The sequence below is a fragment of the Pezoporus wallicus genome, unplaced genomic scaffold (genome assembly GCF_028554395.1).
Source record: "Pezoporus wallicus isolate ANWC-B61680 ecotype Strahan unplaced genomic scaffold, APGP_CSIRO_Pwel_v1 contig_6427, whole genome shotgun sequence".
Taxonomy (NCBI): Eukaryota; Metazoa; Chordata; class Aves; order Psittaciformes; family Psittacidae; genus Pezoporus; species Pezoporus wallicus.
In genome coordinates, this window is record NW_026639823.1 from 1 (window position 1) to 144,179 (window position 144,179).

The 144,179-nt window shown below is 40.8% G+C and overlaps 1 protein-coding gene and 1 long non-coding RNA gene across 3 annotated transcripts; one reads left to right on the forward strand and one right to left on the reverse strand.

Annotated features, from left to right (window-relative positions):
- Window positions 1-1,097: 1,097 nt before the first annotated feature.
- Window positions 1,098-109,188, reverse strand: LOC130602949 (bifunctional heparan sulfate N-deacetylase/N-sulfotransferase 4). Its single transcript, XM_057416290.1, has 14 exons — window positions 108,471-109,188; window positions 90,750-91,994; window positions 61,094-61,181; window positions 55,464-55,618; window positions 46,350-46,535; window positions 44,558-44,686; window positions 15,531-15,713; window positions 13,779-13,875; window positions 12,516-12,639; window positions 10,805-10,976; window positions 8,473-8,643; window positions 6,293-6,402; window positions 1,512-1,614; window positions 1,098-1,347 (listed from the first exon to the last, which is right to left on the reverse strand). Exons 2-14 carry the CDS (start codon window positions 91,728-91,730, stop codon window positions 1,228-1,230), a joined length of 2,619 nt encoding a protein of 872 aa, XP_057272273.1. The 5' UTR covers window positions 91,731-91,994; window positions 108,471-109,188; the 3' UTR covers window positions 1,098-1,227.
- On the forward strand, window positions 10,605-15,615 carry LOC130602950 (uncharacterized). 2 transcript variants are annotated; one of them, XR_008973020.1, is made up of 3 exons: window positions 10,605-10,711; window positions 13,052-13,140; window positions 15,470-15,615. It is a non-coding gene; the product is annotated as an uncharacterized LOC130602950 (long non-coding RNA). The 2 variants fall into 2 exon arrangements; XR_008973019.1 differs by lacking the exon at window positions 10,605-10,711 and having other exon boundaries at window positions 12,542-13,140.
- Window positions 109,189-144,179: the final 34,991 nt, after the last annotated feature.

Consider the following 144,179-nt stretch of genomic DNA (forward strand, 5'->3'; position numbering starts at 1 on the left):
GTCCTTTCAATGCCATTAAAGTCTGTAGAAGGCATTTGTTCTTCAACAGACTGTAGGTTTTTTCAAAACCTTAACATGTACTTTGGTCATTAAAGTTTGTTTTCTATAATAGCTTGCAGACCGAGACACTAGCTGGCTAACCTAATTGCTTACTTTGAAAGCTTTGGAGAAAACCCACAGCTTTCCAGATACAAAAAAATCGTTGGTATCAGATTATTGTCAGTACACTGGTTGCATGCCCTGCTTAGACTTTAAAAGGTTTTGGAGTGTTTTGAGTAGTCCCTTGGCATTGCAACAAAACATTTGATATGATCTCACGTCTTGGAGCTTTGTCACGTCTGCTGTAGGAAGCCAACAGGTGTGATGAAAAAACTCTGGGTGGCAAAGCAGCCCTGTCCAAGAGGCAGGCAATGGAGTTCACTGAGATCTGGGAGGACATCCCCTCGCTGCTTTGCACCTCAACCACCGATACAACTCCAGTAAATAGGGATATATCTTCTTGTGAAAGGGGGAAAAAATCCCAGATCAACGGAAGAAAGAACACAGACTGTCATCAGTTATTAATGGAATCCCAGGGAAGCAGGTTAGGTGAGAATTTAGCCCACCTTTTGCTGTAGAGAAAGCAATGATGGTGTATTGACTCTACATATGGCAGGACCATTAGGAATCCCAACTGCGAACTGCTGAATATCCCCCTATAAAATGATAGGAAAATTTGCAGGGTTGGGATTAAACCCAGCAGAAGCAAACACGGAAAAATCCCAGAGGATGACCAACCTCACGGTCCAGTGGGAGATGTTCCCATCCTTTGCTCAGGTCCTGACAGACTGCAGTTTGTCATGTACGCTGAAGTCAATCCATCCTACACACAGTTTCTGGTACTTCCTGGTGTATAGAGGGACTAAGCTATGCACAAATCCTGGTCTGGATAAAGAATAATGCCATGTAGCTCTCTATTATTTCCTGGAAGCTGACAAAAGGGGTCGATGCTTGTATCTGTCAGCACTTGCATATCTGTCAAAAGCTGACAAAAGGGGTCCGATGCTTGTATCTGTCAGTACTGTCAGTGGGTGGGGTGGGTATTAATCTTCTGTGGATTTTGTTTTTTTTTTAGTGGAAAGAGTGTTATTCATGAGGTCCTCTACTGATGATCACAAGTGAGTTGGAGAAGCAAGGGGTTTGACGGAGAAGAAAATCGTCCTTATTTAGGTCCCTTGCCCTTGTGTGCTACCTGACCTTCTGCAGCTCCTGTCTCAGCCAGGAGGGCAGGGGTTGCCCCAGCCTGTGCAACAGCTTGGACAACTCCACGTTGTGGTCTCTGTAGTAGCTCGACAGAAATTCTCGAGACTGAGAAGGATGGGGAAAAAAGAAAAAGAAACAACAGTCAAGGAAGGAAACCCACCCAGGAGATATGCACTGCTCCCAGCAAGGGGCTCAGTGTGGCTAGTTTTGGAGTCAAACAGAAGGTCAATATTCAAACATGTTAACTTGAATCTCTGGAAAGCCCTTACCTCTTGGTCCATTGGTGGGTATTTCCGACCTTTGCTTTTTCCCAGGCACTTTGTTTTCCCTCCTTCCAGTAACTGGCACCAAAAGCCTTTCTGAGGGTCAAACCTGTAGAGGATTATATTTTTTAAAGACCTCACTACAGAATAATCGTCCAACTACTGAGACATCAGTGTTAGCCAACAAGTGTTGCTGCCCACATCTCTCTAGATGACAGAAATACTGAGGACAGAGTGGGAAACAGCTTTCCTGTCTTGTGAAAGCTCCAGGAATTTATTTTTTTTTTTCCACAAATTTTCTTTAGAAGTGGCTCAAGGTCAGAGGTTTTTCACATTGTGCTTTACCTACACTAGCTAGTTTAGCTAGTTATTATTCCTCTTGTCCAGCATGTAGGGTACAAGTTTTTGATCTGTAGGATGCCAGTCAAAGTCCTGAGCCTCAGTCTCAAGGATCTTACACAGCCCCAGTCCAGACTGTGACTCATATTTTGTTGTCTGGTTTTGGTCAGAGATTTTATTAGTGTCAAACTGCTCCATGTATCCCTGTGGGATGGTAATGTTTTGATCAACTGACACTTGAAAAGAACTTTTTGCTGAAAAAAATTAATCAGCTCTTTCGCTGGAATTAGATGTGCTGTATTCTCAGGACATCACCAGCTGTGCTAAAGGACAGCTGTCCATCCTTCAGCTGGAGCTGATGCTGTCACTGGTTGGCACTGTCAAGGTGAGAGGGGTTAAAAAGGGCAAGCATCTATTTGCTGGCTTCCACAGGCATGGGCTCAGTCCCTCAGTCTACTTGTAGAGAAAAGTAATTACTGTGTGACTACCACATGATGAGAAATATAATATTGGTAGGTTTTATGTTGATTTTTGAGTGAAGTAAGCAGTGTTCAGGTCTACTGAAAGAACTGTGGTTTGATTGGTAATAATTTAACTGCACCTGAGAAGCTGGTGGTTCCGTATCTTTAGATCCAAATGTAATTTTCATTCCAAAGATGGCATTAGAGCATAAACACTGTCTTAGCAGTCTTATCTGAAATACACAATTTTATTTCTATGTCTAAAATTCAAAGATACAGGAATTTTAGATTAAGGCTTTAAAGCACATACTCACTAAGGAATGAACAACACGCAGTGTTAAGTATTGAATTTATTGCTGCGGGACTTGCAGCATGCATAAAACATTGGCAAGGTTTGGATTTCTGCTATTCAGCAGATGTTTGAAAAGGATGAAGTAGAATTGGCTGGAACAGGTTGTTAATGAGTTACAGACTATCTTGTTGCCCTAGGTCTAGCCGTACAACATGGGTGCACCTGCAATTTGCCACTGTATGTAAGTGAACTGATTTCTGGAGAAGGGTGAACCTTCTGCACATTTTCTTGCCCAGCTCTTTATGGCAGGCCTTATTTCCTAAATTCCTTCAGTAGCTGTATCAATTAAAAATAAATAAATCATTGGTTAAATAGTTATATCAGTGATAAATTCATTTCTGCTTTGGCCTTTTCCATCTGCTCGTTGTATGGTGAAGTACTTGTGCTGGCTTGCACTAATTTCCCAAAAGAAGCAGCAATATAGTGTGCTGGGAAAGGAAAACTGCAAAACTGTGCCCCAAACAATATTTCTGCCTCAGAAGAAACATATTGAATGGATTTGGGTAGGGGAAAAGAGGGTAAGACAGCTAGGGCTGAATTCAATCAAGGCGTTCAGGCATTGTGAAACTCTCAAAACCGTGAAAAGATAATTGGGCACAATGGAAGTATTTATTTGAAAATAGTGATAGTTTTAAGGGTAATGTTACAAGTGAGCTCTTTAAAGCAGCCAGCAGAAGCCTCTCCTCCAGGCCTGGTTACTTTTTCCTCCCCTACAGAGCGAGGCTGTGAGAGGTGCAGGGTGCAGGGCTGAACCGGGACACCTTTACGCTCACCCCGCCTCTTGGGAAGTCAATACCTGATGCTAAAGGCAGGGTGGGTGCCTACTGGGGGCAGAGATAAACAATGCCACCATGAGGATCCTTCTGGTATCCTCTGACAAAATGTTGCAGTGCTCCAAGAGAAAACATTTTTTTAAACACATTCCTCTAATCCTGCCTTTTCCTTTCCTTCCTGTTCTTCACAGGAGAGAAAACGAGGGAAATCTCCTCTGTGAGGCTTATGGATGTTGAGCTGCCTCTGTGGCCAGAGCATGGTGTGAGGAGCCAGGCTAGAGGAAAAGGCATTTTGTCCTAGGTTTCTGTTCATAAAGTTCAGGCACTTAAAATTTTAAGCTATCAATCACTCCCTGTGAAAACGAGTTGGGTGGGGGAGAGGTGGGAAACATCTCTTCAGTGCCATAGTGGGAACTTCATGCAGACAACTGACTAGTTTCCCTCTCCTAGCGCTTTGTGAGTTACCCTAGCGTCGACTGATGGCATTGCATGTGAAAGCCTTGAAACATTAGTTGATTTTCCTCATTTTTTTTCACTACTCTGATCTCTCAGGTCATGGAATCACAGAATCACAGATGGATTAGAAGGGACATTTAAATGGCATCTCGTTCCAGCCTCGCTGCAATGAGCCAGGGACACCTTCCACTAGACCAGGTTGCTTAAAGCTCCACCCAACCTGACCTTGAACACTTCCAGGGATGGGGCACCTACCACCTCTCTGGGAAACCTGTGCCCGTGTCTTACCACCCTCATTGTAAAGAATGTCTTCCTTGTATCTAGTCTGAATCTAGGTCCTCTTTAGCAGTGTGTGTAAGAAGCAATGACCTAGTTGCCCATCTCAGCTGTGGCTCTTGCTAACCTGACATGATGTGCAATTCTCTCCAGATGCCTGAGCCCTTTGTCTGTCTCCCCTCTGATGTCTTCTTCCGCTGGCTCTGATTAGTACTTTCCTTCTGCCTGGGTTGGTTTTACTCTCCTATAAGACGTTCACATAATTACTCAGGGTGATGAACTTGTTGCTCCCTAGTGTTTGCAGGTCTGGGTCCTCAGGCTTCTTTGTGACAACTTTAAAAATCTGTGGTGTACAGTTATTAGTCAGTAATGACAAGGAGCGATCCTATGCAATCTTTTTTACTTTGGCAGTCCTATCATAAAGTGACTACATTGTTCAGTGCATTTTTCAATTAAATCCTAAATCTGTACAGAAGTGTGTACTCCCACAGCACATTTGCATTCCTGTTGCCTCTAAAAAGTGATTGCATAATTTTATAGTTGTGTTTACAATCCATTTTTCCTGTCCAAACAAATAGGAGGCCGAAGTTTGTTCCTGGTGTCTGACTCTGCTGACTTTAATTTAGTTACAGAAAAGAGGATATATGTATGTGGGTGTGTATTTAAAAACCCAAGCAGAAGGCACTGCAGATGTGTGGCAGCAGTTATTCAAAGATCAGTAGTTCAGCTGTGTACTCAAACTCCTCCTCTATTTCAGCTACATTGGAAAACAATGACTTAAAAAATTACATTGTCAAATCTAAAATTTTTCCTTTAGAAAAAGATTTTGGCACAGCAACATTCTTAAGGCCCAAAGACCAGCAAGCACTCAACTCTCTCTTTAAACCTGTTGTATGAAAAAACAGAACCCTCCTGGTGAAAGAAACATTAAACAATCATGAGCAGAGAGGGGGCTGTGTGGGGTTGCTGGAAAGCCTGTGATCTCCTTTTCCCCTCACTTTTCCTGGTACCAGCCTTCAGGGAAGGTAAGGTACAGGCTTTGCTATTTCCCACCCCACATGCAGGCTCATGCTTTCTGCTTGCACACTGACTTGGCAAAATCCCCTACTGCAGTGCCAGGCTTCTCAGCACATAGATGTTCCAGGGCTCTCTGAGCCCAGCACTTTGGGCTGTAATGGGATGATGCTCCTCCTGTGTAGAGGCTCAGTACAAAAGCTACTTACAATTTTCTGCCAGCTTAAGAGGGGAGAAAGTAATTCAGCCCACCTCTCACCCCTGCAGAGACTCTGCCTTCCTGTGGGGAACTGAGAAGAGTCAGAGCACCACACAGGCCATTGATCCCCTTGCATGGGGAAAGCTTCACCCTCCAGGTAATGAGGGTGAGAAATGTGATCGGGCTCATCATAGCTGCCTTTGCTAGATCTGAACCAAAGGCTGTGGGAAGTCAATCAAAGGGCTTTCCATATATGAAAATGGGATTAGGAAATTATATATTTGGTCCATGTTAAAAGGAAATTATCAAGAAACTATATGACCAAACAAATCTTCTCTTACTGGGCAATTCTAACCCAGTGTCTGTCATTAGACTCCAACAAGAATATGGTAATAACCTTTTAGCCAAATTATTCACACCTGACCCTAGGTGGTCCTTCAGGTTCTGGACACTAGCATAACGTTCAACAGTCTGATGTGCAAATGTGTGCTGAGTTCTTACGTGCACAGCTCACTGCAGCAGAATGTACATTTTAAATGGTCCAGTGATGAAAGCAAATCAGATGCCCATAGCAAACAAGCACTGAGTGCCTCAGGTCGGACACTCAAACTTAGCAGATGTGTTTTTACATAAATCTGTATGTTCATTCTGCATCTGATACAACAGATCGTGTAGGTATTTGTTCTGGATGTTGTGCAAAGTAGAGTTTGCATGTGGGAATGGGAATGTATGCAGTCATCAATTCTGTAATGTGTTATATACCTGCAAGTTAAGGGAAAACTGGAGGGGTGTTAGACAACCCCAAGCTTTACAAAATTAGTGTTGTTATGGATTTTTTTTTTATTAATTGTAATTAATGATCAAGTGGGGATGTACAGCATGATCCCGTAAGCCAGAGAGTAAAGGAACAGACTCACGTTAGAGCTTCAGAGTAATTATAATGAGGAGAGACTCCAAGAAACTTCTGCACTTCATCCATCACAGTAGCTGGGTCACTTCTTAGCTGCTGTCCATCAATAATAAGCAACTGTAGAGGTAAAAATGCTAGTTATTTAGAACCAACACTAAGGCTAACAGCATGGGGTTAAATTAGCATTTGACTCTGTACAGTTTAATTACAGATGAACTTCCTTTTAGATATACTTTATTCTGTTGAATTTGTATAGGTGGGCACTTTATATCTCTGTGCACACATTGTTCAAATGCAACAGTTAAAGCTCACAAGCCAATGCTGACTCTCAGAAAATTCTGAGAAAAAGAGACAAAGAAGGAATGTAAAATTATGATTGAGATTTATATTGTGTCTTTAGGAAATCTGGCATGGAAGGTAAGTAGAGAAAGCTCATGTATATCTTAGAGTAAAATGTTCAGAAGCTACTGAATTTTATGTTCAAAAGTGATATTGTGGCAATTTATTTAAAATTTGCCACCAGCCTCTCAGCCATGCAGGTTTGCAAAATTGTTAGCAAAGGGTTTTTTTTTGTTTTGTTTCTAATTAAAGAAGAGTGTGGCATAAAGGTACATTGACCTCCACAAGCAAATGTTCAGACAGGGTATCAAAAGTGTCATGGAGTACCAAGCAGTATTACTAATAACTATTTCAGGCAGATGTAGTTTATATTTGCTTTGAAGGCTTATTATGAATTATTAAGTTTTTGAGTGCACAGGCCAAGAGAATGCACATTACTGAGGCCCATTAGTAAGCACTGTGAGTGCTCTCTCTCTTTGTGCATTTTATTGAGAATGAGTGCATTTTGTTGTGCATCTTGTAAAATTAATCACTGTAACCATGAAACATGAGTGGTTACCAGTTTTACAAGGAAGATGTCAGTGTGCCCCTGAATGTTTAATAAGAGGGCTGCAGTCACTCTTCATTGGAAGAGAAGGAGAAAAATCTTCATGAGAGGGACAGCAGCAGGATGAGGGCAAAGAAGGAGCACAGGTAACAGGGCATGGGATGTTTGGCATCTTTTGCATGCTCCAAGTTCATCAGAACAGCCCCTTCTCCTTCAGAGGAAGAAGTTGGTCTGTGCTGGAGATGAGGAGACATACCCTGTTTGTTCCTAGGGTCATACTGCCTGGGGACAGCCTTTGCTGCTCTAGGCAGTACTGCTTCCCTGTTATGAAGGAGTAGAAAGGCCAGAGATGAAAGAAGAAAGTACTTTCTCCTTTCTCCTGGAAGTGGGATTGTCCTGCTTCTCCTATTTGTAGTACAGCTGAGACTGTATAATAGAAAAAGGGAGGATTGCAAAAAGACAAAGCTTCTATTTTCTTTCTGGATTTTCAGGTCCCTGACTAAACAGGCAACACTCAGTTCCACCTCCTTTCAGCAAAATTCTGTCCCACATAAGGTTATCTCTGGAGATATTTGTTCATTATACTTGCTCATTAAACACCCTTTTACAATTTCTTCTTACAGTAGGTAGACTTATGAACTGAGCTGTGGACAACATCCATGGGTCAAGAGTGCCCATGTATATATTTTGTAGTACTAAAATTTTGCTTTAGGTTTATATATCTGTAAACAATATTTTTAGTAATGGGAATATTCTTTAGGTCTATGTGTTTACATATATTTTTTTCATGGGAAAGATTATAAAAGTTCAGTAAGACGCCTGAAGGAAGATGGGGGAAAAGAATGTATTGCTGCTCTAACACTGAGAAAGGCTAATTCCAGATCAGGATCAAACAAATGTGGATTTTTTTATGAAAGGGAGTGAGTGGGAAGTGGAATGAAATTTCTAAAGTCCTGCCATTTTCTAAATGAATTTGTCAAAACTTCCCACAATGTCTCATGCTGCAGCTGCTTGTTTCTTGGGACCCAGAAGCCTTGTTAACCTTGGCTGATGCTGGAATGAATCCCCAAAGTCCCCCAACAGGCCCATGTGGCTGCAGTTAGTAGCATTTTCCCATTGCATCTTTTCCATCAGAAAACAGAAAAATCAACACACTTCTGCGAAATAGCCTGGTCGTGTTAGAGCTGCATTTCCTATCAGCTCAGAGTTGCAGTGGGAAATATCCCAGCACCTCTAGTGATGAGGCCATGCTCATTTTTGGGACTTTGATGAGCTTGGTTAAACAACAGGTTGAAAATTACCTGTGAAGCAGGGTAATGAGTTAACCATCGTTCAATATGGACAGCATACCAGCCGGGTGTCAGGCATCTCTTCTGGAGGGTCCTTATCTCTGAGGACGCCCACTGGCTGGATGTAATGACTTCATAAAAATTGAATTTCAAGGCAGTAGGGTCCTCATGGGATCGCTGGTGCTAATGGGAGATATTAGGCAGGTATTACAAGGATGCTGAGGATGAAGCCATGAGCCTCCCAAGATCTGTTGGGAGGGCTGTACTGGCACAGTGGGAGGGGAGTTGAGAAGCCAAATTTTGCCAAAATATACACAATTTTTTACTGCTTTGCATCTTGCACATTGACAGTTGTAAAGGTGCAAGTGAGCTATTAAAAATGGTGCAGACTGCAGCCCTAGACCATGTTTTATTCCTTGCAGAAATCATAACACCAGTATCAGAAATGGCGTATTTTATGCTGATTGCAACATTAGTAATTCGTGTCTGTTTTAACTCTGCTTTCAATATGCCCTTTATCTGTATGATTACACCATATTTTACAAATATGGTTTTTAAGTAGAGTAGACTTTCTTATGCAAAGACATAGGCTTGGTATTGTGGTTTAAGCCCAGCCGGTAACTTAGAACCACACAGCTGCTCACTCACTCCCCCCACTTCTTTCCCCTCCCTCCTCCTGGAGGGATGGGGAGGAAAATCAAAAGAATGTAACTCCCATGGGTTGAGATAAGAACAGCCCAGTAACTAAGGTATAACACAAAATCACTACTGCTACCACCAATAATGATAATGATAAGTGAAATAACAAGGGAAGAGAATACAACTGCTCACCACCTGCTGACCGATACCCAGCCCAACCCGAGCAGCGATTTAGCCCTTCCAGGTAACTCCCCCAGTTTATATACTGGGCATGACGTGCTGTAGTATGGAATATCCCTTGGGCTAGTTTGGATCAGATGTCCTGTCTCTGCTTCCTCCCGACTTCCCCTCCTCCCTGGCAGAGCATGAGACTGAGAAAGTCCTTTGTCAGAGTAAACATTACTGAGCAGCAACAGTTAAGAACATGGCTGTTTTTTGTTCCCAGGCTGAAAGTCAAAAACACAGCTGAACCTTGAGACAAAGGGGGGGGGGGGGCACAAAATGGAATATAGAAATCTTTAGAATTAGTTTTAGGTAATGTTAAGTTTGAAGGCTTTGTAACAGTAGCAATGGAAAATTACTGAGGTGCATGATACATAGAAAAAAAATAGAGTGCAGCTAGAGAACATACTGAGAATTCTCACAAGATAAATCGTTACAGTTGACATAGTTTTAAGAAAAAAACAGTTTAGAAGAACAGGACACAGGATAAGGAGTATCTGGGAGCCGCTGGTGTCCAGGATGGGTTACAGTTAAACTAACTGATAAGTAGGAGGATAGGAGGATTATTATGTTTCTGGTGCTAACGAACCAATTAAACTGGTATGAGCATCTACTGCGCATGCTTCAAAGGCTGCCAGAAGTGATGAAGATTGTTGGAGGAAGTAAACGACCCTCAGAGACCACCACCACAATTCTGTACGTATGCGGGGAACTTTCTGGAAAATTATGTAATCTGTATATAGCCTCATGAATATGTATGTATGCCCAGTGGCTATAAAAGGATGGTTTGTGTGGCAATGGGGAGACACACGTTAGGAGGAGCTATCCCCTGTGTCTCCCAGCGCCGCAATAAAGAATACCTGCTTGTCAGCTTGAAAACTTTGTTGGCAAGTTTGTTCCTGGAGTTTTCTCCAAATCAGTTTGGCAAATCAAGGACACTTGGTAAAAGATAAAGTGCTTCCTAGAGTTTCCTCAGAAAAACAACAGGCTTTCTTTTTTTTTCCAAGGAAAGGAAAAAAAACCCTGTTCTCCAGGCACAGCCCTTTTTAACTCCATGGAAACTTTAGGAGGCACTGCATACATATGTACACCACCCCATGTAGCTTGGCTTACATGCTGGAGGATGGGATGATGTACCAGATTCTCAGCATCAAGAGAAAAGCTCTGATTTTCTAGCTAGTCTATGCTCATTTCTCCCATGTATTCCCCTGGGCGAGGCACACCACTTTTCCTCGATGCGGTGTCAGTTGTAATTGAGATTAAACTGTTTGTTTACAGCTGGTGGCAGCTCTGTGCTGAGAAGTTTCATCATTTATGACACCAGTGTCACAGATGCCAACTGCAAAAGCTGGCACTCAGCATCCTTCCACTTCTACAGAGTTCAAATTAGGTAACCCTAGTTCTTGCTCAAGGGGTTGCTCAAATTCCCACAAATGTTGGCCATCATCCCCTGCTGCTGATTTCTCAAAGGCAAGGTGCGTACCTGGTACCAAGAATATGCCCGATCAGATGGGTCGATGAGGATGGTGATGATCTTGGCCTTGGGGATGAGGGAAGCAGCTCGCTTAGGGGCATCCTCAGAATGGAAATAGTTGGCACTTTTCTCGAAGACGAGGTCAGTGGTGTTGGAAGGAATGGGGAAGAAATCCATGTACCTGGGAGGTGAAGGAACTCATTAGAATTAGCAAAAATGACAAAAGGGTCATATCTCTCTGCTTCCCATTTCCTTGTAGGTGAAAAGGTGGGTTTTCAGGCATAATGCTCAAGAAGAAAAGTTGAATTTCTCAGCTCATTCCAGAACTGGAATAGGGGGAACACATCTTGGCTCTTACATGGTATTGGTAATAGCCAAAGCTTCCATGAAGTCAGGTTTTTCCTTTGATGGATGGGATTTTTGCTAAGAAGTTCATCAGTTTGGAATGGGTTTGGTTTAGCTGCAGAAGAAAATGGGAAAAGCTTCAAAATGTCAACCATTTAATTTTTAACCTTGTCAAAATACTTCATTTTGGAGCCAGCAAATCTTTCCTTAGACATTTTCAGAATGTAAAATTTGAATTTTGGCTTTGAATAGTCTTTTCCACTTAAAACTGATTAGAATTAAAAGTAGAAGAGAAGGTTCAACTGAAAGGGTGAAAAATTCAAATGAAACAAAAGGTGAAATTTCTCTGGAGGTATTTTCGGGTCCCTTTGACTTCACTGAGCACCCTGGGGCTTCCAGTTTTGGTGGGACTCACTGTTTTTTGTTCTTCTATAGAAACAAAGTAGGCAGGGCTCACCCTCTGCCCAGGACCCCACTGACTTTGGAACCTGCAGGCCAGTTTTGGTGACGCCTGGCAGAAGGAGTCTCCAAGAGGGTGGCCAAGGCTGGCCTCTTCGTCTACGTGTTACACGGGGCTGCAGAGGAGAGAAACCCCCCTGCCCCACCACCACTCCTTCTTCGCCACATGTATTACACATGTAATGTAGGATGGCCATGGTGAACTTGCTCTTTATGTAGTATGGAACAACAAACACCAAGCATTTCTTTCTCTTTCCCCTTATTGTTTGTGCCACCTTGACCTGAGCAGCTGGTGCTGTGGCTGCCGCACAGCCTGCTTATATCAGTCAGGCCTGTTCACTCCACACACTGTCCATGCTGTATGCCAGCAAGGAAACCACTCCAGATTAACCTGTGGAGTGTGATATTTATCTTACATTTAGGCTTTCACACAAGGATGAGAACTGCTGAGAAAGCCTTACACAAATGCTTTTCTTAGAAATAAATAGTAAAAGCAATATTTAAAAGTATGATAGAAATACCATATGAAATGCTCTACACTTGTTTTTTTCTCAAGAAGAGACAAATCAAATGTTACTTCATGAAAAGCCACTTTTGAAGAAAGAGAGTATAATTCAGTATAGAAACAGTTATGAAAAGAGAGTTTCTATTCAGCATGAGGACAGCCATCATAACTGAGATGTCTATTGTGTTCATTGATGAAAAAATAAGAAAATTGTGACTGTGATATCTAAACAAAATTAAGGACTTGATTAAATGTCCTATCGTTACAAATTAGTTTCTTTTTGTTTGATAATGTCAAGCATAACAAATTCATCCAGTAATTATGTTGATGTCATACATGCTTCTGTAATTGTTCCATTATGGTTTACCATGTATTAACAATGGATGCTTCTTTTTTTGTTATTCTTCTTACCAGTCAATTCCCTTGTGATAGTTGTTTCCATTGAAGAACTGAACTTCTTCAAAAGTTTTTGGACTAGGAAGATTGCTGATAATGGAAGGATGCATCAGAAGAAATAAATAAAGGGCTGTTGTTCCTACAACAACAAAAAGAGATGCCATTAGGAAATAGTAAAAAAATCTCTACCTTTGACCTTATTCATTCAAGAAAGTACTTTAAATCAATGCATGCTGAGATATACAGGAAAAGTAGATTACCTGTTATAAGGAAGTTGCCTGTTGATGAAAAGCCTGTATAAGCACAAGGGGCTTTCAGAGGGATGTGGGATACATGCAGACTCTTCTGCTTTTTGAGCTTTTGTCATTTCCAAACCCTGAATTCTGCTGTGTGATACAAGCCTGATATTGCTGCTGAAGGCATTGCTTGCTTGACTCTGTATTTAAACCTCTGAGGCAATTCAGCCTGCACATCTTTGTTTTCAAACTATTCATGTTGCACAAAACTTCTCAAAAGCATTAACTGTGGGACTATGTTTTTGTTGCTCCCAGAACTGTCTTTTTGCCCTCTGTGCATTTGTTCTGGGGGTCTGCTACTGAGGAATAAAAATTCTGTTTCAATGCTATTAAGCCTGTATGTGGTAAGTATGCTTTCAAATCCCAGTAACAGTACTTATTCATTATTTGTTTGAGAAAAACAACTGGAAATGTTATATGGTGGTAAACAAAATTTTGGAGAATGTCTCTTTAAAATTGCACTTCCATATTTTCATGCTATGCAAGCTGTCATTGGACTATGGATTAAAACCTGCTGTCTCTGTCACTGTCACAGTATTTCTGTATGATCTTGGATTAGTCAATTATTTCCCTGCCTCAGCATCCTCTTTGTGTAGTATGTCCACAACAGTAATCACTATCTTGGGAGAGGAATTGGTGGCTTAATTTAAATAATGCCCTGAGACCCTCAGAGGTCTGCAGGGTGTTAAGTACATTTATTGTCAGGTTCTTAAACAATGTTGAAATAATTTGTCAAAGAACTTAATAGCAATCCTAACACAAGGCAGCCTGACAGCAGCATTTTGTTATGTCAAGTGAGTGCAATTTTACTATACAAACAGTTGTCCCTGTCTGTTGGCAGCGAAGGAGTTACTGTCCGAATTCCACAGGGATTGGAAGTGAACCCTTCCTAAGGCAGGGAGTTGGTTTCAATTTACAGAACACAAATACACAGGTGCAAAACTGGGTGGCCAGCTTCGGTTACAAATTCATTACTTCTTACCTGTTTTCTGGGGTCCTATCACCAGAAATTTGGGTAGGTGGTCACAAGTTTTGTCTCTTGACCAAATATCCTTATGTCGTTTATCATCACATGGGTTCTGAAGAAGAAAAGGCAGTTGTGTACATCATGCTGGGGTATCCTAAATATTTGCAAGTCTTTGCAGGTGGGAAGTGTTAGGCAGTAATGCCAGAGCCTTACACTAAGTAGTAAAATCCCGTATTTCCTCATAAGAGTTTACTTGTGGCAGATATTGATCTGGTACTGAGCATTCAGGTACACAGGGATCAAACTCTCAGGTATTTTCCAGGACCAATCCTTCCAGGGGTCCCAGAGAACTCAGTAAGGCTACACAGTTGTGCAAATCCTGGAAGGATTGGTGTCAAAATCCACACTCTGTGAGACTACTGCATTTCCTTCTCTCCATTAGCTGGGCTCATTTCATAAACTCAGAGTTTTTAGGCACCTAGGTGGTCTCTTTGAGTAAAAAATCAATGTGTATGTAATGGTTTTGCATGACTGAGGATTAAGTTCACTCATTAGAAAAAAAGAAAATAAGAAAAAAACATTAAAAAATTGATTTAATCAAGTATTCATTTGAGGTTAAAATGGAAACCTCTGAATAGCTTCAAGGCATTACTTTCTTAGGTGACAAAATGGTTTCAGATATATGGAACTTAGTGCCAATTATAATTTACATAAACACCCAAAAGTAAGGACAAAATAGAAATGTGGGATATTATTCATCTCCTTATCTTTCTACTACCTATGAATGCAAAATAAAAATGTGTGAACAAAGCATGCCACAGAAAAAGTTAGGATTGACTACTTCTTAAAGCAGTTATCACATGCATACTGTTTTTGCATAGTATTGGCTGGTAATAGAAGATACTTTCTGCTAGTGAATAAAGTTAACAAAATAAAATGGAGAAAATTATTAACTGATTTGAATTGCTGTTCCACTGATGCCAGTGGAAATATTATAGATTTAGACTTCTTTTGCATCTGGACCAAAAATAACAGGAAAAATTTCTGTTCCTTTTTGCTAGGATAAGCCCAGAATAACTGCCCAGATCTCCTTGGTGTCACTCTGGATTTATACCTACATAGTTGAAAGCACAGCTTGGCATATCATATTCTGAATAAGAGCCAGACTTCTGTAACAATGATTAGGTAATTACAGTGCTGAAGGAGGTTACAAGCATCACATTTGAAACATATAGTCTATACAGAAACCCTCTTCATTCTTAAACAGAACTGCCCATTCTGTGTTTGCTGCTGACCCCTCTGGCTCTCCCTTTTCCTTGCTGTTCCACTGAAGGGGTTTCAGGTGGTAGGAAACCCTCCTGGTAGCTACAGTGATCCAATGTTAGTGATTTCCCATTGAGGGGTCCAATGACTCTGCATCTCTTACACCTGGCTGGTTGAGAGCATCTTATGGGTAGTGCAACACAATTAGTGAACACAAGGCAATGCATCAGCAGAACCTACAAACAGGGAGGATGGGAAGGGAAGCTTTCTCACACATAAGTGGCAATTAGGGGCTTTTACCATGCCTGAGTTAGGGGGAGTGGAAGCTAATCCATTTCTGGTCAAAAGCAGTGATGTCTCAAGCATGCGTAAATAATCTAAGGTAGCATGCAGGAAGAAATAACGTACCTGAACATGAAGGGGGATTATTATATTTTTTATAGGAAAAGATTCTTATTTCAACAAATGGCTTGTAATTGGAGGAGAAAGAAGATGTGATATTACCTGCCAAAGAGGGTCTGTCTGCTCTGGAAAGAGCTCAAAGTACTTCTGAGCCAGCTGAACGGGGGGCAGTGTCTGCAGGTTCAGGTTAGTTGAGCTTTTAACAAAGTTGGCCAGGTTGACAAAGGTGTATAAGCCCAGGCGATCGTTCCCATAATTAGATAAATGGGTCATGAAGATGCTGATCTAGGAGGCAAGAGAAACTTTTCAGTTACAGGGTATCAGGAGATAGCGGCATCTGGATGGAAAGGTGGGCACAGGGGCTCCAAGAGGTTTGCTAAACCCTGTACACACCCCAAACCAAAAGGCAATAAAAATGTTAAACTAGTTGCACTTCCTGTCTTCTCTGTGAGGGTCACATCTCCAGCCTTCTCATGTGTGCACTATTTCTTTAAAATCCCTTATCTGAAGGGATGTATTGCTCAAGAGCTCCCCATGGAGTGGCATTCAGGAGTTGCTCTTGGAGATATTTTTGTCAATATTATGTTTTGAGTTCTTTTTACAAGCAACATAGAAACTGTTTATTGCATGCTTTAAAGTTTACTTTGCTGTTCCTCATCCCTGGGCAGGTGTCTGGAAGGTGCTGGCAAATGTGAGCCCTCGGTTAGGAATCCCCAGCACTTCGGAACATCTGAGGGAGACAGCTTGCTGCTCTTCAGACATGTAGGCAAAGCTTAATTTCAGGGCTGCTATTTATGGAATTAACCTGAAAATCTGACTAATATGGTGTCTCCCATGAATGAAGGTTGGCTAATTTGTTTAAATTGGCAGAGCTGGAAGTAGGTAAGTTCTGAAATGTAAAGATTTCAAGCCTTTGTGAATGATGGTATCTCAGCTAAATATCACTGTCATTGTTTTCTCCTTAAAGCCAATAAGGCTGCCTTTTTGTCAGCCTTACTCTGGTTCTCCTGTATGTGTCCACTGGTCTGTAGATCTTATAATTTCTTTCAGAGGGATTAAGATAATTTGTAAGAATAACATGAAGAATATATTTTCCAGTATTTTCTTTACATGGGGTGATTAAACTCAGTTTTGCAGCTGCAAAGGCCTCATTTCTCTGTAGATGGTAATTTTTCAGTTTTATGAAGATACTATCAGACTGAGTGTTGTTACTTGACTCTTCTACTCAGTAAATTGGCCTAAGATAGGATGCGCAATGACAGTGCAATTTAATTATGCTGTTATCAAGAAATGACATCAAAGTGGTAATGTTGCACACACAATGCAGGTCATTTTTTTTGCTGGTGTGCAGTCCCAGGGTTTTGTTCTAGCAGAAGAAAGGGCTGCTGATAAAAATACTGTGTCCTGACTTTCAAAATAACCATGGAATGCAAAACCACATGCTTTCCACTTAAACCATCTTGCTCTGCCAGCATGGTGCTTTGAGCATTAGCCCACAATGTTTAAAATCATGGCCATTAGTTTGTTAAATTATTGACAAGGCTTTTCATTCTTCTATAAGGTGAAGATGGATGGAGCTTAGGACAAAGTGTCCCTTATGGCCCATCTGCAGTGTGTTTACCCTGTGCTCACTTTATTCCACAAAAGGTAATTTGTTCCTCACTTTCATTCTGTACTGAGCCTCTCTTGAGCAAAGATTGTCAGCTGTGCAAGATCTGTGTTCTGTGGGCTTGACTTAACTGGAGTGAACACTGAAATTGCCCTAGACTTTGGGCAGGTCCATATGTAGTACCCCAGAAACAGAAGGAAGGCCATGAATCTTCTTTGGGCTTGCAGTCTACTGACCTTCTCCATCACTCCCCCAAAAATACCAATACAAACATATCCTTTTAAATTTAGAGTTCAGCTTCTTTGCGATATGACAAATGCTTCCTGCAACCCAGTTTTAAAATGGTGGAAAACACAGGAAATGTTGATAGAGAATATTATCTTGTCTCAGGAGTGTTTTTTATAAGTACTAGAGGGTCTGTCAATGACATTTAATATTGTTGCAGCAATGTAATATTACTGCAGCAAATAAAGTATGCAAGTAGATCTACTTGCTCTTTTTGCTTTCTTTACACTTGAATTAGAACGAGGTTTTCTTAATGTTAAAAGGTACTTATAGGAGATGTATATTAGCTTATTTTCAGAGTTTCATTAAGCTGCAGCCCAATACAAAGGTTCCAATTGATCACTCTTTATGGAGTCAAAAGATCTGGGACATCTCTCTTGACTTCTTTTATTCCATTGATTTTTTTTTTTTTTTTTTTTTTTTAAAGTGAAAATCCCCCAAGTGTGGTGCATAATAGATGGGATAAAACCACAGCTAATTCTTTGCTATCTGTCTCTGAATCAGTTGAGACAAAAGGAGATGGGTATTAACTGTTCATGTTTACAGCATGGAGGGACACAAAAGTCAGTTTTCATGCTGATGCCTCAATCCATAGAAAATGCAATAGTCTAGAAATGTGCTGAGCTAGCACAGTGCTGCTGTGGTGGGCCTTGAGGGTGGTGCTGGGCTGCACAGTGCCAGTGCACTGCTTTACTGGGCTCTTTTGGTGTGCCCAAAAGGGCTTCAGAACCAGGCTTAGGGGCAAGAGTGAGGAGACCAGTGAAAATCAGTGACTGTCCCCTCTTGCAGTGCTCTATGCAAAATAGGCAAATAAAAGAGAAGGAGCTTTGCTTTTATACTTTCTGTGACAAAAACAACACAGGCAGGCAGCACTTCACCAGGTGGGATAATACTTTCAGGAGGGAGTTAGGATCCTGTTCTGTGCAACAGTGCGCTACAGAGGCAATAAATTCTTTCAGGTTCCTGAGGCTGGGGACAGGGCTCTGTCTGCTTTGCATTAGTCTTGAGGTTAAACTAGCATAAGCAATCTGCGTTACACAAATATGCAGAAAGATACTGAGTAAAACCCTTTGCGGTCACTACACAGCCTATAGCAAACACGTTATGGGAAGTGATGTCAACTGTGTGTCAGTTTGTTCCCCCACTGGGGCCAGCCCAGTCACTCTGCAGGACAGCAGTGCTCAAGTGATGCTGTAGTTTGTTCTGATGTAGTATCTCATCAGCTTTGGCAATTGGTCTCTGTGCTATGAGATTGTCTGTAAACTAATGACAGGGTCGTCACACAATTTTACTATCTAGTTCTTTCTTCCAGGACTTTTTAGAATCAGTTATATCCAGAAATTATAGATATACATGGAATTTTCTATATGTAATATTTGTACTTGCATGCTTGCAACATATACATTAAATGAAATCTAGGTTATCTTAGTAGAGGAAAATAAAAAGCTTGCTTCAAAATTATTGGAATATAAACAATGCTGGATCTGCTTAAACTGCCTTCTCTACTCAGAGTTAGTGCACTTTCTCCAGATCCATAGCCCCGTGTACCTATTAGTGCAGAATAGAGGTTTATTTCCTCCTATAACTGCCAAATTCAATACAGTCTTAACTAAAAGCACTCATTTTTGGACAAAGGTTAGCTACCTGTCTCTGGAGAGCACTAGAATCCTGGTCTCCTCTAAGACTGGCAATCATATTTGTCTTTGTGTGTGGGAATCCCTCCAGCCTGAGGGAAATCTGCAGTTGTGTGTGTTTGTACAGGAGCTGATACTAAGCAAGGCTGTTTGATCTATGATCCCAGGAGCCTATGCTCCATAGCCACCTATGTCCTTGCCATTTATCCTAGTGAATTGAAACAATTCGCACAAAGCTTCTGGCTTCTCCTTGAGAATACCATATGGCTACATTCCAGAACAGAAATTCCTGGAAAAAGGACTGATAGAGTTCCAGCTTTCAGCTGAAGTGTAACCCAACTAAGCTCACTGGTGTACCTGGCCAGTCTGAAGGATCACTAAGATGACCCAGTATGTGATACTAGGAATCAAATATTGGCCCATATATGTTGATATTTGAACTTGTGCCTTTCCATCGATCTAGAATTTGCAGTTGAAAAATCAGTTATAAAAGTTATGTATACATTTGCTCTACCTCACTCAGCCTTCAATAATTAAATAGGATCATTGTTCCCTTTTAGGTCCTTTCCTTCTGCTCATCCTTTGGCCTTTCCCCATTGCTGGAAAAGGCCAGGAACAGAGGTAAGTCTTATGTGTGAATCCTGCTTCTCTGAGAGGAGCTTGTTCACTGTCTTTAACCACTTTTTTCCTCACTTCTGCACCTCTTAAATAACATTTGCAAGAAGGGACAAATTAACACATACAAAGTAAAGCAGGAGTGTAGCTCAACCTTGTGCAAACCCAAGACACTGGGAAATACATGGTGCAACATCCTGTTCTTGTAGAAATGTGGTAGTGTCTTTCCTGTTCTTCTCTGCTCCTCTCTTGCATGAATGTCTCTCAGAAAAATGGATTTTGCTGTTCCATCTTTTTCCATTGTGCTCAGAAAATGCTGTTGCATAGTTGCTCCAAGAGCAGCCTCTAATAACTGGATCTAGATGGCAGCATGTTGTGTTTCTGAATGTGTAAATGGGATGTCATGGCTAAGAAATGCAAAACTGTCAAGTGTTCATTTACTAATACCAAGCAGCTCTATGCTAGACTGACCACAGAAATACCTCTTTCTGTTTCAGGTGTTTAATATATTTCACATCTTGAACAGTCTTCTGTTATGGATTACAGACTTGTCTGGTACCTTATGATTCAGAGACCCATTCACTGATAATGAATCCCAGAACACTTGAGGCCTTAATGCAGCTGGTTGTGCAGCAGCCCAAAAAGCAAGCTGGAAGTGAGTTTTTTGTGTTGACAAAGCACTAATTTTAATAATGACAAATTGTTTTTCTAGAATTCAGCACTATTCATATTCATGACTCTTCTGCTACTGAAGCAAAATAATTTATATGCCTGAAAACCACTTTTTTTCACTTTTACTCTATTTCCACTCTGCACATCTTTTTTTTTTTATATTTTAGTATTCTTGACAGGATAATCAAATATTTTTGAAACATGATATCTCTACAGGAAGCAAAAAACCCACACTGTTTGGAAAGAAACACTTTTGTCTTTAATTGAAGGGGAAACAAAAATATTGAATAGTGTTATATTTCTTGTGCCCATATTCATTACAGTGTCTACACTGGGAATATCCCACTCTACATGTGTCTGCATTTCCCAGGAATCTAGCAATGAGAGGGGAAGCTGCGGTCGATCAGCAGTATTATGTGTCACTGGGACAGCCATAAAATGTTGTAGTATGTCTATGTTGTTTTAACATTCCCTATTCAAAGAGCAAAATTGTTTCTCATTTACCTCATTCTCCTTTTACATTATTTAGTTGGTATGATTAAATTCTTTTTTATTGACAGAAAAATCCTGTGCCTTGTACCATTCCCTATGAAGCTAAAGTTGTTGTGTTCATTATTTATTTTTATTTTCTAATATTTACCCAAGTCTCACTTCTAAAATAAAGGCTAAATCAAGACCACATTCCAACACAGTAACTGTTTCCCATGATACATACATCTTTGATACCCCTGGTGCAGAAGGTCCTAGATGAAGAAAGCCAGATAGGAGGTTCCACTCCTTTAAATATATATATATATATATATATATATATATAAACCTGAATTTAAGAAAAGTGGTTTTTTTTTTACTGTTAGGCCATACTTTCAGAGTCTGTGAAAAACTAACTGCTGTTGATGAAGACATTATGCAGTCAGTGAGTGACTGCACTAGGGAGGCAAAACAAAATGGATTTTTTTATGCCTGTTAATTTGTCGCACTTGTGTAAGTGATCAGTGGTGCATCCAATTGTGACTGAAGTAGAATGAGTTCTGTGCAAATATGGCGCTGCCAGTTACATCTGTGGGCCCCAAGAAAGCTTTGCAAAAAATCTAGAGCAAGTCAGTCCTCCTGTTATAGCCAGATATTTTTATTTTTAAGTGAAGTTCATGACATGCGAATCTGTTTTGTTGCTATCTGTGTTTTCCCATTGAAGAGACTTCCTTAGACCATAAAATTCCTCTGAAACAACAAAAAATACTCGAGAATAACCCCAACTTCACATTACACAGATGAGAAAGGCTTTGCACACTATTGCCTGAAGTCAGATTTGTATGCCAACTGTTTCTGACAGAATAATAAAAGTATCTTCAAAGATCCAGCTCTGAGAAGTCTCAGATGGTTTTGGCCTTCAGTTTTCGAAGATGATCAAAGCAGTTTGCATGAGGAGATAGCTATCAATGCCCCATTTCCTTGATGGTACATGTTGCCTGCTCCCTTTTAACTTCTGTTGAGCAACTACAGGTTGAGGCTGTTGACCTCTTTAGTCATAATCCTCTACAAATAAAAATCAGTTCAGCTTCAATTATTTTGTGCCAGTGCGTAATGTGAGTAGTCCTTGGCACCAGTTTATTGTGCCAAATTAAATTCCACTCTGGCTGCATCCACAGCAAATGATGAAGCTTTCTCTATTCCTGCACTGCAGTAGGGATAGGTGTCCCTTGCTGTTCTTCATGTGGCAGATGCTGTGCTGACAGTACCGCCAGCACAGCAGGAGAAGAGCTGGCCTGAGCTGGCAGGTAAGTGCCCACCACGGGCCAGCATTAGTCCGTGTCCTCTGCAGTGCCTTGGAGTGATGTGCCATAGTCAGTGCCTGCGTATCACTGTCTTACCCGCATGGTATTTACCTGCTGCTCTCTTACTTGTGTGTGTTTGTTCATAAAGGCCTGATATCTAATTGAACAAGAACATGGTTTACTAGCATGTAGATGTTGCAAATAATACAGGAGGGGTCACTTTTTAGCATAGAATAGATATCTTTGCAGTAAAACTAATTACTTTTCCAGAATTTCCAAAATAATCTTAAGGGGTCTTTTATTTGTATGAGTGGAAAATAGGAAATTTCTTCCTGTTTGAACTGATTTTAATGGACAGCATTCTCTTTACTTGAAGAAATCTAGATAGGTGTGCATGTATTTTAAGCAACATTAAGCCTTAGTTATGTAGACCATAGAGGATATGATGAGATACAATTAAGAGCTTGCTCTACACATGTAGTACCTGTATGGCTGCAATTCCTGGATAAGAAGAGGAGACTCTTCCACTCTGCAATCTGTAAGCTACCAGACAGCATTAAACCAGGGGACCCAGCAGCGGCTGGTGATAAATATTTATGAATGCTGCTTTTCAGCCAAGCTGTGTGCTTGATTTGAGCCTCCCTGCATATACACTGTGGGTCACCTGGGAATGCCCTGTCAAATCGCTCTCACCTGCTATGACCAGGGATTAAATTTTGTCATCTTGCAGCTTGGAGATGTCCCCTGGCTACTCTGAGGGGTTCTAGGGAAGGCAATATTTCTAGGCAGAATGAAGCCAATCCTGAAGTAAACACGGACTTCAAGGTTGGCAGACTGACCACGTTCAGCAATAAAACATTTGTTTTAGTGCTGCAGGTGTCTAATGTGTTGCTGGGGGGCTGTCTGTGTTAATACCCAGAGAGGAAGCACAGTATTTCACAGATTAGAGTTCAATACAATTCTCTTCAGTAGCACTTAAATAAGTTGGGTTTTTGAGCTGGATCTTCAGTCGTTGTTCTCTCTATTTACCCTTCTAATCAGTGAATTAAAACATAATCCTCTGAGCTGACTGAACTGTGGGAGAAATATGCTCACCTATCTGCTGATGGCAAATAGTGGTCAAAATGATCATTAATTTGGATAAGCAGACATAAATTACTTTCTCTGATGTTCCTTTTCATAGATGTGCTGAAATAAGATCTGTTTCTAACTGTTTTGAATGATGGAGCGAACTATGTCTATTATCATTAATGCGGCACTTCGTAGTCTCCGGGTAGAGGGAGGTAAAGTCTCTTGGAGCAATATTGATATTCCCTGCAGCCATTACTGCCTAGGGCCCAGCACAGCACACAGAGTTGTAGAACTTAAGTCATCCCACTCAAACTGAGTTCTCTTATACGTACTGAATAAGGGTTTTCAGCAGGATACTTCCTTTTATATGGCAAAGAAAGAAATGCCAGGCAAGCTGATATAGATTGGAGCTACAGGAAATTTATCATTTGATTTTATAAGTGTTCTACTGTCATGTTGCTATTCTAGCAGTTTTATGAAGAGCTGACTGCTCTATGTTATAGAGTGTTCATAAATGATGATTAATTAATCCATTTTGGTGGCTTACTCGGAGCAAACAATCCTCAGAGTTAATTTAATTCTTCAGTCTTGTTTTTTTTCAGGAAAAAAAAAACCAACCCTGCAGCATTTTCAGTTCACTAGAGGATATAATATTCTCAAATCAGCCATTTTCTAATTAATTTTGAATAGCAGACACAGCAAGGAAATTTTGTTCTTGTCCATTTACTTCTATTAAGGATTCATTTTCAATAATCAGAGAATTCTGAGTCAGCTCATTTTTACCTTTAAGGCTTGCTCCTGACACTTTAATAAATTATCCTGTGGTGTGTGCTTGAAGGTAACAGATTCTTTTTCCCTTTACCCAGTAACCCTCTTGTTGACACACAGCCATTTATTACTATTTCTGCCATCACCTAACTTGCTGGGAAGTAATTCTGGTAAAGTACCAAAACTCATGGTGTGGGGTATCAGCTTTCGTAAAGAAGGAAAATGTAATTGAAGAGGGAAGGGAGATGTGTTATCCTTGAAACATTTTATTAATGCTCATAGTTTCAAGTTAATTAGTTTCTAAATATGCTGCTGAAGGCTTGAGTTTCCATGGGATAATATTTTCCTCTGCCAGCTCTTTGCAGTTGGGATAGCCATGTAGGACGAAGAAAAAAAATAATTATTTACAAAGGGGAAAACAGATTTAAAAGCCTGAGTGAGGTTGAAGCGGATTTAATCATACACCTGCATTTGGAAGATAAAAGTGGCTTTAAATTCTATGATTGTATTATATTTCTATCATGTTATCAGTTGCAGGACCTTCAGCTGCAAAAGGAAATATCTATAGGGCAAAAGGGTGACTGTGCTATAGATACAGGCACTTTTGTAGTGTGTGCTAGCTTTCAAAACAAATGTATGAATGTATGTTGATCATATTGAATCTTACTACATGCTGTGGCAGGAGCAAAACAAGTGTTTATGATGCCAAACCCACATGAAATATGTTTTTTTTTTGGAATAAAGAGATTGTCCCTTCCTCCTCAGGCAGAAGCTAATGACTGCATCATGCAGGTATACTGTCTGCCCAAGTAGCTCCGCCTGGGATGCCTCTGGGGTGGCAATCCCCTGTTCCTGTCTACAGGGAATGAGCATCTGGCCACTCTCGTGCTCTACTGCAATGTTCATTTCATGCAATGAATCTGTTCTTTACGTTGGCCCAGCAGGCTAATGGGCCCCAATACAGAGAAGAATCTGGTCCAACTCTCTCTCCTTTTTCATTTGATTTGGTATGTTTGTGACTGTTAAGACAAATTCTGACACAGCTGGTTAATAACAAAACTCCCTTTTAATTTGGTAGAATGAAGACATCCCTCTTGTCATGCTGAGGAGGGGCATGCCTGTCCTTGTAGGATCACTCCAACATCTAGCTAATGGTGGTTCAACCAGTATTGACAGTTTTGTTGTGGGGAGATTGCTTTTTCCTGTTCCTGAAATATGCTGAGATGCTCTGTTCACAGAGCCCTTAGCAGCACAGAGTTATGAATTACTTTTGTATTGCAGCATATTTCCTACAATACCCAAGGTTATTTTGTATTCTTTCTACAGCTATGCTCAGAGAAACAAAGCAAATAAAAGGAAAAATATTATTAACAGTCAAAATATTTCATAATAACACTCTCAAATCTCTTGTGGAAGGTACAAATTAACCCCTCTCTGCATTTACTTTTAATATTCTGAAGCAATAACATGTGATTCTCATTTGTTTTTGTGGTGAGTGAGAGCAGGAAACAAGAACAAATTCTTCCAAGTATGGCACATGTGGGACATGCAGAATCTAGATTTGACAGACTGGAAATGAAAAATAACCTTTTAGTTATGGTGAGAGTTTAAAAATGTAAATGCGTTTAAGTGGCCTTCAAAATTAAAAGTATCCCCATGACACTGACAAAGAGGAAAGAAATGCATCTTCTTATGGCCTGCAAAAGAAGCTGATTTTCTGAAAGTCATATTCCACTTTTCCTCTCAGGTTAAAGCTTTTTAGGAATGTTTGATTGAAATAGGAAAAGGAGATTTTTTTTAAAAAGTGCTTAACTTTTCCCTTTTTCTGCTACTGTTCTTTTTTAAAATTTAAAAATGCCTTGGTCTGTCAATGGCAAATGCCTTATTTTGTTGGCTTTGTGGACAAAACTGTTTTGTGTCTCTAGATAATCTGTGGTGATGCAGGTATAAATCTAGAGTGAAGAGATTTTTATATATGTATGTATATATAAATAAAATGCAGGAATGACCTGTGCAAGCTCTTTATGGTAGAACTAATAAAAGGAGACAGTGGGAGTCAGAATTAAAACACCCCCTGAAAAGAGGAGGAAAGGAGGAGTTAGCCCAGCCATGTTTATGTGTGTAACAAGGAGGACAAGGAAGGAGGGTGTAGGAAGAGAAGCATCTCATGAATTAGGACACTGGATATAAGTAAAAAGCTGATTTTTGGTGGAGAGCTGAAGTTTAGACACCTCTCTGTGGATACCTGACCTTGTTGGTTCGAGGCTGCAAAAAATCTTAATTCACTGTGTTCAACTGTGACCAGGACAGATATGGGAATGGCTTGATATGGTGGGGGTCTTATGTGGGATTTAATTTTCTGCAAGGTTTTCTACTGTTCAGTTGTTGCCAAACATTTGGTCATACTTTGTCCGTGCAAGGTTGACATCTACTTTGGTTTCAGTGTTAACACTGTCAGGTAGAAGGGGTTGGTGGCTGCAGAGCTGAAATAGGGCTACAGCAGAGCAGAAAATAGGAAGGGCACTGCAGGAAAGGGATGTCAGGAGTAAGCGTTACCCTTTAGCTTTTTCAGGTGAACAGAGAATGAGAAGAACACGGGCCAGGCTGGTGAGTACATCCAATTGCCTGACTGCTCAACTGAACAAGTGGATCTTGCTGGTTCTTCTATATTTGCATTTGTGTTTGACTGAGGTTCCTCATTTGCTGTCACTTTTTTTTTTTTATGAGAAATGACTCACTCTTGTTTGTAGGGGCAATAATATTTAGGGTTGTATTTAATAGCTTATCTTGGCTATTAAACATTTATGACTGTTCTTTATTGTCTGTGAAGCAGGGGAGTAAAGGAGATGAACTAGAAAAGAGATACTGGAAGACCTTGGGGATGCTGAGGATGTGATATATGAAACAATTTGTAAGAGCATGCTTTAAATATATCAGAGCATGTCTCAGGAGACTGAGCGAAGGGCAATGGTCAGAGAACATGGACTGAACCCACTTAGTTTTGAGCTTGACATTTGGATGTGGAAAATCCTCCTTAAATTTAAAATCCAGTGGAGTTCCCTAACTTTTCATATGAGAAATCTAATTTTTCCGATGAAAGTATTTCAGTATGGGAGCTGTATGTTCTGAACCTTTTGGTGTTCCTTAATCTTAAATTTTCATGTGTTTCATTTTGAAACAAAGGAAAGGATTTGCCTTGTTCATCCCTTTTGCTCACTTCAACTCGTGCTCCCTGTTTGTTCCTGGTAAGGGGTAAAGAAAAGGAACATTGCACAGCCCTGGTGAAGGGAACAAAGAGGAAGTGACATTTTACAATTACATTCTGGGAACGAAGACACTTATTCTAAAGGACAACTAAGTTAAGAAAAGAATGAGAAGTGGAATTTTAAACATGCTGAAAATGACTGACATGTTGAAGTCCTTGAGGTGCTATACAATTTTTTAGAGTTATATAACCCAAGGAAGTAAACATTAAAAACAAAATCTTTGGAAGCAGCTCAGAGCACTGCAAAAAGCTTGTAAAGAATTGGCAAGTTTCAGGGAGAGAGAGAAAGAAAGAATGCAGTTCAAAATGGTTTAGAAAGCAAATAAATTTGCAAGTCTTAAACTTGCTCTGTTTTATCTGTGGAAGCAGTAGAATGCTGCACAACTGCAGAAAACCTAAATAAAGGGATTGAGTTGCTAAATGCTGGTCAGAGACTTCAAAAGAGCAGACTTTGGCCTCTTCAGGAACCTGCTTAGGAAGGTTCCATGGGATACAGCCCTAGAGGGCAGAGGAGCCCAAGACTGTTGGTTGATATTCAAGGATCACCTGCTATAAGCTAGGAGTGTTGCATCCCAACTAAAAGGAAGTGCATCAGGAGGGCCAGGAGACCTCCTTGGATGGATAAGGAGCTCCTGAGGAAAATTCAAATGAAGAAAGAGGCTTATAATAAGTGGAAGCAAGGACAGGTGGCATGGGAAGAGTACAGGGATGTTGTCCAGGAAGCTAGGGACCAGGTTAAGAAAGCTAAGGCCCATTTAGAATTAAACTTAGCTAGAGGTATTAAAGATAACAGGAAGGGATTCTACAAGTACATAGCAAATAAAAAACAGACTAGGGAGAATGTAGGCCCCCTCAGGAAGCTCTCGGGAGAACTGGGTACACAGGGTTTGGAGAAAGCTGAGGTTCTGAATGACTTCTTTGCCTTGGTCTTCACTGGCAAAAGCTCTGACCAAACCACCCAAGTTTTGGAAGGCAGACTCAGGGGCTGTGAGAATGAGGACCTTGTGCCCACTGTAGGAGAGGATCTGGTTCGAGACCATCTTAAAAATCTGACTGTGCACAAGTCCATGGGTCCTGATGAGATCCATCTGCGGGTCCTGAAGGAGCTGACGAATGAAGTTGCGAAGCTGCTGGCCATCATATTGGAGAAATCATGGCAGCCAGGTGAAGTTCCTGATGACTGGGAAAAGGGAAATATAACCCCCATTTTCAAGAAGGGGAAAATGGATGACCCGGGGAATTACAGACCAGTCAGTCTCACCTCTGTGCCTGGCAAAATCTTGGAGCAGATTCTCCTGGAAGGCATGCTAAGGCACATGAAAAACAACAAGGTGGTTGGTGACAGCCAGCATGGCTTCACTAAAGGGAAATCCTGCCTGACCAATCTGGTGGCCTTCTATGATGGGGCTACAGAACTGATGGACAGGGGTAGAACAGTTGATGTCATCTACCTGGACTTGTGTAAAGCATTCGACACTGTCCCACATGACATCCTTGTCTCTAAATTGCAGCGACATCAATTTGATGGATGGACCTCTCAGTGGATAAAGAACTGGCTGGATGGCCTCACGCAAAGAGTTGTGGTCAATGGCTCAATGTCCAGCTGGAGACCAGTAATGAGTGGTGTCCCTCAGGGATTGGTGTTGGGACCGGTCTTGTTTAACATCTTTGTCACTGACATGAACAGTGGGATTGAGTGCGCCCTCAGCACGTTTGCTGATGACACCAAGCTGTGTGGTTCAGTTGGTACGCTGGAGGGAAGGAATGCCATCCAGAGGGACCTCGACACGCTTGTGAGGTGGGCTGATGCCAACCTCATGAAGTTTAACCATGCCAAGTGCAAGGTCCTACACCTGGGTCGGAGCAATCGCAGGCACAGCTACAGGTTGGGCAGGGAAGAGATTCAGAGCAGCCCTGCAGAGAAGGACTTGGGGGCATTGGTCGATGAGAAAATGAACGTGAGCCAGCTTCAGTGTGTGCTCGCAGCCCAGAAAGCAACGGTATCCTGGGCTGCATCAAAAGGAGAGTGACCAGCAGGTCAAAGGAGGTGATCCTGCCCCTCTGCTCTCGTGAGACCTCACCTGGAGTATTGTGTGCAGTTCTGGTGTCCTCAACATAAAAAGGACATGGAACTGTTGGAACAAGTCCAGAGAAGGGCCACGAGGATGATCAGGGAACTGGAGCACCTCCCGTATGAAGACAGGCTGAGGAAGTTGGGGCCGTTCAGCCTGGAGAAGAGAAGGCTGTGTGGAGACCTCATAGCAGCCTTCCAGTATCTGAAGGGGGCCTATAGGGATGTTGGAGAGGGACTCTTCATTAGAGACTGTAGTGATAGGACAAGGGGTAACAGGTTAAAACTTAAACAGGGGAAGTTTAGATTGGATATAAGAAGGAAATTCTTTCCTGTTAGGTGGTGAGGCACTGGAATAGGTTGCCCAGGGAGGTTGTGAATGCTCCATCCCTGGCCGTGTTCAAGACCAGGTTGGACGAGGCCTTGGGTGATATGATTTAGCGTAAGGTGTCCCTGCCCACGGCAGGGGGGTTGGAACTAGATGATCTTAAGGTCCTTTCCAACCCTAACGATTCTATGATTCTATGATTCTATGATTTTTGCTCACATTTCCGTGGCTGGGTAGTGTCACCTTCAGACTGAGGACATGGTATTCTTCCCGTCTGATGCATTTTGGTATTAAATTCCTGGTTTTGAAGATATGTCTTAAGTAACAACATACTTTCTTAAGTAGTAGTGTAGTGTCTGGTTTTAAGATCCAACTACAGTTCATGCAGGCATATATGCTGGCACAGCACGGGGTAACAGTCTTGCAAAAAGTTTTATTTTAGTATCAGAATTAGATTAGGCACAAAGCAGTTTTATACAACTATTTTTACATTTATGATTGATTGAAGTTTGAGATCTTTATCTTTTTTCTTCTCTTCCCTTGCTTGCTTCTACTGAAGGTGATAATTTTTATGCTTCATTTTCACGACTGACAGGGCAGTGCTAACACTATGACCTTTAGTAGTTCTGTCCTAATTAGGATGTAGTGATGTTGTTTGTCAAACTACAAAGTAAATAAAGTCTATGATATATAATAATATATAATAACATAGCACTGATTGAACATCTGTCTTTGGTTGGGCAAGTTGAGCATTTCATTGTTTTTCTTGTATAAAATAGTAAATGAAAACTCCAAGAGTACAGTAATGCCTCATTTTCTGCCCCAAACTGTATATGTATTGCTTATCTGTAAATACATCTGAAGCTCCTTGTTACTGTTCTAAGCCTCCAAATGAACGTAACCCTTCAGAGAGAGCTAGATTGATACGTTTTCAAGGAGTTGCACTATTTAGGTTTATTTCAAACCCACTCTGTTGCGACTTTTTCCACTAACTTTAATGAGTTTTGCTTTGAAGTGTTTATGCAAAGAATAAGCCCCAGACTCTAGACTTGAACAGCTTTCTGCATTAGCTGGGTCTTCGAGAGGGCTGGCTGGGATTCCTCTAACCCTCATTAAAACTCAAAGAAAAGATGGTCTGTTTTCTGTCTGTCTTGGTGGAATTTACCCCTCCTATGAATACTACTAAATCATCTCTGCCAGACATGACTCATCTTTAGGATTAATAAATAAGAAAGTGAAACTATCTTGCTCAGCCACAGGGGATGCAGTAGAAGCCATTTAAAACAAAAAAGCACTGGAGGATCCCCTTGACATTCTTTCTGCAAACTCTTTATCCTAATGCAGTGTCACTTGGGATTTCCTGATATAACCATCTATGTGACATAGTTTCATGGAAGTGCAGACATTTTTGGTATATGACCTTGATATTTACTTGTAATACAGCTGCTGAAATTGCTAACTCAAGACTGAGTAACAGGTAGGGTTTGTGTAAACCACCTGCTTGCTACAGGAGGGGAAAAAAGAGAATTTGCCAGTAGACTTCATTGGTGGCATGATTTACAATCCAAAAAAGCTAGCAGATTTAGTTGCAGGTTCCTTACCTGATGCAAAATCTTCATTATCTCCCGCATGCTCCCTGTCGAGGCCACTTTGTGAACTTCCCACATATAAAGGACATGGAATATGCATACTCACAGAGGAAATAATGTTGCAATTGATGTGCTGCAATGTCCATGTTACTGCTTGCCATTATTGTTAAGAGTTACAGTCTGACCCTACATTAGTTGTGAATAAATTCTTCTTATCTGATACATTATTCCTATTTAGCCACATTTAATATTCTTGAAATGTGCTCCAGTGATCAAACTAATTGAAGAAAAGGTTAATCAAAGCTTGATTGTTTAAGTTGTGCTCCTACTTGCACGTGTTTGGGGGGATGGGGTAAAAGACTGTAAATGGATGTCATAACAGCCTAAGGAAACTTCTCTGTGCTGCCATTTGTAACCCATCTTCACTGCTCAAATTCTGTTATAAACATGACTACAAATCATGTCCCTGCTTTGAGCCTGGAAACCCTCAGCTACATCATTTGTGCAAGTCTTTTTTCATTGATGTCATGAAAGAACCCATGATGTATTACTTGTTTGTTTTTTTTAACTCTGCTGGGGGATGGTTCAGTTGAATGTGATTGTCTTATTAAACGTATTGATGCCAATGCAGAGAACACCTTAGGTTGGGAGTTGTAGGGTTGAAAAGCCGGCACTAGTCCTCCTGTAAGTTAGAGTTGGTGTTGACTTTGGTTCTGTTCTGCTTTAGTTGTTGGGGGTTTTTTTTGGCTTTTTGGTGGTGGGGTGGTTTTTTTTTTTTTTTTTGTGCGTTTTTTTTTTTTTAGTTTTGGGGAGGGGTTTGTTGTTGTTGGCTTTTTAGTTCATTTTTTGCTCTTTGTGCTAAAATCTATTCATCAGCTTGTGTCACCACTTATTCACAACCTTTCAGGTTTCTGTTTCTTTGCCCCTGACATCTTAAGCTAGAAGACCAGAAATAGCTGACTTTTAGTTTGCTTTTAGACAGTTGAAGGGCTGGAATCCACAGAGATGGTGATGGTGTGCTGATTTTAATCAAGGCACCATGATTATTTTTAAAATTTGAAACAGTCTGAACAAGACTGTGTTGAAGTGTGTGTGTGTGTTCTCTCCACTCTATTTAGCAGAGGGTAAATATGGCACCTCTGCACTTTTTTTAGGTAGTGTTGTTAGTTTGCTTCTTAATAAGAAACAGGTTCATGTAAATGTATCTTCAATGAGGCAAACTGAAAGTGGTTTTAGTGCTCCAACAGCTTTGGTCACTTCCATGTGGCAGTAGGAGATGCCTTGCAGCAACGATGCTTTGTGTGTAGGTGGGGATATGAGATGTGGAAGTGTGCTACTCCTCTTCATCCATTCGTGGAGTAAGTTCATACTCACATTGCTTCAACCACATGGTGTTTCTGCACTTATGGCTCAAAAATACACCAATTATTTTGCATGTCTGCTTTTAAGTGTCTGAAATAGGGAGAGAGCTATCTTGTTGCTTTTGAGGGATGTTTTCATGCATGACGCTAATAACAACATGTTGCACACTCAAGGACATGGACTGAAAGAGTAGGAAAACATAAGAATTGATAGCTTGCTGCAAATGGTGTTGGAGGTCTGCAGAGACTCAAAGCCAAAGCACCCTTGTCCAGACTGGCTCCTGGGTGTAGGTAGTTAGGGCCTGGCGGCCAGAAAATATCGCGCTGTAAGGAAAGATAGAGCCCCCCCTGTTTAATAGCCAATAGTATGTAGCTTGTGATGTAAGCAGACGGAAGTGACGCTGTAAACCCAGAGTATATAACGCTGTGTTGCGAAGTAATAAATGCCATTTGCCGTCCACCACACTGGTGTCTGTGAGCTGATGGCCCGAGCGGCCTGGGGTTGGTCGCCGTGCTGTTCCTGAACCAGGTCGCCACGCCTTGCGAAGGCAACAAGTGGTGCTGAAACCCGGGAAACTCGCCTGGACGGGTGAACGGTGGCCGGAGCGGCAGGACCAGCCCGGCGGGGAGGACGCTCCCAGACCAACAAGGAGGATGGAAGCCCTTGTGAAGGTCGTATCACAATTACATAAACAGTGGGGTATTGATTGCAAGTCTAAAGATTTTTCTCTCGCTGTTGCGAGACTCTTGCAAATCGGGGTTATTGACCAGCCGGTGGATATACTCCACCCTGAAGTGTGGGATAAATGTACTAAAGCGCTAGCTGAGGAGACGAAGTCCTAGGGTTGTGGGAAAAACCTTAAGTCATGGGGAAAAGTCGAACGGGCCCTGCAGAAGGCAATACAAGCGCAGGAAACCTGGAAGGTGGCAGAGAGCTGTCTATTGGCCACCCCCAAATTGGGAGTCGGGGCGGCCACACAGACTTTGCACTTCCCGGACCTCGGCGATTCTGCTGAGCCTAAAGATCTGCAAGAGGGCGGCATGCCTCCCCAGTCCCCGAACTCCAACTCGCTTGTGGAGGCACAAGAACGAGCTAAATCTTTCTGGGGTGGGTTAGTCGAGGAGGCCAGAGGCGTTGAAGAAAAGGTAGAGTCTAGAGAACCTTGCGTTAGACCACCGCCCTATGTGCCCAAGATGGCGCCGAGCGGAAACGGGGAAGGGCGGGCCGAAGGTGTCTATGGCGGGAATAGTGAGGAGGTGTTGGCGGTGTGCAAGGGGGAGGGGAATGAGAAGAAGGACAAAGGAGGGACGGCCGAAAAGAGAAGGAAAAAGTGAGTGGAACGTGGAGGGCCAATCAAAGCGGCCGTCCGGGAAAATGCCCTTGCTGGGCACACACCCCGCCGAGTAGTGTGCGGGGTGGGCAGGGCAAACAAGATAGGAGGGACAAACGCAGAGGGCGGAACAAACCCGCCCAGAGGAGAAGCGGGCAGGGCCGAAGCCCGACAAAAAGACACCGCAAACCGGAAGTAACTAGCCAGTCGAGCTCTGACTCTGGGTCCGATACCAGCTGGGATGAGTGGTCCGCAACTGATTCAAGCTCAGAGGAGGAGGCAAGGAGAGTTGATACAATAAAAAGCCAAAACACTTCTACTCAAAATGAACCGAAAGCACAAGAAGTAAACACCCCATTCACCAACTGGGAAGAAATAAAAGCTGAGTGTGCTGGTTGTGTTCCCTCAACCACGCTAGCATACCCGGTCCAAGTAACGAATGGGGGGCAGAGAATTTATTCACCAGTAAACCCTAAAGATATACATGCGATTGTTAAGGCGATCGCAGATAAAGGACTTAACTCTGTCATGGTGTCCACCCTCTTAGATAGTGTCTTTGGGGTAGGTGATATGCTCCCATTTGATATAAAGCAAACTTGTAGAATGATCTTTGATGGGGCAGGGATGATTGTTTTTAAGGAAGAATGGGAAAATAACTGTGTGAAACAATTAGCTAAAGTGACCGGGCCAGATCACCCACTGCATGGCTCCAATGTCCAGCGATTGATGGGCTCAGATCCAACAATGATCACCCCCTAAGCACAGGCCCAAGGCCTGCAGCCCCATGAAGTTATGATAACCACTCGTGCGGCCAGAGAAGCTATTCACGCTGCCTCTAGAGTCATTGCCGCGCCAACATCTTGGTCTACGATTAAACAAAATGAAGGCGAGAGTTTTACTCAATTTGTAGATCGCCTTCAGGCAGCGGTTGATTCTTCAATCCTGCTTGCGGTAGCAAAAGGCCCGGTTGTTGCAGATTGTTTACACCAGCAATGTAATTCTACAACCAAAGAGATTTTACGGTCCCTGCCAGTGGGAGCAAGTCTAGCAGACATGATCAAACATGTTACAAGGGAAGAGCATTTAGCCCCGATTCAAGTTGCTGTCTGCACTGCGGTGGCCGAGGTCATGACATGTTTTAAATGCGGCCAGGCGGGCCATGTGGGAGCGAATTGTCCCCGATTTGGGGACTCATCCGCGGTGCCCCCCTCATGCCAAAGTCGACCAAGAGGACTTTGTTGGGCCTGTGGAAAGAAAGGACATTTTGCTAGAGACTGTAGATCAAAAAGTCAGGGAAATGAGAAGGGGAGAGGGCAACTGGGCCGTGCACAGTCCTCTCCCAGCTGGGACATACGGCGGCCCAATTATGCCAACCCCGGATGGGGCGAAGCACTCCCGAACCCGTTGCCCCCACGAGAAACGACCAATTTTGTGGCCCAGCCGATGATCCATTCAAATCAATCCACACCCCAAGAACAACAACAACCATTTCTTGGGAACAAGACCCTAGGGTGGCCCTGGCAGTAAAATGCGACAGCCCACCAGTAGTGTGGGGAGTTTGTTCCCTTTATAATACCACAGATGACACTACCATTAGTGTCCCTTTTCTGATTGACACTGGAGCAGATGTAACAGTCATTCCAGAAACAAGTTGGCCCCAAAATTGGAAATTGGAAGGCGCCCCCATGGTGGGTGGAGTCGGGGGATTAATCTGGGCTCAAAAAAGTGTTCAATTAGTGGCAATCACACTTCATACCGAACAAGGGCCGGAGAAAACCATCACTCTCTTCCCATATGTTATGTCAGGGGTCCCACCCCTGCTAGGAAGGGATGCTTTGGCCCTTCTGAAAGCCCGGGTGACAAATTTATTGTGAGGGCCACTGCCGCATACCCACTTCCACCTATCAAATTGGCATGGAAATCGTCCGACCCGGTGTGGGTCGAGCAGTGGCCCCTGTCAAAGCCTCGAATGAATGCTCTACTCGAGCTGGTTGACCGCGAATTGCAGAGAGGTCATATAGAGCCGTCCACTAGTCCTTGGAATACTCCTGTTTTTGTAATACCCAAATGAACTAGTGAAGGCTTTCGCCTCCTCCATGACCTGCGTGAAGTAAATAAGAAGATTCAACCAATGGGCCCCGTCCAAACATTACTGCCCATGAATTCTATGATACCAGAGGGCCAACCGTGTGCTGTCCTCGACATTAAAGACTGTTTCTTTTTTATACCATTGCATGAGGAAGACAGAGAGCGATTCGCCTTTTCGGTAGTTTTTCCGAATAGTTCACGTCCCAACCTACGCTTCCAGTGGAAAGTACTGCCTCAAGGAATGATTAATTCCCCTACTATCTGCCAAATCGTAGTGGATCGGGCGTTGGCACCAGTTTGGCGCGATAATTCGACTGCAACTATCATTCAGTACATGGATGACATCTTAATCACCGCGCTGTCAGAAGACCAGGTGGACCACCTAGTGACAGCAGTCTCAACAACTTTAAAAAGGAATGGATTTGAAATTGCAGATGCAAAAGTCAAAAGAGGACCGTGTGTGACCTTTTTGGGGATGGGGATCACAGGCTCTTACGTAACCCCCCCCAGAATAAAGATCCGTCGGAACATCGAAACACTCCATGACATGCAGCAATTAGTGGGATCCCTGCAATGGCTCCGTAATGTTGTCCTGATCCCTCCTGAAATTATGACCCCCTTCTACGATCTTCTCAAAGGAAAAAAACCCTGGGAACAAAAAACATTGACGCCAGAGGCGATGAACTCTCTTGATTTCATTGAACAACAAGCCTTATCAAGCACGCTCGCCAGATGGAACCCAGGTGTCCCGCTTGACCTATATGTGCATTTTACAAAAGGAGGGGGAGTAGGGGCACTTGCCAGGGGAACCCCTGAAAAAGCCCAGCCAATACAATGGATAGTCCTAGGAAAACCATCATGTGCGTTCTCTCCAGGACTCAAGTGCCTTGGCGATCTCATCACGAGAGGCAGAAAGCTCGCCCTAAGACATCTAGGCATTGAGCCTGCCAGAATATACCTGCCTTTCCGCAAGCAACTCCCCAATCAATCGGTGGTGACTTCAGAGTATCTAGCCATAGCTCTCGTTGGATTTGGCGGAGAAGTCCGGTATGCTGCAAAATCCCCCTGGACTCAAATGCTGGCTGTTGTCAACATCGACCTCCCTCAAAAAATCATAGACCGCCCTCGACAAGGACCAACAGTATTTACAGACGCATCCTCCCTAACTTCTACCGCAGTAGCAGAATGGCAGTCCGGGAAAAAGTGGCATTGCATCAAGATGACCGACCTCACGCTTTCGGTACAACAGCTAGAAGTGCAAGCCATAGTCCTGGCGTGTGGACTGTTTCCAGAAGAGCATCGCAACATAGTGACTGACTCAATGTTCATAGCCAAGCTTTGCTTGGCCATGTCAGGGCCAGGTGTATCAACGTCCACAATATCTTTAATGCTGGAAGAAGCACTTCTGTCTCGCAAAGGTACCATATCCGTCATCCATGTCAACAGCCACGACCCAATCAAAGGGTTTTTTCAGACTGGCAATGACAAAGCCGATGCTGCAGCGAAAGGACTGTGGACGCTAAAAGATGCTCGTCAACTGCACGAGTCTCTCCACATCGGAGCTAAAGCGCTGGCGAAGAAATGTGAAATCTCGATCACTGATGCAAAACACATAGTGGCCACATGTCCCCACTGTCAGAAATTACCGCTATGGTCCAGTGGAATCAATCCCAGAGGTCTAAAAGCCTCCAAACTATGGCAGATAGATTTTACCCTTTGTCAATTATTAAAACCCCGAGCATGGTTAGCGGTAACAGTAGACACATACAGCGGAGTGATTATAGCCTCACAACATCTCAAAACCAACTCTAAAGCAACAATCCAACATTGGTTAACAGCTATGGCATGGCTTGGTATTCCCAAGCAAATCAAAACGGACAACGGTCCAAACTTTGTCTCCGCGTCAGTCCGGGCATTCGCACAAAAATGGGGTATTACCCTAATACAAGGTATCCCATATAATAGCACAGGACAAGCCATAGTTGAACAAGCAAATCAGACTTTGAAATCTAAAATAGAAGTGCTGGCAAAAACAGAAGGCTTCTCTAGCGCCGTTCCCCCGGGAGATCAAGCACGCTTGCTAGCCACTGCCTTATTAGCGCTAAACCAATTTCCCAGGGGGGAAGAGGCGAATAGCCCCACTCAAAAACACTGGGCCACTCGAGCGATGGACGAAGGTCCGTTAATCATAGTCAGAAATGAGCTAGGAGAGTGGGAACAAGGGTGGAGACTAGTTCTTACTGGGAGAGGGTATGCCGCGGTCAAAAAGGATGGAATCATTAAGTGGTGCCCACTTAAGTCCATTAAACCAGACCTTCAGAAACAAAACTAACAAAACTTTGAGTCTTTCTCTCCACAGGATCACATCATCGGACGTCCTCGCAACTCATACGCTCCGATACTGAGAGAAGATGACAAGTCTGCAGATATCCCTTCCGTACCCAAAAATCCTGAGCAGATGAAATCCGGGCAACGGCAACATGATCCCCGCAGACAAGGATGGAGACATCTTTGTGTGCTCTTCGCCTTACAGCTCGTCGCTACCACGCAAGCGGTACCAGAACCCCACCCCCATCAGCCTTTTAAGTGGACCCTGTCTAGGTGGGAAGACCAGCAACTAGTCCAAAGTGTAATCACAATAGGAGGCCCCATTTTTACTGTTACCCTCTGTCAGCTAGCACCTACAGACCCGTGTGTAGATCTTGCGGGGTTTTACTTCTGCCCAAGCTTGAACCCAGGGAAAGGATATTGTAACTACCCCTTATTGTGCCTATTGGGGATGCGAAACAATAGCCTCAGATTGGGTCCCTAAAACTCCAGACAGGTTTTTGAAAGTACAATGGGGGCCTTCTGGATGTACCCCTCCGAAACGAGGTTGGAGTGGAGGAGTAGCATTGGCTCCCCGTGGGAGACTCCAACTGGGAAACTGTCAATATCTTATGATTAATGTAACGAACCCTCTCGACCATGGGTGGCTAATGGGAAAAACTTGGGGGGTACGATATAAACAATCAGGAATCGGTAAAGGAGACCTCATTTTGATAAAAAAAGAGCCAATCCCGCAAGATCCCAAGCCCGTAGGACCTAATCCAATTCTTCACCCAGAACTCCCAGTTCCGCCGAAACCTAGCCTGACGACTCTTACACCCCTACCATATAGCTTTACGGCAGCTACTGTAGGTACAGTTAATATTTTTGACAGAAATCCTCTTTGGAAAATGATGCAAGCTAGCTACCAACTGCTGAACGAGACTAATCCGAAGCTCACGGAGCATTGTTGGCTATGCTACGGCATAACACCACCCTATTATGAGGCTATAGGAATAAGCGACGCACCCTTACGAGTAAATGGTACGAATCCAACCCAGTGTGCTTGGAACACAGAAAAACAAGGGATTACGTTAGCACATGTGACGTGAAGTGGTATATGTATAGGTAAAGTCCCTAAACACAAAAAACAACTATGTGCTAATGTGACACAGTCGAAAACCCCTGCACAATGGCTAGTACCGGCCAATAATGCCAACTGGGTTTGCTCCATTATGGGAGTTACACCCTGTCTGTCGTTAGACAAATTTGATGAATCCTCAGAATATTGTGTCCAAGTAACTATAGTTCCTAAGATCTTCTACCATTCCAAACAATTTTTCTATGAGTCACAAACCACTCCAGAACACCATCGGTCAAAACGGGAACCCTTTACAGCATTAACAATAGCCACTCTCCTGATCATGGGAGGTGCGGGGGTAGGCACAGGGGTAGCATCCTTAGTGCACCAAAACAAATGATTCAGTGCCCTAAGAATGGCAGTGGATGAAGACCTAGCTAGAATAGAACAATCTATCAGTGCATTAGAAAGTTCGCTTAGATCGTTATCTGAGGTCGTGCTACAGAATCGAAGAGGGTTAGACCTAATGTTCTTACAACAAGGGGGAGTATGCGCAGCTCTGAAGGAAGAATGTTGTCTGTATGCCGATCACACTGGCATTGTGAGAGATACTATGGCCAAACTACGGGAGAGACTAGAAAAACGAAGAAGGGAACGGGAGGCGGAACAGAATTGGTTCACATCCTGGTTCACCAATTCACCGTGGCTTACCCCCTTAATATCTACCCTAATAGGGCCGGTTATAACAATCCTGATAGCACTGATTTTTGGACCCTGTATATTGAATAAGCTGATGTCATTTGTCAAAAGCCGTTTGGGAAAGGTTAACATCATGCTCATAGAACGCCAACAGTTGCTTTAGGAACGCTCTTACTCAGAATTTTTTGGTCTATCCCCAGTTATACCCTGTCTTTCTCTGCTATCACTTGTTTCACGTGCCTTGCCCGATGCGCTCTGCATCCCTATTTCAAGCATATATTCCGCTTGCAGAAACTGTTTTCAATGTTGTGTGAAAGCATCAACCATATACTGTTGTTATACCCAGCTAGTTTTATTAAGCATAGGGAGGGGGGAAATGTAGGTAGTTAGGGCCTGGCGGCCAGAAGATATTGCGCTGTACGGAAAGATAGAGTCCCCCCTGTTTGATAGCCAATAGTATGTAGCTTGTGATGTAAGCAGACGGAAGTGACGCTGTAAACCCAGAGTATATAACGCTGTGTTGCGAAGTAATAAACGCCATTTGCCGTCCACCACACTGGTGTCTGTGAGCTGATGGCCCGAGCAGCCTGGGGTTGGTTGCCATGCCGTTCCTGAACCAGGTCGCCACGCCTTGCGAAGGCAACACCTGGGAGCAGACCCTAAAGTAAACCACTCTCAAAATCCAGGTCCAGGGTTTTGATTTGGAGGAAACTAGGCAGCTGCCTACAAAAGAGAAGCCAGGAACAAAGAGGCGGTTGTGCAATGTGTGGGAAGCCAGCCCTTACTTTAGCTGCTTTGGGAAAATGTCATTGAACTGCACAGCTCACTTTATTTCTGTTTTATAAAGTGCATTAGCAATTATTTATGAGTTAGCTCATTTTTATGGGGAAACCATCTACATCTAGTTGTAGAAAAGGTTCTGTGAAACCAGATACTCCTTTTGTTTGGTTGCTTTTTTTTTGTTGTTGCACCTGTGCTTTTCAAACCAAGCAGGGTAGTGAACAGCATTGCACACAACAGGGCAGGTAATGAGCTGCATAAGTTGATATCTAACACAGTCTTGGACTCTGGAATATGATCTTTTATGGTAATAACACACCTAATTTGTATGTCACTTCAGCTATCATGGTAGCCTGGCAGCTCTGTGGGTGTGTGAAGGGGTTCCCCTTGCCCCATCTTGTGCGTACAGAACTCACACTGATACCAGTGGCGAGTGCACACACCCACTTGACACCAGAGCCAGTGAGCAGGAGAGCTTGTGCAACTACATGGCAGTAGAATTAACAGAAGCTATGGCACGTTCTGGTTAAGATTTTATGAGTATGGTTTCTATCCATGGACTACATTAGGCATCTTGTTCAGTAGGACTCAATAACAACATTTTAAATTATGGTTTTGAAAAAGCCTTTTCGTTCCGGACAGTTGTTCTTTTCCATAATCCATTTGGAGAGCACACACTGGTTTATGTTGGACTGCTTGCAGTAATCCCCAGAACTGCACAGGTTGGTATCTAAATACTAAGGAAGCTTATTAATGAGTGAAAAGCTTCTAGGGTTATAAGATGAGAAGTTTCTTGTTGCTATTGCAGTATGTACTGCTGCCAAATGGGAGACTACATAGCATTCAAAGCATACTGTTTTTTTTGACTGAATCTGTGATTGGCCAATGGAATTGGCACTCTATTGATCCTTTTCAGAAGATACCATAGATTTTAGATACTGATCTGTAAGATTCTTCAAATTAACCACCAAAACACTCCACCTTTTCTTACACTGAATAGAAGTCTTTCCATTTGCTTGTTGTGTGCTTTCCAAACTTGGTATTTAACAGAAGAAAATGGGTGTCTGAATGTAGATGATTTTGTTTCCTACTCACACCAGTTTCCATCTAAGGCTAGATTTTGCTTTTACTGTTGTCAGTCAGTGCATATTTCATAGGATAGTGTGCCAACCTGACTTGAATGATGGTGGGGTTTTGTGGTATTTCTTACTTCAGCTCACACAGGATTAAATTGTTTCTTCCTGTTTGAATAAGCACCTATGTTAGAACAGATTTGTGCTTAACTATGAGTTAGGGAAGCATGTGTCAGTATTTCACTTGTGTCTCTTAGCTCAGTAAAATATCAGGTTTGATGAGGTAAAGGTAGAAAATTGTAAAAGTGGGAAGGGGGAATAAAACATTAACAGTGTAGAAAAGCTGTTCAAGTACCACCCAATAATATATATTGTACTCTCAAGTTATTGGAACCTAGCTTGGTCAAAGCAATGACTTAATGTACTGAAGAAAATCAAAGAAAATCTTCCTTCCCCTTCCCCCTCCCTCCCCCCTTTTCTTTGGAAGATAACTGTTGTGAACATCACAGATGCATGATTAAATCTGGCATGCTTTGCTGGCTGTTATATATTGCCTTCCTAGGAAAGGTCCTGTTTCTGCTGCATCACTCCTGAAACCTAAAATGCAGATGGTAGAGCTGCTTTTCTCAAGCATTCTTTGTGCCATGCTCAGCAGGACAACAAGAGCACCCACCTGCTCTGCAAGACCTGCCTGCGGAGCTATTTGGCTCTTTTCTGGGAGAAGCAATTGGGCCTGTCTGAAGGAAACCTCCTGTGGGGCCGGCACAAGGAGCTGGAGCTATTAGAGCTCCCAGAAGGAAGGTGCTCCAGCCCCTCTGAGCTTGGTCCTGCTGGGGAGCTGCCTGGAGTACCCAGGCTAAAGGATTGTGGAAAGTGTAATAAATGATGGCATAGGCTATCTGATTTTGTTCAGAGTTCAGCAGCAGCTTTTAAATTTTAGATTAATTGAAGGGCTACCCTTCTCCATAGCCTCAGCCTGGCTTTAGCAAGAACATTTGGACAAAATTGGTTAAAAGTTTGAAAAGCTGAGATTTCTAATAAGCAATTGTGAGCTTGTGACTATCTGGAAGAAAAACCTGACATGAGAGAAAAGGCTAGCTGGAGGGAAAGAAGTCAGCATGCTTACAGGCTTAGACATGGTGAGTGATTGAGGAATTGTGGCTACTCAAAGTATCTCTTGTGGAGTAAGAACATACTCTGCTACAGACTGCTGCACTGCCTAAGACTGAGGGAAAAATTGGATAAGTGAAAGGTACACAGCTATTCGTCAAAGATAATGATAATGTGATAAAGGTAAGGATAAATTCCAGCAGCATCCCAGGGCAGAGTTGAGCCAAGTTGCACTTAAGAAAACTATGGGAAGAAAAGCCAGCCTGAGAGGACTGCAGGTCTTGGAGAGACAGGATAAAGAACAGAGATAGGTTTTATTCTCAAATTAGGTGTTATGTGTATGGTACTGAAAAAATCCTAATTGAAATGTCCCATTTCTTAAAGTTCACTGGATCTTTGACTCAGAAACCAACTTGGCTCCCCAGCCAAAGTTCACCTATAAGCATTTAATTATATAATACTGAAATCTATATTTAGATCTCTAAATAAAAGTGACCTGGATTTGAGAGTCAGCTCCACCTGAAGTTTCTTTAACTCTGCAGAGAAGTCCATGAGTACAGCAATTTAAAACCACTAAAAATTAGGCCACCTGTCAAGACACAGGGTGTTTTGTGAGTGGTACAGCTTGTTGGGGTGGGACAGGATGAAGTCAGGACAATGAAAAAAAATAATTGATGTATAATTTTTTTTTTGTTCTCATCCTTTGTCCTTCCAACTCTAGGCTGCTGTTTTAAATGGCACCAGACTGTTGTTCACATCAAGTGAACTTCAAAGTATAGCATTTATATATCAAAATATAGCATTAGCTTTCCTCCTTGATCCTGGATAAGCCCAACTACATCATGTTGTCATATTTGTGTGTACATGTTTATATTAACACAGCACAGTTCAGATCGCTTTATTAGCTGCGACTAAATTGAGTGATAGCTCTGAAAGCCATCCATAAAGTCTGTGACACTTTTCATTAAACCTTATATATACATACACACATACATGTGGGTGCTTGTACATACATAGGTTTTTTTAACATGTGCACACATACAGACATATATATAGTTTAGGGATCATGTAACGTTGACAGAGCAAAAGAAATGCTGCACTGAGCAAAGCAAAAAAGTTCCTTAGAAGGTTATGTACTGTTTGGGTGCTTTTTAGCTTCACAAAACCTATTTTGAAGAGCCAGTGGTGGGGAAATGGTATCAGGCCAGAGCCCAGGGCTTTCTATGGAGTTCTATTAGGAGTGCCTGAAGACCCAAGCATATGGAAAAAAGGAAAATCAGAATAAAATCACTGAGTTTTTTCTACCCTCATTTTTTTTTTCAGTCTCAGTTAAACAAGTCAGTGCATTCTTCTCTCATAGGGACCTGGTTTCAGGTTGGGAAACAGGATGGAGCTGAAATTACTGTATTTTCCAGTAACTTGTTGTGTACAAGTGTAGTTAGAAATTAGCAGAACACATTTCACTCCTTTCCTCTTAAATTGCTTGTTACCTCTGAGCAAGTGGTCTCGGTTTTTATTTCCCAAACAAGATCAAAGAAAACTGATCTCCTTCCCTTCCTCCCTGTCTCCCTCCTCCCCATTTGTCACCTTGTCCAAAAAATAGCAAAAGAAGGTACCTACAGGATTCAGGAGAATGGTGAGAAAGAGTTCACCTCCTTGGATACTTTTGTCCAGCTCCTGAGGACCCCCAGGATATTCCTTGTAAAAAATAGTATGAGTGAAAAGGCCACAGGTCTGTCGAGGGAGCACCTGAGAACAAAATAACAGCGCCATTGTGACATTAACTTCTCTTGCAAACTTAACTTGGCACAGCCACCCAAATCCCTCTATCAACTCAAGGAAACAAAGCTGCAACCCTTTCTGCCTCTGTACTCTGATGTGGCTATTTGTGGTCTCCTCTGGGCCTTCTGTGTTCTTGTGGTAAACAAGCATGGCCCTGCAGATGTGGAGATTTCCAGATGCCAGGTCTGAAAAGCTGAGACACAAATGTTGAGGTTTCATGCAGACTTTTTTATTGAGCTCATGAACTCATTGTGTTTGTTTCCTGGCTTGTGCAAGAGGAAGAAAACAAAAAGCCAAACCTCTCTTTCCCTCAGCAAGGTTGGTTTATTTGCAGATAAATAGTGCTTCCTGGTCATCTTTGCTATCTCAGGCCACTCATCTTACTGTTCTTGAGACAATGAACTGAATTTGTACTCAGGGCTGCAGACCACAAAAGAGACGTTGCTTCATACTTTCCTCAGTCCTTGAAACTATACTGAGCCCTCATTCCTGTTTGTGAAATGTATACAGGAATGGTGGGATGCTTGTGTGAAAGCAGCTCCAGGCCAGCTTCCCATCACCTTAGGAACTGAGAGGCTGCCTGTCTCTGAAAACAAATTTGTCTTGGACAGCTAGATGGGTTGGTTACATTAGTACACAGGTACTATCAAAGGGTTGTGGTCAAGTAAATACAGCAACTGTCAGGGCTTACAGGTATTGCCTAATCCCCTCAGAGAGATAATTTACCTGGGGAAGGCCTTTGGTTTCCCTCCAGTCAGTGTTTTCATTTTTCTACTCAGTTAAAAGGAAAAAAAAGCCCACTCTGAGCAGACCATTTTCATACACATGTAAATGCACAGCTGAATTTGAGACCATTCCAACAGTAATGGGGCTCTGTGCAGTAACTTCTTGGTTTTGATTGAGACGTTCCTTTTGTCTTATTCAGGGAATCACGATTTTGACTTTGGATGCATAGGCAATATTCAAGACAGCCGGGGCTATAAGCATCCTGAGACTGCAGTTATGCATATTCAGTTCTTGTGTTTTACCAGCTATAGGGCTTCAGCTGATTGGTAAGTCAGGCCAAGTAATTTTGTACATTTTCCTGCCTTTCATGCAGTTGTAGCATGTATGTGAGGAACCTTTTCCCTTCTCACACAAATGGATAGTCTGGAAGAGTCGATCACGTCTCTGGCCCCTGGCTCTGGGAGTTTCCAAGGCAAAGCTCAGAAGGAATTCTCAGCCTTGGAGAAGTGTTATACTTGCTGGAGGAGGTTGCTCACAACTGCTCACCTTCCTTCCCAGCTGGTGGGTTCCTAATCCTTCCATGCATAAAGATGATCCAGAGCTTGAAACATAGGTCTCAGGCAGTTTAATGAATTTCAAAATATGCATTTATAACTCAGTTGGTAGTTGATGGAACTACAAGTACATTAAGTACATTCAGTTTCTGAGGTTTACATTTGCAGTTGCCCAAGTTGTGTGATTTTTTTAAGTGGCTGCATAATAAATACACTATTTTGCATCCTTTCAAATCCTTGGTCACAGAGAATTTTAATGACTGCTGTAAAACTTGAAACATTTGGCAAAAATAGCATAATTTTGAGTCACTTAAAGTACTATTGCTATGAAGCATGGAAATGCAGTGTACCATGATGCCACTGTGGATGAAGCCCCGTCTGTACCGTGCAGGCTTCAGATGCGGGTATTCTTCTGTGCTGGTCACTCGGATGTGCCAAACCTTCTTCCAGGCCTCGTACAGCTGGATGTGAACCGGGTAAACCCCAGAGTGGTGTGGAGCCACTGCGTATCCCATGCCAGTTGGTATGCCATGCTCCTGCAACACAGGAGAGGGAAGAATTAATTTTGGAGCAGAAAAGGAACACGTAATTATTCAAAGCTTATTTTTCTGCAGACAGCTGGAAAGCTGTTGTCCTTGGGCAAACTTGTATCTGTTAGTATGTAGCACAAGCTAAAAACGGGAAAGAGATGAAAGGAACTGGAATCACAGTTCGATGTCTGTGGAGTGAGAAATAATCCTTTCGGATTATGTTGTGTTGCTGTTACATGGGATAGGTTTGCCTGCCTGTTCATTATATACTGTTACTAAGGTATCAAACAGCATTAGAGGAGTAAACAAATGGAAAAAATGGTTGCAGTAACATACAGGATTTTTTGTTTCCTGTTTCTGGAATATAAGCAAGATTCTTTCCTGATTCAATTAATAAATATATAAAGATCCCCCATAGCTTCTGAATCTGCTCATACTTTACCTATGGTAGTAAGATAGTAGCAAAAAAGAAGCTGGACTTTGACTGACATGTTTTTCATTTCATAAATATTTAGCTCCATTTCTGAGGAAATATGGGCATTCTCATGAATATAATCTATAGGTTATCTTGAAAATATCTTCCAATGGCACAATGAGGCAGTTAATGTGCGGGCAAAGAGAATTAAGGAAAAAGCTTAACTGTGAGCATGCTGAGCATGTTTCGTTCACTGCTGATGTTCTCTTGCCTTTGTTCTGCTCCTCATCCCTTCTGCTCTTGCCCTGTTCTGCTCAGTGTGGGCTCTCTGAAAAACCCCATCTGATGATGAGGGCTGATAACTACATCTATAGACCAGGATATATTTAAAAGTGAGCAGAGTATTTCAAGTGTAAGCTTCTTATGAAAATCAGGTAATTAGTTTAATTGAGCTGAGTGACTGTTCAGAGATGCATCCAGTGTCTGTCACCAGCTACTGGCATGAAGGATGATTACAGTCTGCCTCTTCTGCCAAGGCTGGTTTCCAGCAGGTCCCGTCCACTTTTCCACTTTCTCACAGCATTTCCAGGTTGCAAGAGTGTCCCACAGCTGTGGGTCTTGCAGGATCCCTTCCTACACTTTGGGTGTTAACTGATTTTACCCCCAGTACTACAGGATAAATCAGCTGTTTCCTATTCATGTAAAATTGATGTTCAGAAGGAAATAGCAAAAATGAGAGATTATGATTTTTTATGTTTTTTTCTGTCCTTCCTCTTGCCCACATTATCCAAGAACCACTGATTACTTTAATTCCAGGAACAGCAGGTGCTGCTGGGCATCTTCAAGTATTTTGCAAGGAAAGCATTGTAGTTCTTTGACAAAAATAAAGTTAAACCTGTAAGCCACACTTGTTTGTTCACCACATAATGCAACCACTTAAAATTATCTGTTCCTTATTCGTAAATATCTTAGGTTACTGCCTGATCTTGAAAAAAAAAAAAAGACACCCAAACTCATGATTTTCAATTTACTGAGAACAAAATGTAATTTCTGCTTATTAATGTTGTTAACTGCCTGAAAGGCGTGAGTCAGTTTAACAGTGAAATGAGAAGTGTTAATCACTCTTTTCTCTATTGTTTTTCTATGAACATGTACAAAAGAAAAAACTGTATCTAAAAGTTTCTGACAAATCTAGCTACTTATTACTCTGCCCAAGTAACTGATGATGGTCATGTTGTCAAATACACTGTGCTAACTGAAGTATACTGTATTAACTGGAATCTCCAAACCTTCACCAACCCTATGTGAGGAAGTATACAGACACATAATGTAAGGCAGATGTGTTCTGAGCTAGAGAATGAACACTGCTCTGAATGACATGTCTGTATTGCATGGACCAAAACATGAAAAATCCTGGTTTTCTACTTCCTTTTTTGCTGCTGGTATTGCCATAGCAACAGAATGGTGACAGGGTAATCTGCCATTCACAAATAAATTAAGGCACCTTTTCATAAGTTCTTAATAGAAAGGGCTAATTAGCCTCTGAATAACACTTGCACACTACATAGTTCAGCATACAAATCCGTGTCAGTCACTCAAATACTCAATGTGACCTTAAGAAGAAACAACTACCAAATAATCAGATTTTCTTTGGTCAGTTCTGTGTTCAGTTTACTCGGGTAAATGAAATATTTCGTGTCCTCTTTTAGTGATTTGTGTTGCTTTCCCTCCTTTCTTCCGCTCATTTTGTTATTAAATTTAGTTTGCGATTGAGACCTAATGTGTTACAGGAGGAGTGTACATTGGAATCTAAGCCACTGAGCAGAAAGGGAGATGCCTATACAAAGTATATTTTCTTATCTATTCTACTGAATAATTTATAACAAGATTTTACACTAAGGACTTTTTTTTTTAAATTTCAAAAGTTCTGTGCATGTGTTTGTCTACTTTGGAAAATTTCTGAACCATTCTGGCAATGAAAGCCGCAGTATTATGTATGTTCCTTTACATGCTTAAGCTGGGACCACAGAGCCACTGATTTTGGACAGCCTAAATTTGTATTCCCATTTCACTTGTGTATGAAGAGACTTTCAATTCTGATTTAAATGACAGCGTAAGCTGAAGCTGCAGCAGTGTATTGGACAAGTTCAAGTTATTGCATTTTTTTGGCAGGAAATTCCCCAAGTTGTCTCTACTTCCCATGCATTGGTTTGTTTTGTTCTGCAGTCTGGGAGCATACAACCTGCCTTCTTTTAAGGGCTAGACAGAGTAGAGTATGCTCTTCATGAGTACCCCTCATGCCCTCAGGCACCGGTGAGATTGTGGTAGGTGGATCAGACTAAAACCCACTCAAAACAGTCTTCTTCTGATGCCTGCATGTGGCCACACTTCTGGCCAGCAGCAGTCATGCTGATGCACCCAAACCAGAGAAGCTGGAATTGGAAACTCATAGTCCTGCCAAGGCAGCCTGGCTCATCTTTGCTCCCTCCAAAGTTCCCATAAGTAGGACTGGTACTCCTACAGGTGATCTAAATGGCTGAGGTAATCTGCCAAGACTGCTTCTCTCTCTTAATTATCAGCTTGGTTCAAGCAAGTGAAGATTTGCTTGACACTCCTAACCTCTTTTGACCTCTTTCTTGTTTGTACAGCAATGAGCTGTGATTGCCATGAGTCAGCATGTGCTGTGCGTGCTTTTGCATTTGTGAAAAACCCCTCTGGTAGGGAAAGGACAGGTAATGCAGAATGAGCACTGCTCTCCAGAAGGAGATATATCCTCAATAAGCAAGCTTGCATTCCTGTAGCAGTTTTTCTGTGAGCGCATGTTGGAAATGTGAATAAAAAGCAATCTGTGTAAGACTGACTATATTACCAGGAACTTGTCTGACGCAAAACCCCCAGCTTCTGATTGCGCCAAGTCCTTGTTGAAATGCAGAGAGAAATAAAAGGAAACAAAACCTCAACCTGTTATAACACAACTGGCATTCTTGTTCTTAAGGGTTGCTGTTTTACAGAAATATCTAGTATTGGCCATTGTCAGAGAAAGAATTAAACAGCAACCTTTTACACTTCCGTGATTCTATGATTTTAATTTCTTAAATCTCATGACTAATGTAGATCTTTTCCCACAGCCAGTTGAACTGCAGGATTTCCCTTGGTGTAAAGACTTTTATTAGATGAAAGAGTTACCAATACAAACTCAGACAAGTTTGCTAAACCTTTTGATTTTGTCCAACAGCAGGGGGTAGAGTAAATGCAGTACTTTTTAAGATGTTACCTTCTGAAGTTAAAAGCTTTGTATAAGCGTTGCATATTTTAGTACTGGAATTTATTTCTAATATTGATGCACATGGGTGAGATTTCCTATAAGAAATACTGTGTTACTCTGTTTAAAATACTTTTTAAAGTTTCTCTCATTTGGTAAATAAATTTGCTACTTTCTTGCTTGTCAACACTCACAAAAATGCTGTATTTTATCCTTTATGGACGTATGTTTTTTGTTCTCAAGGGTTACATTTCTGGGTAATTTTTATTGAATAAATATTACAGCCTTCAATTCCTTTTAAATCAGTTTTAATCTTTAAAAATGTGTTGAAAAGCTCTCTAAGCTAGACAAGATGGTTCAGCAAACATGTGGTTGCTATTGAGATAAGGGGGCTCTGTATGTTGTTGGTATTTGCTTTCACATAGGAGACAGTACAAGGGCTCTTAACAAAACAGGCTTTCTGGTGTCAGATCCAGGATTGACAGGAACATGGGAAAAGCCAGCTTGTCACTAGTCTTACAAAGAAGCCTCCCAGATATCACCATGACTCCTGTTCTAGGCATGCTTTGCACAGCAGCAGACTACCAAGGGACAGGGAAAATGTTGGGATTTAAGATTTTAAGTTTCTGATGATGTGAAATGAAAAAATCTTCCAGCATGGTGGAAGATTTACATGGCTCAGAAACACATAAGACTCTGCATGCCTCCAGTACCAAATGAATCTGGAAGGTAAAGGCAGTCTTAGAGATATGCTGTCAGAGCACACTCTTGATAAGGACAAAAGTACTAATGAAGATGGACTATTTCAGAAGGATCTTAAGGTTAGGGAGAAAAAATTTCATCCTGCCTGCAAAGTATGGCGTTATTCTACATATATGCAGACAATTCACAAAACATTTTTAGAAGCAATCTCTAGTGGGCATATCTCCTTCCCAGCATTAACTACAGATATTACTGATGGGACAAATGCGACTTTCTTTTCATCACATGTAAATACTTTGCCTTTGCTATGTGGTCACTGGTCTTCATATTCTTGGTATTTAACTGGTATATTAAAAGCCTATTTCTTTGTGGTTGGGGCAGGTCAAAAGGAAGGGAAGAGGAAGTGCTTCCTTTTAGGCAGAGGAAGTGCTGATGTGCATCAGTAGTTGGTTTATAAACAGGTGATTGAAGCCAAGGAGGGCTACTAGGCAAGTTCCAAATAAATTTGTTTTGTATATGTCTTTCATTTTTTCCTATCAGATCACAGCTGTCTTTTTAGTCGATGACAGTTTTTGCCCTATTTCTGCCATGCTTCAGGCACATGTGCTCACAAATGGGTGCAGAAGATAATCACATAGCAAGCAAATCAAGGGACAAAATAATGAGCTACATGCTTTGTCTTCAATATATTCTTAGTTTTGTCATATAAGGAAGTACAAAATGGGAGAGGAAGGATATCTTGTGATTAAAGGATGGCAGTGAAAACTTGGTTTGTTTTGGTTTTGGTATATGTATTATCAAAGACTTCTGTCTGTGCAATCCATTTACCTCTGTGTATCGACTGTGTTGCCTATAAACAAGGAGAATAATATGTGAGATATCAGTTTCCAAAATGTAATCTAAGGCTTAATCCATTAGTGTCTTTAGAGGATTTGGGAATCTTCTTATAGAAATAAAAGCCCAACCACCCCCCTACCTCCCCCACCCAAAAAAGAAAGAAAAACAAAGAAACAAGAAAGCAAAAAAAACCACGAACCAACAAAAGCCCCAGAATATTGCTAGTCAAATCCAACTGGTAATCAAAATAGATGCCATTCGACATTTCCTTAGCCAGGGATTGTAGCAATAGGACAAGGGGTAATGGGTTTAAACAGGTGAAGTTCAGGTTAGGTGTAAGGAAGAAGTTCTTTACTGTAAGGGTGGTGAGGTACTGGAACAGGTTGCCCAGAGAAGTGGTGAATGCTCTATCCCTAGCAGTGTTCACAGCTAGATCGGGCAGAGCCTTGGGTGACATGGTTTAATGTGAGGCATCCCTGCCCATGGCAGGGGGGTTGGAACTGGATGATCTTAAGGTCCTTTCCAACCCTGACTATTCTAGGATTCTATGATTTACGTAAATTAGATGACAGTCAGATAGCAAAGTTCTGGGTAGTCTGCAACTCTAGCACAGTTAAAATCTTGTTCCTCTGAGAAGAGATTTGACAGCAAGGGCTGTGGGAATGGGGCTGTGGCTGTGGCAGCTTTGGGGCCTGTCACTCAGGCACGTGTGGACAAGGATTTTGCCAGGCAAAACTTCCCATGCTTCCTGCTGGATCCAGAGCAAGTTGGACAAGAACATTTCTGGAAAATGTGAGAAAGTCTCTTCCTTGAACCAACTAGGCATGAAACAGTAGAAATGATAAATATCAGTAACACATAAAACAGAATAATTTGGAGGGCTCTTGCTAAAGGCAGTTTCCTGGTTCTCAACCAATTTACATGTAAGAGAATCCTTTAAAGGCTGTTGACAAAGCCCCAGATACACAAAGGTATACACATCTGCGCTGAAAGCAAGAAAATTAGATGCCAAATTAGCAATTAATTGTATGTATACAAAACTAGACATCTGTTTTCTACATGTATCTTGTGACACAGGGGCTTCTGGCAGGCTGCAATTGTAAGCCCCCGTTTTCTAGAGCATCATTACAAGGTATGAATATATCCATGTACTACAGAATGAGGTCTTTTCTTTAGCTGCAGCTCTAACACCTGCATTTCTTGCCTCTGCTTGGCACTCTGTATGTGTACTCAAGTTCCTGTAAACTGAAGATTATGCATACAGTGTAAATACAAGAGGCAGTAACAATTATGGTTAGGTACATTTATAACTCCGTGTGGTAAGACTCATTAAATACCATTTCAGGTGCACTGGCTTGTTTCATGAAAGGACATCCCTTTCATGAAAACATTTCCCCCAGTGACAAATGTTAACCCCAAGTCTGATGCTGTCCTGCATGGAGAAACTGCTGATTGTGAAGGGGTTTGGGTGCAGGTTTCAGGACAGTGTGATTTGGTTTAGCTTTCTTCTAAAAGGATACAGCCAGGAGGTGCCAACAGGTCTTAAATGAACAGAATTTTGTTGTGGTATTTGGGATTTTGAAACAACCTTTACTGTTCTTCCCAGGTATAATTACATACTATCCCACCTTGTTACCTTCTTACCCACGTTTAAAATAAATGAATAAAGAAATGCCATGTGAAGTGAAGAATTAATGTAATCATATTTCCAAATAATTATTGTGACTTTCCTTGCAGCAACACGAAGTATTATCTGTACCTGCAGCTAAAACTGGAGGTGGGAAGATAAATGGGAAATGCAAGAGAAAATGGCATTGGCATCAAGCTGTGTTTGCCTGAGTGAAATGCTAATTAAATATCATAGAGCATAAATGGAACATGTTTAACAAAAGCACATGTATGTATTGTTCTAGATCTCTAATTGAAATTTGGATCCACACTGTGAATTCAAGAAATAATGAAAAGAGGTTTGCCTCAACTTTGGAGGACTTGTGGAAGTGCAGCTGTAGAACACAGAATTTCTTTCCCAAACAAGACATGATGCTGAGGATGAGAAGGCATGGGAGGATGCAAAACTACTGTGGAGTCTCTGATAGCTGTCAGGAATGTTGTCGTAGTGGGAAGATAGATTTCTCCCACAGAGAGGATTCCACAGAAAGCCTTTTGAAAATAAATGTTCTCATAAATAATTTTACAGCTGAACAGATTTAAGGTTAAGAAGTTGGTGTAACCCCTGTCCAAACGTTAGCAGCAAATAAAACGGTAATAGCAGCAGCCTTTCATCGACATTAGCTCCATATTTATAAGCACCTTAAAGAGCCTCTACCCTTCAGTGATGATAGGGACATGGGCTTTATCTTTCTGTAGTTGACGTTGTAAAGAGATTCTATCACAAGCCCTGTTCAGGCTATGTTATAGATTTTACTCCTAAAGGTGGTTTGACCTAGAGGACTTCATGCTCCCTGAAAACAGGAGGAGAATTTCCCCTCAGGTTTAAAGATGAATGGACTGTGTATTTTTGAGATAGAGACTATTTAAAAAACTACTCTTACGTTTAAAATCCCAACTGTATTTGGGTCTCTGGGCTGGGCTACACAAAAACCGTGAACAGACCATGCCAGGAATAAAGGCTGACAGTAAAGCAGAACTGTAGACAGAAAAAGACGTCTGTACTAACAATGCCTCTGTACTAACACCCTGCCAAGCAGACCATGGGAAGGGGGAATATCTGACAAGAAAACAGTTAAGCCATTTTTCATGAGTTTTATTTAGAAATATAAGTTAGGAAATTTAAATTTAGAATTATAAGTTAGGAAATTTAAATTTAAAATTATAAGTTAGGAATTTAAAATTATAAGTTAGGAAAATATTTTTGTAAACAAAGGAATAAATTGCTTCCAACTGCTTGTTCAGACACAGCAGAGAAAGCCCTGCTGTGTCACTCTGCTCTTCAGAGTGGCTCTCGTTGCTTGGCATGTCTATCCCTTCTTAGAGACCACACAGTGTGTTTTCCAAAGAGAGCATTTACAGGTTTCAGGTTTTCTTTGTCATGCTCAATAAACAAGGAGGATTATCCTGAAAGGACTCTAAATGGTACAGGTACTCTGAGCTCTGGGTAATGCTGAGAGGATAGCTCTTGGAAGTTAACAACCCAGATGAGCAAAAATGAAACATTATCTGTCAATATCAGCAATAGGTTAGCTATGGAAAAATCATATTTTTCAAGCAGGTAATCTAAAAAAAAAGCCCAGTGAAATCCAGCAGCTTCACTTCCTTGTTTTGTTAGCTTCAAGATTTCTCACAAACTATACACAACATAACGTTTAGGGTTCACTGCAACTTTCCCCCTTCCCTATTGAGTATATTTGAGGAAGCTGATAACCTGTGTATAAATCCCTTCCTAAAGCTTAAAATGCTAGCTGATATCTACTTAGATTTTACTGTTTCTGATCCCTGTCATCTTGCAAGGGTGTTTGCATGAAGGGCTGCTACCTCTCCAGAAAGGCCCTGTCAGTGAATAAATATAAGACAAAATTCAGCCCAAGTTTTAGTTACAGAAAGGCTTTTTGGAGGCTGTCTTTCCAATCTTGCAGCTTTATTTGTATATCTATGTAAATATATTTCTACTTATAATATAGATAAACATAAAAACAGCTTGGAAAGCATAACTATAATATGTCAAGGTATTGTAGTGAGCCTTTTGGTAATTTTTACTCACTATTGCAAATTCTCTGTTGAGGATCATCTGCTCCACCAGTGATGACTCATTGTGGAAGAGGTGAGGCTGCATGTGACTCCACATATGGGGAAACCACCAAAACTCATCCACAGATCTCAACAGCAGGTCATCACCTTCATCTTCTTCCTCAGTCCCTGCAAAAGAAAGGAAAAGTAACAACAGAGAAGGCCCCATAATGTTCTTTTAAACACAGAAGAGGCTGCCATAAAACCTAATGTCCTTGGCCTGGATGTGTCAGTGTTCCTGGCATGGTGTTAACTGAAAGTAATTCTAACAAGAATTAGTTTTCAAGGGCTGATTGTTGTGCTGTGTAGCATGCCAGGAGCATTTAGAAGTTCAGGCTCCCCCGGAAATCAGAAATCAGATGGACTTGTACCCACTGGTACTCTGCTTTGGTCCTGCCAGACACTGCATAGTTGTAGCTGGACAAGGTGGCATCCCGGAGAACTGTGTGCCAGTTATAGAATACTTTAGGTTGCAAAAGCCCTTTAAGGTCATCAAGTCCAGCCCTAAAGCTAAACTAAACATCTAGGTCCACCACTACACCATGTCTCCAAGTGCCACATTTACACATCTTTTAAATACCTCCAGGGTACTGGGTCACTTCCCTGGGCAGCATGTTCCAGTGCTTGACAACCTTTTTTGGTGAAGATAAGCTGCTCTCTGGATGAGAATAGAAAGCAGTTAGCTAAAATATGAACAGTTATTGGTATATTTATAAACAACGGAATATTACATAAAACCAGTCTGATTTTTGTTTTGTTTTGTTTTTTTTTTTTTAAGTGTCTGTGATCTTAGAAAACCAACAAACTACATTTTCTGTATTTGCTTTAATTTGATATCACGCTATCTCTTATCACCATAACCTGACAACTTGGATTTAACAAGATAAAACAGTGTCAAGAATATTAATGCTGGTTGCCAGGTCTGAGAGTGGTGATTTTTTTGAAAACTGGTCAGAAGATGACAATCAATCAAGTATTTAAAAAGAAACAAATGCATACATCTGTTGTTTTCTGGTTTGTCCTGACAATAATGTCACTGTCAAATACAAAATACAGGAATAAGGAAAACATAAAAATGAAATTTTATCAATGCCAAGCACTGCCCCCACCCCATAGCTACTTTAATATTAGCCTCAATAAATTGAAATCTGATAATTTCTAGTGAAGTGTAAACCAAGTTGCAATAGTTTCTAAATACAATGAAGTGGAAGGTGTGAAGCTGTAATGGCAAAGGGGTTCCAAATGTTGTTTCCTATGCGGCTGCATTCAATACTTAGCCAGGTTTAAACTCGAAAACGAGTAAAAACTCCTCTGTTAGTGAAGAGTATCTGCTTCAGGCAGAAGCCAGACTCTGTAGTTACAACAAAGGAAACCTTCCATTTGCGAAATGATACAATGTTGCTTCCACCATCTGCAGATGGGTGTCTGCAGCGCTTGTTTAAATTGAGAAGGCAAAGTTACATTTCATTAACTTCACCCTGAAATTATTCAACAATCTTCAGTTTATTAGCAGCCTTCCCTCTTGTTCCTTTGCCATTTAAATGTTTTCTTTTAGCTTCAGTTAAAGAAATAATTGTCAGGATCAGTCTACTGATGCAAACACAGGTATCATTTCTTATAAGCTTTTCAGTGTTTTGCAAAACTCACTGGCAAGGAAAGTTTCAGGGATGCCACTGTTACTTTTGCGGCATGAGGCAGGAATGTACAGAGGTGGCTGTTCTGCACATTCACTTCAACTCTTTTTTTTTTTTTTCACTTCCACAGTGTTTTTTGAAGAGTGCTACTACACAAGCAGAGCATTACTTTGAAACTTTCTCCTGGTGTCACTGAATCACTTTACTCCCCTCTTTGCAGCACTCTGCAAGCTCTAAGCAAGTTGCTCCAACTGATGGGAGCACTGCTGGAAAGAGAAAACAACCTTGTTTACTAGGTAATCCCTTATTGAAAAGAAAGGACCCATAGCTTGCTCCTTTTGCAAACGTCTGCTCCTTTGTGCAAGACTTCTTGTGCACAATGTGCCTGGGGGAAGAAATTTAACATACGCTTTCAAAATAGGGCAGAAGAGAAAGGAATTAGGAGTATGTGAAGCCATTAAAGATCTCTTTGGTAACCCAAAGGTAGAAAACTGACAAGGGGGGGTGAAGAGTAAAAAAGAGAATATTCGAAATATATGAAAAGCCACAATCACCTGATTTAAGATTTAGGTTGAAGTATAATTTAGTGCCTTATTAACATTTGAAGTACAATATGGTTCTTGAAATAATTTCAGTATTAAAAACTATATTTTAAAATCCTATTTTTCCTACTAATTTCTTTGTAAAATTAGATATAACTAACCAAACTTGTCACTTTGTTTTACAGTAACAAAAATCAAACAGGATAAAGCATAACACTTTTGAATTTAAAGAAAAACAACCACTCCCTTCCACCCCCCATAATAGCAGAGCTGAAACTGAATGGTTGGAAGTTTAACATTTGGTGGTGGTGTTGCTTTTGAGGATAATTTTGTTCACAAGCCTTTAAAAAGAGTGTTGTTTGATCTTATAACTGCCTAAGTAGCGTTATTTCAAAAAAAAATTCATACCAAAGTTTAATGGAGCATTTAGTGAGTACTAATATTGTTTAAATATTTTATCCCAATCCTTATTCAGAGTATTGGAGGCAAAACAAGGGATTTTGAGGTTTTAATTTCTGTGCAGTCAACATTCTTTATGTAACTTTCCATCTTCATTTTAATGTAAAATCTGAAAAAAAGCAGAATACCTACAAGCAAGGAGGTGAGCATGCATGTGTTTTGAAATGCAGTATGCACTTTACACAGGTATGTAATAATTCAAAGGTTATTTGCACATAATAAATGATCCCTTATTTTAAACCTGCAACCGTAACTTGGACATCTTGTTTGAGCTTCAAAACTGAAACTAAGTTTGAAGTTGTTATCAATAACCTTACAAATCTTAAATGCAAATCCAGAGAATATTTTAATTTCTGTTGCCACTGCATGAACAAGTAGAAACATGTTTTCTAGAACCACATAACTAGTAGGGTCTGCTCAGTTTTTTTCTAATAGCGTTATGCCTACAGTGCATAGCTCACCAGTGGCACAGAAGCGTGTGGTGGTGGTGGTGGTGGGATGATAAGCAATGAGGCTGATGTGTCAGCTATTGTAGTTATGTGCAGGCATACCAACTGGAATTGGTATTTGTAGTACAGATGTCAGCAATATCTTCTGATGGAAATGTATAACTTTAATCTGCCAACACATTCCCACACATGTCTCCCTCCTGTAGTCTTAAAATGATCCAAGTTTTGGAAAGGAAAGAACAAAATCAAACATTAAGGAACTCAGTAAGGCACAGCAGTTGAAATGCACAAATAAAACATTGAATATCTGCTACTAAAAGCTGCTCTGGGTAAACAAGCCGCATTTACGGTAAAGAATACCCTTCCGTGGTTTATTTCTAATGACTCAATAAAGCGTATATGGTATGGAGAATACTTTGAAACCTTTCCATTAAGCTGATATGACAAAATGAAGTGTTCACTTAAAAACTCAGATGCATAGCTGAGTATAGGCAGCAGCAGGTCTCTTAAAGGGGGCAGTGACACGCTTCAATTCATTAAGTAGTTCTGCAAACTACTAAGAACTCTTAATAACTCTAAGAACTCTTAAGTACTTCATTTTTGTAATCCTTGAGAGCATTAGGAGGACAGGCACACAGGCACATCTATTTTCTCTCTCTACAGCAGTAGGAAGTTGGAAATCGGTTAGCATTGTATCAGCTGGAAAGGAAACCTGTGACAACAATATGGAGGCCTTCAGGATGAAGGAAGAAAAGAATGTATTGACAGGTCAGGGGTTTCAAAGGCTGCATGGTGTATGCCAGCCACTGTTCATGTCATAGTATTTATAGTACTCTCCCTGAATTACCGTTCTCTGCAGTGGACACTGTCATGACTGATACCACCTTTACTCTGTAGATGGCCACAACCGAGCAGCATCATATGGTACAGCAGCTCAGAGCCTTGGGCTACTTTTGTTTGTTTTGATGTGTTATGTGTGTGCCCAATTAATCTCCAAAGGAATAACTACATAGGCAGGTAAGATGAAGTGAGGAGAATGCTGAAGTTTGGTCTCCCAAGTTACTTTCTGATCACAGGTCTGCCACTGGTTTGTTATATGACCCCAGGCAAGTAATTCCATCTCTCTCTACCTCTTATTTTTCTCAGGTTCTTCAGCCTATATCTTTAGTTCATAAGGTTTTCTGGGCAGCAGTTGCTTAGCATTGCATGCTTGCACAAGGGGAAAAACAGCCTGGACTTTGAAAGCAAAAGGGATGCTTTCTCTACTCTACATTCTCTCTACTTCTCTCCACTCATCCCTCAGACGCTTCCTCATCTTTCCTTCTTCCAGGGATCTTGTACTCTCCTAATGGGTGGTGAAACAGAGCCATGACAGCTGGGTAAGCTCATCTGTTTGGTATTCAAATACTGGCTATGAAAAGGGAAATACAGCTATATCTACCCTGTGAGAGGTGACCTGCCTTACTCCACAGCTACTGCATGGCCTGTGACAGCTGGGGTTGCATCATTCTGAGCTTTTAAACTTACCTTCCCATCCTTTTGCTGCTGTAATGCCTCCTCTGTTCTAGATAAACTTCTTAGCTTTCCTAGCACAACTTGGTAAGAGTCACTAAATGTGGCTGAATGGGTTGGCAGCTAAGGATGCTGGAGGTGATCTTCACAGGTGGGAAGGCCATGGGGATTAGAATGGAGAAGGACAGGAGGTGTCTCCTTTGAAATGAGTCCTTAAGTATCTCTTTTTTCTTTTTTGCCTTAGCAGTACTTGGGAGCTGCATGGCTCAAGTGGCAGCAGAGGGAAGCCTGAGTGGAGATGCTGCAAAGTATTCAGGAGAGAGCAAAGGAGGAGGGGAAAAAAAAATATTAAAAAAGGGAAAATGTGTTGTGGAGAAATTGAGCAAAAGACAGAAAGGACTCAGGAGGAGGAGCTGTAAAAATGCCTCATCTTCCACAGAAACACAGTGTGACTGTGCAACTCATTACTGCATAGAGTGTGAAAGGAGCAGGGTTTTAATACAAATTTCTTTTCATTTTGTTTTCTTTTACCATCCCTCTTGCAGACCACTGACAGAGATGAGCTTTACAGTCATAACAAAATGTTGTGCCTCCCATTCAAACACTTCTGCCTTTTCAGAGGTTGAGAGACATGATTTTTGCTATCTTTTGTATTTTATCACATCTATCATACTGGAAAAACTGAAGTATGTCTTCTGTGCTGTCCTATCTTTAGTGAAATTATAGATATCTTAGCAGCTACTTTGCCTCCTTTATAACTCCAAGATTTACTACCACACATCTTTCAGAAAAGCACCTAAGGACATCTATATCTTCCAGAGAAGCTCATACATAGCTTTGCCCCTTTGGACACTGAATCAGACACTGATGCTAAAATGGTGGAGCATATTATTTCCCACTGCTTCAATGAGTCAACATGTTTCTTAAAAAGGGCATATTTAAAGCTAGGTTTAAAATCCTGATACCTATTTAACTGTCACTACCTGAAAGCATGAAGTTCCTTCTTACCTGTGTGGTAAAATTTTCCTGAAAATCCAAGGTTGAAGGTAAAATTTGCAACCTGAGTGCGCAGTAAATTTTGAGTCTCTAGTAAAGCCTGAAATAAATAAGAAATTAACATGCATTTAGAAAAATGAGTATTATTTTTTGAAATGCCTCATTTTACAGGTTATGTCCTATTGAGGAGATACAAAAAAGAAGACCCTGTTAAATGTTTCACATTTTATTTTGGGCTCATTCTTTTTTATGACTATTACAGTGAGCTGAATTTTTTCTATCAGTGTTTGATGGTCTTGCAATGCTAGTAATAGTACCTAAATACCAAAGGTGGTGATAGTTCTGTACCTCGGACCAAGATACTGAACACTGTTTGCAGTGATCTATGGCAGGACTTGAATTCCATCATTCAGATATACTAAATCACTAAGCCACTCATGCTTTGGGCTGTTAATGAAGCTTGATGAAATGTACTTAAAACCCAAAGTAAAGTTAGGAATGCTACTTGCTATTCAAATGTAGAGGTGTTGGGATTTACTTACCTGCAGAAACATTTTTGATTGTGTCTGATTATCAAATTCATGCTAAAGTGTGAATGAGCAAAACTCCAATTTCAACCTATGGCAGAAGCAGTGTTTGTGTCAGAAATGAAAACCCACTTTTTTTAATCTGTCCTCCAAGCAAAAGGTAACACCTGTCTAAGTGACACGGAGGAAATGGGTATTGCTTATAGAATAAATAGGTGTCTTGGTCACCATTTTTCTTGGACATATTTCCAACTATTAGAGAAAGGATGGTTCAGCCTGCATGAGTTATCTACATTTACTGTTAGTTGTCAGCTCTGTACTGCTGCTAAAGATAGTCTTTGCTGCACAGATATCTGTCTGCTTTCAGTCACCTGCCCACATAATCTGGACGTGCTATATATGTGAGATGGATAGTGCACTTATCTCCCTATTGTGCTTGCCAGTGTTGAATGGGTTATAAGTTCTGTTTTCATCAATTTTCTGTGTCTCCATTATCTGGCTCTTGAGAACTTTTCCCATTATCAATTAATAACGTTTCTATTGATTGAATGTTCATGTTCTTGCACAGTTCAAAGACAAAATGAATGCATCGATTTACGCACAGTCTGAGTTCAGCTAATGTTTCCTTTCATTTGAAAAAATCACATTTTGTATGGTCCTTAGTAATTTCACTTAATATTACAGGAAAATAGCTTTACCTTTTTGCTTAACCCACTGGTCTAATTTAAACAACAACAACAACAACAACAAATTCTACTTATGACCACAATCTAAATGCATATCAAGGCCAGTGTAAATGATGAAACCAGGGTTTAAGTGGCTGAGGTGCCAATTGGTGGCCTGTGCAATCATCATCCGGAGTGGAGCCGAACTAAGCAGGTCAGGTTTTGGTGGTCTCATGATTTATCAGATTTCCTTTATATTGCAGTGTTTTGGGAGGTGCTGTCAGCTTCTGTCTGCATTTGCTGTAGGACATTAGCTGTTTAAAGTTACTGACTCTCACCTAATGAGGTATATTGGGCACCCTACATATTGGAGCACAAGCTTCTTCTGAAGCATCATTTGCTAACAGCTGCCTTCTAAAGGGGCATCCCTCAGGTGCCAGGCGGCTTGGGAATGTAATACAGGATATTGTCAGACTGTGCATCTGCCTTAATTTCTTAAACAGAAACATTTCCTGGGTGTTTAGGAAGATGTAAAACAAATATAGCTGTTATTGGTTACAACAGTCATTGAGCAAATTCCTTCCCTTGCTAATGGAAATCAAGTAATCTAGTGACAGTAAATCTTGTGATTTAGAATTAAATATTAAGATAGCTGTATCATTTACTGCCTATCTTGCCAGGCATTTAGTAAGTGGGTTATTTCAATCCTGTGACAATTTCATATATGGGACTATATTTACATAATACAAAACAACTAAATGTTCACTAAAATGTAAAACTATAGGATCAACCCCACTGTTAGCAAAGACATTGAGAAAAATCCCCAGTTGGTAAAAGCTGGCACTAAATTGACACCATTAAATTCACAAACATAGAATCTGAGTCACTGTATTTAGAATATAATTTTCCAAGCAATCTAGAGCATTTTATAGATGTTGAGAAAGACTGATGGTCTGAGCAAAATCAATTCAATTTTCCTTTGAGAAATGAACATCTTGAGAAATTATCATCACTTAACATACAGTATAAGAAGGTACATGAAACAAATATCATTATATCTTGTTGATTTTTCTCTTTTGATTTCTCTCACACTCATATCTCAATAACATGACAGATCTGTGGGATAGGGAGATGCCTTCCAGCCTGGTGTAGTCTCTTTAAAAATACAGAGCAAGAATTAAGATGTAAATCCTGTAACCTGCAGTGTGTCAAGCATTCTCTGTCAGAAGGGCAAATGTGTAACTCAAACTGGATTTTGCTTGGTCCTAGAGATTTTTTTTTTATTTCAATTTCTTTATATGCATATTAATTTCTATAATATGCAGCTAAACTTCATTTTCATGACCTTACCTGATTTTGATAATGAGAAGGTACTTTCAGCTAGTCAGTCCAAACATATTTTGTCATTACTTTCCCGGGGGGGGGGGGTAATGTCTTCCACATCCTTAATCTAAAAAAGCAGTCTCTGTTGATGTGATTAGAGTCTGCTTTCCCTATTTTTAAAAAACGTATATTCAAACAAAATTGCTAATGACTCATACTGCCTTCAATGGTAATTTTGCACCATAGATAATGAGAGCTTTTGTCTCCTGTAGGTACAGACTTTAAGGGCAAGCAGCATAGAAAAGTACCATAGCAGGAGAAGAGCAGACAACTTTCTTCCTCTTGCATTCTCCCAGGTGGGTGAATTTGAACCCCTGCTTGTTTGCCTGTCTGTGAGGACAGCTGCAAACACTGCTGCGCAGGCAGTCCTGCGGCTCCTGGATGAAGCAGGATGGAGGAGCTGCACATCCCTGGCATTCAGTGCCCAACACCTTTCTGGGATTTGCGCAGCCTTCCTGTGAGGTGCAAGGTGTTTATTTTATTCTGAAGGGTTTGCAAGATGCAGAAGGGCTACTGAATTTTAACAGCTGGAAATCCTACTCAATGCCAAGCGCAAACACGTTTGTTCACATTCTGCCTGGTCCTGCTTTGCCGTCCCCAGCTCCCTTCGGCAGCCCTCATTCCCCTGTCTTACCTCTATCCCATGCTGACCTCAGGACTCTGCTGCCAGCCCTGAGGGGGAGGTGATAGGGACTGTCCACAACTTCAGCAGAAGAAAAATTCATACAGATGGGGGGAGTGAGAGGGTGGGGGTTGGAGGGAAGAGCATGGCAAATCTAATTTTGTAGAAAATATTTTTCTCCTAAATATTTCATGTGATCACAGTATTTAAGTTATCTCTACCAGTATGTGTCTTTTCCTCAGAGTTGGTGGGATTGCCTTTTTTCCTCTGAGTACTGGAGCTTAAAAGAGATGTAAGTGGAGGAAAGCATGTGAGAACACAATTAGTGTTCCCCATTGAACTCATAGGGGTATGTTAAAGCAACAGCTGGAACTCACTGTTGCTTTAGTTTCAGACAGTTAAATAGATCATGCTAAATAATTATTCTTCCCCGTGGAAAGAACCGTGGAGCACACCTGCACATGGACAAAGAGGCCTATCTCACTGACAGGCTAAGTAAACTATGGGGCTTTTTTTGCAGTAAATCAAGCCATTTTTTCAAATACAAAACCTTAATTGCCTGAAATCTCTCAAAACTTGTGGGTTTCATTTTATTAATTGATTCTTTGCTTTGTCAATGAGGCTTCTCTCTGACAGCCACAAGATACGGTTTCTTCTTTATATTGCATTTACATTCAGCAGTCTTTGCTGTTAATCCATATAAATACCTTTTGTAGAGTTGAAGTTGCAGTGTCTTCATAATTGGTGCATCTATTAAGAAGAAGTGGTATTTTCCTCTATGTCCTTGTTAATTAGAACTCTACCCTACATTTACATAATAAACTTTTTGGGGCAATATCTGCAGTAGCATTTCGTGCCTAATAAGAAGCAATTTGCTTTCCTTTATTAAGTACATTAAAACTTCATACCCAGACATCAGTGACTGTAAACATTTGATTCTGCTTAAATTTAATGCACCAAGGCATTTTGCTCTGCCATATTAGGTTTATTTATGTGCTATGTTCTGGATTGTTAGCTGCTAATGAGGCTTCCGCTCTTATTGCTCTGAGGCCTGAACACTAACCTCATTTTAATGAGTTCATTATTTGCTGCCTTCTGAATGGAAGACAACAAATTTTCCTTTTAATTAAAGGTCAAAACACCTCTGGCTAAGGAAAGTGTAGAGGTTATCAGATCCTTAGAGAAGGTAAAAGAATGACTTTTTCTAATTTTGATGGCAGGCATGGGAAGGCTGGCTGAGGTAGAAGGTGTTTCTCTGGGGACCAAAACTCCAAAGCTAAGTGATAATGACACTAAAACATGGTACTAGTCTTCCCAAGACTGTAAAAACAAAAAAAAACCCAAACCCAACAAACCCAAAGCAAACCCTGAAAGTCACCTAAAGTAATGAAAGAGGCTTTACTCCTAACCTAAAGGTCTGCCTGGATCAATACTGCTGCTAAAGCATGAGCCGTTCTTTGCATATGCAAGGATTTGTAGTGTGCAGAGGACACAGGCCAGATTAATTATACCAGCAAAGGTTAATCTCATATTTCTTATCGGGGAAAGTGAGGTGAATGTGATCAATACCGGGGGCTTTTTGTGGGGAGCCAAAGGTATAGGCAACAGTGTGTGTGTCTGTGCAAATGCACATAAAAGGGATTGGTGATCAATTTCTTTGAAAATAGAGAGCGGAAACTTTAGCCAAACCAAAAAAGGATTGAATACAGGAATTAATACACAGAGTCTTGTCCTTCGTCCAGCATTTTATACCTGGTCATCATCTTAAAGGAAGGCTAACAGATTTTGGTTCATGTGCCCCTCATTCCAGAAACTGTTCACATCACAGGTAATAGTGTTAGAGAAAGGGAGAATATTTGGGAAAGAAGGGACCAGTGTCTGTGAGAACAGTTGGTGAAAACTTAAAATCTGGTTTTGGAGGAAAATCCTAACACCTTGTGAAACACAGAGATTGTTTAGCATGAAGACTGACATTGTCAAAATGTCCTTCTAGCAGCTCTAAACATTATTTCTGTAAAAAAGAACCAGATTCCTGACTTTGGCTTGTGTTTTAGGGACCTTCCCAGAGTTGCTGAACATGTCCAAGAGCATCAGGAGAGGCCTAGGAGGGACCCAAGGTTTGCAGGACTCAAAATTACCCCAGTGTGGAGCAGGAAGCTAAGCATTTCTTTCAGGGCTCCTGGTCATGTATGTGGCCTCCCAGAGGCAATACTGCGAATGTGAATTTTGGAAGCCAGCAAAACCTTAAGGTTTATGTCTCTGTTGCAGAGATCTCTGTGGTCCTGTGCCAAGGGGCCCCAGCCTACGGGGCACTCCACTACATGGAGCTGCCTAAGAAAACATGATACCAAGTTACTCCATGGCCAGTCTGTATGGACTGCACAATGCAGAGAGCAGAGGAAAAATGTTGTAGTTCTTCCTACAGTTTAGAAGGAGATCAAGGGAAGGAGGGGAAGTTTGATATTTCTACTCTTCAGTGTAACTATAATTTGCTGTCATCATGAATTATTTTGTTTTCACAGACTCATTCTAGGAAGCGCTTCTGGTGCGGGAGGATGTGCCAGTGTCTGGCATGTTAGGGCTGCATGACCAAGGTTACATTGCCCCATCACCATCCTGAGGGATATGACTGATAATCTTGTCAAAAATGGGCTAACTTGCCGTTACTCAAAGTCATCATTAATTTGGGAATGGATCCTAGCACTGGACAGTGATTCCACTGCTGCAGGTTTGTTTTTTTCTTTCATATGTGTGTGCATAAAGTATATATATATATATATATATGATTATTATATACACACTTATTTATACGTACAGCAGAAATAAAGTATGTGCAAATATAGAAATGTAGATAAATCGGTAAAACTTTTTATACATGATGTTTGTATGCATTGCATAGTAAAAAGGTTTTTTGCCTGGGACAGGTTGCCCAGAAACGGTGAGGAATCTCTGTCCTTTGAGATATGATCTGATATAACTTTGAAGTTACCTCTGCTTTGAGCAGGGGTTTAGACTAGATCACTTCCAGAAATCCCTTCTAACCAAAATTATGTTAAGATTTGATGACAGTTTTGCCTGGATTTTTCACTTCAAGACAGTTTTGTCAGGCTCGTTAACAATACCAAGAAGCCTTCTAATGCATTTATTCATTTCTGTTCTTAACATCTGTCCTTAATGCTTTTGCAGTTATATAGCCTGGGGTTCACTCCCAAGCTGCTCTGTGAAATTTGCTGGTGGTCTGTGGGAAGTTGGAGAACTACAGAGTAGTAGTTTTGCTCTTTATTTCCAGCTGCAAGTTTGTAGAGGAAAAAAAAAAAGAGCAGTACTTTCAGCAGTGCTTTTTCCACTGCGAGCAGCTGCTGTCAGGATGTGATTTTTGATTGCTTCTTCCTGCTCCCTCACACAAATTTATGCTAAAAAAAAATATCTGGCAATGCCTTATGTGGTCATGGCAATCTTCAAATCAAATGCAATATTTGTAGGACTACCATGAAATAGTAATTATCACAATAACTATCATCAAAATGATATGAAAAAGCTAGTTACTGTTTTTCTGACAGGAAAACCAAATTTAAAAACAAAAAAAAAAAAAAAGAAGAGATATCTAGCCTGGCATCACTGACAGGGTCACTGCAAAGCCAGGACTCTAGGTTCCTAAGTTTTTAGCTTTCAGTTTGGAGCACAAATTTCTGCCATAAGGGGGACAATGAAATCAGTTGTATCTTCTTAAAACCTAACTCTGAGAAATTTACAATGCCAGTGAAGCTGAGTCATTGATTCCTGTGTGGTGAGGATTTCAGCCCACTTTGCATGCTTGTAACAGAATTTTAAATCAGAAAAGTCTTTCATACTGTAATATAGGTATTATAAAGAATTCACATTAATGACTAGATTTTGAAAGGAGTTTTGGGGTTAGTCAAAACTTTAATGGGATTTTGGGATCCCATTTGGCTACACCAAACCTGATTTGAATAGCTGTTAACCAGGCCCCAGATCAATGGACAGCTCTCAAACCTCACAGATTTACATTCCCTCTTCAGACACCTTTTGCCCAGGAAATTCACAGTGCTGGCTGCAAACCACTCACTGCAGCCAGTGGGGCAAGCAGCACTTTGGCCATTGTCCTGCCTTCCTGAGATGTGGGACTTCACTTTTTTTTTTTTTTAATTTATTTCTGTGAAGTACTATGCTAATCTGTAATGCTATATAAATAATTAATAGGGAGGGCTCTGGTGATGCTGAACACAGCCAGCTCTGTCTGCAGATCTATTTTTTATTATAGAGCTACTCCTTGAGTCTGTTTAGCATTTCCCTTGAGTAGCTGTCTTAGTGTGAGGTCTGAGAGGATATGTGGGTTTATTTGAAGTGAGAAAAAAACCCTCATGTTTTGCTTTCATATGTAATATGCTTATTGCAAACAGCAAAATTCATTTTTTCTTTATGAGTGGAATATCCAGTTTGTCAGATCTACTTCTGCTGCCATTTTGTGACCAAACCTAAAGTCAAGAAACTGTCCAGAGTCTAATTGCATGTAATTCATCACAGAGGAATGCATCTGTTCCAGTAAATGTTCTGGTAGTTTGAGATGAATTAGATGAATCTGGTGATGTAACAAGTTTACTATCTACTCATGACTAACTGACTAATAACATCACCTGAGAACTCAGAAAGCTTTTGGTTAAGTATAACAGGAGAGTTGATGCTAGGACAGCTACACAGGTACCCTGGCATTGAGAGCACCTTGCCCAACTACACTCGTGAGGGTACATGAATAAATAAATAGCCATGGCAATTATTCAGTCTCTCTTCTTGGGAAAAGGGATTCATAGCCAACCATCTTGTTAGAAGATCTAGCAACAAAAATCTCAAATGAAGAGCAAGGGGACAGTCTAACAGGGCAAAAAGTATGAATTAAGAATAAAGAATAAAGAGCACTAATGAAAAGCAGGGTTTCTTTTAAGCAGGATGAGTCAGTGGGATAGCTTCCAATTCTCCAGCCATATCTGGCTGGGGAAGATCAAAGGCATTAGGCATGGTGGTGATCAGCCACCAGCACTGCTTCTGGTACTGTAGGAGCAGGGTATGGCTGCACTGGTTACCTGCTAGCAGTGATTGCTGTGTTGGTGTTACTGCCACAAAGATTTATGGCCTATTTGGGAAATCACTGAGGGTCTTTAATATAAATAACTACTGACTTTGAAGGACTTTTTAGGAATACTAATGAAATCTACTGGCAAATCCTGGAAAGGTTAAAACTAGCACATGCCCAAGCTGAGAACATGTGGTACTTCCCTGTGGCTGGGGGTTAGAGTTTGCTGGCACTAGCCCTGCTGCTGGCCTGCTGCTGTCCCTGCAGGTTGAATGCAGTAGGGACAGGAGCCAGGGGCACTTTCAGCAGAGCAGTGAATGGGCTTAAAGCTTATTTCTTGTCAATTCTGATTTTTCAAAAGCTTAAGCATTTTCAGCAGAAGAAATCTCTTGAAGAAAGCTCCAGCTCCCATGCTCCCTACAGCTGCAGTTCTGCTTGTCCCATACAACAGCTGCACAGAGACACTTTTTGCATCTTGCCCTGTATCCATGTCTGCACAAGGCAGGTGGGGTTTGTTCATCTGCAATTCTTTTGGAATGCTAGCATGAGAGAGGCCAGAATGCAGAGGCAGAACTGTCATCTAGATCTGATCAATCACAGAAAAAAAACCCAACACTAAAATAAGTAATGAAAGGGCAAACCATTCCATCTCAAAGTTTTACAGGGACAATGTCTAGATTTAAAATAGTATGTTAATTAAAAATTCATGTTCACTGATCGGGATCCTGTTGCAGCAAACTGTGCTGGTGTCAGTCATCGTGCTGCACCTTATTAATAGTAAAACACAGAGACTAGTACTTACACTTACCGCTCTTAAGTAATTTTTTGGGCTGTGCCAAAAAAAAGAACAAAGTCTCCCCTTCTTTGGCACAATACAAATAGAGTAAAAGACAAGTGACACTGACAACTGTATTTTCTTTTAGTTGTATATGCTTTTTTTCCTCTTGTTTCTTGGTTGTTCAGAATTGCTTCTTTAAGCAAAAGCAAAAAAACAAACACCCCCCCCCCAAAAAAAAACAAACAACAAATGAACAAAAACACCCACACCAACCAAAACCAACAAGAAAAAGAAAACCCAACCTGTTATTAGTGGGCACTCAGTTGTTTTAAGTTATTTAAGGGATGGACTAATGGAGGCTACTTTATTTATCTTCTTTAATTTCTGGATTTGGATGTACTAAGGTTTAATCAGAGTGGTTTTCTGCTCCTTTACTGCTCTTGAAAATTATTTACTTAAGTAGCTTGTCATAAAAATAAAAATTCCTTCGAGTTCTCATCATGGATATTTATCTCAAAATTCTGAACTCCTACCAGCAATCTCAAATGTCTACTTTAAATTTACTGCTTAAAACCTGACATATATACTTTGTGGAGGAATTAAGTTTTTTTTTTTCAACAGACATTCAATCATAAAAGAGAGATTGGAACAGAGGTGATATATATAGAGTTCAGGTCTGTCCTTCAGTTTTCAGAACGGGTGTGTTTGCACGATGATGGATATAAACAGTGACTTTAAGAGGGTACTTCCATATGTTTAAATGAAGAGCTTCTAAAGCTTTTGGACTGGGAGGTGAACAAGGAAACTGCTGCAGTCTCTGATTTCTCTGTTCCTGTTCCTGCTATTACTGGTAAAAAATGGGAATATCCAAAATATCCAAATACAGGAGCAGAAATACGGCTCTCCAGCATTTTTCGGTCTGTGAACAGATATTTTTAAATTCTGACTTTTCCAATTTTGTCTTTCTTATTAATTGCTATGTTTCCTTATAACCCCTTCTAAAGAATGCAATGAGAATCACAAATAATTCACTCATACCATTTCTTTATACTTTTCACACCACTTCTAGCACTTCAGGGCAAGCCAGTGCATCCCAAACGCCCTGAGAAGGGAAGAAGACTGGCTGCTTCCTGGACTGTGGAAAAGGCCCTGAGCAAGGGTAGTAGCTGCCTCCTCACCCCAGCAGTGGGAGTTCTGGCAGGGTATTTGAGCCACCAGAAAGAAAAAGACGGTTTGGGTGAACTTCCAACTGGCTGATGGAGCTCATCCCTTTCTGGATGCTGCTAAATCATTGCTGACAGGGATGACTTATCTCCAGGGCTTCTAAAACTGCTTCTAACAACCTTTCTTTGGTATTGCTATGCCTTGAATTCTCCCAAGCATCATGCATCTGTGAAGTATTTCCTGTTAGAAAGGTATGCTTGGCTGTCTTCAAGGTCCTCATTTCTGCTTTTCTAAATTACACAGGATGAATGCTGTGATATGCTGTAAGTACAGAAAGTGAATTATTTGGGAGAGTAAACATTTCTAGCAAGCATTTTTTAATCAGAAAGTGGTTACTGATGTCTTATACTACATGTTTTCTTGGCTTTATTGGAAGAGAATGGGAACGTAATTTTGAAATTTCTTATTCTTTTCCCCAGATTATCATTTGAATGAGAACACATTCCTGTGGTATATGGAGCCTTCCACAGGGAATGGTTTTTGGTGAAAAATTCAGCCCACACCCTAGAGGAAAGGTATGTCTTCCAAGCAAAATAATGTCTGATAACAATAATAACAGTATTTCTAATCTTTGTCATCCCTTTTTAGGTCTCACAATAGTTGAAATTTTTCTTTTTTCATTTTTTCTCTGTTCTCACATATATAAGAACACCAGCTGTCAGTCTTTATGGAGACCAAGTTTCTAGCAGTTAAGACGGTGAAGAAAGCTAAGCTCAACAGCAAATTACGTGCTTGCATAGTATTATCTCAGAAAATAAAAGATGCATAGAAAGAGGGGTAGGGGAATATGTTTGTATTGTTTTTCATTTTAAAAACATTCCTATTTCAAAGCCATTCACATGTATTTTGGTGGTAGGCAGAAAGTGGCATTACTAAGCCAGTTGCTTTTGATCCTAGTCATTATAGGTAGTACTTTTCTCTCTAAATAATTCTACTGAAAACTGTATAGCTACTTGCAGTATAAAGTATGAATCAGTGTAACTTATGATCATTAAACTGAGAAAAATATATTCAGCAAAATATCAACCTTTTAGTTATAGGTGTTACACTAAGTTTCTACTCATTTCTGACATGAGAGGTTCTATTACTCTCCTAGGCGTGGAGAAGTGCCATATTTTATATGGGAAGGTGTCCTGGGCTCAGCAGTAGCAGTCATGTTTCTCCTTCGTGGTAGATGATGCAGAGTTGTGTTTTGACGTCCAGCCTGGGAACAATGTTGGTGAAACCGATGTTTTCGGTTGTTGCTAAGTGATGTTTACCCTGACCAAGGACTTTGTGAGGCTTATGCTCTGACAGGGAGGAGGGGAAGCTGTGAGGATGCAGAGACAGGGTGCCTGACCCGGGCTAGCCAAGGAGGTATTCCATACCACAGCACGTCATGCCCGGGGTGGGGGGTAACTGGGAGTTACCCGGAAGGACACGGGCTTCCGGGTGGGACTCATTTCTTGGCCGGTGTTATCGTAGTCTCTTCCCTTGTTATTTTCTCTTATCATTGTTGTCGTTGGTGGTAGCAGTGGTGATTTGTGTTGTACACTGGTTGCTGGACTGTTCTTGTCTCAACCTGTAGGAGTTGCACCCTTTTGATCCTCCTCCCCGTTCCTCCGGGAGCAGGGAAGGGGGAGAGCCCCGGTGAGGGGGGGGGGCTTGATTGCTGTCATCCCGGCACCACTCACTGGGAGTGAGTGAAAAAGTTGCCTGACTGGGTTTAAACCACAACAGTTCTTTTGGCATCCAACGTGGGGCACGAGGGTTGAGATAACAACAGATCTGACCGGATTAATAGTCACTCGTCACAATGCTGATTTATTGGCTCTCAAGGTTGTTCCTCTTGATCTCACAGTTGCAGTATATCATATCTTACTTCCATCCGGTATTTGCTGTATTAGTGTTTTTCAAGTGTGGGGCTTGGGCTAAGGTTTTTGTTTCATTGTACTTTATGGTAATGACTTGTAATACAATAGAATCATTGATCATGAAACTGATCTGGCTTATGTTCCCAGTGTGGTCACCACCTTTATACTTTGGGAGGTATATGATGGAGGTGCTTAGCAATTACACATCTTTTTTCTCCTTCTCAGGTGCTCAACCTGTGAAGGAGACATCCTTTTACCCTCCCAGTCGTCCCCCCAGACCATTTACGTTTGAGAGTTTTGAAGTTTTTGAATGGCCTTTTAATGCTGTTGAGACTGGTTTGCTGATCGTGATGGGAATCACCATGCTAGCACGCATACAGAGAATGTTTTGCCCACGACTGATTTCAAGAGTTAAGCAGAGCAACTGGCAAAGCAGAGGTAAACCCATCTGGGCTGCTGCACTGTGGAAAGATATTGCTGCCAGGGTGCAGAACCTGGTGGTGAAGGTACGTCATGTAGATGCCCATGTACCCAAGAGTCGGGCCACTGAGGAACACCAGAACAACCAACAAGTGGATAAAGCAGCTAAGATTGAAGTGGCTCAGATGGATTTAGATTGGCAACATAAAGGTGAATTATTTTTGGCCCGGTGGGCCCATGACACTTCAGGCCATCAGTGCAGAGATGCAGCATATAGATGGACTCGTGATCGAGGGGTGGACTTAACAATGGACACTATTGCCCAGGTTATTCATGAGTGTGAAACATGTGCTGCACTTAAACAAGCCAAGTGGTTAAAGCCTCTTTGGTATGGAGGACGATGGTTGAAGTATAAATATGGGGAGGCCTGGCAGATTGACTATATCACACTGCCGACCACCCGCCACGGCAAGCTCCATGTGCTTACCATGGTGGAAGCAACCACCGGGTGGCTGGAAACATACGCTGTGCCCCATGCCACTGCCCGGAACACTATCCTGGGCCTTGAGAAACAGATTTTGTGGCGACATGGCACACCAGAGAGAATTGAGTCAGACAATGGGACTCATTTCCGGAATAACCTTACAGACACTTGGGCCAAAGAGCATGGCATTGAGTGGGTATATCACATCCCCTACCATGCACCAGCCTCTGGGAAAATCGAATGGTACAATGGGCTGTTAAAAACTACACTGAGAGCAATGGGTGGGGGAACTTTCAAGCATTGGGATACACACTTACCTAAGGCCACTTGGTTGGTCAACACCAGAGGATCTGCCAACAGGGCTGGCCCAGCCCAGTCAGAACTTTTACATATTGTAGAGGGGGACAAAGTAGAGTATTGTAGAGGGGTGCATATGAAGAATTTGCTGGGGAAGACAGTCTGGGTTATTCCTGCTTCAGGTAAAGGCAAACCCACTCGTGGGATTGCTTTTGCTCAGGGACCTGGATATACTTGGTGGGTAATGCGGGAAGATGGGGAAGTCCGATGTACACCTCAAGGGGATTTTAGGGGAAAACAGCCAGTGAACTCAACTGTATGCTGTTGCCTGCTGTGTAATACTTTTATAGCCCATCAACTAGATGTCTTCAGGTCACCAGCGACTGGCCCTGACTTCTCTCCAACCATCATCCCAAGAGAGAATGAACTTTGATAGAACCGGATGAGTTCTACAGTAAAGGAACGACCAGCATCAGCAGGCAACGATCCAATACTGCACACAGCCTTTCCTGCCCCAAAAGATTGTTACAAGAGATGGAACCTGACATCATGGACCGAATAGACTCGGCAGCATTATAGGGATTGGTCCATGCACTAAGAAAAAGATCTTTTTCTCTTGGTCTGTGTGTGTATATGGATGTATATATGTGGGAGAGCGATGGTGTATTGAAAATGTGGGATCTGAGCATGACGTGAATGGTATGGAATAAGGGGTGGATACTGTCCTGGGTTCAGCAGCAGCAGTCATGTTTCTCCTTCGTGGTAGCTGGTGCAGTGCTGTGTTTTGACTTCCAGCCTGGGAGCAATGTTGGTGAAACCGATGTTTTTGGTTGTTGCTAAGTGATGTTTACCCTGACCAAGGACTTTGTGAGGCTTATGCTCTGACAGGGAGGAGGGGAAGCTGTGAGGATGCAGAGACAGGGTGCCTGAACCAGGCTAGCCAAGGAGGTATTCCATACCACAGCACGTCATGCCCGGGGTGGGGGTAACTGGGAGTTACCCGGAAGGACAGGGGCTTCCGGGTGGGACTCGTTTCCTGGCCGGTGTTATCGTAGTCTCTTCCCTTGTTATTTTCCCTTATCATTGTTGTAGTTGATAGTAGCGGTGGTGATTTGTGTTGTACATTGGTTGCTGGACTGTTCTTGTCTCAACCCGTAGGAGTTGCACTCTTTCGATCCTCCTCCCCGTTCCTTCGGGAGAGGAAAAGGGGGGAGCCCTGCTGGGGGGGGAGGGGGGCTCGATTGCTGTCAGCCTGGCACTCCTCACTGGGAGTGAGTGATCAAGTTGCCTGAGGGTTTAAACCATGACAGAAGGGCAGGTTAAAAATCGTAAATACTGGATTGTTCTAATAGGTTTTGCTTGGCTAATGCTCTGCTACCCAAATGGGACTGTTTAACAATGTGTACATTCAGATCCTGGAAAGAATTTGCAGCAGAAAGTTGAGAAATTGCTAAAAGAACAGGTTATATTTTTCCATTGTGGAAAATCTTCCTTGCTCCTCAAGCTCTTCTGTGTGCTCTGCATTCCCCCTTCTTTGCTCCCTCTCTCTACTTGGGTTTAGCACACCTCAAACCTTTGCTGACTAAGGTTATAGCACCAGCAACCAGCCACTTAAATGACTAAACCCAGAAAGGATTCAAACCAGCTAACCATCTGGCTTTGATCAGGTTAATCATAGAATCAGCTGGGTTGGAAAAGATCTTTAAGATGATCAAGTTCAACCATTACCCCAGCACTGCCAAGACCACCACTAAACCATGTCACTGAGGGCCTCATCTACACAGTTTGTGAATACTTCCAGGTACAGTGATTCCACCATAGCCCTGGGCAGGCTGTTCCAATGCCTGATCACCTTCTCAGCGAAGAAGTTGTTCCTAATATCCAATCTAAACATCTCTTGGCACAGCTTGAGGCCATTACCTCTTGTCCCATTGCTTATTACTTAGGAGAAGAAACCAACCCCACGCCACCACAACCTCCTTTCAGGTAGTTGTAGAGAGCGATAAAGTTCCCCCTCAGCCTTTTCTTCTCCAGATTAAATCCCAGCAGGTCCCTCAGATGTCCTCCATCAGACTTGTGCTCCAGGCCCTTCACCAGCTCCACTGCCCTTTTCTGGACCTGCTCCAGCACCTCAGCATCTCTCTTGTAGTGAGGGGCCCAGAACTGAACACAGGATTCAAGGCGCAGCCTCACCAGTGCCCGGTACAGGGGGATAATCACTGCCCTGGCCCTCCTGGCTATGCTGTTTCTCATACGAGCCAGGATGCTGTTGGCCTTCTTAGCTGCCTGGGCACAAGCTGCTCACATTCAGCTCTGTCAACCAGCACCCCTGGGTTCTTTCCCATGAGCAGCTTTCCAGCTATTCTTCCCCAGGCCTGGAGTGTTGCATGGGATTGTTGTGGCCCAAATGCACTTTGCCTTGTTGAACCTTATGCTATTGGCCACAGCCCATCGATCCAGCCTGTCCAGATCCTTCTGCACAGCTTTCCTATCCATCAGCAGATAATAGCAGAAGAATATTGCAAGACTGGTTTTAACCATCCTACAATGCACTCTTTCCAGCCTTTTGTGTACACATAGATCTACAGGCATATACCTGTGTCTATATATATTGCAATGAACTGTAGCTTTTCACATTTACAAACTTGTCCTCTTAAACTGGCACAGTACAGAATACTGTCCAATATGGCAACAGAGAAAACCAAGGACAAGTACTTAGTACATGATTCAGCCAAAATTTTTCCCCCAACACATTTAGTCAATTAAACCTCATTGTACCTTCATGTCAGTGGATAGTCTTTATATTGCCTTCAGAGTGCAGTATACAGGGCTTGTTAGCTGTGCCACCCAATGAAAACCACAACAGTGAAAGACTAATAAACTCCCTTTTCAAAAAACAATTTCCTCTCACCCTTCACAAAATCTTGAGCATAAGTTATTTGACATCCAAGTCTCAGGCAAGATCCTCATCTTTGGAAATTTCTAAGCCTCCCTTCAATATTATCAATGTATGTGTTATCAACCCAAAATGTTCCCTTGTATTAAGCAAACAAATGACAGGCTGTTGCTAGTCTGAGCCTTTGCCTCTTGTTGCTGAGCTTTGAAATGTACCTGCAGCCTGAAGGCTGACAGTAAATCCCTGCTGGTCTGTAACACAGGGCTGCTCTCCAAACACCCACCATGCAATACCACCTTGAAATACCAGCAGTGATGGGTAGCTTTTATTTCCCGATAATGTGCTGGCAGCATCTTCCCAGTTACAAGAGGAATAATAGTGAAAGCATATGGGAAACCTTATTCCCTTTCCTAATAACAAATACAGTGGAATTGCACTTTATAATACCACAGACATATTTATTTACGATGCACATAAATCTTGGGATATGTTACTAGAAAGACACATGCAGAGCTTTTTTATTAAAAACTTTGCATTCTGCAGCTAAACCTATTTTTTTTTAACAGAAATGCATTATTATTATTAAACATGCAAAGTGTAGCCTCAACAGTTCACACTTACACCTTGAGCTCCATTAAAGATTTCCTAAATTAATAAGATTATATTTAGTCTCTATTAATTATAGAGATGTATAGATTAATGCTTATTTATCCATGCATATTCAATTAATTTCCTAACATTTGTGCTAATTTGCTGAAAAAACTACAGTAAATACTATTACAAAGGAGGTCTTCAGTCTTTATAGCCCATAGGGATTAAATATTACTGGGAAATGTGGCCTCCTCCTCTCCAAAGTCCTGAACTCACAGTCAGAGCTGCTGTTGCAGAGACTATTTATGAGACCAAACCCCCTTGATATTGAAATCAATATCAAAACTTCTATTACCTAAACTGATCCTGATCTTGGTTTTGCATCTACACTATTAATGAGCAGGGTAATGCACAGTTCTACAGAGTTCTGATGAGTTTAAGAACCCAGGGAATGAAAAATTATACTGAGATTTACCCTATTAAAACAATTGAATCTTAACCGAAAAAAGCACTTGTGCTTTCAAGAATCACTGGCAGTTTTAAGGGTCAATATTTCATGAGTTTTGAGAAAGGCAAGCAAACACAGTATGCTGTCAAAAGTGTGAACTCAAATATTCTTTATACAGCCTTTACTTGAAGGTCTGATGTCTTGGGGTGAAAATCATAGGTCCTTGAAGCCCATGACTTTGGGTGGACAATTTTCAATCTGGACAATTCAAATGTAAATTGAGACAACTTTTAAAAGTTGCTCAAATGTTGATATTTAATGTATATATATATATAATGTAAATGTTATGATGATTCTGGCTTTTGCATGAAATGAAGGGGCAGTAAAAATCTGAAATATCCATTTCCTGGGATATTCTCATGTTAGAAAATCTCTCATCAGGGTGTGAATTATTTTTTAATAATTTTTTAATTTCTGGAAGATCAGAAATTCCAAAGCTACATTTAATTATGATCTTTTGGAATATTTAAAAAATAGTCTTCAAATGGTCTGGTTTTCCAGGCCTGAGCAGACAAGCTGGCAGAATAGAATTTTGTTTAAATCACATTGCAGTGAAACATTCTGAATTTAATAAATCAACATTTTGCCACAGGAAACTGTTTCACTGGAGCAGTCAAGTTGATCGAGTAACAAGAATAGCAACTTCATTTTTCCCTGCTTTGCCACTTTGCCATTTTGGAAGCATTTTTCACCCATTTAGTCCAAGGATAGATGTCTAAACAAGTTGGAAGGAAGGAAATCTAAAAGCCTAAACTCTAATTCTTTGAATTTCAACATATCTTGGTCAGAAAGAATTGGGAAGGAGGTACAAGTTTTAATGCATTTAATTTGTGACCATTTAAAAATAAATGAAAAATGCCAATTAAATGACTACATCAGTTAAAAACCTGAAACACTCTCAGATAACTAATTCAGCTCTCTCCAATCCGAAGTGTTGAAAATAGCATGGATGTCATGCAAGAGAAATTGAGTGTGTCTCTGAGCCCACTTCTGTTGGGCTCAGTGTGTCACTGAGCCCACTTCTGTTTGGGTGCTGTCTGCATTAAAACATGAACAGCGGATTAAGAGTGCTGGTATTATGAAGAAAGAATAAAAAACATACGAAAGAGTAGGGTTTACAGATATTTAAAGAAACTGGCATACGTAAATCGTATGTACCATCTGAGCTGCTGAAAGGAAAGAAAAATATCTGTAGGTTTATTTCCTCAAGGAAACATCATACCAAAAATGAACATTGAGGTGATGCTGTGCTATCGAGTATGTTTGGGGATGGGAGGGCACTGCTTTCAGCTGAAAGTTAGAACAGCCAGTTACTGGTTTTGCTTTTCCAAAACGAGCTAGAGGTGGGATAATGGCTTTACTGCTCAAATGTCCTGGCTGAGAAAGGAAGAGGCTATTCTGACATTTGCTAGCTTGTTGCAAATCTCACTACTAATTAAACAAAAAGGGAGATTCATTTTATTAAAAGGAATCCAAGGTTTAGGAGATCTGGTCTCACAAAAAAAAAACCACCACCAACCAACCAACCAAAACCCACCAAAACAATAAACAAATTAAGGAAAAAAAAAAGTTTCACTCAACCTCAAGAATTTCACTTGCTAAAACTACTTTTTTTCCCATCCACAGAACCACCCTTGTGAGCTCTATGGCTTGGATGACAGGGCTGCGTAAGACAACCTCTGACTAAACAGGCAAAGTCACTCTTAAATAATCTCTCAGATGTGAAGGACAGCACATTGTCTTAGCAGTCTCTCTGTGCCAACCTTAACTGGAAATACAAGAGCTTTTTATCGTATGCTCTGCTAATCAATGCTAAATGCTGGAGTCTTAAATCAGAAACCTTTAATACATGCAATGTGTTGCAATAAATCAAATCCTAATGAACCAAAACACTGTTCATAAAGCTCCAGAGTGTTTTTACTAATACACTGGTTTGCAGGAAATTATGAATAATTTATCCTTTCATTTACTTGCTACTTTTGAAAATGAAATTCGATTAAGGTTTTAAAGAAACTATAGGTTTTTTCATCCTGGCATTTCTTGAGAGGGCTTCTTAACTTCTATAAAATATTCTGCATAAAATATTGTAACTACTGAAATTATAATTTATTATTTTTAATATTTCCATTACAAATTTAGACATTTTGGCTACAGGAGATGACACTAAATAGCCTTATAAGATTATAATTGCCAATGAGACCAAAACTTTATTTTAAACTTTTTTTGAGAAATGAATTCATAGCACTCAGAAATCATTTTTATGTAAGTATTGTAAAACTAGCAAGTTTTTTACATAAGGTCATATTAAATAGTAAACCCAAGAACGTGAAAGAAATACGATTTTAATAAATGGAAAGGCACTTATGCAGTAAGGTTTTATGCAGTTGAATCTCATAGACAGTTAGAAATCTTGATTTTAGGACCACTGCATATTCTGTCAGAGAGAGCAGACTAATTGTAAGCAGAAATATTACTTCATTAGGACAATGTTTCCAGAGTAAAAGGTTGATAGCAAAATAAAAATGTTCTGTGGCTTCCTCTCTGTGGGAGATGCTGCCTTATGGGCAGTAGTTCTCAAATTACTTTTCTTTCTTATCTCAAAAAACCCTCATAGGAACCTTGCCTGGTGCATTTGGCCCATAAGTTTATTCCTCTCACCTCCTGTATTTATGTAGTAATTGTGTTTCCTCCCTGCAGAAAACTATTACAGTTGGATTCAAAGCTGTGCTACATCCATGTTCATCACTTGGAAAGGGTACCACTGTCCATTCAGAGCAGGCACTGCACAAGCGATGTGAAGATAGCAGTGCTAAGAAATGTGTGGATAAGACATTAAAGGCCAGGAAATGAAAATGAAGGTAAATTAAAACTGATGTTGGCATTCCACTACCAAATTAAGAATAGGCTGACAGTGAAGAAGCAGGGGGATTTACTGGAAAGCCTTGTTACTGCTAGCATCTGTGTGGCAGTAAAAAAACAGGAGCAATCCTGACCTGGAGAACGAGTAATCATCTGGCGGCGAAACCACATGAAAGGAGAGTCTCTTTGTCAGGGGGTTTAAGAAGATGGGGCAGCAACCTGGGGTGCCCTGTGTAGCAAAGCAGAGGGTTGCATTTGAGACAAGTTAGCATCTAGTGGTCCATGGTCATGGAGAACAAGCTGATCTCCCATGTATTTCTGGTTCAGCCTGCTATGTATCTTGGCAATGACAAAAAAAAAGAACCTAAACCTAGACTCAGCTGAAATGATAAGAAGTACTGGAACTTGACAGTGCAGACAATTCAGTACTGCTGGTGCATCGGTAAGATGGTGTGCACAGATGTTAGTCTTATTCAGGAGAAAGAGTTGACCATCTGTAGGTTCGTGGCATCATCCTTTGAAAGCCTGAGTGATACTGCATGGTTGCAGGGTCTTCTATAAAGTGAGAGACGAGTCCCAGACATGTACCTCTTTCCAGGCTGGTGAAACTATCCGCCATTCTTAAAAGATAAATTAAACACTTGCAAATAATAAAGGGTTTACCTGTCGCTGCTCTTGTTTTTAAGCTGAGAACCTTAATTTGTTTTTACACAAAGGGCTGGAGAGTTTCCATGCCAATAGTCATAGGTCAAAAACTATCAGGTCTAGCTAGTTGGCATCTGGTGGAAAACCACAATGCATTATGTAATGTTTCATTGTAGCTCATGCTTTCACAGCAAACCCTGAATGGTTAGCACCAGAATATTATCTGGTGACATAAACATAAAAGTCAGGATGATTTTCTCATCAAATTTGATTCTTTGTGTGTGTATTTATGATCGTTGCAGAAAAACCCAAGTAACTCTGATGCACAGACGTCCCCTTCAGTGGTGAAATAACTATATCAAACTGTCACAGTTTCAAATGTTCTATGAAATCATTCATTTTTTTATTTATTAAAGTAGCTGCACATAGACTATATAAAATTTCCTAAATAGAATAGTTTCTTGCAAAGTGAATTTCTCCAGACGAATCAATGTGTTTGTATGCAAAGCACTATTCTCCAGCAAACACTGCTGAAAGCAATATATGACTCATTCTAACTCTTCCACGCTATGCATGACTCATGTTGAATGATGGAGGCAGAAGGTCATTTGTTCTTATGTCTCTGTAAAAGCATTTGGGCTCTGTATATGGCCAGAGGAAAAGGAAAAACATAGGAAAATAGTCCATTTCTTTGAGGAAAGCCTCAATCTTCCCATAGATGAATGAACAGCTCACTAGAAGCAGTGTTTACATCCTAGATTTTGGAATCATAGAATCACAGAATGATTTGGGATGGAAAGGACCTTAAGATCATCTAGTTCCAACCCCCTGCCATGGGCAGGGACACCTCACACTAGATTGTATTGCCCAAGGCTCTGTCCAGCCTGACCTTGAATACTGCCAGGGATGGAGCATTCACCACTTCTCTGGGCAACCTCTTTTAGTGCCTCACCACCCACACAGTAAAGAGCTTTTTCCTTGTATCTAACCTGAACTTCCCCTGTTTCAGTTTAAACCCATCACCCCTTGTCCTGTCATTACAGTCCCTAATGAAGAGTCCCTCTCCAGCATCCTTGCAGGCCCCCTTCAGATACTGGAAGGCTGCTATGAGGTCACCATGCAGCCTTCTCTACACCAGGCTGAACAGCCCCAAATTGCTTAGCCCCTTCTTTCTTTAGACCAAAGTCATTTTGTTCTGAAATGAAGCTGGTGTTTAGCTTGAAGTTTATTCTGTTGTCTGTATTGTAATCTGATTGTGATTTACCACTTTTAAAGTTCCACATGCTTACCTTCAGGATTGATAATTAACAGATAGTGTCCCTCTACTAGAAAGTATTTTTGCACTTCAGAGGGACACCAATCTCAGTGTTTGAGGTGCAGCTCTTATTCTGCCCTCTGCATAAACTGGCATTTGGTAATTGGTAACTTTTACCTAAAAGTCCTTACATTATTCTGACTATATGGACAGAAGACAGGTGGAGACATATAAAATTAGAAGTGAAAGTATTAATTGCAGGGGGCTATGGCCATATTCATAGAAGAGATAAAGAAGACCATAAGGTTTTATTTGGGTGAGTACATGTGTTATGTAGGTATATGGTTCTATTGATTGTTCAAATGATATGTGTAAGGATTTAAAAATAGGAATAAATGAAGATTTAGTTTCATACTGTATTATGATACAGAGGTGGGCAGAAAATGCCTAGGTAATTATTACTAAATATTTTGAGTTTCAAAATTCTCCTTTTCTCTTTGAGATTTTCTCTATGATCTCATCTGTTTGTTTGTCCTCCAATCTATTCACCTTGTTTCCCTGTTTCTGAGTATTTCCATTTTTCAAATCATTTGAATAATGCCAATGATTCTAAATTGAGCTTTTGCTCACATTTGGATGAAAAAGGCATATTTAAAGTTACTTAAGTAACACTGCTACTAAAGTAACTGCATTATATATACAGCATTCCTGGTAATGTGTTTATTGCCACATCAAGTGCTTTTAAAGCAGTAATTGTGACTGCTTTTTAAGTCTGAATTGCCTAGCCCTTCTAGAAAGACATTTGATAATTTCATAGATTCTTATTTTGCTGTACAAGAAGCAATTGTTATTGTTTCTTTTTAACTAATATGCATTGTTTTAAAACTCAGGTTAATGTGGGCCTCTTGAGAGGCTGATATGAAGCAGCCATGTGGTTTGACTCCTACAGATTCCCTAAATGTTATGAAAACAATTTAAACTGAATTAAATGAAGTTAAATTAAACAGAATACCATGTATATCCTGGAAATATACTCCAGTATGATACAAACTATGACTTCAGAATTACTTTGGAGAAAGGATCTGGGAAATGAGTACAAATCCAGGAAATTAGTGGAAGCATAGACAAAGGAATTTGTCAGGGGACAGTGATGCTGAACACAGGCTATGAGCCTTTCTGAATTAGACCAATAATGAAAAACTCTGCCCCTTCTATATTTTAACAGGTATCGTGCTGGTTTTTAACAGTTCAGAATTGTTAATCTTTTCAAAACTTAAGTTCTGTTGAATTCTTATTGCTAGCTAAGGAGAAGAATAATGGATGATTTTTCTGTTTTGCTTGCTTTGTGAAAGAGTAAACCTTTTTTCTTTAGGAAAAATAAAAGGGATTTCTGATAATTCTGAAGTGCTTGTACAGCAGAATCAAATTGCTCTGCTTGGAATCTTTTAACTCTACAGGCTCTCCTGTGCACCCTCTGGGAAAAAAGCACTGAGTGAGGAAAACACAGGAAAATCTTGCTTAGACCATGTGACAGAAGTACCCCTATAACATGTGGGACACATGGAAGGAATCTAATTGTCTAAACTCATGAAATGTAAGAATTAGAAGGTCAAAGACACCAGAATTTGTTTTCTGACAAGACTCTACAAAACACTGTTGAGACCTTCCATATCTTTGGTGGGAAACCTGGCAGATGAGAGAACCCCAAATCTATTATAATTCAGGCAGGGTGCTTGGACAGACAGTTAATCCACCAGGCCACCAAGGAGGAAAATAAATGTTCTGCTGATGGCAAAGGAATGCATGAAAAAACAGGCTTTATTGAAAAAAAAATAGTATGAAACATTTTGTGTGATGTATCTTGACAAGGCACTTGAGCAGTGTTCAACACCCAGATTATTGCAGAAAGAATTGGGGGATTCAAGAGACCTAAACAAGGAAAATATTGAATGAAGTGTCATCTCGGCTGAAGCAGAATGGAGCAGACATTCCCATTTTTAGAAAGATTGTCTGATCGTTAAATTTTTCTTATAATACCTTCTCAGCTCATTTTACATTAATTTTTTTTTTTTTTAAGACCATCCAAAAGTGTGAACTCCAGCATTTTGCTTCATTATGTTGTTCACTGCCACTCTCAAGTGCTTTAAAAGATGACAGTGGAGCAACACAGCTTATAATGACTGATGCTTAGCTGTCTCCTCTAGCTTCCTATGCTCATACATCTTATGTTTTTAATTTCTTCTGTGTTGTCCATTGGTGTGGTTACTTCACTGGCAGGACTTTATTATTACAAAAAGACTGTAGGGATGACTGTTACGTCTCATCAGCAAGGCATCAATCGCTATTTGCAGCTTCTGCTGAAGGAGAAAGCTGCAAATGAATGAACAAAAAAAAAAAAAAAAAAGGATGTGTTTCTAGTGGCTATTTATAGCACCAGAAGTTTCAAATTTTGCCCAAGCACTGGGGGTTTTGGAGACTGATATTGAGGACATTTGGAAGTAACTGGATGCAGACTGAGGTACTGGGCCACTGTTATTTCCATTAGGACCTTCCCTACAGTTGGGTGTGAGTGCAGGATGGCCAGAAGAGAGTAGAGCATCCAGAGAAACTCTTCAAAAACCTGAGTTAGAAATCCAAGTGTCTGTTATAATCCTCACAGACTCTTAATTCTGGTCTTGACCACTGCTGACAAATTTCTATAGAAAGCTGGGGGGATTCTATGACACTAGATGCCAAATTCTGTGAAGGGATGCAGAAATACATTCCTGTCTGTTGTTAGATTCCTCATCCATCTGGCTGGCTTGAGTCCATAACAGCAACTCCAAACAGCACAAAAGGTAAGGCATCCCAGCAGAACTGAAACAGGAACAAGCATTAGTCTACAATAGTTTAATATTAAAATCCTTCTTTCAAAAGGCATTTAGACTTTGCATGGACAGGGAGGAAGGTTTGCACACAGCAGCGTGGAAAGCTTTACTCACCCTGTGCCCACCTGCAGCTTTGTCCTGACTATCCTTCTGCCATGCCTGGTGGCATGGCCTGGTGGCATTTCTAATTATTCCAATAGAAAGCAATTGTTAATGCAGAAAGATCAGAAAATGCATATGCTGGAGAGATTCAGTTATGGAGCTCAGCCTCCTGATAGGCCAGCACTCATTAATTTAGCATTACCAGAAAAGATGCAACTCCAACATGAATTCCTGTCTTTAAAATACTAAAATGAACAAGATATCACAGCCTTGAAGTGTTCAAGGTGTTCTAATGATGATGAAGGTCAAAGACAAAGTGCAGACCTGTGGAAGTGAAGAGTTGTCAGACACTAATGTAATGCTTATTTCCACTGAAGTAAGTAGACTGAAGCTTAGAGTGGAAAAAGATGGGAGAATACAGATGAGCTTTTTGGTGCTGCAAGAAGGAAGGACTACAGTCAGCAGTAACCCAAATGACATTCCCAAGCATGTAAATATTGCACTAGGTCTTACTATGGCAACAACAACAAAAAAGACTTTAGCAAGTTCTTGCTACACGTTTGGGTAGCACAGCTCTGTTTGTACTCAGTTAAAAGGAAACCGTGAAGGTAAAATTTCTCTATCTTCTCAGTATGGTAATCCCAGACACAGCGTAACCAGGGGTTTCTAGGCTTTTTACTAGGTCACTGCTGACGGTGATCATCATCTTGTGTGGCTGGGAACCAATGTAATTTGCAAGTACACAGATAAGGTAATTTTGCAAATTAACTGATGAATCCTTGAGTCTTTTGCCTTCTAAAATCCATCAGTAAGATAATAGATTGGCAGGAGAGAAAGGGAGAAATTCATTTGCAGAAGCTCACTAGGCTCAAGATAGATCCCTGCAAAGCTTGGGAAAACAGCTTTCTGTGGCTCTGCTGACTTTCTGTTTAATTACTTAGCCAGACATGACCTTGCACAACTTCTACAATACAAGGACTAGGAGATCTTTTGTGGTAAGCAGAGCCCATAATAACTCTGTTCTCTTATCTCTGTTTCTCTAGCTGATGCCACACATTGCATAACTATACGTATCCCTGAAGAACCTAATTGAGAAATGGCTTTGTGAGGGGATAATAATTGAGTTGTAGGAAGTTATTACACAGGAATGGTGTTACTTGTCTTTTTATTGTTACATACAAATACTGTTATCAGGAACCTTATTTCTATTCATATGCCCTTTGGGTTGGCACTTGCTACATGTTTGGTCCCTGGAAGAAGGAAAAACCTAAGAGGCTGAACAGAGTGATGTTATTTACCTGTACTTTTCATGCAGCTGGGAGGTGTGTAACTATTCAGTTGTATTCTTTTATGCACCTGGGAATCTGCCTTGTATGAAGGCATTCCCAAGGAACATGAGTGTGAGTGGCACCTTAGGAGAGCCTAGCAGGGAGTCTGTATACCTCTGCAAAGTGAAACTATACTGCTTGCAGTGACAAATGACGAGAACTGAAGGAACTGGAGAAGTAGTGACATAGCGGCATAACGCAGTGGATTGTTGAGTGCTAAGAAACTGTTTCATTACAAGCCCTGCATTATATGGTTCTCTTGTTTTGTTTTTTGAAAGCACTGTATAAATAACAAATATTTTAGTTTGTATTGGTGATCTGACAGTTTAAACTTGCATTGCAGGGGACAGTGATACTATTTTTGAGGTGCATCACATCATACATATAGATTTGGGGGGTTGGTTGTTGGTTGGATTTTTTTTTTGGTGGTAGGTGTTTGGGGTTTTTTTGGTGCTAAATATACCTGTAATATGCAATTCAAGAAAGAAGGGAGATGGTCCAAGTTCTGCCACATTTTGTTAAACAACATAGAGATGCTATGCTAGTCCTTCTAGCTGTTGGAGTCATTCACACTTCCACCCTTATCATACCCCTCTAGGACAAGCACAACCTGCCCCTAAATCTCATGCCCTGAAAACACAACCCTCTCAGAGCACCTGGCCACAGCTGCTGCTTCCAAATGCCCAAAAGTACTTTGATACCACTTGCACATCAGCTTCTTATATGTCTCACTCTGCTATATTTGCCTTTCTAGCACAAAAGCTGTTCTGCCTTAAGGGATGAATAAAGCCCCACTGGTTCTTAATTGCCTTCTTCCCCAAGTGGCTTGGGACATTATTTGCTAACTGGCTGTAATTATCCTTTATTTTAAACTAACTAATGTACACTCTGATTTTGGTGTTATGATGTTCATTAGCAAGCATCCTGTTTTGAATGTGTATGTGTTCTGGGAATGTCCAGTCTACAAGAATGGACTGATTTCTGTCACAAGTGTAGGTGAAATACCCTGAGGAACAAACCTGTATGTGGTAACTGATCTGAAATGAAATCAACAATGTTAAGGACAGAATATCAATGGATGGTCAAGTTGCAGAGGGGATTTGCATGTGAACATTTTCTACAAGTGAGATACAATTTTTATTGTCCCCAAAAGATTGTTTCATGGAAAGACTGGTTCTGAGCCTGTGCCTGCAAAAGATTTCTCCCCATGGTCTGTGTTTGTGGCATGATTTCTTGTTAGAGGTGAAGAAAGGATTCATCTCCTGAGTCGTACTGTTGGTGGTTTTGTGATGGAAGTGGGATGCTACTTTTGCACTCAGGAAATGTGGATAGAATGGAAGCTTCCCTTCATACCTTGACTCAAACATAATCTATAATTTAAGAAAAAGTATGAGTCCTAGCAGATGATTTTTCTTGCTATTCTCAAGATACTCATCAATGTGGACTGCTCAGTTTTCAGACGGATAAATGTGTGCAGCATGTAAAACTGATGCTGAATGCTTTTTAACAGCCATGGTTCCGCCATCTGCCTCCTACTCAAGCCCCTGGATCTGGAGTTTTCTTCCCTGTCATCCATAATAAAGAGCATTGAATCGTGGCTGCTCCCCCAAGCACACGCTACTAATAACTAGTAATATTGATTGCTGGATAATGAAGGAGGCAACTTAGTTTTTTTTCTGTCTAGTGATATTATTCCAGTCAAAAGTATGATCTGAATTTCCAAGTGACTCTCTGTGGACATTCTTCTTATCGTAATAGAGGCTCTTTACCCAATGTAGAATAATAGACTTCCTTAGTGGAGCAAACCACATCAGGAAGAGATGCTCTCAAAATTGTACAGGTGGAAAGCTACTGCTGAAAACCTTGTTCCACAATTGCCTTTCCAGTTAATTTCCTCTTGTATACAAGCCCTTTCTCAGAGCATTTTACATATATTTCCAGAGAGAGCACTTGATCACCGAGCTTGTGCACAGTGCTCACATCTCAAGATACCAGGCATTGCAAGTGCCTGGTTCTAGAAATCAGCCTGATGAGCATTCATATGCCTGGTTTGGCTGACAGAATTACCTGATCTGTTCTAATGTGCAAAATAGTTCTAACTGTATATGAGACTACTGCTTTTTCTGGGTGTTTTGTTATCTGTCTTACTGAACTGGATGAGGAGGCAGCTGAATAGAGAAGTTGTAGAAATGGAAATAAGAATTAAGTAATGAAATAGAAATATGTGTTTAAAAACAAAAGGTTGCCTATTGCTCATGGAAGTAGTGGGGTATTTACAGAAACAAAACCTTTAGAGTAAAGGCTTAAGAATGTGACGTTGCATGCTTAGGAACTTCAGCTAATCTCTGAATATGACAATTCCCACATGTGGAAAATTGCAAGGAAATAATTGTCATGCTATTGAGTTCTGTACAACTTGCGCACATCTTTGAAAGTTACTCTAAGCAAATGTAATTGTACCCCTGGATACTACAAACTATGAAATGAGTTTCAAAGAGCTTCCAAAGTCTGTGGGCTTTTCACCATACCAGGTGTTTATGTCATTTGCTAAGTATAGGCTATGCTTCCATCCTGCCACTAGGAACTTTAAACGCTGATCTGCCAGTCTGCTAAGGAAAATTTTCTTGGTAATTTTTTTTAAGTCAAAATGTGACTGTAACTCTTCCAGGCTTTTTTTTTCCTTTTATTTTTTTTGTTCCTTTTAAACATAGTGATAGTTATGTGAGATTTAAAAAGGCAACCATCTTCTATTGTTCCATTTACTTTTCAGAAATACTGAAAGGAAGAATAAAAAAAATGCCTATTAGATGGTATTTTGTATATGCTGCAGACATACATGTGTATGTGTGTACATAGGGGAAAACAAAATTAATGCAGTGTAAAATATGGTTTTATCTAAAAATTCAGGTATCTTAGCAGCAAACCTGCTCGAGAAACTGAGATCCTTTTATTTAGGTTAAAGAAAGATCTCTCATGTCAGATATAAAATGTCTCCTTTGTTACTCAGATGCACTAAGCAACCAGTACGTTTGCCATATGCATTACTGTATCAGGCCATCTCTGTGTATCAATGTACATACACATACATAAATACATCTCTGTGTATGTGCGTAAACAGACTTGTAAAGTAATCTTAAGTTACAGTTTCTATATCTGCTAGCTACTCTCATGCACTTTCAGCCTTTACCCAGAAATGGAGCTTGCCAGCTTTTTCAGGCTTTGTCTCTTTTTAAATATCCATTTGCATACATGGTATCCCCCAGTTCTTCCCTTACCTTCACATCATTGATGTTCATCCTAGTTCCCTCCTTCCCAACAAAGATGTCATCTATGTCAACCAGAATATACCTGTCCAAGGACAGGGTGAGCTTCTTCCCTGATAGGAAAGAGATGGCATCAATAAAGATCAGTTTGTGCAACCAGAAGGTCAAGTTGTTTCCAAAGAGGACTCTCTGAATCCCATCATGAAGCCCCAAATCTTGGATGACAGTTGCATACAGAGCAGCCTTTGGCAATGCTGCAAGGTGCGGTCTGGAGGTCTGCAGTTCGGTTAAAAGCACGGGTTGATAGGTGGAATGGTTAAACTGGAAAACTGTCCAGTCTTCACCAGGCAGTGGACCTTTCTCAACCCTTGGTGCTTTGGTAATGCGCAGCAGGGGAGACTGAGAGTTTACCATACAGTCTTTGAGGGCCACATTATTGTAAAGATGTAGCGGCAATCCTTTCAATTTTGTACTGGGGGAGCTGTTTTCATTGGCTTTATGAAAACCAATTATGCTAACACTGTATTCCACACAGTATTTTTCCAGAAGCTCTCTATTCCACGAGTCCATGGATACATACTTTAAAATATTCTCATATATAACAATCGTGTATTTTCCTCTTCCACTGTCTGTGAGAGGGGGAATGTCCCCCTTAGTTGGTGCAATGACCATGTGGTACTGAAATCTGCTGGACTCAAGGATGGCTATGATGTCTTGCCCCAGCTGGGAGTACTGGCTTTCCACAAACAGGAGGACGGTGGGATCAGTTTTAGATGGATCAATTGGCTTAGCCTGTTTCAGCTCCACAGACCTGTATGGTAGAAGCTTGAGGTCTTCACACTCTGCTTCTCCAGTGGTTTCCACAAAGGCCATTTCCTGCTTGTAGCCGGTGTAGAGGTAATAGGCAGAAATGACAATACTTGCCAAGCAGAAGGTTGCCAGAAGAATGACTAATGTTCTGAAACTTCTGCGGAACTTCACAATTAGACTCATCTTTCGCAGGACGTTCAGCTTCTGTTGAACTTCCCGCTCTTTTGGTTCTCTGCTCCTAAAGTACAATAGGAACAAGGTGATGCAGAGGTGCCAATTCCCCTTCCAAGATGTTCATGTGACCATTGCAGTGCATTTATGAAGCTGTCAGGGATGTTATAAAGCTGTTGGAGTAGGAAGTCAAAGGATCCAGAAAGCTAAATTGAAAGAGGTTTTGTCAGAAACCAGCAGCTGCCAATAATCAATGAAGAGGACTATTAACATTATCTGCAACAAGGAGCAGAGGAAGAGTAAATAGAATAAAATCCATAAAGCAATTAAACCCACATGTTGATAAAGTCAGTGATTGATACTGGTAATCTCAGTTAAGAGGGAAGTTAGAGGAACACTCTGTGTCACTTTTTTTTTGATGTATTAAGATAAGCTGCATTAAAGAGCTCTCCCATATTCCTAGGGTATAAAGTATGAACATAATTTCTTGAGGACATGTATCTCTTCATTTATGGACACTTCTTATCTAAAATTACTATCACAGATGGGAATGACTGAAGATTGCAGGACAAAATTAGGATAAAGTAAATACTTTTTAAATACTGGGGCATGTTCCATGTCAGTTTCAAACTTCAGAAGTATTTTGAAAGGGGCAAAAAATTCTATGTTGGACCATGAAACTAATGAAAGTAAAGTGAAAGGCATGAGAGGACTTTGAGGAAAGATTTGCAGAACTTTTCTCTCCAGTTTCCATTCTGTACCTGGAATGATCAATACTTTAAAGCCCATTTAAGGGCTGTCTGAAATGACACCTCCAGCTGAAGGACCGGGACTTCAGTCTGTCCCTGCTGTACTGTATGGGTGAAGTACAAGGGGCTTAAACCTGACTGCCTGGCCAGCTCTGAAGCCCTTGTGCAATTCCTGGTAATTCTACCTAAACTTATGAAAAAATACTATTGGTAAGAGTAACCCACATGACTCAGAGGCAATTAAAAATAACTAAATAGCCAGTGCTGCTGTATGGGCTGATACAGGAATTAACATCTTTCTGAATTATTTATATTGTTTACTTATTGGAACAATGTGAGACTCTAAACTATGAATGATTTTTTGAGCTGCAAGGAAGAAACATTTTCGTCAGGTAGTTGTTAATTTATGTGTCCTCCTCCATTAACTCAGATTACAATTTTGAATTTCATTCTGGAAACTATTCCTTCATCCTAAGCTTTATACCTAAAACTGGAAAACACTTGTAAGAAAGATAGTGAAAAAAATAATCTACCAGTATATTTTAGGAGTCTGGTACACAGTTCTAACAAACCTCTTGATTGTGTTGGTTCAGGATCTTGAAAATGCAAGTGAAAAGTTTTAATTTTTCTTGAAATGCTTTGTATACTGCTCTCCTACTGCTTTTTGGAAGCTTGTCAAGCAATGAACAGAATGATGAAGTAGTGAATTAATAGGTCTACTTGCCCATGAGAGGCTTGTTGATGCTTTCACAGTTTTCAGAGGGAGTTGTTGCTAAGGCTATTTGTGACTTTGGCAGGTTCAGAATTCTATCTGCTTTACCTTTCTCAGAAGCTTGCCAAGAGATTAGTACGCCTGTATGGTGGGCAAATCCATCAACAGCCCTACTTGTGTTACACATCAATTGGCCAAAAGGTGGGCAAGGCGGGTAGCTTATCTGTGGATGGAAGTCAACAGAAATGAGAAAAATTGTTCTGAATTTAGAAAAGTCTCATGTATGACAGAAGAAATAAAAGAAATCACACCTATCACTAGGAAATGAAAATCACCCTGATAACTGTAAGAATATTTGCTCCCCTTTGCTGCTTCCCTTGTTCTGCAGTTCTGACTGCTTGCTGGAATCTTGCTCCCTATTGAAACTCCAATTCAGATTTTATCAAAAGATAAAACGGTATCAAGTGAAAAATCCTCTGTGAGGCCATGTTCAAGTTTTGGTGACATTGACGAGTCACTCAGCAGGACTCCGAGGGTTTATTGGATCTGGAGGACTGCTCTCTGTTGGAAAGGTGAGTAACCTCCCCACAAAACAGCTAATTGCACCAAGCCTTAAATTTGTTAGCATGAGAGAGGCAGGTATCTTGGAAACAAGAATTAAAAGCCCCTCTCGGACGCTGCAGCCTCTGCTTTGTTTCAGCACTAGGGGGCAATGTTTTCTCGCTTTTTAGCAGGCGGCACCTGCTGTCTACGCAGAGCGGATAGCTCTGCGTGCTGCCAGGCATTTTCCAGAAGAGTCTCGAAATCCTCAGAGCAGGTAAAGCACCTTAATTAAGACTCTTATGTGTAAAAATAAATGAAACATAAGACCTCTGCTCTAAAAAATCTGCTACTAAATCACACTGAATGCTTACCAAATGTCTTAGCCTACACCTGGGGTGCAAGAGAACAGCATGACCAGAGAGCTAAAATTGCACGTTTTTTCCTCACTGTTCTGTCCTGCTAGATCTCCCAGGTACTGACATTGCAAGCTGTCCAAATAATGAGGCAGATCTTTGCTGCTGCTGTTGCTTGTATTACTAAATGTAATGTGCAAAACTAAATGGAAATGTAAAATACGAGAAGCTCCTGACTTTATACTAGCCAAAACAAAAATATGGTCTTCATTCCAAACTATTTGATCCAAATAACATTGGTAAAATCTCTTCCAGTTAAAATTCTAGTAATCAGATTTAATTTAATAAGTCTGTTGTATGTAGGTGGTATAACAAGTGCCAATATTCACAATTATCTAAATGTCTAAATACTAGAATTGATAAGGAATTTAAACTTTTATACAGAAACCTGGCATTGGAGCAGATCTCTTTTAGTTTGTGCATTGCGTTTGAATTGCTCTTTTGAACTGATAATGCTGTTCAGTTAAAAAAAGTGTGAAGTAATTAAAGTTTATGAAAATCAGCTATATTAGCCATTAGTGGGACATTTTCCAAGTCATAATTGGAAGTTAAGTGTGGTTTGTGTCTTTGAAACTCTCCCTCATAAATTTCAACAGCTTTCTATTCACTAAGAAATTCAAATATCTTAGGAGCATTGCTATGCTATATTTATTTAAGAAACATGAAAATAGGCTATATTTCATAATTAGTGTTATTAATATTAGTTTCATTTTAGAATTGGGTGTCTGAGGTCCTGTATTCCTATGGTCACCAGTCAGCATTCATTGACTATTCAGGGGTAAAGCCCAAAGCTGTCTACACTGGATCAAGGTTACACTCATCCAGAGCATGATGTAGATCTTAAGTCTTGCATTCAGCTGACTTCTTAGGCATGGGGCCTTTCCTCAGAGAGCAGATCTCTGCAGTGTATCTTTGTTGTGATGCTATAGCCATCTGCAGGAACTGTAATTTTTCTTTAGTTCAGTCAGCCAGAGAAAAACAGAGGTTTCAAAATTGCTGCCTCCTTATTAAACACTACTTCCTGCTTCCCCTTAAAAAATGCTTTCAATTGATGATTAAAGCATACTGATTATGAGCATTGATTGAATGGGAGATTAGGACTCAACTGTTTAAAACTGATAGCAATATAGTGAAGAGAAACAGTCTTGTATGAACACCATGTGTTAACATTGCATCAGGAATCAAAGCTGATTCTCTCATGGTCCAGTTCCTATACTCAGACTTTCTCACAGGGCTTAGTGATTCAACAAACATTTTGACCAAATTAGGTGCAACTAATCAGGGTAGGACATACATTGCAGAAAACAGTTACAGTTAGTGAAAGTAGCTGTTAATTGCTAATAAGGGATAGCTGAAATAATTAAGTTATCACCTGGGTAAATGGGTGAAACTCCATTGAGAGTTGCTGCCTTCTATCATCTCTCTGGAAAAAGAGGTGGTAAGTGAGCAGTTTGGCTCTGGCAGGAGGCTGCCAGCCTGTCCAAAGAGCAGGGTCAGAGCACTGTCTTGCAGGGCTGTTGTAAAGCTCTACTACTTTTCTTACCCTGTCTTGTAGGTAGGCTAAGGGTCTCTGATCTAATTCAACTTCTGGAAAATAGAGTTGTTGATGTTAAGCAACCGTTGTGTTTATCTGCTCCACGGATCAAGTTAATAGACTTCATGTCTGCAGCATGAAAGAGCATGTTGATGCCAGTGCAGGGTAGAGGAGCAGGATGCTTGCTAGATTTGCATCACTGCAATACAGTTGTTCCTAGTCTCCTGTCTGCACCAGCATGCAAGGCTGCTCTCGTGGAATGCTCTATAAGTAATCCATCTGGAGCCAGGTCAGAGGCTTCTTTCCATTCTACTCCAACAGAAGTCAGAGTGTCTTTGTTTTCTATATCTAAAATTTCCCTTTAGGCTAAAAAAAAATACTGTGAACTTTCCTCTTTTCCTTCCTTTATAAGCTTGTATGACTTCTGCCATTTATTAGAAGCCAAATGATTTGTGAAACCTACTTGCTACTCCTTACATATGGCTGCTCATTCAATATAGAAACAAGCAAACTGATTTAAGTGGAAAAAACTGCTCCTGTTGACCATTAGAGAAAGTTCAGGGTTTCAATTCATGCAGAGGGAAAACAGCTGTTTTTCTCAGAAGCTTCCAAGAGACTTTTTTACTGAGCTCATGAAACTTGGGCACTTCTTGAAAGTGTCCTTTTTCTTTTTCAAAATTTGCAAAGTTGCAATGTGTTTTGTGTTTATAAATATGTCTTTGCTCATGAGGGGTGCTGCTGCCACCTGCTCATAGCTGGTCATAGGTTTTAGAACATTCTTTTGCCTAGGATAAGGGCTGATAAAAGCTGTTGCAGGTCTTCTAACTTTGTCCTAGCTCCACCTTATAATTTCTGAGTGGAGAGGCTGTTCAGCACTTTCATGTCCTGTTTATTTTTGATGCATAATTATCTCTAAGTTAAAACACCAATGTTCCAGTATTTTCAGCTATTTGATCAGTCTGTAATGCACATATAATCTTGTGTGATTTGAGAAAGCTAAATGATGCCATAGGTCGAAGTTGATAATGAATGTAAAACAAAGTGCTTCAAATACCTCAGTAACTTGTGAACTCAATGAAAGCTGGCATGGTTGTGTGCATGAAACAATACTTGGAAGCTAGCTATTTGACCCTCTTGACTTCTATATTTCTTTGGCTCTAAACTCTTCCAGATGATTTCAGAACTTGGAGATTTGAAGAAAAAAGGCTCCCTGGTGGAAAGGCAGCTAAAGGCATATTTGGAGATAGGTTTCATACATAGATGTATTCTCATGTGTGTACAGGTGTGCGCGCCACACCCCCCACCCCCCCCCCCCCCCCCCCACACTTTACAATGTATATAAGATAGTTGGGGGAAGTGGTGTAAAGGTACTTAGGAAGCTGTAAACTTCATGCTTGAAAATCTGATAACATCCGATAGGTGTGGACAGATTCATGCAAAGTTAACCATTTGTCTCTGTCCAGGACCACCAAAGTTGATCTGGATCATGGTTAGTATTGTCAAGTATGATCTGAAGCATGCTAATAGAGTGTTTTATTTTTAGTGTTTTACTTGTCTGTGGATTGAATAGGGGAATTGTGATCAGAACGAGCCCTGTAAGAATTGTTTCTGTTCCTTTAATACTCCCAAAGGCGTGCAGATAGCCACCACTGCCTTGCCACAAGTCCCACTTTCTGGAACACTCAATGATACATGTACGGTTGCAACAGCACACAAGCAAACATATTTTGTTCTCATTATTTCACGTGTGATCCGAAGTAGCTGACTCATCAGTGGTTTGGGTTTTGGTTTTGCTCTTATGGATGCTTTTAGACAGGTAACTATAACCAGGCTAAGAAAGTTGGGACTGTTCATCCTGGAGAAGAGAAGCTGTGTGGAGACCTCATAGCAGCCTTCCAGTATCTGAAGGGAGTCTACAAGGATGCCGGAGAGAGACTCTTCATCAGGGACTATAGTGATAGTACAAGGGGTAATGGGTTCAAACTTAAACAGAGGAAGTTCAGGTTAGATATAAGGAAGAAGCTCTTTACTATGAGGGTGGTGAGGCACTGGCACAGGTTGCCCAAAGAAGTGGTGGATGCTCCATCCATGGCAGTGTTCAGGGCCAGCTTGGACTGAGCCTTAGGCAACATGGTCTAGGGTGAGGCATCCCTCCCCATGGCAGGGGTTTGGATCTAGAGAATCTTGAGGTCTTTTCCAACCCTAACTATTCTGTGGTTAATGAGACTTCTCACAAAGATATTCTATGTGAATCTTTGGGACCTTTCTACAAATATGAATTAAAAAGACTGTAAGGAAGGTATTGTTCTTTCTGCAGATTCTCACAGAATTGTTGCCTCCTTTGATTCTCCAGACCAAATGTAAGACCTTTTTGCATTGCTTAACTCCCAGGAGAAATTTATTGTAAGACCGATTAATTTCTAACAGTCCCACAGTCATTTGGACCACCCGGAAATGCACGTAAATATCCCATCTGTGATGTTTCAGTGACATTTTCTTCAAGTGTCACAATTTATCAGTGTTTTTAAATGTAAGCAGTTGTAATATTTGCTCAGAATTCAGATTACTGAATTCTTGAGTGTCAGGTGTGAAATTAGTAATAATAAAAGTATAGTCTTAGGAGGACCATGCGTGAGGGGAGAACGTAACTATAGTCACCCGGGTAACTATAGACTGGTCAGCCTCACCTCCGTCCCTGGGAAAGTGATGGAACACCTTATCCTTGGTGCCATCTTAAGGCATATCAAGGATAAGAGGGTTATGAGGGGCAGTCAACATGGCTTCACCAAGGGGAAATCATGTTTGACCAATCTCTTAGCCTTTTATGAGGAAATAACACGGTGGATGGATGATGGCAGAGCGGTGGATGTGGTCTACCTTGACTTCAGCAAAGCATTTGACACAGTCTCCCACAGCATCCTCACAGCTAAATTGAGGAAGTGTGGTCTGGATGATCAGGTAGTGAGGTGGACTGCGAACTGGCTGAAGGAGAGAAGCCAGAGAGTTGTAGTCTATGGGGCGGAGTCTAGTTGGAGGCCTGTAACTAGTGGAGTGCCTCAAGGGTCAGTACTGGGACTGGTATTATTTAATATATTCATCAATGATTTAGGTGAGGGAATTGAGTGTACTATCAGCAAGTTTGCTGATGACACTAAGCTGGGAGGAGTGGCTGACACGCCAGAAGGCTGTGCTGTCATCCAGCGAGACCTGGACAGGCTGGAGAGTTGGGCAGGGAATAACTTGATGAAATATAACAAGGGAAAGTGTAGAGTCCTGCATCTGGGCAGGAACAACCCCAGGTTCCAGTATAGGTTGGGAAACGACCTGTTAGAGATCAGTGTAGGGGAGAGGGACCTGGGGGTCCTCGTTCCTCGTGGACAACAGGATGACCATGAGCCAACACTGTGCCCTTGTGGCCAAGAAGGCCAATGGCATCCTGGGGTGTATTAGAAGGGGGGTGGTTAGTAGGTCGAGGGAGGTCCTCCTTCCCCTCTACTCTGCCCTGGTGAGACCGCATCTGGAATATTGTGTCCAGTTCTGGGCTCCTCAGTTCAAGAAAGACAGGGAGCTGCTGGAGAGAGTCCAACGCAGGGCAACAAAGATGATTAAGGGAGTGGAGCATCTCCCTTATGAGGAAAGACTGAGGGAGCTGGGTCTCTATAGTTTGGAGAAGAGGAGACTGAGGGGTGACCTTATTAGTGTACATAAATATATAAAGGGGGAGTGTCACGAGGATGGAGCCAGGCTCTACTCAGTGGCAAACAATGATAGGACAAGGGGTAATGGGTACAAACTGGAACACAAGAGGTTCCACTTAAACTTGAGAAGAAACTTCTTCTCAGTGAGGGTGATGGAACACTGGAACAGGCTGCCCAGGGAGGTTGTGGAGTCTCCTTCCCTGGAGACATTCAAAACCCGCCTGGACACATTCCTGTGTAACATTATCTAGGTGTTCCTGCTCCGGCAGGGGGATTGGACTAGATGATCTTTCGAGGTCCCTTCCTAGCATACTGTGATACTGTGAACATGTACATACATATTTCTTGTTTCTTGATAAAGTGGCTCTAGTCACCATTGTAGCACGTAGGGGTTAATGACCACATTCAACTTTTGTGCAGCTCCCTATGTGGCAAAAATGTTGTGTAACAATATCAAAATATATCACTTTATCAAAATATACCAAAATATACATAATATTTAGATATTATTAGGCAAAACATTTAGCTCTATGGCCAGACTTAAAATAAGAAAATATCTTCTCAGTGCTCTTTCTAATAAATGTGTCATCTTGCCTGATTGATGGTAATATCTATCACTTTTCACCAGTAACTCAGTAAACATTCAAAAAAGCTAAATAGCATTATTCTTGGGTAAAGGCTTGACTTTTTCAAGGTCATTTGGCAGACCCATGACTGAGCCAGAAGCAATAGCCACTTACTCTTGCATAGTGACCGTCCACAAACAGATGTCTGTACAACCTTCACAACATCAGGAGAAAAATAATTGAACTTCCAAGGATCAAAATAAGGTTTTGAGATGATGTGAAAGTCAGAAGCCTACTGCTGAAGCCATGACGTCAGAGCCAAAATGTCACAGCCAGAATGTCACGGCAGAAAGTTTTGGCTGAAAACACAACAAAGATTTCCATGGTACAAAGTTGTGCGTGACCTACAGGATCAAGTCCTTCGAGCTGATGCTTACTTTCCCAGTGGGGTTAGTGGAGAGTGCAGGTGTAATGAACGTGCTGTGGTTGACTCAACCCTTTTGAATGAAGATGGTGAATAAAAGCAGTCTTAATACGTTTTCCTGAGACAGCCTGCAAAATATTCCTTCTAACTTTATGCAACATATCTTCTGATCTTGCTTGGTTAATGGCTCTTCATCACTTCTCAATTCATAGTTTAATGCTTCAATGGAAGCCAATTTGAATTCATTTAACTTTTCAAATAAAATTTTAGTGAGATGCTCTATCAGATTTTTTTTTTACTGTTTTCTACTTTTATAAGGCTATCAATTAGCTATCCAGTTTCAGTAGAATGATTTGTGTAGTGAATTCAGTTGAGAGACAGCATTTGTGCAATATAATGGCTAACTATAACTCCTTAAAGTCAATCAATGCAGTAGTCAAAATCTAGACATCTTGTTTGATTATATATAAAAGCTAATACATGTAAAAAAAAGAAAAAGAGCTTTCTGTGGTTCTGTTAGCATCTAGATAGCTGCAGGTTTTCTGTATCTGTGTTTTGAAAATTTACCAAGGATTACAGATTTGCTGAATAGCTATTGAAACTTTTCTTTTTGGGAGCTTTTCTACCCCAAAAAGGTTAAAAGCTCCCTTTTTAATGAAGAGGCCGTTTGCCTACAAAGACATAGTCACAGACTCTGGAACAGCTTATTAGAAGCTAAACTCTTTGGTCTTTATACTTCTTTGGTTTCCCACTCTTTGGTTTCCTGTTACTTTTATGGGACCAAAAAATATTTGCCATCATGCAAGATAATATAAGTGTCTCCATCTTTATATCAATGCCAATATATTTCACTAAATAACATGTTCTGTGGTATCTGTATCCTGTCACAGGGACTAGTTGTGAGAAAGTCTGATGTGGTCACATCACTGCTAGGAATTAAAAGGAGGCCACTATTTTATATGAGAGAGAGACTACTGCTGTTACATAGTAATGTTCTGTTACTAGTGCACAGGAACTCTATTTAAAACCAGATTAAGGACTTTGTACCTAAATCCTTATAGCAGCACATTTACTACATGAAATTTGAAGAGGTTTACTCTGAGCTTACTCAGACCAGATTCCAGACAGCTAGAGACTGTTTTCAAGCTCTGGGTACATTAACTGTCATTATAATAGCTTCCCTATGTTTAAGTAAATTCTACTGAGTACACCCTCCCCATTTTCATCCTTGTTGGCTGACAAGTTTTGTTATTTGAGAGGATTTGGTGGAAGAATAGATAGGAAACATAGTGAGTTGAGTCCCAGCATCATCTAAGCTGTGACAACCTGGCAGGTCTCAGCCAGCAAGTAGTGGTGATGGCAAGCAATGGATTTCACGCAAAGTAAGGCAAGCGCAGTGAATGAAGACAGAGTGGCTCTCCACGTGCCACAGTCTGGGTTTTGTGCTTGTCTGAAAGTGTGCTTTTGGACTTCCAAAGAGCATTGTTCTGAAAAGGAAAATTCAAACAATCATTTCTACCTTGCTCATAAAATACTTGCATTAATCACTGCTTTATTACATGACAGTTTTGGGGCAAGAAGTTATGTTTATAATACCTGTCCTGTCTTTTTCCATAAATATTTAAATTGCTTCAATTAGACTCTTAGTCCAGACTAGATTCCAGGCTGTTGTTCAGAAAACTCTTATCTTATTGCAAGTTCTTTAAAACTAGAAGGATTAGTTTTCTCTAGGAGCCAGTTATGGCTATACATATTACTGTTGTCAGTAAAACTAATCTAGATGGAAAAACTTCATAATGTTTTAAAAATACTACAATACCAAACTCACTTGAATGTATTTAAGTAGTTCAGACACTGTGAAGCAGACAAAATAGTCCAAGGAATGTTTATGGAAGATATTAATACAAATTCAACTTCTTTTTATCTTTAAATGATTGAATGGGTATTGTTTCCCTGTCGGGAAGAAAGATGCTTAATGGTGAGAGGAATAAGGCAGGGAGCCAAAACTGAGTTTAGTTTCTTTCTGCCACCAAGATCATGTATTGCCTTCTGGAAGCCACTGATTTTTATTTTTTTTTTTCCTTCAGTACTTCAATTTTTCAGTCTGCATTGTGGGAATAATACCCTTTTCTGCCTTTACATGGACTGTAGCTGTAAAACGTTTGAAGTTGATTCATGTTTGGTCAAATGTATAAAGTGTGGATATTGCAAATGGTGCATATAAGAAAGCCAGTACAAAATTCATGCTGTCATGTGCAGTCACATGTATTTGCAGTGTTTGCTTCCTTTTCTTTTTTAGTCTTCATACCCTGGTTAAATGGCTCTATTTTTATTTCTGCCACTGTCTTATGGAGCTTCTCTGGAAGAAGCCACTTTGTCAGTCTAGTGAAAGATGTCTTTTGAAATTTCTGGTGTGTCATCTGTGACCTATAGATACTGTTTTGCTTTTGGTTTATAATATAAACAAATACTTTCTTTGGAAAGATCTAATCTTTGTTTTATCTAGATAAAGTTCAATTTAGAAATGCCACTAGTAGGGTAATGGTCCTTTTCGGGAATTCAAGGGACTTTTTTGTTGAGTCATGGGAAGCTCAGAGGCTATAACTAGAACTAATGCCATTAGAGCTATGTGATAGAATATTGAGGCTTTGATTAAACTGTTTTGATGAAAAATCTCCAAAACTGAACTACTGAGGCATTAACTTATTTCTGGAAGCAGGGTGTTTGTGACTGTACAGCCCCTGCACCAGGCTGGAATGAGTTATGTTTCTTTACATACCTGTTCTCCTCTGTGGGCTCGGTACACAACTATGTGGTGTTTTCTAATATTAATCTCCAGCATGCACTTGGAAGTGGAAATCCAGCTTGGATTTCTGTTTTATGGTAAGGTCTTACAAGCCAACAAAATGATGGCTCATTAATTGACATGATAATACACTGTAATCATAAAAGTCTGGTTTAGACACCATATACATAGGTAGTTAATTTTCCGCCTGAATGTATGTATTTTCCATGGAGGAGAAAGCCTTCTTGGGGGTACTTTAGTTAAAAATCTGAATGTGCAGAATGACTGCTGCTGATTTGTGCTGGCACATGGAGCTTGCTCCAAAACTGATTAAGAGTTAGTCCTATGGGAGTCGGAGAGTGTCAAGAATTGGAGCATGCACTGTTTGATTTGTTTTTCATGTGGACAGTACATACCACAGTGGCCTCTTGATCTTTAATTGTGTTATTTATTTTTTCTTTCCTGCCCCCCCCAGTACAAATTATAGTAACATGAACTGTTGCAGGTAATATAGAAATAGTAATATAGAAATAATATATAGAAATATAGAAATAATATATAGAAATATAGAAATAATATATAGAAATATAGAAATAGTAGAAGATGCAGTTGCTCTTATGTTGGAAGATGAAATCCCAGAATCACTGCTTTTCAGTTACTAATGAGGTAGAGTGACCAATTCCTCTTTAAGGTCTCTCAATTAAAAACAAACCTGGACCCTCAATTGCTAACAGTAGTTACTGGTTTGTACTGTGCCCCGTGCAGGAAGAAATTGCACACCCGTAACAGTGCAATTGTGTGGGGTAGGACGGTGAAGCCATTTAAAATGGCACAGCAAATGCAGTCTACTGACTAGTAATGAATAATTTTTTAAAGGAAGCTGTGAGGGCTTGAAAATGAAAAGTGACCAGTAAGTGTAATTTCTGTATCTTACTCAGAAGTCTAGACCCTACTGCATTTTCCTCTCATTTCCAAAACTTTATTTGTGAATCACTGACCACTTGCCCTCCCCTCTGGTGGTTTAGGGGGTGATAAATACACTCGTGAGAGAGAATAAATTCAAAGAATGCCCTGAGGCTCTGGAACTTGAGATCTGGCCTTCTCCTTGCAAAATATGGCCCCATGCAAAAAGAAAGGATGTTGGATAAAACATCCCCTGAAACTAGAACATAGAGGTAGGTGCATATTTAATGGCAGACTGTTTTAACTTTCTCAAGTCACCTCTTTTATGGTCAGCAGCTACTATTAATTATTTATCAGAACACTTATTTATACACTAAAAGCTAAATGCAGTCCTTTCTGTGGAAGCCTGGCAGAGTGCAGGCTGAAATAAGTAGCTGTGGATAGTTCTTCAGGAGGATTTTTTTCATGCCCAGTTCTGCTCAGGGGAGAGCCCGTTAGCATTATTCTGCCTGCTGTGTGTCTGATAATGATATATACATATGGGAGATTAAACCCCAGCCATTAGTAAAACTCTATAGCTGTAGATGCATTAGCTCTGCGTGCATTTCTCAGTGCTCTTGTGGGCTGTGACAGGGTGACAGATGCTGCTCTCATGGCTGCTAAGAACTATCTTTGAAGTCACAAGACTGTCCTAGCAGAAATTCTGCACCAGCAGCTTTGGGTGCAGAAGCATGCGCTCTGTAAGGTTACCTGGAACATGGCCTGGGAAGAATGCATCAGCAGCTGTACATGTACAGATTTGAAATTGTTGTTTGTGTTACACTGTCTGTTTTGGGGCTGTGCTAGGGAATACCTTGTCTTAGTGTGTTTTAGGTGAGGAAAGAAACTTGCATGGTAGCTTCCCTGTGACATGACGAAGCAGGGAAAACAATGACTTCCCTAGGTAGTGGAAAGCAAACCAGAGATTTGGCAGGTTTTCCCTTGGCCAAGCTAAGTAAGCTAGTACAGTTCTTTATTAGCTTCCAGGGAAGAGGAGGGAACCCCTTTCTTTTTGCTTCTTTTCTTGTGAAAGAAGCTCACCCTGCCCTGGCTTCTACTTCTGTATTTGTCCTGGCTCTGCAAAACCCATCCTTACAGCAGAGGGGGGGAGGAACATTTTGTTCCTCTTTCCTACACTTGGGGAAAGCAGTTGGGACCCTTCCTGTAGCCAGAGGGAAGGAAATAGGTGTAAATACTTCTTTCAGAATTGAGTTTACATCATCTCATCACAATACATCTGGTGCCAGTTGTGTTTTCTCCATCAAATACTGACATGGTTGTGCTGTTGCCATGTGATTCTGGTGGCAGTACTATTTAGATAAAATATTATTACTTTTCTATAGCAACTGTTAATTTCAGAAGAATCTGGGATTTCGTTGTAATTATTACTGACAGACGCAGTAAGTGTTTGGGATTAACATGCATGGGTTTCATTTTCTTCAAGCAGCTGAGCTTCGTTTTTTTTACAGCCCAGATCAAATTTTCTAATTTAAATGTTGACATAGATGGAAAATAATAAGTTTTTTATCTAGCACTCTTCTGGGTGGTTTACACTTCATGAGGGGCATTGCTTTAAGATCTCAATAGAAGAAGATTTGTTGCTGTGATAGGGGCATTCTTCAGCCTTTCTACAAATGTGAGACTTCATACTCCAAACAATTTCCAGAACAGAGACCCTCTTTCTCCCATAGTCCAGTGCCTCAACCTGCTCTAATGGTCTTCAACTGTGTCCCAGGCCTGCGAAGAGGGGATCTGCTAAACTGCCACCCTACACTGTATTCCTTCATCTTTGCAAGTTGTTTCAAACGCAGTCTCCCCTCACCTTGGAAAGAATGCAGAGCCCTTGGCTCATCTTAAGCTCAGGACCCTGTTCCTGAAATGATTTCACAGGCAGGGGAAACAGCAGTTTTCTGCACAATTATGAATTATCCTTTCCTTCAGCCACCCATGTCCCCAGCTTGAAATGCTTTGCTGCTCTTGGCCCAGGGTTTGCTATGTTCAGAAAAGCCAGTTTTGCAGCTATGGAAAGCAGCTTCTTGGATGCACCTAAGAAGCTGAAGCATTATGAAAGCTTTGCAAAGCAAACACTTGATGGAAGCAAACATCGGTGTATACATGCAGCTGAAGCTCAGCCAGCTGTGTGGTTGGAAGTAGTCAAATCAAAATTGTTGGCTAAACCAAAGATTTCTGAACAGAAATTACCTATTTTGGGGGGGGTAAGAGATCATTATATTTTTTCCCTTATTGCTTATAGAAAAATACAGTGAGAAACAAATCTTCTCCTGGTGGCATATGGTCAAATGTAATTTTTTGTTTATCCAACTGAAAACTCATAGTCACAACTACTGGTAACTCATCAGCATTTTATTTGATGATTGCCCTGGGTTTGCAATATGTATGCATGTTTTCCTTCAAGTATCTCATTATACCTCTGAGATAATTCCTGTTCTGTAAGGATTCAAAATAAAATCATTAAAAAAAAAAAAGGCTTTACTATTAGGATATTTTTCTCCCAGTTATACTGAATAATAGTTGAAATCTAGTGAAACTCATGAGTCCTGCATGCTGCCACATCAGCTAAGTTTGATCAGTGCCATTACAAAGAGCAATATAGCAGATATCTCAGCCTCTAAATATCCATAAAGTTTTAATAGGACTTCCAGAACTTTATAGTGTGAGCTACCAGGGTGTTCAGACTGAAATGGAATTATACATTGAGGCATATATATGTGTCTGAGGTCAGTCACTCAAGTGTCCTGATCTGGGCTTAAATCTAACCCTTTGGATTTGATTTACTTGAAGGAAATGTAAGTTAGAGGAGCATTTGTCTGGCCTCCCAGAAAAAAGTGGGGTCAACAAGAGGTTAAGATACATCTGCTTTTATTTCTGAGGCTTTCAGACATTAGGCGTTTATTTGAATCAAAAAAATGGCCATGTTTTGAGGAAATGGCACAAAAACTAATACACAATGTTAAACTTCTGCACAGAGCAGTGCCATTAGAAACATCTAATCTAGTTGAGCAGATCATATTATTTGAATTTGTAAGATTCAGAAGAAAACTGAAAGCCAAGAATTTCCTTATTTAAATGTGACTCGGCATTCCTCCTGCCCTTCCCTGCCTTCTTTAGAGCAGCATTTCAGAAAGCAAGTCAGACAGTGCAGCTTGGCTGATGGTAAAACTTGCATGATGAAAGTATACAGATGTGATGGGGCAAACCAGAGAAGCACCTGGCAACATTCCCGACTATTTAAACTTTATGAACAAGGAGATTCTGCTATTCTTCCACAAGCTGAACATCTTATAGCAGGAGGATCATAAACTGAAGAGACGGGGTGCAAATGACTTATATCTCTTCTTATCTTTTGCTCTGGTTACATTAAGAGATGTAAAAGGGAGAATAACCTGCTAGATGGGGTAGGCCAGATTCTGCAGCATTTATTCACAGGGAGGAAGAGTCCAATGTGATTAAGAGCTGCAGAAGTTAATAAAAAATGACATAGTAAATTCCCTAGGGAAAAGAGAGCTTAAGGATCCTTGCGTGGGTTTTCATATGTATGTGTGGTTACATTAGTGTACTGCTTGACGTAAGGAGACTTCCTCACCTCTAAACATTTCTCGCTTGAGTGTTTATTCCCAGCAGCAGTGACTTGGAGCCAGTGTGTCAGCTTTAAAATAAAAAGGCAGGGCTGCCCCTGTGTTCTGCCTCTGTAGTCATCTGAAAAGCAAACGCTGATTTCTTCAGTTTACCTCTTACTACCTGAAACAATACTTGCTTCCACATCACGAATGATCATGCTGCTTAAAAAGAAATGTTGCTGACAGATGTTGTTTGGATATCAAACCACTGGAAGAGATTAGATCTGTGGGTCTTGACTTCCTCAATATACAGTTACTCTGACATTAAATAGTGCATGTTTACTATATATCCCTGGAAAGCTTTCACATTGTCATTTTAATGCACTAGTTTTGCTTAAATTTGCTAAATAGTAGCAAATAAAAGCAAAGCGTATGAAGTAGATTAAAGAAGAATTGCAGCCTTATTCTCTTTCTTTCCTCACATAACTCCTATGCTCTAACTTCTGTGGTCTTTCATATATTTAGTCAGACAGCTGTTTCCCCATGCATCCGTTTATGTCAAGGGCACTTGCATGCAAACATGGCAAAGACTATCTCAAACTTTCAAATAATCCTTTGATTGTCAGGTTCTAGGCAGCTTTCTGAAGTACTTACTATACATAATCAGGCACTGTGTGGATATTTATACCTGTTCATGAACTGTTTTCTTGTCCCTGAGTATAGGCACTATCTATATAGTTGTGTGAATATATACCCAGACGTATAGGTTAAGGTAGCAGTATGTATGTGCAGAAGCTGAATAGCTTACCTAGAGAAGAATTCCTCTTCCTAGCGTGCAGGGAAGAGACATCTGCTATTCAAATCTCTTCACATGGCTCCAGGTAAACTAGGAAGAGTTTTCAATTGATAGCAGCTGTCTGAGCGGCATCCCGGGAAGATTCCTCTTGCTCCAGCCCCAGTAACTGAACTCTACCAGTACAGTCACATCTCATTTATACACAGACTGCCCTTTTCAAAACAAGCAGCCAGCTGGAATGATTCAAACCTCTGTTCAGCACACTGTTAAAAATGCAGCTTCCTTCTTGGACGTGGGGATTACACCGTGGAGCAGCCAGGCTACAGCAAAAAGGCTGTGAGAACTATTTAATCGCCCAAATATCGTATGCTCCCGTTACTACTACCGGTGCTGCTGCTGTGCCTCCTGTTTGCTGTAGTCAGCCTTCCTCTCCCTCATATCTACAAGAGTATCAAGGCGGTTTTGCAGGGTTGTGATTGGCAGAAGCAGCCAATTCCTCCAGCTAATCAACCCTCAGACTTTCAAGGACCCTGAGCTGCTCTGATGTCATTCCAGCCGAGGGGGGATGCTTCATGGGAGGACTAGGATGTGATGACAGAGGCTAATTTGGAGATGAGCTGCATTCCTCTCCTGCTGCTGTGATTGATTAGATGCTCCAGGAGGATTTGCATAATCTGTCATTGTGCAGTTGGACCACCTCCCCTCCTGCCTGCCTGCCGAAAATGCGGGAGGAAAATGCCACTTCCAGCTTCTGATTTTACATGTGGAGTCTGTGACTGAAAGCCTAGGGGAAAAAGGAAACTTGAAAGAGTAATTTTTAGGCAGGAGAATCTTCGAGTCCCCCCTTCAGCTCCTCACAGTACCCCAGATGCTAAAGGAGACTCAAGAAAATTACTAGAAGACTTTTTGGTTTCTACTCTTGTTAGGTCACTGGTAAGATCACCCAGTAAAATAGAAAGTAGCTTTTAATATATGATCAAAATCAAGCAGAGGTTGCCCAGCAAGTTGGTTACCAGTGATCTCCCTGACAGCACCTCTAGGTGGATACTGGCAAACATGCAGCATTGAGAGATATATTTTCCTACTGCACGCAACACAAATTCCATTTATTTGTTGCATAATTTCTTATTAACATTCTTTATCTCATCCAGCTGGAGATGAAACCTACTTCCATAGCCAAGAAACGTGATTATTATGTGACTTTAAATTATATTACAGAGGAAAAACAAAACACTTTCTATATTAAAACCCCTCAATTTTACACCAATCTAATTTTCAATTTTTGCCAGCTTGGCACCTTTCACTCCAAAACTGTTCTTTGTACGATACACCTTGGAATTGAAATTTAGCCAATTCTGTGCAGCAAATGTGAGGAGAAAATAGTTTTGTTCAAGGAGACTGGAACAAACCCTTTCTGAGATGATGAATGATGCTGTAAACTCAGATTTGAATCATAGGAGGGTCAGCTCAAACTTTCATGTTTCCAAAATAGTGTAAATAAATGGTGTTCCATGCAGTTTACCATTTACATCCTTCAGCTGGGACCTTCTCCATGGAGAGCTATTTGCTCTCTGAATATCCAGGTTTCAAAGGTGGTAGATATTCCTAGCTCAGGACTAATTTATTCCTTCTGGCTAAATTAGAAACTAAGGGAAAATTAAAATTCCAAGTATGTCTGAGTCATTTCCTGCAATTTTTAATTACAAAGCTCTCACTGGGGGTCTTTTAAGAATGCCTTACACCTATGGCTGGCTCTGGATTTGGGATTTATTTTCCAAAGACTGTTGCAAATGTTAGGTTTGGGTTTCCCACTGCAACTGGATGGTGTGTGGATGCCTCCTTTCATCCTGTGTGAACATCAGAACTTAAATCAGTCTGTAACCAAAACCTTCAAATTAAGTGAGACATTCTCTTCCCAACAAAAGACTATCTGGTCAAAGGCCACAAAAAATGCAACAGCTTCCTATTACTAGTCTGATGGTGCAAAAAAGTCCAGTGGTTTTGTTCCTCTCTCGGCACATACACTTGACTCCTAGCTGTAGTCAGCACTGGAGACATCCCTGTGAGCAGAGGGATTGACTGCAGGGTGCAGGTGTGCTTCAGGACAGCTCTTGACTGCTGCCAGATGTGCCAGATGTGGTGGGAGCAGAACTCTACCCCTTTGAAGCCGCTGCCACGGATATTCCCAGGGTGGGCCAGCAGCCCAGTGGTTGTCCATACCCTTGAGAAGGTATTTTAATTCAGATGCTAAAGTCAGTCTTTCACATAGACTCTCTGCTTAGTACTATGTAAGTTAACAAGACTTTGAATCAGGTTTTGGAAGGGGCATCTACATTTACAGTAAAGGCAACTACTGAAAATTCAGCATCCTTCTATTTAGATGCTTGAATCTAAAGCTAATAGTTATTTATTCTAAGTACTATCTAATCACTACAATGTCTGTGCCTCTATTTTTAGCATATTTGTCTTCACAGCACAATAGGGGGTAGAAAAACACCATTCCTGCAATTCCGTGCTTAGAAACATGATACAGAGCAAGTGACTACTTTCAGAAACTAATATGTATAATATATGGTCTCTCCCTTCTTCACTCTTCTAGGCTAGTTGAAAACTTTGACTGAGATATTTGGATTGATTTTCTGTTGTTGTTATGTCGAGCTTTTGTTTTCTCTGACTGCCCTCAGTTTTCTCACCTGTTACCGCAGTGCTCTGATGATACTTTAATAGGTACTCCCTACTTCTCCTCTCAAAACCTACCTTGCAGCGTGAAGGCCATGCTTCAAAATTAAGTTGACTAGGATACATATGACTGTCTCCTTCAGCTAGAAAAACTTAAACAGTCTTTACCAAAAGGTAGCTTTTGATGTTGAAGTTCATAATGAGTTTAAAAGAACAAAAAATTACTATTGCTCCTTTAGCTGTGGAGACTTCTTATGAACTGCCCTTTAATTTAACAACAGTGTGTCTTTTATTAAACACAAAGAGTAGTTCTGCAGCTGGTATAAACTGTCAAAACATCAATTATTTCAGAGGAACTATGACAGTTTACAAGAGTTACAGATTAGTCTCTAAATTCTCTAGCAGCTCCTCAAGATACGCAGAACTTAATTACACTGACATCAAAAGTGCAAGAAACAGGTGTAGCAGAATGGGGTTTTGTTTGTTTGTGTGTTTTTTTGTTGGTTTTTTTTTCAGTGTATTCAAACATATTTCATTGAGAAAAGTGTGTTTGGGGTTTTTGATGTTTCAACAGTTTCTTAGGGTTTTCAATATGAATATTTTGGCTCTGCCTCAAAATGTGTTAGAAATGTAGGGGTGATAGATAAACTTGGAGCTGAGTTTTATGTTTCTCAACTCAGTTAAGGCATTCATGTCTTCTGCTGAAAGTGCCTGCATTATCACTGGTTATTCTTATTTCCCAGATGACAGTGGAGAATATGCTGCTAGTAGTCCACTTAAGCATGAAGCGCTGATTTGAAACAACATCAACAGCAAAAGTTATGCAAAGTCCTACAAGCAAAATAATAAAAACCATGTAAGCATTAGATTCTCTGACTTTTGCCAGCTACAGTTTCTGTTCAACGTCTGTTATCCACCACTGTTTATGGTTGGACACAGTTCTGCAAATGATGAGGGCAAATCAGTGCATACCAGTACTGTAATGACCTTTATCTTAAACTTTTATTCCTTTGTAAAAGAACTTCGGTACCCTAATCTGGTTTTGCTCCTGTAAGGCTTCAGATGTATTAGTTTCAGAGACTGTATTGGTCTGATGTTGAAATCTCTCTTAAACCAACATACATTCATTAACATCTAGCATTAGAGCTGCTCTGCATCTTTGATGACATTACTCTTTTATGTCTTAAGTGCTTACTCAACCATAAAAATGTAAACTCTGGTCTCTTAAGTACTACTATCTAGATATTATCAAAGCAAAAAATGAGTTCTGCTAGATCCACAGGCTGATCTGTGTCACCTCTTCTTGAGTTTTCAGCTCACTGTAACACTGAGGCAAGGGTTCATGTTGTGTGACAGAGAAGTGTGTCTGTATGCATCCAGAAAGCCTTTAGGGCTCTTTGCCACAATTTTCCTTACAGGATCCTTCCTGGGTTCAGCCTGAAGTCAGCAGAAAGCTTCTGGGAAGTAGATGTGGTTAGGACTGGAGCTTAGGAAGAGATTTTTCCTCATGCCACACTTCAGTGTGGCAGTAGAGATTGAAGCACCAGAGAAGGTTATGTTCTGTTCAGCCCCCTTGTGATTTGTATTTGTGCCCGTAATGCCTTAGCAATGTACGGGAGGTGTTTTTAATCTGGTCTGCTTTTATGAACACTATTCTTGTGACCTCCCTGCTGATATGCAAGTCAATGCACATTTGTAAAACCTTACACAAACTAGAGTAAAAGGAGGTCCAGGTCATTCAACTACCTCACTCAGAAAAACTTGCTGCTAGCTCCACTGCATTGCAAACTGTTGCAAATACGAACATTTGTTGATCTAGGAACTCTGGTAGCACTCCCATTTTGCCTTTCTGTGGAGGTATGAAGAATCATTTACTGTATTTCTCCTATGTGAATCACAAAAGTTATCCTTCATCAGCGGTCATTATATAGTTTCTCTCATCCCCAGTACTGCAAACAGCAGAAATATTGTCCTCCAGTTGTACATCAGCAGTGGCCCTCCAGTGCCTGCTCACAACCCAGCTTCAGGTGGACAAGTTACATATTTTAATGGGTAGCGCATTTTGTACACCATTGCTTTACAACAGCTTGAGGAGCTCCTTGCTCCTGCCATGATTTGTGCTGATTTGTCATTTCCATAAAATGGGGAGAATACCCCTTGACATGCAGGGTCTATGCTGCAGTAACGAAAGGGCAAAAAATGCCCAATTCTACCCTGCCTCCAGTGAGGGAAGAGACCAACCCAAGAGACTAGGCCGCACTGCTTATGTGGAGGGACTGGTTCCTGCTGAGGGCCTTTAAACCTTTTTGCTTTCTCCCATCCAAACTTAGTGGGGCTATTCTGGGAAGAATTAGAACTAAACCAGATTGTGCTCAAAAGACAGGTCTATTAATTTAGTTATTGGGGAGTAATGTACATCCTTCTCTCCCCTTGCATTTTAAGTAATTATGGTATCATTTTGGTAAAGAAAAAGAGAATTCATTCTTGCTGCTCTACCACAACACTTGGGACTATGAGAATAACTGTCTCTGTATAATATCAAGATTTGGTCATCATGTGCCAGCTGGATATCTGAGCCTTGGTGGCTTTCTAGGTGAAGGGAGGGTAATGGGGTTGTATCGCTGTGGTATATTGTTTTTCTCACGGATAAATCAGGAAGTCAGTACTTTCTCCTGATGGATACATTAGCAAGTCAGATCCAGGAGTTCATGCAAGAGAACAAAGAATATAAACAGGGAAGTTGTAGATAAGATGCCTAGGGGAAGGTGACTTCTGACACAGAGGACTCCAAAACAACTATTGGCAAAGCCATTATCACAAAGAACATCATCCATAACACTAAGTGATAGCATCCAAATGTTAAAACTAAGCATTTCTTTGATTATTAAAAATTAACAAGCTTAAACTCTTACTTTAATGTATTAAGTGAGGTTTCATTGGTTTTTGTTTTGTTTGGGGTTTTGGGGGGTGGATTGTTTTTGGTTTGGTTTTTCTTTTTTTCAGTCATTCAAACTGGAATGATTCATAAAATAGTTTAATTAAACCATACCTCCAATGGGAGTCCCCTTTAATTTGTCTATAGAGGCTCTTTACTGTAATCAACTTCTGAATAAAAGGTGAAAGCAGGAATTACATTTTCAAAGGCGAAACTACAAAGAGCATTTATCTTTTTAGTTTTCTGTCTTTGCGACCTAGGTATCAAGCTTCCATTATACTCTATGCATGACTTTTTTCTGTGTTAGCTCTCACAAGCATAGCTTTTTAGATATCGTAATTTAAAACCTAAAAACTCCTCAAAGTGAAAAATCCATTACTAAACCACTTTCAAACTGGTATTCTAGCATTACTCTAATAAATGGATCCTGTTGTACAGAATGCTTTGTTTCGCCTCTTAGCAAATTTATTTTAGATAATCACATTATCATTCATTTTCTTCATCTAGTCCTATAGGAGGAGGCCTGATGCTTATGAGCTACCTCTGCTAATGCTCCAGTTGGTGGGGGAGATCTTGGTGTCAAACAAAGCTTTTGTAAATCAGTTTCTGTTCTCTTCTGTCCCCTTCTCGTTTGCAAATTGTTGCTGCTCTGCAGCATCTTTGTGGTACTCAGAGGCACTTGGTCTTCCATCCTTTAAAAAAATTGATTTCCTGCTACTGGTCATTGACTATATGAATATTTGGTGCTTGAAAGGTCTCCAGAATGTGTCTATAGAGCCATTTGTTTTGAGGAATTGTGTTTGTCTTCAGGTGTGCAAACATGTTTGTCTGTCTAAGATTAGTACCTCTGTTAGCTTTGATGGGATTAATTGTGCAAGTAAAATCAATAATCTGGGACTGAATTCTCTATGTTACAGTAAGTGCTAGCTGTTTGTTACAGGAATTTTCAGTATCATAACTTTAAAAAGTATGCTGGGATTTTGGCATCTTCTCCAGTCTAGCAGAAGCTCTAGCTTACGCTCGTGCACTGTGAGTGGTCTCTTCATTTCTCTTGTGAGCCACAACATGCTATACTGAACTTTGCTGTTTCACAAAAGCCACCCCAAACCATGAAACATGACACACTACATCAAAATGAAAAATGGAATCATTCCCTCAGAGGTCTACTTTTAGACTTGATGCAGTGATGCTGTGTATCAACGTTAAGGAAAACCCACACAAATCTGGGTTCAACAAAAAGGAGGCTAACATACTTCAAGATGTTGTAGTCTGACATAGGAAATCAAGGTCATGATTTCCTATTTACATTGCACCAACTTTAGAAAGGTGAAATCTCTCTGATGTCTAAGGAGAATAGCATTAATAAGCTGAAGAAATGCTTTTCATGTCTAACTGCTATTGATTATTTTTTCTTAAGGTAGAAATTGCAGACTTTCAGCATTGTTTTCTCAAAATATCAGGAGGGTGGCAGAAGGAATGTTGGTTTTTTTTGGAATATGCAGTACAGTTCAGTGAGAGCAATGCACTCAGTTTTAAGAAACATATTTTCCTCATGGGAAGAAATATTTTTCATTGATCAGTAGTTAAAATGATGAAAAATATGGATGAAGCAATCGAGAGCAAGAGTGCTCCAAGTGAACAAGCTCCAAGTGAGTACTTGACTTAACCACAATCATGCTCATTCCTACTCATGCCGCTCATGCCCAACAGGTTACATTTGAAAGTATCTGTTTCTATCTACAATGATGTTTTGGAGCTGCCTCTTTGCTCTCTGAAGAATTCTGGGTACTTTAGAAACAATATTCAAAGCATTGTTTTCCTGATTATACCACTGATGTGACTCCTGGGTTGTGTGCATTTTGGTTTGGGTTATTTTGTTTAGACATGGCAAAAGGCATACACACTTTGAGCGGGGACTCTGTGAACTGAGATTATCATCTAAATGATAAACACCAGTAATGTATTTGTTACAATATGAAATGTCGGCTTGAAAGAAATAGATGAAATGATGAGAGGGCAATAGGTTTTTTTTTTTCCCTGATGGCATAACGCTTTTATGTTAAAAGCATTTTAAGAAAGTAGATTTGATACTAAAAAAAAGAATAAGGCAAAACCCAGCATGCATGTTTATTTTAAATCTGTTGTATTTTGTGTTTCCATAGAGGGCAGTATTGTATAAAAGATAGGTTTAAGCCATGTATTAGGGATCTGCCAATTCATCTTTGTTAATATACTTTAAGGGAAATTGCTGTTAAAATAAATTTGATGCAGCATTTCCCTTCAGTCAGGCTATGAGTAATGTATACAATAATGCACATCAAACCACATAACAGAACCTCATTAAAGGTGAAGGGAATTAATTTTGTAGATTACCTAATTGTAGGTCGTAATGGAAGAAAAGTCAGGTTTTACATTACTTCAGATTTTCTGTTTGGTAACTGAGTTACTGTAAGTGAACTCTTTTATTAAAGTTGATTGGACAAACTCAGAAGAAAAAGGACACAGTTTTGCGTTGTCAGTCCTGGGAATAGGATTTGTAGAGTGTTATGTCTTGGGCACAGTGAAATCATCTGCATTTCTGTATTGTATCACGTATTTTTTTTCCTGTGGAATGAATGGGTGAAGTTATTGTGATGCTTTAATTTACTTTTGTGCTTCTCTGATCTTGATGCGTTGTCAGCATAAGGCCACAGACAATTTTTCTCAGCCTTCTGGGTAGCTGAAGCATGGAGAGATCCATGCCTCTTTAAAATAACCTCATATATTAAATTTCTTTCCTGTACTTACTCACCTGCTTCATGAGCACTATTGTAGAGTTACGTCACAATAAGTTGTTTGCATTGTCTACACCATACATAAGTGAGGGTACAGGGGTCTAAGTTCATGTATAGTCATTGGAGACAAGCAGGTTCCCCTTTCAGGGGCGTGGGAACCTCATAGTTATATGTCTACAATTAAAAAGTATTAAGTGTCCCCAGTGTTCTAGGAAATACTGTTTCAGGCAGTGACAAAAAAAAAAAATCATATGATGAAAAATCCTTTACAAATGTTCCTAAAAGGTTCAACTGCATTGGAGATGCCTCTGATTAAGTCTCAAGAGGTGATAAGTTCCCAGGTTTAGACTGAAATCAGATTGGTTAATGTATTGATAAAGGCTTCCTGAATTAAACAGTAATAACTATTGCTCTGAATAGTACACTGTTTACCTTCAAACCTCTGTTAAAATGGTTTCTTTAATGAGAAATATTTGCTTAAGACTTAGGGGATTTATTCTTTCAATTCACTGCATTTGACTGACATTAGGCAGAAAAATAAATGTCTTCTTTGAAATGTGGGTAGGTCACTTAAGGCCAGGATTCTGTATTCTTATTAATATTAGCATCTAGCACCTTGAAAGATAAAACCACAGGCTGAGTAGAACACCAGAGGCGAGTATACCTCACCTGAAGGTCCTTTGATCATTCAGATAGAAAAGCCTGTTGGAGTTTGCTGGGTTGCTTCCCCGTCTTTGTTCATGAGTTGGCTTGCAGTTGAGCTCATACTATGTTTGTGTTTGCACAGGGAAGATGGTCCTTTTGGGTGTTGACTAGACATGATACAGCTGACCTGCAAGGTGGGAAATGCAGTCTTAGCATGGATGCATCCACAAAGAGCCCTTTCAGGAAAAAGATGCTTCTCACATGTAAACACAGGTATCAGAATGTGGGACTATTGCAAATTGCTTTAGCTAAGTATGTGTCCTGGGTTCAGCAGTAGCAGTCATGTTTCTCCTTCATGGTAGCTGGTGCAGTGCTGTGTTTTGACTTCCAGCCTGGGAACAGTGTTGGTGAAACTGATGTTTTCGGTTATTGCTAAGTGATGTTTACCCTGACCAAGGACTTTGTGAGGCCCATGCTCTGCCAGGGAAGAGGGGAAGCCGGGAGGAAGCAGAGACAGGGCACCTGACCCTGGCTAGCCAAGGAGGTATTCCATACCACAGCACATCATGCCCGGGGTGGGGGGTAACTGGGAGTTACCCGGAAGGACACAGGCTTCCTGGTGGGACTCGTTTCTTGGCCAGTGGTATTGTATTCTCTTCCCTTGTTATTTTCCCTTATCATTGTTGTAGTTGGTGGTAGCGGTGGTGACTTGTGTTGTACATTGGTTGCTGGACTGTTCTTGTCTCAACCCGTGGGAGTTGAACTCTTTCAATCCTCCTTCCCGTTCCTCTGGGAGGGGGGAAGGGGAGAGCCCCGGGGGGGGCCCCTCGATTGCTGTCATCTCGGCACCACTCACTGGGAGTGAGTGAACAAGCTGTCTGGCTAGGGTTTAAACCACAACAGTATGAAAAGCTACGTGTATTCTCCCCCATATTATCTCACCTGTGCTGTATAATTACAGTGATGATTACATTTCTTAAAAGATCTGTAGTCCAGTAGTGACACTGCCCGACATTTAGAAAGTAGTAGTATAAGTGGAATTGCATTCAATTACACCAGATTCAAATGTGGTGTTGACAGACACACGCATTACCAGTGAGCAAAAGGTAGCTCTAGCATTTAATCATGGGAGAGGAAAAGAATAAAGAACTTCCTGATGTACACAATATCTCAATTTCCTTTTTCCTTCTTTTTTTTTACTCCTGATTTACTAAATGGGACAAGAATTAAAAAGGGTCTGCTGGGGTTTTTTGTTTCAGATTCTGCTTTAACAGACTGTAGTCAACCTTCTGCTTCCTACTTTAGGCTGTAGTCACTTTCTGGTCATCTTTCCTTTCTCCCTCTTCTGAGAGCTGGAAGTAAGTAATGATCTATGAGAAAATCCGAAAGATTATATAACTATATGAAATTGTTGGGATTTTTTGTTTGTTTGTTGATGTTGTTTTTTTATTCCGAATGCAGATTTTAGTAAATTCCAGGTAATCAAATCATATATTTTTCCAACATAGATTTAATTTGAAAATAACCAAATAAGTCTTATAATGGGAAGCTGTAGCTTTAGAACAACTACTGGCTCTAATACACTTACGAAAAAACATGAATGCCTCACGTTTCTTAATAGCCTATAATTCTCCAATAATTCTCAATAATTCTCCAGCACTGTTCTTTTTATTGCTGTTATTTTGCTGTTACGAAGTCATCAGTAATGATGTATATGGAAAATGAAAATGTGGCAGTAACATGTATTGCAAAATAATGTAAATCATAAATCAGAGCACTAATTATGGCAGTGGATCCATCTTTTGTTAGATATGAATGAGGTGTGGACTAAGGATATTAGTATTTGGGGCCTGTAAGGATGCTGGGGGAGGGACTCTTCATTAGAGACTGTAGTGGTACAAGGGGAATGGGTTCAAATTTAAACAGGGGAAGTTTAGAATAGATGTCAGGAAGAAGTCCTTTACTGTAAGAGTGGTGAGGCACTGGAAATGGTTGCTCAGTGAAGTTGTTAATGCTCCATCCCTGGTGGTGTTCAAGGCCAGGCTGGACAGAGCCTTGGGTGACATGGTTTAGTGGGAGGTGTCCCTGTCCATGGCAGGGGGGTTGGAACTAGATGATCTTAAGGTCCTTTCTAACCCTAACTATTCTATGATTCTATGATTTTCTTCAGATTTCTGCTCTGCATAAATACAGCTAATTTGCATGACCTCTGGATTTTGGATAATCCTAATGCAACATAGACATAAGAATTTTAGGTCCATAATTTTAAAGGCTTTCCACAGCTTGGTGTGAAGTATTATAGAACTACTTCTACGACAACTGAAATGCTGCCAACTAAATTATAGTTGGAAGAGGAAAACTTAAAGAGAGATGGTGTTAGTAATAGAAAACTGTAATAGTAAAGTGTGTCTTTAAATCTTAGTCATTCAAAAGTTTCACTAAAGTTACAAAGTTTGGGTTGTTTTTTTCCTCCAAGTCATAGGAGATTTCCACTTTGCAGCAACGAGGTAAAAATCTGTTTAAGAACTTGTTGTTTTGTTTTGCTTTTCATGGAATGTAACAGCTGGAAAAATCGGAGAAAAATTTTAATACTCGTATGCATGGTATAAAACTACAGAATTATTTTCATTCTGCACAAGTCTGGAGATAAAAACTTATTTGGGGACATTGCAGAAGCTCTGCAGAAGGTCTTTGTCCTGCCTCCTGGTCTTGCTAAAAGAATAAAATCCTGTCCTCCCATCCTTTTGCTGCAGCTCTGGCTCTGCTGGTGCAGGGGACATCAGGGTATGATTGTCACAGGCAGGTCCTGAGCACCCTTTGCCCCAGCTGGTGGTAAGGAAATTGCAGAGTCAAGTACAGCAAGCCGTTGGCTTTTCAACCTCTCATCCAAAACACTGCTGGGTTTGAAGCCCTCCAAGTCACAGACAAGTGAAGCCATCATGTTAACAACAAGGAGGTCTGTTGAATCATTTCCTGCCTTTTTATCCTAATCTCCGCCTTTCATGGGCACTGCAATATGTCTGACAGAGATCCAGCTTCCACAAACATGTTCCTTCTGCCTGACGCATTCACATGTTGACAAAAAACACAGAGGTGGCTGAAAATCGCATAATTTGAACACAGATACATCAGAATAATTAAAATATATTGGAAACAAGCCAACACAACTGCAAAATCTGCAATGGCAGATGTAGAACTATTTTTTTCTAGTAGAAGTTTGGAGGCCTTCTAGTGTATGTCTGGGAGACTGACACTTCAGAATGGAGAATGGGTGAAAACACAGATAGACCTAACCAAAAGATCACTTGTTATTAACTGCAGCGTGAGGATAGTGAGATTAAACTTTGGTAGAAATAATTTCATTTCAGGTGATGCTGCCCTCTGTTATGCTCTTGTGAGACCCCACTTTTGGAGTATTGTGTACAGTTCTGGTGTCCTCAACATAAGAAGGACATGGAGCTTTGGAACGAGTCCAGATCCAGCGGGCACCTATATGTAAGCACCTCTATCTTCCTGTATGAAGACAGGCTGAGAAAGTTGGGGCTGTTCAGCCTGGAGAAGAGAAGGCTGTGTGGAGACCTCATAGCAGCTTTCCAGTGTCTGAAGGGGGCCTGCAAGAATGCCAGAGAGGGACTCTTCATAAGGGTCTGTAGCGATAGGACAAGGGGTAATGGGTTTAAACTGAAATAGGGAAGGTTCAGGTTAGATATAAGGAAGAAGTTCTTTACTGTGAGGGTGGTGAGGCACTGGCCCAGGTTGCCCAGAGAAGTGGTGAATGCTCCATCCCTGGCAGTATTCAAGGCCAGGCTGGACAGAGCCTTGGGTGACAGGGTCTAGGGTGAGGCATCCCTGCCCATGGCAGGGGGCTTGAAACTAGATGATCTTAAGGTCCTTTCCAACCCTAACTGTTCTATGATAAATTAAAGTTTGAGGGTTGTTGTGGTTTAAACCCAGTCAGGTAACTTGTTCACTCACTCCCCCCCTTCTTTCCCTCCCCCCACTACCAGAGGGACAGAGAGGAGAATCAAAAAGAATGCAACTCCCAGGGGTTGAGATAAGAACAGTTTAGTAACTAAGGTATAACACAAATCACTACTGCTACCACCAATAATAATAATGATAAAGGAAATAACAAGGGAAGAGAATACGACATCTCACCACCAGCCGACCGATAACTTGCCCCCCCCAGCTCGACCATGCTCTGATCGATGCCTCTTCCAACCCTGCTGTCTCCCAGCCCTTCCGGCTAACTCCCCCCCAGGCATGACATGCTGTGGTATGGAATACCTCTTCGGCTAGCTTGGGTGAGGTGTCCTTTCTCTGCTTCCTCCTGACTTCCCCTTCTCCCTGGCAGAGCATGAGGCTCACAAAGTCCTTGGCCATACCAAAACATCGCTATCAGCTCTGTTCCCAGGCCGAAAGTCAAAACACTGCACTGCACCAGCTACCAAGAATGAGAAAAATGACTGCTACTGCTGAACCCAGGACAAGGGTGTACCTAGTGTGGTATACTTTCTACAGTTCTACAATTCAGAGATCTTGCATGTCTGTTTCAGTTAATATGTCATCAGGAAAAATTGCCCTAATTAAAATTATAATAGCAAATGTAGAAGGATTCAAGATTAACTGAAGAAAGATTTTTTAAAAAAGTTTTAAAGTCTTCCTTGATTCTCCACTACTTGTTCTGGGGCTACAGAGGGTTGCAGATGAGATGTTAGTAGCAGGAGATGCTATTTAAGTCAGGATTTCACATCCACTTTTTCAGATACAAAGAACTTGTAAAACAAATGCAAATCCAAGATGAGTCACGGCCTTAAATTCAGTTCAGGTAAACAGGAAAAGTCAACAACCTGCCAAAACACTGAACTCTCAGTTGCTCAGCTGTCCAGACAGAGTTTACATTATTGTGCAGACAGGGCACATAGCGTTAAGATGTATTTAAAAAATCATAGTGGTTATTGCTTGGATTTATTTGATGTGATCGCTAAAATTTTGTTGAGTCAGCAGCCAAAAGCAGACTTATTCTTGTGCCCATTGGGGGAACCAATTCTGTTTCATACAAAAGCTCTCTCCATTTCAAGGAAATGCTAATTCCATTTAAAGACTAAATGAACTCCTCACCATTCAAAATTCTGTTTGTCAATGACCAGAGAATATTCACAGAAAATAGGCTTACTTAATAGTAATTCAGGACTGGCACACAGTTTGCTGTGCTGAAAGAATGAGGCAAAGTCAGCTGAAACAGAAACAGGTGTTTCAGACTCAGCAAGAATATATGAACATTAAAGCTCGGCCATTAGAAAGCAAAAACCTAATTTTCTCAGTGTTTAAACTTAACATTTTGTGACTGCTATTCTGCCATCTCTGCACCTACTTCGAACCATAGCTAAAGAAAGCTTTTTCTGAAGAAAAAACCAGGCCTGAGCTAAACTGGAGACCATCCTGTAAAGTTTCTCTAGTGATGTTCTCTAGTGGGTAAAACTTGATACTCAGTAATATTTGAATAGATCTGTCTGAGGAACCAACTAGCCCTTTCCTCTCAGCCCATTGGACTATGTTTGATTTTCCAGCACTTTTAACATATCTTTTACTAGGCTTATACAATCAGTGTTAACATTATTTGTTTCAGAATACAAGCAAGTTGGAGATACTAATAACAGTAACAGCTCATATTCCCTTTAATATATCTAACTCTCAGTTAAAAAAAAAAAAAAGTTTGTGTAATAGCTAAAAAATGGCCTGCGTTCAGATGATATATCACAAGAGTGCTATGATGGTACTCTGGTATTCAGAAAGCAGAAAGTCAATACTAGCAAATGGTCTAAAGATATTCCAAAGCTTTAATAAACATATTGGTGAGATAAAAAATGTGGGAAAGAGCGAGCACCCTTTGGGCAGCTATGAGCATAAAATTGTCATGATAGATTTCTTTCAAGAACACATTTCCAACAACTTTAGGGAAAAATCATAAAGGTAATGTTAAAACAGAAGGAAGGAGAGTCACTTGTGAAATGATCAAAATTCTGCATAAGGGATAAAAGGTGGTGAAAGAGTTGAGTGCTGCAGCTTACTTAGAGGGAAAGGGGATGAAGCTCATAATGAACAGTTGCTCATCTCTGGTCCTGGTTCAGGTCAGGAAGCATGGCACAGCTTCAGCAATGGTGGCACTCTGCTGGCTCATGGTGGCCTGCTCTCTCCTGGAGCCCTGGGGCTTAACCGTGGGCTCAAGCTCTAACACAGGCAGGCAAAGAAATACTATTGCTTAAGGCTTGTGCAGCTAAATGCAGAAAAAGCATGAAGCATTATTATGCAATTCCTAATGGCAAAGAGGTAGACAGGATCACCTAATGTGCCTTATTTCATCTCCATATTGATTGTTTCTGTGAAGTGAAAATAAATACTGATAGATCCATCTCACTGCTCTCAAAACACCTTAAAAGAATCATTCTTCACGGAGGAATATTAATTAGTCATACTGAAAATCCTTTCCCTTTTTCTTTCCTCTTTTACACAACTGTGTGCGTGCACACATGCTTGAACTTGGAATCGTTAATTCCTCTTTATGCCTTTGAACATCTCTAAGTGATTCCTCAGTTTATCAAGTGTATTTGCTGTTTATTATATGGATGTCACTTCCATGCCTCCATATTGAAGCAATAAGGAAAGGATGTACTTATCTATAAATATCTAACTATAGTGACAATAAAGATAGTGAGGAATTATCAAGTACTGAAAAGATGTAATGAGCTGAAACTAGAAAAAAAGTAAATTCATTTTATGCATTAGGAGAAAAAGGCATTCTTAAGGGAAGGTCAGTCCTACAGTGGGATAACTTACATAGAAAAAGTTCATCATCACTGCAGAGGTGATGATGTGAATATCAGATACGGTATGTGAGAAAGTAGAGAGGTATAGAAAAATAAAGCTGTAGTAAATATTTTGTAGAAAACATTAATGCACTGATGAGCAGCCAGAGGGGAGAGCCCAATATTTCTTTTCTGTACTTTTACTATGTAAGGTTATACTTTCATGACACTAGCAGTTGTTAATAGCAATGGAAGGGAGGCGTAACAGGATAATCTAAGAGGCCCCTTTCAGTTTTAACATCTACAGAATTAATTTGTCTCCTTCTTGGCACTGAACTCACCCTTCTCTGATTTATATATCCAGAGTTTTTATTTTAATGCTTTTGCATGTAGGGGAAAAATATTACAGCCTGATAGGAACTTTAAGAAGTTACTTGCCGTGTGAAGAAGTACATTCTTACTGTTGTCACCAGGTATTGCTTATTTTCTGCCCACTTGCCAGAAGTGCATTAAACACTCAGTAATGCTAACACCAGTAACAAATAATTATCCTGTGGTGCAATATATGCTGTGCAAAGCCTTTTAGCCATCATAAAGATTACTTCCTGTACTGTCAGATTTCTATACTGTGGGATTACAAGGATTTATTTTACTGAAAAGAAAAAGCTGTCTGCTGATAAGATCACATATCAAAAATATGCAAAAATGTTCCCTTTACATTTGGCTAAGGCAGAGACTGCGTTCTTCCTTTGCATCCTAATTTGGAGACCCAAAAAGTATATAGGTGCTAGTGCAGACAACCCTCACCAACCTGTTTTCCTTGCACTCAACCACACAGGGCAATCATCTACTTCCATTCATAAAAGGCAATGAGAAGGGAAGTAATTTTTCTATAGGAACCAGAGTGTGCTTTGGACTAAGATTGGTGTGCAGTCTTGGGTATTTGCTCATTTCTGGAAAAACTGAAACAGTCAGTCAGGAATAAAATATGGCCTCTCTCTTTCACTCGTAATATGCACACTGAGACAAAAGAAGAAGAGTGGGAGGTGGAAATAGGCAGTGTGTCCCTCTGCCTTTTCTTGAACAGGTTTATGGAGCACATGCACTTCTCAAGGGTGAATCCCTTACCAAGAAATTAACAGAAACCATTTTCCTAGGGGATAAGAAGTATCTGTTCTAACTCAGATCTGATCTAACTCAGTATAAATGGACTAAATGGAATGGACCCTTTTCTTGCTCTTTTGCTGTTACAGTTGCCATATCTGGGAAAAGTAGAGTTTCAGTTACAAGGGGAGGCATATCATCAGGTATTCTAAATGTTAATAGCTTCATTGACTATACTTGCTGAAAAAGAAGGATGTGCCCCAGGGGTTTTGATTTTTCTAGACTTTCCCCTCGGACAATAAGCATCAGTTATTTGCCCAGTGCAGATAGATGCGTCCAAGATGTACAATTTCCAGCAACTACAAGGCAGGAGGTGTGGATAAATGTTGTTATTTCCTGTTTATTTCTTGGTTTCAGTCCGTATTTTTCCTGGAACTATCTTTTGTGCTTTGTTTTCCTCAGTAATACACAATATTTTGTAAGCTTTGTTTGCACAAAGCAAACCAGACTCTCTTCTATTTTGTAACATCAATATACTCCTCTCCCCTTTTAAAATTTGATAGTCAAGAATGTATATGATACAGAATTTGTGAGGTCCTTGCATAGTGATCTTATATATTATCTTTTCATCCACTCCTGTCTAGTTCTTAAACTCTCTGCTGTCATGTTACTTCATTACACATTCCTTTCAAGTTTATGGAGGTTTCTCAGATTTCTTCCCAAGCATCCCATAGAAAAACCCCTACACATACACCTCAGTCTTGATTTCTTCCATCACTGACTAAACATCGATACTTGGGAGTCCTTTATATTTTTTCTTTTTCCCCAGTTTTTGACACCAGGTTGTAGGGCTGCTGTATTTCAGGTGACTCAATTGCTTTCTGACCTCTCAGTCCTCATGTTCCAACCTCCCTTTCCCTCTTCTAAAGCCCTCAATATTGAAGAATTCAGACGGGTGATCTCATGACACCTTCTGCATATAATTATACCTTGAGATTTCTCTGGAAAGAAGACTACTACTTGCTTGGTGCTCTTGATGAAAGCACCTTCCTGCCTAGAGCAAGGTATAGGTAATTAATTAGGACCAATATACTGCCACAGGCAGGGTTGCTGCTATGCTTGCCTGAGGAGGCTACATGCAAATAAGCTCGTTCTCCCTGAAAGCCAGGCTCTTCTCATTTGGAGACTCTAGTGTTTAGGATTTATGAAATTTAGGCACTGGTCAAGAGAAATCATGAAATAATGGAGTATAGATGAGGGATGAATGAAGCAGATGCCAGGTCTGCATTGCAACAGAAGTGTAAGTAGACGCATTGTGGAGCCTTTTCAGTAAGATGCACATTTAAAGGCATAACAGATTCAGTAAATTGCTTTTGTAATCTGTAATTTTACAACATATTGAAAGTCTCATTTTCTGAACTAGTAAATTTCAAATGGAATATCAACAGTCCTGTTTCACTCCTTTTCATGTGAATTTGTTCTGAGACCATCAGCTTTTCTCCTGACACTGATTATTGTTAGGTACTATCAATACAATATCCATGACAAAACGACCACACCACTGGCTAAATCATTACTACATTCAGTTGCATTATGTGTGATGCTGGCACGCTACGTTAAGTGGCAGCCGCCACTCCAATCCCATTGCTGATGAGAACCTGAGGACTGTCATGCTTTCCCTGTATCACAACAGCTGCAAGCAGAGCTGCACAGGCAGAAAATTTTCCTCTGTGAGCTATCATCAACAGCCAATTAACACTTCAGTATTGTATATGTGTCAGAGGAGGGTCAGAACTTCAGCATGAACTGCACCCAAATTTTGCAGGTACTTCCTCTCTAAAATTCTAGATCAGAGAGAACAAAAACCCAAAGGAGATGGGAATGCAAAGATATGCTCTCACCGGTTGTTCCCACCATCATCTTTTTCCCAGAAATGAGGAGCCTAGGAAAATCACATAGTGTCCTTTGTAGAGAGCTTAGGCATTGCTCAGACCCTGCAGCTCTTCCCTTTGTCCTCTGCTGCTAGGTTACTCTTCCCTGGGCTGAAAAGCCTGGCTCAGGTGCCAGCACATACAACAGCTGAAGGCAGCCCACTCATTCAGACTATGTGCAGGTCAGAAAACTTGCCAAAATGTCCACATTGACATTATGAGGGATTTAAAGGGAGCAGATATGACAGCTTATATATATATGTACATGTTCTTTAACTGTAGTCACTGTAGTAGGTGTAAATTGCCTACGTTTTCAGAACACTTTCTTATTTCTATTGACATGCCAGTGAATTTCTGGCAGTTTTCTTATGCATGATAATTTTGCAAAACAAAAAAAGCAACCAAACCAAACCCTCTTCAAGGGAACTTGCATATCAAATGCAGACTGGTATTTAAAAATCCATTTGGCCTTTATCATTCTTTTTGTTCTGTGCCACAGTCTCTGTCCTGAGAGCAACAGCCAAATTAATTAAGCAGCAATCCTAGTTAATGTAACTAATGCCTGATTTAATCACATTACATATTATCCCCCCCTTTAATTTTATACCATGTCCCTCTAGGCTGAAGCCAAGCATCTTGTTTGTAAGTTCAGATTCGGTTCTGAAATGAGCATACAGGTCTTGAAGATTTTTCTTTCGCTGCTCCTCAGAACTCTTGGTTTGTCAGCCTGTCTTCATCACTAACACATATGACAAGGTTTTAATTTTTCGTTCTTAGGCCCTACTTTGTTTTATTCCACATTGCATTAAAAGATCCCAGATTACGCACTTAGAGTTACGAAAATTCTTTTGAATCTCATGGGCTGTTCCAATTTTTCGTTGTAATATCTTTCAATTAGACCAAAATTATCAAATGAAATAAAAATCTTCTCTTCATTACAATGATCTCAGCAAGCAATAGCGAACAAAGAATGAAAAATCTCCAGCACTGTGGGGGCATCCTGAAGTCCAAGCATCTACCCTTTTATAAATATGGAGGGAATGCTAAGTGCTAATGATACGTCGGACACAAAAACAGACACCAGCAGGGGAAATTTTTACTTGCATTATTCCAACAGAGATTGTAAATAATCATGCCTTTTTTATAGTATTTCAATAGATCTGCACACATACTGTATTACAACTGTGCAATTCCAAGTATGAAATTACTAATTAAAATGTATTCACAGCAAGGTTATTTCTTGAAATGAAATAGTTGGGGCGGACACAGAACACTTGAGACTACATTAGCCTTTCACCTATCAATGGAGAGACAGGAAAAAAAGAAAGATCCTGATTTCAAATTATTCTACTTAACTTGCATGTTTGAAGAGTTATGGTTGAGAGACTTGTGGTTTATTACCATACAACAAAACTATTTCATGATATTTCACCTTTCCACCAGCTCTCCAGAAGCATGTTCATTGTGGAAGTCTCAGAATGGAGGAAAGGAATTGCAGGGAAAATGGTAGAAAGATTGTTGAAAAACATTAAGCTGAGAAGCTGCTGCTGTCCCAGATGTGAAAAGCAGCAGTTGCATTGAAAGCTCCTGCAACACATCATCTGGGTATGTTCCCTGTCTGAGCAAAGCATGTGCTTGCAAGTGGGAACCAAGGTAAATGGGAAAGTGGAGGGAGCACAGTTACAAGTGAAGCTCCTCTTGTAGATGAATGTGTGCTTAGAGATCTCACATATGATTTCCTGTGACAGCCCTGGTGGATATGAACATTGGACTTCTACTTTTATTGTAGAACCCTGTCATCAGAATTGATGGAGAGCATTTTATGTCCCTCAGCCTCCATCACCAAGTTCTTTCGTATTTGATCCAACTGTGTCAGTTCATCCTGTGGGTTTATGAGCTAGGCAAATAGCATTAGTCAAAGTAAAGTGTTTAAAGCAATTCAGAACAGTTACAGTAATTAAATTTGGAATTGTGAATATGAGTATCAGGACTCTACTTTTCAAAAAACTTGCATACAATCAGCAAACAACCTTTATCAAAACTGCCAAATGTTTGATCAAAACATTCTTTGTGTTGAACATTGATTGCTCATGAATAATCTGAAGCCAATGAATAAAACACTTTATCCATAAATAAGGCAGAATACTAAATATCTAACTTCAAATTATGTTCCTTGATATCTCTTACAAAAAGCCTGAAATTATTACAGAGCCATGCTGCATTTTCTCAATTGTATAACTTGCCACAGGAATCCAGGTGGTAGCTGGATTTCAGTCTGGATGTGATGAAAGATATAAATTTAGATGTCCAGAGTAGGTTGGAATGTGATTTCTCCCATAAAGAAACATATTTAATGTGAGTGCTGACAGAAATACTAATACAATTGATGCTGCCAACTTACCACCCAACAAAAAACATAAGGAACAAGCCTGCTGTTTTCACTCATTTGAGGGAATGGAACTTGTTATTTCCAAGATACTAAGGCTCAGAGGAAAAACATAGCAGATATGTTTGATTTTGATTTTATCTGTGTGGGTCTAAAAATGTTGGTTAAACAATATAACCTTCCACACAGGGTGTTTGAGAAAGGAATGTTTTGTTATTTAGTCTCTGGCATAGAAATATGCACAATGTAGAAAGTTTCTGTATGTCTAGTTGAAGGTGTTGAGTTACACTTACTTTAGAAGCTCAAAGGAGCCCTGGCCACAAAATCATAAACAAAGTATAATAACAGAGTCAGTTATACTGAGGTGGAAAGAATGATTACTCAGCATTTTCCATAAAGATTAGTTTATAGTAGGTCCTCACCTAACAGGTTCAGTACTTCAGCATTTAAGGTTGTGGACTCACCCGTTCCCTTATTCATTGATTCCAATGCATTATTTGCCCTCAAAAGTTCTGCCAAGTTTACACAGAAATTACTTGCTATAATGTTTAATTAGAAAACTTAGTCTAATTCACAAATGTGAGGCAGGGACTGTTTTATCGGGATGGAGAAATAATGTCAGGTAGGTTCTTTAAGAGGTTTAAAGCTGATCTAGTTTATCTGTGGAAATAACTTGCTTTTTCAAGTGAGCTCAAAAGCAGTTGAAATACCTTCAAAATTATACTGAGTGGGTATTTTTTTGGTTTCTGTACCCACTAGAACTGGAAACTTATTGCCTACTATGACTACTGCCATGCCAGCCTGACATACACAAGCTGGCTTTTGCTTACTCCAGGCCATATATTTTGGCTTGAAATTCAACACAACAGCACTTCAGTTTGAAAATCTTTATTTCAGGAGGATTTTTGCCTGAGTATTTATTTATTTACTTATTTATTTATTGTAATCTGAATCATGCTTTATTTGTATAATTAACACATATTTTAATTTCAGAAAAATGTGTGTGTACACCAACTAATTTTTCAATCCTCCCAAAAATGGAACAGCATCTGTACATAATGATGCTTGTCTATTTGTTGACTTGGTTGTCCAAAATTTCAGCTTTTTCGTAGGCATTGGTACATTTTTCTCCCAACTATTTCTGTGTTGGGGCCTGGAGCACATCTACCCATGAGGGGAGATTGGCTGCAGGGCTTGGGGCCAGCACAGCACCCTGGTTTGTCTGTCCCACAGATGTGCATGTGGGGAGAATGTCATGGGTGACAGGGTGAGAGGAGGTGGCATAGCAGGCAGGTAGCCTCTGTTGTCTTGATAAACAGCCAGCCCCACATCATTGCCAAAAAGAAGTCCTTGTCTTCCCAGTACGGAGCATTTGAACTCAAAAATTAAGTCCTTTTAACTTTTGAACTTTTTAGAGCTCATGAACTTTACTCGTGAAGAGCTGAGGCAATGCAATTCAATTCTCTGGTCATTTTCTTTTCAGTCATAGACATGAATCACAACCACAAAAATTAGATCAGGGCATCGACTTTAGAAGTTGAATGCAGCCACAAGTGAGAAATAATAGATCAAATTCTGTAGTTCACAGATTCTTTATCAGAGTAAATTTAAAGACAAAAGAGAACTAGGGCAAAGAAAGATCTAGGGCAAATCTGTGGACTTTAAACTCAGAAGGATTCAGAACTAGTTCTCCTATTTGCATGCTGATAGTGGATATAATGGAAGGTAGATCTGATTTAAAGTGACTAAAATTACACTGTTTAGAGAAGATCACATTCACAACAATTTCAGTTGTTGATCAGGAAAGTGGATCTTGTTGCAAAACATCAAATGCTTTTATGTCCTGAAAAGTACTAAAACAACTCGACCTCCCCCAAGATCTTTAATTATAATTAGCATGCAAAAAATCATAAGCAAATTCCTAACATTTTAAAGGCACATTTAAGGTTTAATTGCAGGAACACAAACAGAGAAATTAGAATGTTGTTTCACACTGCCTGTGTGAACTGTTGCTCAGAAGTAAATGTGAAGTTGCGTATATCATTTTGGGAAAGCTTATTGCTTGTGAGATCAAACCAAAGGAGGATCTGATCCAATAATTCTTATATGAAAGCAAAATTGTAAAATATATACAAAACTTTTGTTATAAACAAAACCTAAAGCACCATGTTTCCCAGTGCTGTAATTTATTAAAAATGGGAATTAATGAGAAAAATATCAAGAATAGTTTCTGCTTATCCATGTTTACTATGTAAAACTTGGCAGCCTTTTCACCTTGGAGCTAAAGAAGAGGAAGACGTAATAGGATATTTAGAGAAATGGATTTGCAGGAGACTCTGAAGTGACCTCTCTATTGCAGTGGAGTCACACCTGCATACTAACAAAAGCTGTCACCACCACAGATTAGCTTCACAGTTTTCTCTGCAGAAATTGTCCTTAATACTAAAAGGAAACACAAAGAAGGGATAGCCCATCCAAAGGAACAGATTGAGGGCAGGATAATAATAAAACACTCTTATGAAGAACACTCTGTTCAACTTTTTTTTTTTTTTTTTTTACATATGTAGATGGACTGGCTCCAGGTGCGGAAAACTGGTAACATACATTCTGTTGTTTAGGAAAATGTAGAATTAGTATTGTTACAATTGGCAAGAATGATAGGTTTTCTTATGTCAGGGTACGACTGGAGGAAAACTCAGTGTTGGACTGTCCTGCGTTCAGCTGTAACAGTTATTTTTTTTTCCTTTTTGGTAGCTGAATCAGTGCTGTGTGTTTGGCTTTAGTCTGAGAACAGTGCTGATAACACATCAATGGTTTTAGTTGTTGCCAAGTAATGTTTACCCTGATCAAGGACTTTTCCGTCTCTCACGCTCTGCTAGTGAGGAGGGGCACGAAAAGACGTGAGGAAGCAGAGACAGAACACCTGACCCAAACTAGCCAAAGGGGTGTTCCATACCACAGCACGTCATGCCAAGTATATAAACTAGAAAGAGTTACTTGGAAGGCCCAGATTGCTGCTCGGGTTGGGCTGGGTATCGGTTGGCAGGTGGTGAGCAATTGCATTGTGCATCATTTGTGTTTGTTTTCTTTCTTTTTCCCCTTTAGTGTCATATTCTCTCCCCTTGTTATTTCCCTTATCATTATTACTGGTGGTAGCAGTAGTAGTTTTGTATTATACCTCAGTTATTGGACTGTTCTTTTTTCAACCTGTGGGTTTTACATTCTTTCAGTTCTCCTCTCCATACACCTAGGACCAGGGTGGGGGGAGGAAAGAAGGTGGTTGGAGTGAGAGTGGGCTGCATGGTTCTGAGTTACAGGCTGGGTTTAAACCACGACATAGACCTATTTTTTTCTTGGTCCCAAGAGTGAAATTAAGATGCAAATGAGGTCAAGTACTGTAATCAATCAGTTTGTTTAATACGAAGCAATAATTATTATAAAAATGGAGATAGCGACAGGACAGATAAAAAAAAAAAAAAAAAAAAGAAGCAGGAATTTGGGGTTGTCGTGGTTTAAACCCAGTCAGGCAACTTGTTCACTCACTCCCAGTGAGTGGTGCCGGGATGACAGCAATCGAGGGGCCCCCCCCAACCTGGGCTCTCGCCTTCCCCACTCCCGGAGGAACGGGGAGGAGGATTGAAAGAGTGCAACTCCTACAGGTTGAGACAAGAACAGTCCAGCAACCAATGTACAACACAAATCGCCACCGCTACTACCAACTACAACAATGATAAGAGAAAATAACAAGGGGAGAGAATACGATACCACTGGCCAAGAAACGAGTCCCACCCAGAAGCCCGTGTCCTTCCGGGTAACTCCCAGTTACCCCCCACCCCGGGCCTGACGTGCTGTGGTATGGAATACCTCCTTGGCTAGCCAGGGTCAGGTGCCCTGTCTCTGCTTCCTCCCGGCTTCCCCTTCTCCTTGGCAGAGCACGAGCCTCACAAAGTCCTTGGTCAGGGTAAACATCACTTAGCAACAACCGAAAACATTGGTTTCACAAACGCTGTTCCCAGGCTGGAAGTCAAAACACAGCACTGCACCAGCTACCACGAAGGAGAAACATGACTGCTACTGCTGAACCCAGGACATTATCCACCCCTTATTCCATACCATTCAAGTCATGCTCAGATCCCACATTTTCAATACACCATCGCTCTCCTACATATATACATCCATATACATACAGACCAAGAGAAAAAGATCATTTTCTTAGTGCATGGACCAATCCCAATAATGCTGCTGAGTCCATTCGGTCCATAATGTCAGGTTCCATCTCTTGTAACAATCTTTCAGGGCAGGAAAGGCTGTGTGCAGTATTGGATCATTGCCTGCTGATGCTGGTCGTTCCTTTACTGTGGAACTCATCTGATTCTATCAAAGTTCATTCTCTTTTGGGATGATGGTTGGAGCGAAGTCAGGGCTAGTCGCTGGTGACCTGGAGACATCTAGTTGATGTGCTATAAAAGTATTACACAGCAGGCAACAGCATAAAATTAAGTTCACTGGCTGTTTTCCCCTAAAATCAAATCCCTTTGAGGTATACATCGGACTTCCCCATCTTCCCGCATATCCCACCAAGTATATCCAGGCCCCTGAGCAAAAGCAGTCCCGCGAGTGGGTTTGCCTTTACCTGAAGCAGGAATAACCCAGACTGTCTTCCCCAGCAAATTCTTTATATGCACCACAGGAACTTTATCCCCTTCCACAATCTGTAAAAGTTCTGACTGGGCTGGGCCAGCCCTGTTGGCAGATCCTCTGGTGTTGACCAACCAGGTGGCCTTTGGTAAGTGTGTATCCCAATGCTTGAAAGTTCCCCCACCCATTGCTCTCAGTGTAGTTTTTAACAGCCCATTGTACCATTCGATTTTCCCAGAGGCTGGTGCGTGGTAGGGGATGTGATATACCCACTCAATGCCATGCTCTTTGGCCCAAGTGTCTGTAAGGTTATTTCGGAAATGAGTCCCATTGTCTGACTCAGTTGTCTCTGGGGTGACGTGTCACCACAAAATCTGTTTCTCAAGGCCAAGGATAGTGTTCCGGGCAGTGGCATGGGGCACAGCATATGTTTCCAGCCACCCGGTGGTTGCTTCCACCGTGGTAAGCACATGGCGCTTGCCTTGGCGGGTTGTTGGCAGTGTGATATAGTCAATCTGCCAGGCCTCCCCATATTTGTATTTCAGCCATCGTCCTCCATACCAAAGAGGCTTTAACCGCTTGGCTTGTTTAATTGCAGCCCATGCTTCACACTCATGAATAACATGGGCAATAGTGTCCATTGTTAAGTCCACCCCTCGATCACGAGCCCATCTATATGTTGCATCTCTGCTCTGATCACCTGAAGTGTCATGGGCTCACCAGGCCAAAAATAGTTCACCCTTATGTGGCCAATCTAAGTCCATCTGAGCCACTTCAATCTTAGCTGCTTTATCCACTTGTTGGTTGTTCTGGTGTTCCTCAGTGGCCTGACTCTTGGATACATGGGCATCTACATGACGTATCTTCACCACCAGGTTCTGCATCCAGGCAGCAATATCTTGTCACAGTGCAGCAGCCCAAATGGGTTTACCTCTGCGTTGCCAGTTGCTCTGCTTCTATTGCTGCAACAACCCCCCACAGGGCATTTGCCACCATCCATGAGTCAGTATAGAGATAAAGTACTGGCCACTTTTCTTGTTCAGGAATGTCCAAGGCCAGCTGGATGGCTTTCACCTCATCAAACTGACTCGATTCACCCTCTCCTTCAGCAGTCTCTGCAACTTGTCGTCCAGGACTCCATACAGCTGCCTTCCATCTCCGATGCTTTCCCACAATACGGCAAGAGCCATCAGTAAACAAGGCATACTGCTTTTCACTTTCTGACAGTTTATTATATGGTGGGGCCTCTTCAGCACGCACCGCCTCCTCCTCTGGTGACATTCCAAAATCTTTGCCCTCTGGCCAGTCCATGATGACTTCTAGAATGCCTGGATGACTGAGATTTCCTATTCGAGTTTGCTGTGTAATTAGTGCAGCCCATTTACTCCATGTAGCATTGGTTGCATGATGTGTAGAGGAGACCCTGCCTTTGAACATCCAGCCCAGCACGGGCAACCGGGGTGCCAGGAGGAGCTGTGCTTCAGTGCCAATCACTTCCGAAGCAGCTCGAACCCCTTCATAGGTTGCCAGTATCTCTTTCTCAGTTGGGGTATAGCTGGCCTCACATCCTTTGTATCCCCGACTCCAAAAGCCGAGGGGTCGATCTCGAGTCTCCCCTGGAGCTTTCTGCCAGAGGCTCCAGGTAGGACCGTTCTCCCCAGCTGCGGTGTACAGTACATTTTTTACATCTGGCCTGGTCCGGGTGGGTCCAAGGGCTACTGCATGGACTATCTCGCGTTTAATTTGCTCGAAGGCTTGTTGTTGCTCAGGGCCCCACTTAAAATCATTCTTCTTCCCGATCACATGATAGAGAGGGCTTACAATCAAACTGTAATTTGGGATGTGCATTCTCCAGAACCCCACAGCACCCAAGAAAGCTTGCGTTTCTTTCTTATTAGTTGGTGGAGACATTGCTGTTATCTTGTTGATCACATCTGTGGGGATCTGTCTACATCCTTCTTGCCATTTTATTCCCAAAAATTGAATCTCCTGTGCAGGTCCCTTGACCTTATTCCGTTTTATGGCAAAACCAGCTTTCAGCAGGATTTGGATTATTTTCCTCCCTTTCTCAAAGACTTCTTCTCCTGTATCGCCCCACACAATAATGTCATCAATGTATTGCAGGCGTTCTGGAGCTTGCCCCTGTTCCAGTGCAGTCTGGATCAGTCCATGGCAAATGGTAGGGCTGTGTTTCCACCCCTGGGGCAGTCGGTTCCATGTGAATTGGATACCCCTCCAAGTAAAAGCAAACTGTGGCGTACACTCTGCTGCCAAAGGAATTGAGAAAAATGCATTGGCAATATCAATCGTGGCATACCACTTGGCTGCCTTTGACTCTTGTTCATACTGAAGTTCTAGCATGTCCGGTACAGCAGCACTCAATGGTGGTGTGACTTCATTCAGGCCACGATAGTCTACTCTTAGTCTCCATTCTCCATTAGACTTTCTCACTGGCCATATGGGGCTATTAAAAGGCGAGCAGGTCCTGCTGATCACCCCCTGACTCTCCAGTCTACGGATCAGCTGATGGATGGGAATCAGGGAGTCTCGGTTGGTGCGATATTGCCGCCGGTGCACTGTTGTGGTCGCAATTGGCACTTGTTGTTCTTCAACTTTCAGCAACCCCACAGCAGAGGGATCTTCTGAGAGACCAGGCAAGGTGGACAGCTGCTCAATTTCCTCAGTCTCCAAAGCAGCAATACCAAAAGCCCACCGGTACCCTTTTGGGTCTTTGAAGTACCCTCTCTTGAGGTAGTCTATGCCGAGGATGCATGGAGCCTCTGGACCAGTCACAATAGGGTGCTTTTGCCACTCCCTCCCAGTCAGGCTGATTTCAGCCTCCAGCACAGTCAACTCTTGGGATCCTCCTGTCACTCCAGAAATATAGATAGGTTCCAGCCCTTGACAGCTTGATGGCATCAAGGTACACTGTGCACCGGTATCTACTAGAGCCTTATACTTCTGTGGGACTGATGTGCCAGGCCATCTGATCCACATAATCCAGTAAATCCAATTGTCCCCTACCTCTACCTGGCTGGAGGCAGGGCCCCTCTAATGGTCATCACAGGGTTGGACACTTAAGTCGTGGTAAAAGGGATTATTCTTCGTTATCACAGGAGCTGGAGTAAAATCAGCTCTTCCACTCCATCTGGGAAACTGCTCACCAGAGACTGAAGCCGTAGTTCTCATGGGACGATCAGTCTTGGCACTTACTCCCCTCTTCAGTTCACTCACCCGTTCCTCCAAAGCTGAAGTAGGTTTTCCATCCCACTTTGTCATGTCTTCTCCGTGATCCAGCAGGTAAAACCATAGGGTACCCCGTGGCGTATACCTCCTGTATCTCCTCTCTCGAACAATAGGACACATTTTGTTAATAGCTGAGACGTGAGGAGCTGGATAAATCAGATAGATCATCCCTCAATTGTTTGAGGTCCTGGGACAGTTTTTCCACAGCTGAGATGATGGAAGGGGTGAGATTGTTTTCGAACTCTCGGAGTTTATGAACCATTTCATCCACTGTTAGTGGTACTATGTCATTCCAGGTTACTCTTGCCAATGAATGGGCATATGATGACGGTGCATTCCGTGTAACTTTTTGCCACATGGGTCGTGTACATTCAACTTCATCTGGATCTGTGGGTGTATCCCCGTTATTCAGCTTGATGTGATAGATCATCTCTATGATGGCTGATTCCCTCAGAGACTGGATGCCTTTGTCTATAGTAGTCCACTTGGCCAAACAACTCACAACATCATCCTTGTATGGAAACCTTTCTTTCACAGCTGCCAAGAGCCGCCTCCAAAGGCTGAGGGACTTTTTCTCTCTTGCAATTGCTTTGTCAATTCCCCCTTCTCTAGCAAGTGATCCCAGCTGCTTGGCTTCTGTACCTTCTAGTTCGTGACCATCGGCCCCATTGTCCCAGCATCAGAGTAACCAGGTGATGATGTGCTCCCCTGGTTGACAGGTAAAATCTTTTCGCATATTTCGCAGCTCAGTTGAGGTCCGAGGTCGAGAAGTTACCTCTTCTTCTTCTTCTTCATCATGTGATGATGACTCCTGATCAGATTCTGGACCGGGTGGTGAATTCATTGTTTCTTCATCTCACTTCACCCTTCTTGCCTCTTTTTTGCTTGTTCTCTTGCATACAGGAGCACGATATTGGTACGAATTGGTCCTCTGGTTTGGCTGCAGTAATTATCACTGTGGTTTGAGTAGCGACTGTACTTGTTGCTGGGGGTGGTGCAGCTGCTGTGCTTGGAGCTGGGGTAACCGCGCTGTCTGTTGCAGTTGAAGTTTGAGCAGCTGCTGTACTTGCCGCTGGGGTAGCTGCGCTGTTCATTGCAGCCAAAGTTTGAGTAGCGACTGTACTTGTCACTGGGGGTGGTGAAGCTGCTGTGCTTGGAGCTGGAGTAGCTGCGCTGACTGTCGCTTTGCCCTCAGATCTGCTGACATTCTTTTCCTTTTGAAGGTGCTGGATAGTGTTGAACAAGGCCCTGTAAGCATAGGCCAAGCCCCAGCACCCATTGCCATGATTTGTCCATCTCTGGTATGGCCAGAATGACCACACACCTCATTTAAGTGTTTTACTAATTCTTCTGGATTTTGCAGTTGTTTGGTAGTGAAATTCCAAAGTACTGGAGGGGCCCACTGACCTAGATACTTTCCCATACTATCCCACACACCCTGCCACTCATGACTGTCCAGCCTCAGGGAAAATCTCTTGGTCCTCCTACATTGTCATTTGATCCAAGACAAGACCCAAACCTGACTCAACTTAACTCTTGAAATCAGTCGTGGGCAAAACACACTCTGTATGCGTGCTAGCATGGTGATTCCCATCACGATCAGCAAACCAGTCTCAACAGCATTAAAAGGCCATTCAAAAACTTCAAAACTCTCAAATGTAAATGGTATAGGGGGGGGACTGGGAGGGTAAAGGGTTGTCTCCTTCACAGGTTGAGCGCCTGAGAAGGAGAAAAAAGATTTGTAATTGCTAAGCACTTCTATTATATACCTCCCAAAGTATAAAGGTGGTGACCACACTGGGAACATAAGCCAGATCAGTTTCATGATCAATGATTCTATTGTATTACAAGTCATTACCATAAAGTACAATGAGACAAAAACCTTAGCCCAAGCCCCACACTTGAAAAACACTAATACAGCAAATACCAGATGGAAGTAAGATATGATGTACTGCAACTGTGAGATCAAGAGGAACAACCTTGAGAGCCAATGAATCAACATTGTGACGAGTGACTATTAATCCGGTCAGATCTGTTGTTATCTCAACCCCTCGTGCCCCACATTGGGCGCCAAAAAGAACTGTTGTGGTTTAAACCCAGTCAGGCAACTTGTTCACTCACACCCAGTGAGTGGTGCCAGGCTGACAACAATCAGGCTAACATCTATCCTTATTTTTCTCACCCCCTTAAGCATTGAAAGACCACAAATAGATGGGTTTAAGTCAAAAGTAAAAGGGCCAGATGTAATTTAAGTCAGCTTTGGTTCAGAAAAGTGTGTGCTTTATTTTAAGCATATGGAAAGACTCATGTCTTCAGTAGTGTGATGGTGAAGGAGTTGGACAATTTGGCTTTCTCTTAGTTTGGACTTTTTGGACTCTTCATGAAAAGCTTAACAAAGTACAGTATTTGTTATCTTTGGCTTCAAAGTAGGGGGGTTATTTGCTGGATAAATTTGTGAGGTCACACAATGCTCAAAATAAACTCTCCCTACAGGATTAAATATAACTTTTAATTGTTATGTAGCTGATATAACGTCTTAATCAACATCTTATCTTGGGGTTAGAGGAATATTATTTTAAACATGCAGCTTTAACCTTCATTGATTTCAAGAACTCTGTCATTATCCCATTTTCCAGGGTGAGGTCTCTAATTACTGAACATTCTGGTGCTTAATTTCATGCGATAAGCCTAAAACTGATAGATAAATGGTCTCACTTCATTCTGAGGACAAAATCATTTGCAGAAAATGATGTAGAAAATGTGGGAAAAAGATGTTTGAAAGAAAAAACTACAGACAGTACCTAGAAACAGATGTTTTATATAACAAAATATCATTTAAACAAGGCTTGCTTACAATTTACTGTTAGGCCACAAAGAAGTTTCTTTTGTGTGATTCTTTTATCACTGTGCTAAAAAAGCTCCACCAATTATTTATTAAAATAATTACTATTCATTTATTATTTATTTAAAAAGCTCCACCGAAATACAGATTTTCGTCAGTGAAAAATAAATCCAGATGAGCAGCAATCAAGGTTTTTGTGTCAGCTAAAAAACTCTATTTTTCTTTACCATATGCTCATGAGCAGCTATGTTTGAAACAGCTGGTTTGAAACAGGTTAGAGTCTTGGGGACTATTCATGTCATTGCTTTTTATTTCAACCATTAGGACTAAATTGTAAAGTTGGGGATGCCAAATTAAAAGTGAATTCCTGTCTAACTTGGTATCTCTACAGATGTTAGCCTTTACAAAACTGCACTCCTACCTTATCCACTCCTCAAATTCTGTATTACCAAGAGTGTGTCATTGACCTCTAACCCACCCCAAAACCCACTGTGTGACCTTGAAGAATGTAGGATCTATACTATGATAGCCCAATAGGTGTCAAAAGGACAGCGACGCAAGTAAGACGAAACAAATAATTTTGACCTATGTATTACGCACCCTGTTATACATGAAATTAACATAATATGGTCTTAAGGGAAAATCCTCTGACAAGGCATAAGGCTGAATTACCTCTTTGCCTAGGAGAAATATCTCCTCAGAAAGGACTCTGGTTTGTTGTTTTTTTTCAAGTCAGGTTTTGTCTATGTATTCATCTGGTGTCCTTCTTAACTATCTTTATAGATGGTTTTATATATTGCAATAGAACTCTATAGGTACCTTGGTATTAGTGGGATATCAGCAAGAGCCTCTTCTAGTATGTATAAAAGAAGCTCTAAACCAAGAAACAGCAGTTTAGTGTTTAGGAACTCCAGGAAGATATACCAACATTTTATCAGCTGATAAAAATATACCAGCTGGTATATTTTTAAAAATAAAACTTCCTAGGTGTAGTAGATGTATATAACTTTGAACTGTCTAAATGAAAACACTTTGAATACCTTTAGTAAGGATAATAATGTACCCTTTCTGAAGAAAAAAATCCTTTGATTTAGATACTTTTATCCTTTCTCTCCTATTGTTGCATCATTGGAAGCGAGAACAGAAATGGAAGGTAGTTTTTAAATCCCACACAGTCCTGGGTTTGTTCCTTCCAAACTGTCAAATTGTCCTGCGTTCAGTTATTTGTCTCGTTTTCAGTAGCTGATGCAGTGCTGTGTGTTTGGCTTTAGTCTGAGAACAGGGCTGATAACACACCAATGGTTTTAGTTGTTGCCAAGTAGTGTTTACCCTGATCAAGGACTTTTCCATCTCTCAAACTCTGCCAGTAAGGAGGGGCACAAGAAGCCATGAGGGAGCAGAGACAGGACACCTGACCCAAACTAGCCAAAGGGGTGTTCCATACCACAGCACGTCATGCCCAATATATAAACTAGAGAGAGTTACTTGGAAGGCCCAGATTGCTGCTCAGGTTGGGCTGGGTGTCGGTTGGCTGGTGGTGAGCAATTGTATTGTGCATCACTTGGGTGTTTTTTTCCTTCCCTTTTTAGCTTTATATTCTCTCTCCTTGTTATTTCCCTTATCATCATTATTATTAGTGGTTGTAATAATAGTTTTGTATGGTACCTCAGTTATTGGACTGTTCTCATCTCAACCCATGGGTTTTACATTCTTTCGATTCTCCTTCCCACCCCATCAGGAGCAGGGGGGAAAGAAGAAGGGGAAGAGTGAGAGAGCGGCTGCATGGTTCTGAGTTACCAGCAGAGCTTAAACCAGAACACAGATATTCCCTGGCTTTCCTATTAGTGGTGTAGGGCACTGACTTTGTGATCAAGATCGGATGTTTTGCTTCAGAGAGAGAGAGAGGGGCTTATTATTTTCTGACAGCTAGCAGAATTACTGCTGTAGCTTGAGGGGCTGAGAGAGACAGACTCATTCCTGTGTCTGCCCCATGATATTTAAGCTATCTATGTAGTTTCCTGCACTTTGTTACAGAAAAAAACACTGTGAAATGGTGTTGCAAGTCCTAAATGCTGAATAATAACTTTTCTAGCAAATTACATAATGCTAACAGGGTGTTGTAGCAGTCCCCCACTGATGTCTAACCTGTGCCAACAAAGAACAGGAATGCTAGCAATTGATAGTTATGTGAGGTGTTCCTTTAGCTCAGGTGTTAATGACTGAATGTTGTTTTTTTTTGTTGTTGAAAGTCAAATAGGTGATTCCTGCTGAGCCCAATACAGGTATGCGTACAGCGAGCAGCTACTCACTTGCTGTACTAGACATCTTTTTACATTCTGTACTCTTTGCATATATGCAATAGATGTTAGAGAAACATAGACCCCTTACAGCAGCAGGCAAGACCCTTTCCTGCATCAGGGGCATACTCAGTACAGGAAGGTGGGTGATCTATGTGAATCAGCAGAATCTCCAGCCTGACTTGGACTGGTTACTAATCATCTTTGCTTTGAATCTTAAAAAGGACTTAGGCTCAACAATGCCATATGAATGTGTAAGAATTCAGAGCCTATACAGGTTGTCTGGGTTGCAAGGTTACAGTGAAGATGTGCCTGAAGATATGCCTGTGCTGTGTATCTCAGAGAAATGTGAGCATGAGCTGGGTAGTGCAGTAACATGGCAAGTGGCTAACTATCTAAAGGAATTCAACACAGCCATAATACTAAAGAAGTCTTCTGAATTACGAGTGGCCAGTGCAGTTACTGAGAGCCATCCCAAGTACAGGAGATGATGAGTTTTGTCCTGTTAAAGCTACTCCCAAGAAAGTGCCCCCTTCCATTGATCAATCTGGAGGTTATCTCCAGAGAACTGAGATGATTTCAGTCATTTCTTTGTAAAGCATAGCTACCAACGGAAGAAAACACATTAGAGACCTATCCTTCTTCTACTAACCTCTTTACAGTATCTTAATAAGTCAATCACTCAGGCACAGAAAACAGAATAATTTTCATTTTCTGCTTTAGGATTTTAAAACTTTATTTGTTCCCCACACTCTAAGGAAAAGGCTCTATGGTCAATGTTGAAAAAATGACCAAATACCCTCCATACACACGAGATTTACTTCAAAATTATTATCCAAATAAATGGGCCAGAGGGACTCTACAGGCAACATGGTGTTCAGTGCTTCTGGCAGAATTATTGATGGTCACACAGTAGTTGAATGAGAGTTCTTTTTTTTTCTGTGTTGTAATAAAGAGCAGAATAAAATTCAGTAGCACATCTATCCTTTTAAATAAAAGAATGCATTACTTCTGAAAATGTGTTATTCCCTATGTCCATATGTATAGGAAGCAAGTTCTATATTTGCATTTCAGATATGACTGAAGTGATTCCTGTGTGTACTATCTTCAACATGCCCACACCAGTATGCACAAGTGCATGCAGATGTAGTAAAGATGTTTTAAAATAAGAGGCATATTACTAATGTATTGCTAGTAACAACTTTGTCTCCTAATGTCATTTGTGTAGTGCTCATGTTTAAACCATGCCTTTAGTTTTCTGTTACGATGAAACTACATGGCTGTTTAAATACAAAATGGCACAGTGTTAATGCTCAGCACTATCTATCAAAATGTGCCTAGGCATGTTTAGCTGTAAGTGCTTAAGTACTGTACTTAATAATTGTAATGTGCTACCCAGAGTTTAATCAAAGCTAAAATCTTGAATGTGGACTCTGAT

What these genes read in the sequence shown, in the direction of transcription:
- LOC130602949 (XM_057416290.1), bottom strand. Translation starts at nt 91,730, where the DNA reads ATGAGTCTAATTGTGAAGTTCCGCAGAAGTTTCAGAACATTAGTCATT. An exon ending in TCACCATTCTCCTGAATCCT is followed by an intron (nt 15,714 to 44,557) that starts GTAGGTACCTTC and finishes CTTGCCTCCTAG; the next exon opens with ATCAGCATCTTCATGACCCA. An exon ending in ACCCACCAATGGACCAAGAG is followed by an intron (nt 1,348 to 1,511) that starts GTAAGGGCTTTC and finishes CATCCTTCTCAG; the next exon opens with TCTCGAGAATTTCTGTCGAG.